This window comes from Hoplias malabaricus, chromosome 3 (genome assembly GCF_029633855.1).
Source record: "Hoplias malabaricus isolate fHopMal1 chromosome 3, fHopMal1.hap1, whole genome shotgun sequence".
Taxonomy (NCBI): domain Eukaryota; kingdom Metazoa; phylum Chordata; class Actinopteri; order Characiformes; family Erythrinidae; genus Hoplias; species Hoplias malabaricus.
Genome location: NC_089802.1, coordinates 29,833,652 through 29,977,366, shown reverse-complemented (window position 1 = coordinate 29,977,366; position 143,715 = coordinate 29,833,652). Strand labels below are relative to the sequence as shown.

At 41.9% G+C, this 143,715-nt stretch overlaps 7 protein-coding genes across 14 annotated transcripts in view; 4 read left to right on the top strand and 3 right to left on the bottom strand.

Annotated features, from left to right (window-relative positions):
- Positions 1–14,672: 14,672 nt before the first annotated feature.
- slc4a1b (solute carrier family 4 member 1b (Diego blood group)) lies at positions 14,673–32,909 on the top strand. 2 transcript variants are annotated; one of them, XM_066663387.1, is made up of 18 exons: positions 14,673–14,706; positions 17,168–17,225; positions 18,167–18,344; positions 19,338–19,473; positions 19,834–19,900; positions 22,986–23,028; positions 23,291–23,475; positions 23,889–24,099; positions 24,912–25,115; positions 25,282–25,430; positions 26,324–26,518; positions 27,025–27,273; positions 27,409–27,498; positions 27,868–28,034; positions 28,783–29,024; positions 29,754–29,923; positions 30,410–30,583; positions 31,869–32,909. In XM_066663387.1, the coding sequence occupies exons 3-18, from the start codon at positions 18,188–18,190 to the stop codon at positions 31,947–31,949; spliced, it is 2,520 nt and encodes an 839-aa protein (XP_066519484.1). In that variant the 5' UTR covers positions 14,673–14,706; positions 17,168–17,225; positions 18,167–18,187; the 3' UTR covers positions 31,950–32,909. The 2 variants fall into 2 exon arrangements, with proteins under 2 accessions (XP_066519484.1, XP_066519485.1); XM_066663388.1 differs by having other exon boundaries at positions 14,685–14,706; positions 18,140–18,344.
- Positions 32,910–34,165: 1,256 nt separating this feature from the next.
- atxn7l3b (ataxin 7 like 3b) lies at positions 34,166–42,152 on the top strand. Of its 2 annotated transcripts, none has more exons than XM_066665093.1 (8): positions 34,166–34,393; positions 35,755–35,860; positions 36,691–36,823; positions 37,048–37,219; positions 38,781–38,878; positions 39,038–39,060; positions 39,399–39,444; positions 40,852–42,150. In XM_066665093.1, the coding sequence occupies exons 2-8, from the start codon at positions 35,810–35,812 to the stop codon at positions 40,869–40,871; spliced, it is 543 nt and encodes a 180-aa protein (XP_066521190.1). In that variant the 5' UTR covers positions 34,166–34,393; positions 35,755–35,809; the 3' UTR covers positions 40,872–42,150. The 2 variants fall into 2 exon arrangements, with proteins under 2 accessions (XP_066521190.1, XP_066521191.1); XM_066665094.1 differs by having other exon boundaries at positions 34,175–34,324; positions 40,852–42,152.
- A 1,802-nt stretch (positions 42,153–43,954) lies between these two features.
- smarcd2 (SWI/SNF related, matrix associated, actin dependent regulator of chromatin, subfamily d, member 2) lies at positions 43,955–56,739 on the top strand. The gene is made up of 13 exons (XM_066663869.1): positions 43,955–44,156; positions 45,230–45,417; positions 46,564–46,606; positions 46,695–46,817; positions 48,135–48,254; positions 50,240–50,335; positions 51,752–51,853; positions 52,146–52,307; positions 53,466–53,563; positions 54,118–54,253; positions 54,484–54,606; positions 54,884–54,985; positions 56,034–56,739. Exons 1-13 carry the CDS (start codon positions 44,001–44,003, stop codon positions 56,085–56,087), a joined length of 1,503 nt encoding a protein of 500 aa, XP_066519966.1. The 5' UTR covers positions 43,955–44,000; the 3' UTR covers positions 56,088–56,739.
- Positions 56,740–59,538: 2,799 nt separating this feature from the next.
- On the top strand, positions 59,539–65,910 carry psmc5 (proteasome 26S subunit, ATPase 5). The gene is made up of 12 exons (XM_066664234.1): positions 59,539–59,623; positions 60,361–60,432; positions 61,460–61,529; positions 61,976–62,073; positions 62,179–62,235; positions 62,676–62,906; positions 63,026–63,152; positions 63,743–63,933; positions 64,855–64,953; positions 65,044–65,154; positions 65,437–65,523; positions 65,752–65,910. The coding sequence occupies exons 1-12, from the start codon at positions 59,600–59,602 to the stop codon at positions 65,803–65,805; spliced, it is 1,221 nt and encodes a 406-aa protein (XP_066520331.1). The 5' UTR covers positions 59,539–59,599; the 3' UTR covers positions 65,806–65,910.
- Positions 65,911–74,746: 8,836 nt separating this feature from the next.
- On the bottom strand, positions 74,747–122,969 carry mpp2b (MAGUK p55 scaffold protein 2b). Of its 5 annotated transcripts, none has more exons than XM_066664883.1 (13): positions 122,776–122,969; positions 110,797–110,858; positions 92,583–92,683; positions 85,128–85,280; positions 84,889–85,044; positions 84,434–84,661; positions 80,316–80,447; positions 79,572–79,674; positions 77,645–77,713; positions 76,656–76,817; positions 76,148–76,350; positions 75,774–75,902; positions 74,747–75,170 (listed from the first exon to the last, which is right to left on the bottom strand). In XM_066664883.1, the coding sequence occupies exons 2-13, from the start codon at positions 110,825–110,827 to the stop codon at positions 74,994–74,996; spliced, it is 1,644 nt and encodes a 547-aa protein (XP_066520980.1). In that variant the 5' UTR covers positions 110,828–110,858; positions 122,776–122,969; the 3' UTR covers positions 74,747–74,993. The 5 variants fall into 5 exon arrangements, with proteins under 5 accessions (XP_066520980.1, XP_066520981.1, XP_066520977.1 ...); XM_066664884.1 differs by lacking the exon at positions 122,776–122,969 and adding an exon at positions 112,239–112,317; XM_066664880.1 differs by lacking the exons at positions 110,797–110,858; positions 122,776–122,969 and adding an exon at positions 103,728–103,825.
- A 2,830-nt stretch (positions 122,970–125,799) lies between these two features.
- pyyb (peptide YYb) lies at positions 125,800–130,325 on the bottom strand. The gene is made up of 4 exons (XM_066664865.1): positions 130,185–130,325; positions 128,307–128,494; positions 127,141–127,218; positions 125,800–125,920 (listed from the first exon to the last, which is right to left on the bottom strand). The coding sequence occupies exons 2-4, from the start codon at positions 128,492–128,494 to the stop codon at positions 125,896–125,898; spliced, it is 291 nt and encodes a 96-aa protein (XP_066520962.1). The 5' UTR covers positions 130,185–130,325; the 3' UTR covers positions 125,800–125,895.
- An 8,662-nt stretch (positions 130,326–138,987) lies between these two features.
- tut1 (terminal uridylyl transferase 1, U6 snRNA-specific) overlaps positions 138,988–143,715 on the bottom strand; it is a 7,714-nt gene continuing 2,986 nt past the window's right edge. The window contains exons 4-9 of one of the 2 annotated variants that reach the window (XM_066664574.1): positions 143,698–143,715; positions 143,306–143,532; positions 142,672–142,781; positions 142,340–142,462; positions 141,381–141,473; positions 138,988–140,690 (exon numbers count right to left, since the gene is read on the bottom strand). The exon at positions 143,698–143,715 is cut by the window's right edge and continues 107 nt beyond it. In XM_066664574.1, coding sequence (XP_066520671.1) covers positions 139,579–140,690; positions 141,381–141,473; positions 142,340–142,462; positions 142,672–142,781; positions 143,306–143,532; positions 143,698–143,715 — 1,683 coding nt within the window. In that variant the 3' untranslated portion in view covers positions 138,988–139,578. The remainder of the gene's footprint in view (positions 140,691–141,380; positions 141,474–142,339; positions 142,463–142,671; positions 142,782–143,305; positions 143,533–143,697) is intronic. The other variant, XM_066664573.1, reaches the window with a different exon arrangement.

The following is a 143,715-nucleotide window of genomic DNA, read 5'->3' as shown; positions in this document are numbered from 1 at the left end:
CTGTACAACTTGCACACTTGATGCAATTCCCACAAAGTTGCTCAAAGAAGTACTACCATGATCCTCTTTTAACTATAGTAAACTCATCGCTTAGTCTGGGCCATGTACCCAAAGCTTTTAAACTAGCAGTTATTAAACCTATGATCAAGAAACCAAATCTTGATGCTAGTACACTGTCTAATTACAGGCCTATTTCTAATTTGCCATTTCTGTCTAAGATCTTAGAAAGAGCTGTGGCCCAACAACTTAGTTCATATCTACATAAGAATCATATATATGAAAAATTCCAATCTGGATTCAGGCAACATCATAGTACAGAGACAGCTCTAGTCAAGATAACAAATGATCTTCTTCTTGCCTCTGATCAAGGCCACGTATCCCTGTTGGTGCTTCTTGACCTAAGCGCAGCCTTCGATACAATAGACCACAATATTCTCATAGAAAGGTTAGAAAACATGGTTGGAATCACAGGGACAGCCCTATTATGGTTCAAATCTTACTTAACGGAACGTTATCAATTCGTAAAAGTAAACAATCTAAATTCAAATTATTCTAAAGTAAGATTTGGAATTCCACAAGGCTCTATTTTAGGACCATTATTATTTACATTATACATGTTACCGCTAGGCACAGTTATAAGAAACCATGACATTAACTTTCACTGTTACGCAGACGACACACAATTGTATATTTCAGCCAAGCCCGATGACAAACACAGATTAAAGAAAATAGAGGACTGTGTAAAAGACGTGAAAGGCTGGATGTTGCGTAACTTCCTCCTTCTAAACAGCAACAAAACAGAGGTCCTGCTTTTGGGTCCAAAAGTGACAAGAAATAAATTATCAGACTTAATTTTAAATCTAGCTAACTTTCCAGTTAAACCTGGTTCAGCAGCAAAAAATCTTGGTGTCATAATTGACCCGGATTTATCATTTGATCAACACATAGGTAGTATCACTAGGACAGCTTTTTTACATCTTCGCAATATTGCTAAGATTAGAAATGCCTTATCCCTCCAGGACGCAGAAACATTAGTACATGCCTTTATTACTTCAAGGCTTGACTACTGTAATGCACTACTGTCAGGATGCACCAGCAGCAATTTAAGAAAACTTCAACTAGTTCAAAATGCTGCAGCTAGGGTCCTCACTAAAACTAGAAAATTTGAACATATCAGCCCAGTTTTATCATCACTTCATTGGCTGCCTGTTAAATTCCGCATTGACTACAAAATTTTGTTATTAACATATAAAGCTCTACATGGGCTTGCTCCTGAATATCTTCAAGATACAATTTCCTATTATGAGCCTCCACGTTCACTCAGATCACAGAATACTGGATTTTTAAATGTTCCCAGAATTCAGAAGGCCTCAGCTGGGGGAAGAGCCTTTTCTTATAAAGCCCCCCAACTCTGGAATGATCTTCCAGAAAATGTTCGGGACTCAGACACAGTCGCAATCTTCAAATGTAGGCTAAAAACTCATTTGTTTAGTTTATCATTTGGTAGCTAATGCTCCCCCATAGATAAAGGCGGCAGATCCGGGGGGTCCATGGACACAGGGAATTATAGTAAACTGAGACGCTGGTGCTGTTGTCCTGCCGCTTCTCGCGATCACTCAGGTTTGTTGACGGTGGAGCGGAGGGATGCCAGTGTTTCAGGATGCTCCCGTGTCTGTGTGTCCTCCTCGTTCTCTCCTTTTAGTTAATGCTGTCATAGTCAGATCTGCCGGAGTCATTAGCCACACTCTGGAAATTTTCATATTTTCTACTTTACAAACACAAAACAGTTCAAAACTAATTCCATCCCTTTACATCTTTCCGAGTAAATGACTGCCCACCTGTCTGTCTGGACACTGATGGATGACTGTCGAGATCTTCCTCCACGCTTCAGACCAGCTGCCCACGCTCCAGCAACCACCAAGTGCCTTGAAGCTGTCCCTACACTGAAGTTCTCACGGACTACTAACTATCATCACCAGTAGATTGACCAGAGGAGGATGGGTCACCCCTTGTGAGCCTTGGTTCCTCCCAAGGTTTCTTCCTCAGCTGGGGGAGTTTTTCCTTGCCACTGTCGCCCCTGGCTTGCTCACTTGAGGGTTTTACATTTGTCTTTACATTTCATGTCAAATCTTGTCTTACTGGAATTCTGTGAAGCTGCTTTGTGACAACATCAGTTGTGAAAAGCGCTATATAAATAAATTTGATTTGATTTGATTTGATATTGAAGGACTTGAGGATGGAGAACTCTCTGATCAACAGCTACTGTGGACTACACCAGCAAAGTGGATCTGTGAGGGACATATTTCTAATAAAGTGGCCAGTGAGTTTTAGTCATTTACAGCAAAGTGGGTGAACCCTCAGTTTTTGTTTTAGTGAAGACACATGAACACACTCGTTTTATTTCAGCCTTATCCTTGTCATTAGACAATTATAGCTCACAGCTAAACTTGAAGTAGTTGAAATAATAATTAAATGAATACATTATTGCTGCATATACTTTAGTAGAGCCAATATAGGGGAAAGGTTTTATTATTATTCATGTAAAAATTGTCTCATTTATAGAGACACACAGACCTCAAATGTTAAAGTCTATAATTTATTTACTGCCCCCTGTCGTTGGTGTTTGTTAGGTTACTGCACTTAGGGGTAGTGTCTAAGGGTTATGGTCTAAGGAGGATTTTTGACCAGTGCATTTAAAAAGAATAAAAACCTGCAATTATGTACAATTGTTTAATACATTGTAACAGTGTACACATTATAACGCACATTAAAAATAAAAAATAAATTCCTAGTCCATAAACATGTTATAAAATCTCATTTTACGATATAATATACGCATTTACGATAAAGTGTTTTAAATGTAAAAGTTAATACTTTTTCCAGTTATTATAAAGTGTATATGCAATTTTAACACTTTATAAATAAATTTAAAACTCTTATGAATTCAAGAAACACAACAAGTATAACCGTTTGTCTTAGTATCACATTCTACCGTTATGTTCTCCATTTTATTCTCGAAGGAGGAAATGCACTACGCTATTTGGTTCTAAGAACTCTTTCGGACATGTTGAGTCAGTGATAATGTCACTGTTTATCGCTTTGCTGCCCTCTAGAGTTGTAGAGGGGTCAGTAATGTGGCTATTAGAAGTACACTGCTGTAAAACCCTCATGTTCCGGCCAACTTGGACAACTGCTTTTGTTTCTGTAGGGGCTGTAAATCTATGACTACGTTCACCAAAGACATGAGAAATATGCCCCAAGAAACCCATTCTGTAAAAACGGATTTGTTTTTAATTAATATTCTTATTGAAACTAAGCATGTGTTCCTCTATTTCCAGCTGTGGTCAATTCTGCATTTGGACAATGGATATTTTTATAATGAAACACTTGGACCGATGAAAAACATAACTTTGCACTTATCTTTGTTGCTCAAATATTGTTTTGGAAGGGGAGAAAGTTTTTTTTTATCATCTGCATGTGTGTATGTAGCTATAATGAGAGATAGTGGAGTGCAGTGGAAAGCATGTTAAATTCCTCTACTGATTACAATTAAATACATTTGTTATCCGTAGAAAACTTTGTGCTTAAAATGCTTCTATCAGTGGACAAACTAAGCCTAATGTGAATGGATTTAATATCTTGAAAATTTAACTTAAACCTGAACTTGGAAACACTGGCTGCAAACAAAAACTGAAAACTGGAGATGTCCACTTTTCTGTTGTTTTCGTTAGTTTGCTGCTCATTGATTTATTTATATTTCCACTGCTGTCAGCTGGACATGGTTATACTTGGTATTGCTGGTACAACACCAGCTAACGTGTCACTTTTACCTTTAAACAAAAACCATTATGGATTAAATCACACATTTTTATGAAACAAATGGTCATTTTAAAGCTGTATTTCAACAAGAAGGATACAGTCGTGAATTCATTGGAACAACATGACAGCAGTAGTTCAAAATTGAAAATACAGTAACTAAGTTGGTATCAACAATTTCTAAATATATTAGTTCTTATATTACACCAACCTCACTTAAGATACAGTGTGAACGGAATATCTACAACCTGATCCTCTAATGTTCCTAATTAAAAATCTTAAAATTGTTAATAATATCAGACTGTTCTGAACAGGTTTAGACAGGGGGAGAACGCTGCTGTTGTGTTTGATCCTGGTGGTGTTTTGACCAAAGCATGTCACCGATGCTTCTTCATTAAGAGACATTTGTTATTTTAGAGACCTTGATTTTTGTATATTTTACATTCCTCACTTCATCATGCAGCAAATGTTTCTGTTGATTTCTGACAAAGTGAGAGGAGCACAGTTCAAGGTGAAGCTTAGTTTATTGTCCTAGCCAATGACAGTGAGCCTGCAGATTTCTTTTAAACTTTGTTTATAAGTGAAGCAGGGAGGAAACCCTCATCATCCTCATCTCAGACCATCAGCTTTGTTAGGCTAGTGGTCACATTCCTCTTGTATATCCACTGAGTGACCACGTAAGCGTCACAGTTCTGTACTTAAAAAAATAAATTCCAAAAGTGTAGTTTTAGAAATTGGTTGAATCTGCTTCTTCTCATGATCTGAGTAATCTCAAACACAGTGATGTGGAGGTCTGGGCTCTAGGGTGGCCAGTCCATGGTTCTGAAAACATCAGCAGCTTCTTCTCTTGTCTTTTTTCGAGTCTGTTTCCTTTTCTCAGGGTAGGCTTCTTGACAGCTTTAAAGTACAGAACTCCACATCCTTTCAGACCCACAGTGTTGAATAGTTCTCACCGCGGAAGGGTGGACACAGACACCTGGTACACTTACAGTTGTGAATGACTGGAAGAGTTTTTGATGTCAGTCCATCACAACCCTGATCACGATGAACTTGTTGCAAAAGAAGAGTTAATGAGTGAAGAGCTGTATTTAGATTGTGTTATTTTTACCAATGTGGAGTATCCAGCCTTTCCACCTTGTTATAAACACTGTGTCCTCCACCTCCGCTGAAGCCTGAAGGAAACCCTCATCACTTTTAACTTCATTAATGAGCTTAGGTCACAGTTTACAGTCAACTGTTGATACAGGGAGCGAACACTCTACAGAAAGGGCAGAGACTCACAGGGTTGTAAACAGTGGGATGGAAACTAGTATAAATAAAATCCACTCTTATTTTGTTGATACTTATCATGTTCACTTCCAACATTCAGGAAAGTGTATTTAAAATATATGTTAACTCGTTCCTGTAGGTGTTAGTTTGTGAGGCTACATGCCACTTTCATTAGCATTTCATGGCAACTGACATAATCCAACAGAAATGTCTGGGGTTATTGCAATACACATCATACACATAAAAGGTTTTGGCTGCACCTTCTTCACTCTAAAGAACACAGTTCCACTGTTCCACAGCACAGTGCTAGGGGGATTTACACTCCTCTAGCTCGCACCTAGCATTTAGCATGGTGACTTTAGGATTGTGCAACTGTCCCAAAGTATTCTATTGCTCTGCATGCTTTTACAATTCTGAACCAGCTATGTCCACACTGAGAACACTGAGTTTATATCATATTACTACATTACTTTATATACATATCTTCTAGGCTATGTCCAGAACATGGCCACCATCTTGAAAGCCGCCATATTGGATCAAGAACAAGTTTTTTCAATGGGAATGTGGTCAAGTAGCATATCAGAGAAGACCAGAATTGTCTCATTTCTCTTGTGGTCCAAAACTTATCAAAAAAAAAAATGTAAAAATAATAGTCTGTTGTTCATTACAGGTTTGTTACAGGCTCGACCAGAACCTGAATTCTCAGCGCCATCTTGGAGGGGAACACTGTTTCCTCTAGCATGTCATAGTTAAATGAGTTCTCCAATGTCACGCATTTTTTTTTACGGTGTCACTGTTGAAAATAGAACTGGAAACAACCCCAGCAATGAGATTCAAATAAGAAAGAGCAAAGAATGGACAGATGAGAGAACCGTGTCCCCTCCCTTGCATTGGGAGTCTCGGTACTGGGGGATGCTCAGCTGGCCCAGGGCCTGATGCACCATGATAGCACCCGCATCCTCTGGACTTTGTTTATTCAGCATCCATTTATTCAGCATGAGGTGATGCCAGTGTGTGTGTGTAGCAGGAATATACCGTGCTGGGGGGACCAAACCCTGTTTAAACACTCACAAGATGAAGCTGAAGATATGTTTTAAGTGTAAGGTTAGTTTTAAGGCTAGGTTTTTCATGAATGGAAATCTATGTAATGTTTAATCTATGGAATGAAGCAACTTCTGTGTGTGTGTGTGTGTGCGTGACAGAGAGAGAGAGAGAGAGAGAGAGAGAGAGAGAGAGAGAGAGAGAGAGAGAGAGAGAGAGAGAGAGAGAGAGAGCACACCTGCCTGTGGAACAAGTGCTATGAGTTCCCCAGCTACAGAAGATCAGCAGAGCACAACAGAGAGGCTCAGGTAGGAAAGCACACCTGGAGTTTAATGTGTGGAGTTGGGTGACGGGGGTGAGTTTAGTTTAGAGAAAGACAGATCAAACATCATGGTTATTTTAAACATTTGTGTTATTTCTTTGAAGGCTACTTTTAAAGACCTGCCAATAAGGCGAGTGTTTCAGTGGGTTTTTACCCCACTGTATCTGGGCAGGTGTGGGGATGTGTCAGGAGCGAGGGGCGGATTGAGGGAGGCGGACGCACTCGCTAAAACACAGCTTTTTAATAAAGAAGAATAACAAAACAAAGATACATTAACATAACGAAAACAAACAGGGAGCTAACCAGGCTAAACTAAACAAGGGGAGCTAAACAGGGCAAACGGGACTGACAGACTAAAGAGTAAACGAAGTAACGAGAGAGACACGAAACAACGACTAGGGAAACAAACACGGAGAAACTGGAGACAGACGGACAGACCAGGAAACACGACCGACTAGACATAGGATAAATGTGAAATGAGAAATGTACGACCAACAGGACGTGACACAAGAGGGCTTAAATACAGACACAAACGAGACACACCTGGACAGATAACGAGGACGGGCTGACACATGACACGGACGAGGAGGCGGGACGAGGGCGGAGACAAGGATATAAACAAAACATAGCCATGTGCGAATAAAGCACATGGCGGGGACAACAGACTGACAGGACGGGAACAGACACAGGAGCTGGGGACACGAAGGGGACCGAATATACGAGACGGGACATGGGACATGACAGGAGACTGACAAACGGGGGCAGCAAGAGACGAGAACGGACTGGACAGGACAGGAGTGGACACATGGGACTTGACAGGGTTTTTGACATTGGACATGACACTGGATGGAAACAGGGACTGGACAGAAGACGGGACAGGTGACAGGACTTGGTGCTGGGACTGGACGGGAGCAGAGACTGGTGACAAGACACTGGACAGGATAGGAACGTTAGACTGGACAGGGGTACATGACTGGACAGAAGACAAGACAGGTGACATGACACTAGACTGAAACGGAAACGGGACTGGAGACTGGACAGGGGATTGAGAGGGAAACTGGACCGGAGACAAGACAGGTGACTGGACATTGGACGGATACGGGAACTGGACGTGAGACAAGACAGAGGGTTGAAACGGGGACTGGACAGGACTAACAGGGGACTGGACATGAGACAAGACAGAGGGTTGAAACGGGGACTGGACAGGAGTAACAGGGGACTGGACAGGAGACAAGACAGAGGGTTGAAACGGAGACGGGGCTTGAGACTGGACAGGGATTTGAAACAGAGACTGAACAGGGCTGACAGGGGACTGGACTGAACTTGGTAGGGGAACAGGGACCAAGACATTCAGGGGGACAGACACAAACACAGTGACAGGGACTGGGACAGACACAAAGGCAGACACGGGTACAGGGACAAGGACAGAGACGGGAACCAGGACAGGGACAGACAAGGGAACCAAAATAACAGGGCGGTGCCCAGGACTGGCTAATGTCTGTGTGGCAGTCTGAGGAACCAGCCTGGGCACAGTTCTGGGGATCGGCCCTGAAGTCCTTCGGGCCGACCTACGGACATGGACAGGAGAGGCCGTAGCCACAGTCACGGGGACAGGAGAGGCCGTAGCCCCAGTCACGGGGACAGGAGCGGCGGGTGCCGCCATCGCGGACACTGGAGCGGCGGGTGCCGCCATCGCGGACACTGGAGCGGCGGGTGCCGCCATCGCGGACACTGGAGCGGCGGGTGCCGCCATCGCGGGGACTGGAGCGGCGGGTGCCGCCATCGCGGGGACTGGAGCGGCGGGTGCCGCCATCGCGGGGACTGGAGCGGCGGGTGCCGCCATCGCGGGGACTGGAGCGGCGGGTGCCGCCATCGCGGGGACTGGAGCGGCGGGTGCCGCCATCGCGGGGACTGGAGCGGCGGGTGCCGCCATCGCGGGGACTGGAGCGGCGGGTGCCGCCATCACCGGGACAGGAGCGGCGGGTGCCGCCATCACCGGGACAGGAGCGGCGGGTGCCGCCATCACCGGGACAGGAAGCCCTGCGACGTCGTCCACGGAGGCAGGGGAACCTGCGACGTCGTCCAAGGAGGCAGGGGGGCCTGCGATGACGTCCAAGGAGGCAGGGGGGCCTGCGACGACGTCCAAGGAGGCAGGGGGGCCTGCGACGACGTCCAAGGAGGCAGGGGGGCCTGCGACGACGTCCAAGGAGGCAGGGGGGCCTGCGACGACGTCCAAGGAGGCAGGGGGGCCTGCGACGACGTCCACGGAGACTGGAGAGGCGCGCGTCGCGCTCACGAAGACAGGAGAACGTGCGACGTCGTCCACGGAGGCAGATGAATCTGCGACGTTGTCCACGAAGACTGGAGAGGCGCGCGCCGCGCTCTCGAGGACAGGCGCGGCTGAAGGCGCCGCGTTAACTAAGACAGGAGTCTGTGCTGCTCGCCGGGCTCGCGCTGGAGCTGTAAAGGGTTTAGGGGGTTTCACAGGCGCACCCATTAGATCACCTCGAGGTGCGCCCATGTTAGCCTCAGACCTCATAGCTCCGGAGGTGAGGCTAACAGCCCCTACCCTTAACGCCCCCCCAAAAATTTCCCCGGACCTGAGGGGGTAATCCTCCAGCGAGGGGGGAACTCCAGCACGGTTCTTCCGCCGACTCTTTCGACTCCTGCTGGCGCAACTACTCGATTCCCGAGTCGACTCCTCCGCTAAAGGATCCGGAACAGCGCCAGGCAGGAGCTGGAGCCGGCGACTCCATTCCGAAGCCGCTTTCAAAGCCTCCCCCACAGGATCTTTGGGGCCTGTGCGGAATGGAGTCCGGCGAACGGCACACCCCTTAAGGTAATAGTCCGTGCTAGCTGCGTCCTGGTGGTCGTACATTCTGTCAGGAGCGAGGGGCGGATTGAGGGAGGCGGACGCACTCGCTAAAACACAGCTTTTTAATAAAGAAGAATAACAAAACAAAGATACATTAACATAACGAAAACAAACAGGGAGCTAACCAGGCTAAACTAAACAAGGGGAGCTAAACAGGGCAAACGGGACTGACAGACTAAAGAGTAAACGAAGTAACGAGAGAGACACGAAACAACGACTAGGGAAACAAACACGGAGAAACTGGAGACAGACGGACAGACCAGGAAACACGACCGACTAGACATAGGATAAATGTGAAATGAGAAATGTACGACCAACAGGACGTGACACAAGAGGGCTTAAATACAGACACAAACGAGACACACCTGGACAGATAACGAGGACGGGCTGACACATGACACGGACGAGGAGGCGGGACGAGGGCGGAGACAAGGATATAAACAAAACATAGCCATGTGCGAATAAAGCACATGGCGGGGACAACAGACTGACAGGACGGGAACAGACACAGGAGCTGGGGACACGAAGGGGACCGAATATACGAGACGGGACATGGGACATGACAGGAGACTGACAAACGGGGGCAGCAAGAGACGAGAACGGACTGGACAGGACAGGAGTGGACACATGGGACTTGACAGGGTTTTTGACATTGGACATGACACTGGATGGAAACAGGGACTGGACAGAAGACGGGACAGGTGACAGGACTTGGTGCTGGGACTGGACGGGAGCAGAGACTGGTGACAAGACACTGGACAGGATAGGAACGTTAGACTGGACAGGGGTACATGACTGGACAGAAGACAAGACAGGTGACATGACACTAGACTGAAACGGAAACGGGACTGGAGACTGGACAGGGGATTGAGAGGGAAACTGGACCGGAGACAAGACAGGTGACTGGACATTGGACGGATACGGGAACTGGACGTGAGACAAGACAGAGGGTTGAAACGGGGACTGGACAGGACTAACAGGGGACTGGACATGAGACAAGACAGAGGGTTGAAACGGGGACTGGACAGGAGTAACAGGGGACTGGACAGGAGACAAGACAGAGGGTTGAAACGGAGACGGGGCTTGAGACTGGACAGGGATTTGAAACAGAGACTGAACAGGGCTGACAGGGGACTGGACTGAACTTGGTAGGGGAACAGGGACCAAGACATTCAGGGGGACAGACACAAACACAGTGACAGGGACTGGGACAGACACAAAGGCAGACACGGGTACAGGGACAAGGACAGAGACGGGAACCAGGACAGGGACAGACAAGGGAACCAAAATAACAGGGCGGTGCCCAGGACTGGCTAATGTCTGTGTGGCAGTCTGAGGAACCAGCCTGGGCACAGTTCTGGGGATCGGCCCTGAAGTCCTTCGGGCCGACCTACGGACATGGACAGGAGAGGCCGTAGCCACAGTCACGGGGACAGGAGAGGCCGTAGCCCCAGTCACGGGGACAGGAGCGGCGGGTGCCGCCATCGCGGACACTGGAGCGGCGGGTGCCGCCATCGCGGACACTGGAGCGGCGGGTGCCGCCATCGCGGGGACTGGAGCGGCGGGTGCCGCCATCGCGGGGACTGGAGCGGCGGGTGCCGCCATCGCGGGGACTGGAGCGGCGGGTGCCGCCATCGCGGGGACTGGAGCGGCGGGTGCCGCCATCGCGGGGACTGGAGCGGCGGGTGCCGCCATCGCGGGGACTGGAGCGGCGGGTGCCGCCATCGCGGGGACTGGAGCGGCGGGTGCCGCCATCGCGGGGACTGGAGCGGCGGGTGCCGCCATCACCGGGACAGGAGCGGCGGGTGCCGCCATCACCGGGACAGGAGCGGCGGGTGCCGCCATCACCGGGACAGGAAGCCCTGCGACGTCGTCCACGGAGGCAGGGGAACCTGCGACGTCGTCCAAGGAGGCAGGGGGGCCTGCGATGACGTCCAAGGAGGCAGGGGGGCCTGCGACGACGTCCAAGGAGGCAGGGGGGCCTGCGACGACGTCCAAGGAGGCAGGGGGGCCTGCGACGACGTCCAAGGAGGCAGGGGGGCCTGCGACGACGTCCAAGGAGGCAGGGGGGCCTGCGACGACGTCCACGGAGACTGGAGAGGCGCGCGTCGCGCTCACGAAGACAGGAGAACGTGCGACGTCGTCCACGGAGGCAGATGAATCTGCGACGTTGTCCACGAAGACTGGAGAGGCGCGCGCCGCGCTCTCGAGGACAGGCGCGGCTGAAGGCGCCGCGTTAACTAAGACAGGAGTCTGTGCTGCTCGCCGGGCTCGCGCTGGAGCTGTAAAGGGTTTAGGGGGTTTCACAGGCGCACCCATTAGATCACCTCGAGGTGCGCCCGTGTTAGCCTCAGACCTCATAGCTCCGGAGGTGAGGCTAACAGCCCCTACCCTTAACGCCCCCCCAAAAATTTCCCCGGACCTGAGGGGGTAATCCTCCAGCGAGGGGGGAACTCTAGCACGGTTCTTCCGCCGACTCTTTCGACTCCTGCTGGCGCAACTACTCGATTCCCGAGTCGACTCCTCCGCTAAAGGATCCGGAACAGCGCCAGGCAGGAGCTGGAGCCGGCGACTCCATTCCGAAGCCGCTTTCAAAGCCTCCCCCACAGGATCTTTGGGGCCTGTGCGGAATGGAGTCCGGCGAACGGCACACCCCTTAAGGTAATAGTCCGTGCTAGCTGTGTCCTGGTGGTCGTACATTCTGTCAGGAGCGAGGGGCGGATTGAGGGAGGCGGACGCACTCGCTAAAACACAGCTTTTTAATAAAGAAGAATAACAAAACAAAGATACATTAACATAACGAAAACAAACAGGGAGCTAACCAGGCTAAACTAAACAAGGGGAGCTAAACAGGGCAAACGGGACTGACAGACTAAAGAGTAAACGAAGTAACGAGAGAGACACGAAACAACGACTAGGGAAACAAACACGGAGAAACTGGAGACAGACGGACAGACCAGGAAACACGACCGACTAGACATAGGATAAATGTGAAATGAGAAATGTACGACCAACAGGACGTGACACAAGAGGGCTTAAATACAGACACAAACGAGACACACCTGGACAGATAACGAGGACGGGCTGACACATGACACGGACGAGGAGGCGGGACGAGGGCGGAGACAAGGATATAAACAAAACATAGCCATGTGCGAATAAAGCACATGGCGGGGACAACAGACTGACAGGACGAAGGCGTGACAGGATGGTCCATGGTGTTAAGCAATTCTGTGACTGGCAGGAACACACTAATCTAAAATTATATTATTATTAAATATTGATTAGTATTAAATATATATATATATTATATATATATATTATATATATATATAACATATATATATATATATGTTATAATTATATCTGTTCATTATGGTGAGAAAATAATCAAATTTAGAAAATAACTGTCAGACTAATTGTTTAAATTACTGTAATTATAAACATTTTTATAGTTGCCCCCCCCCCCCCCCCCCCAACATTTTGCTGATGCATTGTGGGACGTCTTTAATGCCCCAGCACAGTTATGAAAGTAGAGCCTATGAGAGTAGAGCCGTGATATTACTTGCTCTATATAATTTTAATCCAGCAATTTTTTTGAAAAATTCAGTGAATATTTCCTTGCCGTGAACTAGCTCTCAGATCTGTTTGGGCTCTGGACAATAGTTCTGTGTCCATATTAGTGGTTCAGACCAAGAAATAAAACATTATTTCAACGAATCAGCCACTTGGGGGTGTTCCTGGCTATGTACAGGATGGGGAAGTGGAGGGGCAGGGGAGACTTTTGTTCCACAAACCTAGTGTTGTTACCCTGGTAATTTGCATGAATTAATTTGGGAGGCGGAGCTTCCTAAAGGGAGTTTTTTTTTAAAATATTATTTCATTCTCCAGAATCACATACTGCAACACAGTAAATATGAGGTGTGTCTGTGCAGATGTTGGCATGCAACAAACAACTAACTTGTTTTATTAGCTTTTTAAATTGTTTTAAAATTAATTAGGTTTGGGGGTTAGGGTTATCTTATTAGCCTTGATGGTATTAGCTTCCTTAGCTTTGCTAGGTTCATTAGCTTTGTAGCTCCATTGCAAAACTGAAAAAAATGAATAAAACTTGGCTGACAACTATATGGGATAATGTGGTGCAAAGCTTACTCATAAGCATTTTTACCCTACATTAGGTCCTACATTATAGAAGGCATTTTTGTATTTGCATTACAAAAGCCACAGGCTTGCTTAAATTAGCAAAAATCTAATTATACTGTAATTGACATATTACAGTGTTGAAGTATTTGTAACGGACCCAAATCTCAATTTACCCAGAGTCCATTGGGTTCAGTTTGGGATACACACAAACACACACACACACACACACACACACACACACACACACACACACACACACACACACACATTTTGTCTGACCAGTTAAGATTTATCAAGTCAGGTTGTTTTGTACATCAATATTATGACTGAGAACAGGAATGCAAGTGTTTGTGAGTAAGTGTGTTTCTGTATGTGTATGCCTATGTGTGTGTGTGTGTGTGTCATTTTGTGTGTGTACCTGATTTTAATCAAATTTAGTCAAAGTTTAAGACAAAACCTTGTTTACACACTCAAATTGGACGAGTGTACCTTGTGGGGACCAAATGCTGATCACTGCAAGGCAAAGCATTCATTGTTAAGATGAAGAGTTTTTTGTTTTATGTTCAGGGTTAGGGTCGGGCTAGTAGTAGTTATGTCTAAGGCAAGAGTGAGTCTATTAAATGAATGGAAGTCTATATGATGTCCCAACACTGCATGAAAATCAGTTGAGTGTCTTTGTGATTTTGTGTTTTCTATGTACGCTGTCATTCAAATGCTGTGTGAAATAAAGTGAAATAAAACATATTTAAATATGTGAGACATTGACTGGGAATCCTGTGGAACATCAGTAATCCAATGTTATAATAAAATTTATAGGAAGAATTAATTTTTCAAAACAAGGGATCAAACCTCAGACAGATGACTTCAAGGATTTACTGCAGTAGAGATTATTAAAGTCTACAGGTAGGTGACATTATACATCATACTTACAAAATGCAAAATAAAACAAAAACAGAACGGACAGAAAGAGACGTTGACTGCAGACGTCATGTTAATGTTTTATATAATAATTATATTTGATTATAATGTGATTCCAAATATTTGTATAGTAGTGTATGAGATGTTTGATTAACTGTAAGAAGTTTGTGTTTCTCGCTTTGTTTGTGTGTGTGTGTGTGAACGTACTCGGGGGTGTGTCTATGCTCAGTGTGTATCAGAGCAGGTATAAACCTGCTGTATAAAGCACTGTGTGCTCTTTTGCTGCTGGGGGCATCGGGGCTGGGTTTTTTGACCACTTACGGTAAGTAATTTTGCCTAAAATGGTGTAGTAATGTTTGGTTATTATGCATTATACTGCATTATTATTCATTATGCATTCACATTATATTTACCACTGCTTACAGGTACTTTCTATGGTTTATATTTCCATTTCCTATATTTTCATACCGTGTGATACCTATAACCTTAGATATAAAATATTAATAACATTAGAGAACAATATAAACAGTTTGTAAATGTAATTTTTGAATAATGTTTTTGTCGATTCAATTAGAATTTTAATTCATTTTAGTTTAAACATTTTAATGCAATGCAAAGGGAAACATAAATACAAAAAAAATCTTATTTTTCCCATTTTTGGGACAAGCTTCCTGTTTGTGTAGCGCACCACCAATGACCACAAAAAAAACAAATTAAAACAAGAACCAGCATTTAGTGGCAGCGAGCTGAAAAACTAATCTGAAAAAAAGACTTTCTAATCTAAACTGAAATCATGCTTTTTGTACCTTTAGGTAGACGTAAGGAAAGACACACGTGAATCACATTGTTAAGCAAAACAGAAATTTGTGTTTTGAATGTGAGGAACCACAGTGACGTTTTACTTTGTTTTACTTTGTGTTACATTCATTTCCCTCAGTGGAAACAAACTGCCAAAGAGTCTTCGTATGAGGACCCACACAAACCCTGACACGAGTAGCAGTGCAGAAAAAAAGAAAAGCAACACACACACACAAACACACATAACGGATTTAGTATCTTTGATCAGACTGTATGTATCACTCAAGATGTCTGCAGTGCTGTTGTGGCAACAGCAAGCTGTATTTGCACCAACAACAGCAATATACTTTCAAGATCAGTGCCAGGAACTTGATGAGATTAGACAAATTCAGACCTTCGTTCATCCCTCCATCCTTTCTTGCCATTCTCAACTTGTTATTTCGTTCACACCTAGGAAAGATTATAGATTATTGTAAACCTCAAAAATAAGATGCTAGAGCCTTCGTCTTGGTCATAAATTGTCAGCTGTTACATTGGTGTCCTATTGGACGATGCTAGTGATCACAAAATTCAAAAACAAGCCAAAACAAACCAGACCTAAAGGTGACATACGGCATTTGTTTGGGAGTTTAAACACTTGGTAGCACACTGTAACTTACCGCAATTTTCCAGATTAATATGAAAATGACAAAATAGATGTTCTTAATGAGTTGATGTTTTCTTTATATCCCCTCAGGAACTGTCACTTATTTCAACCCTTATGAAATTACCTGGAGGAAATGTACATTATAAGCATACTGAGAATGCACCTTTTAGTTGGTTCAGGAAAACCACACATTATTTTGTTTAAATTGGGCGTTTTAAACAAATAAAATTAATTATCTTTTTTTCAGTTATTGGTGATGACTCACAGTAGTTTCATCTGCTCGTTGAGGCCAAAGTCTTGATTTTCTTGGTTAAAATAAATGCATTTTGTTATAAATATAAGAGCAGATAAAATGAGATTCAACAGAATGGATTGATTCCTTTAAATAATTTAGGGACATTATTTTTAGCTTGTCTCTTGTTTGTTGGAACAGAACATCTACAAGACAAGGAGCAGTTCCCCCATAGAGCAACACAGAGCAGCCATTTTGAAACAGTTCCCAAAGCAATAGGGTTTTTAAACAGGAAAATGAATAAAATTAACAAAATGTTGGCTGAATAACTCTTTATGAAAACATTTTCACATTCATTTAAGTTGGTTCTTGTTTGTGAACTCCACATTATTTACTTCATTTCCATAACAACAGAGAAACTCCCACCTAGAGAGCAGACCTATGCGGAAAAGCAGAGATTATCTCTTAACTATTTAATATAACCCCTGGAACTATGGATGCTTTAAAGTTACAAGCTACAAAACATACATTAATGACATTTATAAAAATAGCACCTTAAAGTTTTACCAATTTAATACATTATTAGTGTGTTAACTTTGACATCACTACTTTTAAAGCTATTTTGACAGTTTATGGATAAATTATTGATAGGTATCTAAAAATCAGTACATTTTACCTCAGTATTTTAAAGCAGGGGCTCACATTCATTCCCTTTGACTTTTCATTGCTCACTAGCAGCTCAACACACATAGAACCAATACTGTTAATATTAGTCATTAATGATGTGGTGTTTATTTTGGCAATATTGGTTTTATAGTGACTGAGCATGTTTATATTTGCTGTTTAAATTCCTTTAATGAAGTGTAATGGTTGTAACCACACCAAGGCACAGCACAACAAATTAGCACCAGTCAATTGAGATGGATTACTGTGCTGGATCCTTTAGATTAAATTGTCAGAAGATGAGAACTTACACACACACACACACACACACACACACACACAGAGAGACACACACACACATTGTGTTTAAACCAAATGTACACTGCGGCTACCAGCATCCCCACCAGAAATTCTAATCTGATTATTTTGTAAACTGTGCTTTAGTTCCAGCTGCTCTGAACGTGAACTCCAGCACCAGCACAACACTACAGGAGACTGGCTGGTGAGTATTAGTTCAAAGACACACACACAAACACACACATTTTAGGCTCATGCCACATACTGTAAACGCTTCTAATATTTATATAGTCAACACACGTCACAAGTTATCAGTCATCTAGGACCAAGAAATACACACACACACACACACACACACACACACACACATTTAGTCTCTAATCTGCTAATAAGAGCAAGAGGTCATGAAGGAGTTAAAAAGTAGCTTCTGATTTTTAGGAAAAGAACTAGTGAGCACCAGATACTATTAAATGGGGATTAGATACTATTCCATTAAGTGAGTATCAGACACCATTTGGTGAACAGAAGTTACTATTTAGTGAGCCCTAGATACTTTTAAATGAGCACCAGATGCAATATTGTGAGGACCAGATATTAATGCTAAGCATGAAATAATATATACTGAGCACCATATACTAGCAATCCAGCATCAGATTATAGTCGAGTAGCACTAGAAATATATGTGGAGCACCAGACAATACAGCCCTATTCAGACATGCACGTCAGCCTAGACTATTTCCACACATTAGCTGAAAGAGCAGTATGTGTGAACATAAACATCCAAATCATTTGTACCGGACATTACCCAGACGTTATCCTGCCAGATCCCTAGTACAGAGTCCAGGTAATGTTCCAGTGAGCCCCTTTGTGAAAAGAGCCTATAATGTTCAGGAGAATTCACAGTGAATGTATGCGTGCCTCCTGCACACGCTTCACAGATGCTGCCCCATGCTTAAACCACACAGAACCTTTCCTGTAGTGAGGTCCCGTCTGACACAGAAATCTCTGGTTGTGATCTTCATATGTGAAAGGGCAACTCTGGAAAATGTTCAGAACTGTGAAAAATTGAGAGTTTTTCATTACTGTTACACTGTAATTCTATTGTTGACGTATGGACAGTATTCCTCTGTGCGTTTTTCTGTTCAGTATGCAGATCTGAAGGAGCTGATGAAGGACCAGAGTCAGCAGGGCTACTGGCAGGAGACGGGCCGATGGGTGGGCTACGAAGAGAACTACGACCTGGAGGCGGGGGGCTGGGGGCCTTCCCATATCTCCTACCTCACATTCAAGAGTTTGGTGCAGCTCCGCAGGACCATGAACACTGGTGAGGTGATCAGAAAGCAACCAGTCAGCATGTTTAGGCCAGGAGCATGTTTATATCACACTATTGCCATCTTTAGGCTCAATTTACAGTCTCTAACCTCTTGCGGACTAGGGTTTTTGTTTTCACTTTGCTGTGGTTTTAAATGCCATTTAGTTACACAAGTCAAGGATGCTATTCATGCTTCAGTTATAAGAACTAAAATACATGTTAATCTCTTTAAAGGGCACATATTATGCTTCCTTCTCCACAAATGATGGGACTTAATGAAATGTTCGTGACCTGCTTTGGTCAAAATACCACAAGGATCAAACCATACAGCAGCGTTTTCTCCCTGTCTAAATAGCCCTGTTCATACCGGCCGGTTTCAGCACCTGTTCCTTTAAATGATAATGAGCCAGAATTCACCTTGACCAGAGAGCCCCTTTTAAAACATGGCCACCCCCATAAGGGGGCCTGCTCTGTGGAGCATAAACAGGTTCCCTGGGTTTAATTCGTCATCTAAAGGGAATTGCACGTTCTAAAAAGAAAGGTACACATAGTGAATAATAACTGTTTTAAATATTGTTACTTCATGATGGTAAAAATCATAGATTGCTCCTTTAAAGGACATTCTAATGGAGCTGAAAATTCAATAGCATCCACTGACCTCGATCCTCTGAACTGTCCTCACTATGACCCAAGGTGAACAGGTTGGTCTGGTTTTCGGGTTCAGTGAGGAATTCGAGAGGGAGTGTTGCAGCACCGTAGGCTTGTAAAGATCAACTGATATCTCTTAAAATGACCCCTGTCCTGAGGCCCAACTCGTCCATTTACCGCCTGGTGCAGCCTTTACTGCACTAACTTTATGAGGAGTATCGCTACAGTTAGATTATTCAATTCAGTTTGGATTTAAACATTAGCATTATCCATTCTTCTGAGATTTAGCCATTATCCTTCACCTATACCTTCTTTCTGATTCTCTTACTATTATTATTTTTCCTCCTGTGTCCTCAGGGGTGGTGATGTTGGACAGAGAGGAGCGATCCCTTTCCAGCATCGTGGACAAGCTGGTGGAAGAGATGGTCAGCAAGAAGGAGATCAGGCCAAACGACAGGGAAGGAGTGCTTCAGGCCTTAATGCAGAACCGCAGGTAAAATTTTTGCACAGACTTTGCTTACTCATATTCTAAAGGCAACTGTTTTGTCATATGGCCATTTTTCTGTTGGATATATATTAATTTTGGAGCATTGGGGAAGATCACAGGCTCAAAACCTGGTGCTGCCTCAGTCTTAGTGAGAACACTCCCTTACCTTTACTGCTCTCACTATCACATGACATGGGTGTGGTGAGGTGAAGCAAGGTGTCATTACACAGCAACCAATGGCCAATACATTTATACATGGGAATTCACTTGAAACAAAAAAATCAATTTGCACTGGAATCTCCTTGATTTTTTAATCTGCATTGTCAGATACCTACGGCCCACTGACCTTGGCCTTTCTCTCCTCAGCCAATCAGTGGAGACGCAGGCCCTGACCCCAGCTCTGGAAATGCAGACTTTCCCAGTCACTGAGAAGGTACAAAAGCACCTGCAGTTCTTCATCTTTTTCAGCTACTCATTTCATTAAGGCAAGGCAAGGCAAGTTTATTTATAGAGCACCTATCATACAAAAGCAATTCAAAGTGCTTTACAGAAAAAACAGTTAAATTAAAAGCAAGAATAAAAATCATAAATGTCTATAAAATAATTAAAATAGTGCACTAAAAGGAAATACATAAAAAGAGTAAAAGAAAACATGATAAACATGATTAAAACAATTTAAAATGGTACAACAAAAGAAAAGAACTAAAGTGCCATTACAGAACAAAAGTGCAGAGTATTTTAAACTGAGCTGTAAGCTGCTCAAACTGGAATGTTTTAAGTCTTGATTTAAAAGTGTCTAAAGTCGGGGCTCTTCTAATATTCTCAGTCGGCTGGTTCCATTTAAGAGCGGCGCCGGAGCTAAATGCTGTTTCTCCATGTTTAGTTTTGACCTGAGGCAGGACTAACTGACTAGTTTCTAAATATCTGAGAGCTCTGCTCGGCTCATATCTCTGTAACAGATCTGATAAATACACTGGTCCTACCCCATTTAGACATTTATAGACCAGTAATAACACCTTAAAGTCTATTCTGTAACAGACTGGTCTCCAGTTTAAGGATTTGAGGATGGGGGTGATGTGATCTCTTCTTTTGCTCCGAGTGAGAACTCTGGCAGCTGCATTTTGAATCAGCTGAAGCTGTTTAATGGTCTTTTTTGGAAGTCCAGCTAAGAGACCATTACAGTAATCAATCCTGCTAGAAATAAAGGCATAGATAAGTTTCTCCAGGTCTGTTTTTTTTTTCAGAAAATCCCTGATCTTACTGATGTTCTTAAGATGGAAAAATGCTGATCTAGTAACCGCTTTAATATGAGACTAAAACTGAGATCTGAATCCATTAATACACCAAGGTTGCGAGTCAGGTCTTTAGATTTGAGTCCAGATACACAGCCAATATTTGTCTCTCACTGCTGTTCCCAAATAGTATAATCTCAGTTTTATCTTTATTCACCTGCAGAAAGTTGTGTCCCATCCAGTTAGTTATGCGTTCACGGCACTTGCTTAATGAGTCAACTGGGCCAGAGTCGTCTGGGGACAGGGCCAACTGACTAAGCTAACTTAAGCTAACTATTAGCATGCTAGATTTATGCTAATGCTTACATTCCAATTATTGTAAAAAAAAATTATAAATGAACAACTAAACATAAAAATTATTGTAGTTTTATGTCATCACTGTTAATCACTTACAAACCGGATTCCAAAAAATTTGGGACACTAAACAAACTGTGAATAAAAACTGAATGCAATAATGTGGAGGTGCCAACATCTAATATTTTATTCAGAATAGAACACAAATCACAGATCAAAAGTTTAAACTGAGAGAATGTATCCTTTTAAGGGAAAAATGTTTCAAAATTTCATGGCGTCAACAAATCCCAAAAAAGTTGGGACAAGGCCATTTTTTACCACTGTGTGGCATCCCCCCTTCTTACAACACTCAACAGATGTCTGGAGACAGAGGAGACCAGTTTCTCAAGTTTAGAAATAGGAATGCTCTCCCATTCATGTCTAATACAGGCCTCTAACTGTTAAATCGTCTTGGGCCTTCTTTGTCGCACCTTCCTCTTTATGATGCGCCAAATGTTCTCTATAGGTGAAAGATCTGGACTGCAGGCTGGCCATTTCAGTACCCGGATCCTTCTCTTACGTAGCCATGATGTTGTGATTGCTGCAGAATGTGGTCTGGCATTATCTTGTTGAAAAATGCAGGGTCTTCCCTGAAAGAGATACGTCTAGATGAGAGCATATGTTTTTTCTAGAACCTGAACATAATTCTCTGCATTAATGGTGCCTTTCCAGACATTCAAGCTGCCCATGCCACAAGCACTTATGCAACCCCATACCATCAGTGATGCAGGCTTCTGAACGGAGCGTTGATAACAACTTGGGTTATCCTTGTCCTCTCTGGTCCGGATGACATGGCGCCCCAGTGTTCCATAAAGAACTTCAAATCGTGACTCATCTGACCACAGAACAGTCTTCCATTTTGCCACACTCAATTTTAAAAGACCCCTGCCCCAGTGCAAACGTCTGAGCTTGTGGAGCTTGTTTAGAAATGGCTTCCTCATTGCACTGTAGAGTTTCAGCTGGCAACGGCGGATGCCACGGTGGATTGTGTTCACTGACAATGCTTTCTGGAAGTATTCCTGAGCCCATTCTGTTATTTCCTTGACAGTGGCATTCCTGTTTGAGGTGCAGTGACGTTTAAGGGCCCGGAGGTCACGGGGGGAGTTTTATGGAATTGACGCTTACACACAGCAATTGGTCCAGATTCTCTGAATCTTTTGATGATGTTATGCATGGTTGATGATGATAACTTAAAAGTCTTTGCTATTTTACGCTGGGTAACACCATTCTGGTATTGCTGCACTATCTTTCTGCGCAATAGTGGCGGAATTGGTGATCCTCTTACCATCTTGGCTTCAGAGAGACACCGACACTCTGAAAAGCTCTTTTTATACCCAATCATGTTGTCAATTGACCTAATTAGTGTTAATTGGTCTTCCAGTTGTTCGTTATATGCTCAATTTCCTTTTTCCAGCCACTTATTGCTACTTGTCCCAACTTTTTTGGGATTTGTTGACACTGTGAATCAACATATTTTTCCTTTAAAATGTTACATTTACTCAGATTAAACTTTTGATCTGTCATCTATGTTCTATTACGAATAAAATATTGACATTTGCCATCTCCACATCATTGCATTCAGTTTTTATTCACAATTTGTTTAGTGTCCCAACTTTTTGGAATCCGGTTTGTACATGATCACTTACAATAAACTAAATAATTAGTATTTATACTTAGGAATAAACTTAAAATATACTAATGATTCAGTTAGCTTTACAATATGTTTCATTTATTAAAAATAACAAACAACATCCCTATTATGGGGCTGTTTCAATGGGAAAATATATCGGAATACTTGAAATGAAAAAAATAATCAGATTAAAAAAATATTCAGAACTATCTTTCTCCGCTACATGCGTTTAATTAAGAACGTGCCATTGTTGTCTTTTTCAGAGAGAAGCCTCTGAGAATGTGGAGGCCTCCATGGTCCTCGTGGGTGAGTGTGACTATAGATTCTGTTAATTAAAGCAGCTGACAGTCTACTGCTTATCTCTGGTCAGTTTCTGACCTCAGGCCTGCAATCTAGATTTTATGGTCCACCAGACAATAATATCCAGATATATCTGATATATCAGATATATATCCAGAAGAAGAAGCATGGCACAGCACAACCTGAAACGTGTCTCAACCCTCAGACATAGCTTTATTAGTGTATTCCAGCCGTGTGTGTGTGTGTGGATAACGTGTGTGTGTGGCAGGTGCACTGGATTTCCTGGAGAGGCCAACAGTGGGGTTTGTGCGGCTGAAAGAGGCAGTGGTCCTGGACAGTGCTCTGGAGGCCCCGGTCCCTGTCCGTTTCATCTTTATTCTGGTGGGACCCACAAAGAGTGATATGGATTATCACGAGAGCGGCCGCACCATGGCTGCCCTTCTGGCTGATAAAGTAAGAACACCTCCGTAATTCATAATCAGCGTTTTCTTTTCTCTAAACATTCATTCATTGTCTGTAAGCGGTGGGTTTAGAACCTACCTGGAGTCACTGGGTGCAAGGGAGGAATACGCCCTGGAGGGGGCACCAATCTTTCACAGGGCAACACACACTCACACATTCACTCACACACTCACACCTACGGACACTTTTGAGTCACCTACCAACATGTGTTTTTGGACTGTGGGAGGAAATGGGAGCGCTCGGAGGAAACCCACCTTCAGGATCCTGGTGTCTCACCAAAACTCTCCCCATCACATAAACACAACTGAAAGATTTCATATTTGAGAAACCGTGAGTTTGAAAGGATGCGAAGCTATCTTTTATCTAACGATAACATACATTAACATATATACACACTCTCTTAGGTGTTCAACCAGGCGGCCTTCCAGGCTCAGAGTGACCGGGAGCTGACCGATGCCATGGCCGACTTCATGGACTGCAGCATTGTGATCCCGCCCACTGAGATCCAGAATGAGGCCATGCTCGCACCAATCATTGGCTTCCAGAAGAAGCTTCTCGAGGAGAGGCTCCGCCCCTCTGACCCTCAGCTCCGCCTTGACGTCAAGCCACGCAAACGTGAGTGCATATGTGTATTTAAATACAGCTTTGCAAACCACAAATAGAAACAGGGTTAAAGAAGGATAATTATTATAGATGAGCAATGTGTGGCTATAAATAATATTGTGGCATAAATTAATATAATAGACAGGAAAACCTCACTTACAATTTCCTCTGTAGACCAGATAGTTGGTCAACCTAAAGTTTGCTTCTCTTTTTAGCATAGGAGCTAAGAGGCTAATATAGCTTTGGGACAGATGCGCTTATCCAGAATGACTTATTATATTCATGGTACAGTTGTTAGGAATCTTGACCAAGGACCCTTATTGGTGTAGTGTTGTATGCTTACCTAAGCTGAGAACTGAATCCTGAGGGTGCCTAATGAGACAAAACAGGCATCAAGCTGTGCATCAAGGTTGCTAGCATCTGTTTCTGGTCTGCTGTGTTGAAGTTAGCTAACAACTACACTACACCAAGGCTAACAACCATAACCCACCTACTGGTGTTAAGCAATCAAATAAAGATGATTATGTGGTTTCTGACACATTATATCGTACATATATAAAGAGAGACAAATGCAAATATATATATATATATATATATATATATATATATATATGTGGGCTTAGTTAACAGCACAATGTTCGAGGCTAAGTGTGTCACAATGCTAACCAGATGGCTATTAACTTTTTACTTCATTACTCATGAGCTAATTTAGCATTGTAGCTCATGAACAAAAACTAAAGAAGAAAACAGATTGGACTGGCAACAATAGGGTAAAGGAACTAATCATCATTGTCTTAATAACAATGCAACCCTGCCCTGTGCAGCTTCCATTGCTAAACCGCCTCCTCCTGAGGACCCACTTGTTCGTACTGGAGTACCCTTCGGAGGCATGGTCAGAGATTTTAAGAGACGCTACCAGCACTACGTCAGCGACATCACAGATGCCTTGAACGCCCAGGTCCTCGCTGCTGTCATCTTCATCTACTTTGCCGCCCTTTCTCCCGCTATCACTTTTGGAGGCCTGCTGGGTGAGCACATGATCACATCTGGTATTAGCATGAAAATGTGAAACATGCTTTTATATCAATTGCACAGCAAGATCAGAAAATTAATAACCATGCACACTAATTTCTTTGCTGTCCATAAAGTCTAATAAGCTGGCATACTTCTGTTTGGCTCCTCGTTTTGTTGTAGCTGACAAGGTGGACAATATGATAGGTGTGTCCGAACTGATGCTGTCCACAGCAGTGCTGGGGGTCATTTTCTGTCTGGTTGCTGCTCAGCCGGTCCTAGTCATCGGCTTCTCAGGACCCCTGCTGGTGTTTGAGGAGGCCTTTTATGGGGTAAGACGTGCACATTTGGGTGACAATTATAATGCTTGAAACTTATTACAGCATGATATTTTTGGGGAAATTATATCATTTGTAATTAAGCCACTGGTCATAGAAACTTGTCTATAAAAGGAATGAAAAAGTATTGCAATTAGATGGCCCTTATGTCCTTATGTTTTTGAAATAAGAATATGATGTGCTATGAGAACTAAGGGCATGCAATCAAACACATTTTTGAAAGGACACTGTGGATGCCCAAAAGCAAACACAACCTTAGGAATAGCCATATTCATATGCTAAACATTGCAGTCTTAAATGAGGAATGATAAAGACTCCTATATTCTGCACCCTACTCATTATTCCCTACAGTACTGACTATAGAGTGCACAATTAAAGGGAACTGAATTCTGGAGAGTGGTGAATGATTTTGGACACTTCTTCATGTGGGTTTTAACAAACAAAGCAGTGGATTATGGGTAAACATTGCGTGCTATGTTTTCAGACACTACTACAAAATGATTAAACCCCATAATAGTGCACTATATAGTGAACAGGGCACAATTTTAGACAGAAAAATGGTCCTTAGTGGATTACAGTTAACTAGTTAACCTTAAATGAAGACTATTTTCTACACAATGTCTTCAGTAGATGTTTTTGTGAACCCAGATAATATGAGCTAGATTCATTTGTCTAATCGTAATTTACTGGCATTTACCAAATATAGTTAAGCTTTTTACAATTGTGTTAAACTTAACAAATTGTCCTTTGAACTGTGCATATCATAAATTACTTTAAAAGTCATTGTACAAACAAAAAATAGAACGATGATAAACTTCTACACCCTACATATGTAGAAGATCTAGCCTCCCTAACATTCATCTTTATAAAATGTGTTTGTGCTTTAGTTCTGTAAGTCTCAGGACATCGAGTACATCGTGGGCAGAGTGTGGGTGGGTGTGTGGCTCATCGTCATCGTGGTGGTGATCGTGGCGGTGGAGGGCAGCTTCCTGGTGCGCTTCATCTCTCGCTTCACCCAGGAGATTTTCTCCATCCTCATCTCCCTCATTTTTATCTACGAGACCTTCGCCAAACTCGGCAGGGTACAGCGCACACAATCACCCTTTCACATCACCTTTCTATATGAATCAGTCAATACTCACTTTTCATTCTATCATTCACTCATTCATGCACTTGTCCACAGGTTTGTTGTTGGATTGCGGTAAAAGACTGGAGTGAACGAGCACATAATTGAGATTTTAATCATAAACCTATTTATTTACAATAAGTGCTAATGATTCTAATGATGCTATAGAAACAAGTGTTATATCTATAATAACATTATATCCAATGGTTCCCTATTCACTGTTCAAATCAAGATAGCAGTTTGACTGGTAGAACAAGAAGAATATGTGAAAAGGTCATTATACTGACACCTATTGGTTTGGAGGTGTCCGATCTTGTAGTAAATCATTTACATTTAAAATGTAAAAATCTGGATCAGCAGGAGACTTAGGCTATAGATTAATTTTTTTCTTCTGATTTAATCATCATCTAGAAGAAGCTACAGAGACGTTAAGGAGATCTCCTTTATGTGTTTACACCCTAGATTTTCAAAACTCATCCTCTAAATCTGAACTACGAGCAACTGAACGACACAGTGGAAGACCCGTGGCACCCGGTGGTCATTCACCACACAGTTCTCGATAACTCCACAGGCAACGTGACCATGGTGACCATCGTCCGGCACCGTGCGTACCCAAACACGGCACTGCTTTCCATGTGTCTGATGTTCGGCTGCTTCATCATTGCCTACTTCCTGCGCATCTTTAAGAATGGCTACTTCCTGCCTGGCAAGGTTAGCATTAGCATTAAATAGATGTTAATACAGATTTTTATTATTGAACCTGTTCTGGTTGTATAGAAAGGATTGTCACTTAAGTCTGTTCATTTATGTTGATGTACACTCTTCATCACTTATTTTACCTCTCAGCTTCGTCGGTTGATGGGAGATTTTGGAGTCCCCATCGCTATCTTCCTTATGGTTGCAGTGGACATCAACATTGAGGACACCTACACCCAGGTAAGCGCTTGTGTAATAGAATAAACTACATAAAAAAGAATCAACAGTAATTTTGTCAATTTTGTTCTGCATATATACTGACACCTAGTGGTCTGGCTGTATTAGAGACTTTATAGTAATCCTAGGCAGAATTACATTGATAAAATTAGCCCTAAACAGCAGAGCAACCGTTCACATGTTAAGAAATCTGCCCAGAGCTTCACAGCTGTCCTGCTTGACATATGCGAACCTCGGTTAAGTCAAGTCAAGTGGTCTTTATTGAAATTCCTCACTATATCATCTATAAAATGGAATTAAAATGTGGTTCTTCAGGGCCTAAAACACCCAATAGCAGCATAGAGAATAAAGTGGTGTGTGTGTGTGGTGTAGAAACTGGTGGTGCCTAAGGGCCTGCAGGTGTCCAACCCAGCAATGAGAGGGTGGCTCATTAACCCTATGGGTGAACACAAGCCCTTCCCTGTATGGATGATATTCGCCTGCGTTGTGCCTGCTGTGCTGGTCTTCATCCTCATCTTCCTCGAGTCACAAATTACCACGTGAGCGACACTTTCCTTTATTGCTGTTATAAATGTCCTGACTGGAGGCAAATAACACCTTTACAGAGAATTTAGTGTTTGTCAGATTAGCAGTGCTAAAGATAACATTGTTTGCTTCAGGATAACTAAAACTGAGGTAAAAGATAAGAAAAGATAAAAGAAATATTTACTGTAGCCATCAAAAAGAACCAGTTCAGGCTAATGTATTGCTTCCATAATCACAATGTCATATCACAACTGCACTTTAATCACAATCCATAATCATAATGAAATTTCACAACTGCACTTTATGTAAATTATGTAAATAATGTTATATATTGCACTTCTGGTTAGATGCTAACTACATTTCATTGGCCCTGTACTTGTACTCTGCACAATGACAATAAAGTTGAATCTAATCTAATCTAAGCTAATCTAACAGTGTGAGTAAAGCTAGCTGAGGCACTTTAGCACTGTGGCAAATTGAGTGTTCAATTAGCTTGATCGTTATTAGCATTTTTAGCATTATTAACATTCACATTGGTTTTGCCATTTTTATGTGTCAATAATTAGCTACTTAAGCTTTTTATAGCATTTACCATTTTTTATTGAATTACGAATTTATGATATTACTTTGTCAATAGTAACATTTTAGCATGATATATGTCCTTATGTTTAAGAAAAAAAATATTGAGTGTCACTCTTTCCAAGCATTTGTTTATTTCAAAGTGTAATGTGTATCTTCTATTAATCTTTTCCATCTCCATAGGCTGATCGTTAGCAAACCAGAAAGGAAAATGATGAAGGGATCTGGTTTTCACCTGGACCTCCTAATCCTGGTCAGTCTGGGCGGGTGTGCGGCATTGTTTGGGATGCCATGGCTCAGTGCGGCAACGGTCCGCTCAGTAACTCATGCTAATGCTCTGACCGTCATGAGCAAGGGACCCAAACCTGTGATTGAGAAAGTCTTGGAGCAGAGGGTCAGTGGGGTTTTAGTGGCTCTCCTCGTAGGTAAGTTAATCGGTCATCAGGGCAAGACCTTTACACAAAGCTATCTATGAATGCAGGCATAGTTATTGATTATTCTCTGTAAGTAATTGGAAACCACATATATTAATGTGGGCGGCACGGTGGCGCAGCAGGTAGTGTTGCAGTCACACAGCGATTCCCACTCCAGGTAACTGTCTGTGAGGAGTTGGTGTGTTCTCCCTGTGTCTGCATGGGTTTCCTCCGGGGGCTCCGGTTTCCTCCCACAGTCCAAAAACACATGTTGGTAGGTGGACTGGCGACTCAAAAGTGTCCGTAGGTGTGAGTGAATGTGTGTGTGTGTCTGTGTTGCCCTGTGAAGGACTGGCGCCCCCTCCAGGGTGTATTCCCGCCTTGCGCCCAATGATTCCAGGTAGGCTCTGGACCCACCGTGACCCTGAATTGGATAAGCAGATAATGAATGAATGAATATATTAATGTGTGTTTATGTGATAAAATATTTTTACCAATATTTAAAGGATTTCATGATGAAATTAGTACAGAACACCTATGACATAGCCATATGTCCCACTATCAGCCAAGACACGCTTGGCATCTGCATTCTAAGGTTTGCCCTGTGGCAGTGAACTCTTGTAGCCACCTGCTAAGGCCAAACATGTCTGAGGTGACCAAGTATAAGATGATCCTTGACTAAAATGGTGTTTTTTCTCTTGGGATATACATCTATGTTTATGTGCCTCATCTGATCTCCAGGCCTGTCCATCCTCATGGAGCCCATTCTGAAAATGATTCCCATGGCTGCTTTGTTTGGAATCTTCCTCTATATGGGAATTACGTCTCTCAGTGGGATTCAGCTGTGGGATCGCATACTGCTGCTCCTCGTACCCAAAAAGTACCACCCCAATGAACCTTACGCTACAAAAGTAGGTTTCGTCCAGTGATGGTTTACAGTAACTAATGCTGCCAAAGACTAGTGTAATTTAGTGAAATATTTAATGGCATAATTCATGAATTTGAATTAGAATTTACTTGCTTTAACCATGGATCTGATTTTTCTGTATCTGTATATTTCAACACAATTTCAAAACACAAATAAAAACAAAATATGTATCGGTATGTAATTTATTAATCTGAATGTTAAGAATTTTTGATTTATGTTTTGAAATTGTGAGGTATTGAAATATTCGGATAAATTATTAAACATTTTTTAAATATTAGTCAAAATTCGAATGAATGAATTACACTTTTAAATATTGCAAGTTTATAAAAAGCTAGATAAATATAATACAAACATACAAAATTCAGATAAATAATTAAAATATGCAAAATTCTGATTCAAATACTTATGTGAGCTATTTAACTCCATAGTCTGACTCTGCTCTCTCTTCGGTCTGTGGCGCCCCCTGCAGGTGAAGACCAGCAGGATGCACATGTTCACAGCAATCCAGATGGTCTGCCTGGCCGTCCTGTGGATAGTGAAATCCAGCCCTTTCTCGCTCGCCCTGCCCTTCATCCTCATCCTCACCATCCCGCTGCGCATGCTCATGACCGGGCGCATCTTCACCGAGTTCGAGATGAAATGCGTAAGAAAGCTGTGTTTCTTATCTCACTGATAAAGATATGGTTCACTAGGTATATTTACACATCATATGAGTCCAGTCAGAGTGAGACCAGCAGCATTATGTCTGACTGGGATTTTATTTACTTTAAAACTGTGGTTCTTGGTTCTGGTGGGACACTGCCCTGCACATTTTAGAGAATCCTCTGCTCCCAAAACATCTGATGCGGCTAATAGGCTCATTACAACCCCTTCAGAAGTTGGAGTGGGTGTGGTGGAGTGAGGAGAGCATGGTCAACACGTAGGGCAGTGATGCACCAGGACTAGGATTGAGAATCACCGCCTTAAAATGACAGCAGGGTTGGGAAAACGTGCTTCCTGTGCGCTTATTACAAACCTTCAACATTATGTGACATATAAGTTGTAGGCCACACCCACCAGCAATGACATCAAACCCTCTGGATGACAGTGCGCAGTAAATATGGTGGGAAAGCAGTGTATAGAAGGAATGAAACAGTAGTCATTTAGGTATTATGTGATTTAAAGAAACACTATGTAATATTTTGATCTTAAAATTACAGCATCAAAATCATTGTTATGCTTCACTGACCTCTAATAGGGAGAATAGTGCCTCTGTCCCTGCTACTCTGGGACCAGGACTGCAGAAACTGCACTATGTAACTTTTGGAGGAGGGTAGGAAACCTTCCTCCCCCTCCCCAATGATTTCACTACAGTGCTGTAAAAATGAAGCTCAAATCTTACCTACTGTCTGACCTTGGCCTTCCATTTCTGTGAGGATTTGTTGGCAAATTCTGAGGGGTTTTATAACCCTCTAGCCCACATGTGGCTTTGGGCAACATGTGTTTTTGGACAATTCATGGGCAATTGAAGCAGGTTGTGCCATTTCATTTCTTCCCTTTCTAAGGAAAAATTAACTTTCTATCTATTAACATTGTGTCCACAGTGACTGTGCTTTAAAATAACACTAGGTAGTATTTATACCGTTAAATTACAACTTCAAAATCATTATTATGCTTCTTTTACCTGTAATAGGAAGAATATAACCTCTGTCATTGCTCCTCTGGGCTCAGCACTGCAGGAACTGCACTATGTAACTTTGGGAGGAGGGTAGGAACTCACCCGCACCTCCCTCCACCTTGATTTCAGGAAAGTGCTGTAAAAACCTATTATATTCTGCCACTCTGAGGAGAGCCCAGGAGCAATACAAAACCTCGCCTAGTGCTTGTGTCTACAAACTTATTGCATTTAATAGCTTTACTAATCTTCTCATTATTTTGCTCTTCTACAGTTGGACGCTGATGACGCCAAAGTGACATTTGAGGAGGAGCCAGGAGTGGACCTGTACTCAGAGACACGAATGCCATCATAGACACGTTACACCAATGTGTGTCCCGTCCACACACTGACTTTAATATAAAATGTGCCTTCTAGTTCATACATGGATAAGTAGTCGCTTGTGGAATGATATCCATGAAAGGAAATATATTCAGACCTCCAAAGCCAAAACAAACATCTTCAATGTACAACGCATAAATAATAATTTTTGTATTGGATCAAGCCATCCCATAATAGCTATATAAAATATGAGGCGTTTGTTTCTTTTCAATGAAATTTGCGCTTAATGCATTAATACCATGTTTCAAACCATGAGAGTTAATGCTGCCATTGAGTGTTACTTTAATCTCTATTTGTGATGTGGTATTGCAGTGTCCAAAATACTTTCATAAACCCTACTGCAGAAATAATATACTGAGCATTCACTCGTCAGCTGTAGGTTTAAACTGCTTTAATGAAGCTTAAGTGTCTTGTAAATGTTCCTTTATTTCACTTTGACTCTGGTATATGAAGGAGTGCCTTACACATGTCAAATTGTACAGATGTGAGAAATGTTTTGGTCCCTCTGCTCAAAATACATTCTTTCATTTGTCTTCTTCAAGCGTAAAATTGTTCCTGGATGTGAGTGTGTGAGTGACTGGGTGAGTGTATAAAATTGTCCACAGGTGTGTGTGTGTGTGAGTGACTGGGTGAGTATGTGATGTCCTACGATGATTTGGCAGCCCCGTCCAGGACGTGTTACGGGCTTCTGCCCAATGATTCTGGGTAGACTCCAGATCCACTCTGACCCTGATCAAGATGAAGTGGCTATAGAAGATGAATGAATGAATGTATTTACTTAGACATTCACCAGCAAAATGGAATCGGACCAGGTGTGTCCAGATTTTTGCACATAACTATATACAGCTCAGGTATAAGACGTGTCTGTGTTTATATTTGAACCAATCAGGGGACCACTTTATTGAAAAAATACAGTATAAATAAAGACTTATTTTACCAGAAGTGTTGTGTTCTGAATGAGCCAATGTGCCTTTCATGGAGCAAAAGGTTTCTGAGGTGTAAAGTAAGAAATATTTTCTATTTTTGCCACTTTGTATTTGTCTAGGGTGTCACAGTGGCACAGCAGGTAGTGTCACAGTCACACAGCTCCAGGGACCTGGAGGTAGTGGACTCAAGTCCCACTCCGGGTGACTGTCTGTGAGGAGTGTGGTGTGTTCTCCCTGTGTCTGCGTGGGTTTCCTCCGGGTGACTGTCTGTGAGGAGTGTGGTGTGTTCTCCCTGTGTCTGCATGGGTTTCCTCCGGGTGACTTTGAGGAGTGTGGTGTGTTTTCCCTGTGTCTGCATGGGTTTCCTCTGGGTGCTCCAGTTTCCTCCCACGGTCCAAAAACACACACTGGTAGGTGGATTGGTGACTCAAAAGTGTCCGTAGGTGTGAGTGTGTCGCCCTGTGAAGGACTGGCACCCCCTCCATGTTGTGTTCCTACCTTGCGCCCAATGATTCCGGGAAGGCTCCGGACCCACCGTGACCTTGAACTGGATAAGCGCTTACAGATAATGAGTAAATGAATGAATTAATGAATTATATGTCACTTTCCAACTGCATGGACTCTATTCAGCTCTATGTATATTTTAAATTTCTATTAGATAAATTTGGCTTCCTGAAATCGGGTTTTTGTTTAGACGCTGTTCTCTCATGGTTCCAAGGGAGCAGAGTAGGGACTAAACCGTGGCGTGTAAACCTTGCAGAGCGCTAATTGCCCAGAGAGAGTCGTCACTCGACACCACGCAACGCAGACGTCCAGCACAAATTTCCCATCTGTAAAATCTCCAGCTGCAGCAGAGATCACGTTTGTTTTTATCCGACTCACAACAGCAGCTTGTAAAAGTACGCCGTGGTCTTTTGAAGAAGTTCAAACGCTCCTTGGATCGGTGGCCGACGAAAGAAACCAGCGAGAGCTGGACGCTGCAACAAGGAAGGAACAAACTCTACTAATCTGTCTGAACTGATGACGGAGCTGTGTTCAATCCCGAACAACAACAACACGTCAATACACGATTAGTTAACAAGGCTTAACTTTGCCACCACTGTCCCCATTAGAGGGTTTTGTGACTTATTTTGCCTAGTGAAACAGCAAAACGTCGACTGACGTAACGTGGTTACCATGCAGGTGTTTACACTCTATGGTAGCGACTATAGCGACAGGCCCTTTAACGCTCTTCCGCACGGCCCCTTTAATCCCCGAATCTGTGATCAGCGCTGTGCGCTCTCGCAGATCGATTAGTGAGGTCTGAGCCCTATGGCGCACAGTGAAGGGCTCGGAGCTAACGATTCGCCCTCTGTTTTTATACATTTCTCCTTCGTTTAGGGTCAAAGTGACCGAAGAGGCCGTATGTGCGCGGGTTTGGGAGGTAAGGCGCTGTGAGGAACAGATGATGGTGGCGGGAGTGAAGACGTCCGTCTCGGCCATTGTGCTGGAGGTAAAATCCGAGAGAGGAGCAGGACACAAAGCTCAGACCCTCCGAGTGTTACTCGACTCTGAGAGAAAGCCTTATTCATGCACTCACTCAGTGAACATAACCAGGTTATACCGGGTCTTATAAAGTCGGTATTCGTGTCCGGAGACCTTAAACCAGTTCTCTTTAACCAGCTGAGCGCAAGTGTGAACCGTTTAGACAACATTATCTCGATTTCCCCCTCTCGGTTCTTCGACTGTGATTTTTATTGTGGTCATTTCCTCATCTTTAAGCTCCAGGGCTTTAGATTTTCCGGAGAATACATAAAATCCCAAAGTTAAAGAACCCATCTAGTGAAAACAAGTGTTTAATCTGTATCATGAGGTAAATAATTCAATGGAATGGCTAAGCTGCGTCTCAAACGGGCAGATTCAGACAGCCACGGTTTCTGACGTCACAAGCGTAAAGAACTAATCTCTTCAAATTAACGTTACAGGGCAGGGCTTTTGAGCTACAAACAAGTGGCAGAGGAAAGTGACGACAGAGGCAGGGACGAACTGTATATTCGTAGATATTTGCATAATTAATGAAGGTGTAAAATTTGTTTTCTAAAAATTTTGGTTTCTAAAATTGGGAATAGCTTCTAAATATGGCATTCTGATGAACAGAGATGTTTTTTTTTTGTCTGTCTGGCACATTACATTACATTTAATAATATGATAAAAATAAGTCATATTGCAATAAATATAGCTTTTTTTTTTGTGCTTATATGGGGCTTTTTTTGGTGTTTTTTTTTTTTTTTTTTTTGAGCACATCTTTATGTATGACGACATGATATTTGCTTAGATATCACCCAACCTCCTAAAGTGTGATATGGCAAATATCTCCTTTCTCTGTGCATGATATGTTTCACAATATTCCAAAACCAACAGAGAACCTGTTGTTTAAAATAAAATAAAAAAAAACCTCTGGGTACAATGATCATTATACAGCATTTTACATAACGTGCTTCATAAAACAAATGTCCACAGTTATAATCTGATCACAGTAATGCTTAAATATCCCCATATTGCTCATCTCTACTGCCAGTTCACAAGCTTCTAAGTGTTAGATTGCAGCCACTGCAGTACACACACGTTAGGACTGAACTGAGATGGATGTTGTGCCTAATCCATTATATACCAGAGTTTTCAACAGAATGGTCATTTTGTTGTGTTGTGGATTGACATTATGCATCATCTGTGGTAATTACAGCGTGCACTTTGCATATATAACATCGTGTAAGAACAGCTCAGGGCCTTAGCATCTGAGTGGGGAGAATAATGCTGTGTCATGCTGTGTGTGTGTGTGTGTGTGCGCGCGTCTGTCCATTTTGTTCTCCATAGCCTCTGCACTACGGCATGTAGAGACGGCAGCGCCTTCCCCTTCTTCTTTTTGCAAATGAAAATGGAGGAGATGGCCCTGTCCGGCATGGACAACAGTAAGATGGAGGTGGGTTTTTGTCCTTGTACGTGTGTATCCGTGCAATGTTCCATGCTGTGTGTTTCTGGGCCTGAGGCTGAGGAACATTATTAAATTGTGTTGAACTGCACTTGAGAGCACATGCAGTGGACAGTTAAACAGTCTGAGATGTCGGACGTTTGGCGCGTTCACTGATCGACCAGTATCAAGACAACTGCATAAAATTAAATCACCTGAGATTCACTTGGATAGATTAGTACTCTGACGACAGAGCAGACTAGGATTCAGTTCCCAGTTCGGGCAGGAATACAGGGCTCAAGGGTCTTTGAGCAAGACTCCTAACACTTCATATACCTCCCTCTAACAGGAATGATAGTGTAAGCAACAGTGGATACAAAGGTCTCCCAAATACTGGACCAGTATGTGAAGAGAGTCTAAATTGTACATCTGATTAAGAGTCCTACAATTACACCTCACCATGCTCTATACCAGCACCTCTTTATGAGAACATCTGACGGACTGTCCGCTCTACAGCCACCTTAGCCATGCCCCCATGGGTTGTTTCCAAGCAAACAGAACCTTAGGGTCTGTTGAAATGGGGTTTTGATCAACAGGATACATGCTTTATACACTACACACAGTGTCTAACTAGTTGTCGGTGCAGTTTTTAGCCAATCAGGATTAAGCTCTGCGGTCAACAAGCCTGAGAGGGTGCAGCACCTGATGCTGAAACCACAGCCGCCTCGCTCCCACCAAATTACCAGTCTGTCATCGTCATGGATGAGCGGCGATGCTAGTCTGACAAACCAAATGTCAGGCATGTGTGTTTGTGGTGACCAGTGAAATGGTGTGTGTTCCAGGGCATCGCTCAGGAGATCCTGGCTGACTTAGTGGAGGACGCATGCTTGGGGCTGTGCTTCGAGGTGCACAGGGCTGTCAAGCAGGGCTACTTCTTCTTGGACGACACTGACCAGGAGAGCACCAAGGATTTTGGTAAAGACAACATCATCTTTGAAGTGCATTTGTAGGTTATTGTGGTAAATATATTGATTAGAGCTGGGTACAAAAAAAAAAAAGTACAAAAAAAAAATAGGTATAGATTCCATGCTGTGGGTTTTTCATGGTCTCATTTGTGGCATTTACTTACGTGTGCCGCAAAATCTTATCCTGGACTCTCCATATTTATTTATGTATTTATTTATTTTAAACCCACGTAGAAATTGTGGACCAGCCTGGAGTGGACATCTTTGGTCAGGTGTACAACCAGTGGAAGAACAAAGAATGCGTGTGTCCCAACTGCAGCCGGAGCATAGCAGCCTCACGCTTCGCCCCTCACCTGGAGAAGTGCCTGGGCATGGGCCGCAACAGCAGCCGAATCGCCAACCGCAGGTACCTTTACTGTCCTTCCCACAGGTATATTCAGAACAAATCTGACACCTTTCTGGAGGGGGTTTACTAGGGCAGCACAATATGGATACAAAGCTATTACTGTGAGTCTCTCACTGGGTGTGCATCAGTAACAGGCGCATATTTTTGTCCTTATTTTTTGGTGTGAAAATCAAAGCATGAATCAAAAACTTTGCAAATTGTCAATTGCTACTGTGCAAAATAAGAACTAGATTGAAAATGGAATAGCTACTTAAACCAGAACAGCATTTAAGGCTGAAATTTTACAGAATTTAACATAAACACATTCTTAAATTCTTGTGTTCGTTTGAGGATATTTGTTGTTGATGTCTCTTTTCCAAGTAATCTGTTATAAATCTATGTTTATGGTACTTTTTCCACTTCATGAAACCTACTCGGCTCTGCTTGGCTCCATTTCCACTGGCCAAATCTGGTCCCTGGAACCAGGTACTTTTTTTTTAGTTCCTGCTCACTTTCTATTCCAACCTTGCAGAGTAGGTGCATAACCCTGCGGAGCGCTGATTGGCTAGAGAGACATGTCAATCACCACGAAATGCAGAGCTCCAGCACAAACTCACTTCTTGGAAAATCTCTTAAGTTACGGCAGCTCTCACATTTGCTTTTATCTGACTAAAAACAGCAGCTCGAAACGTTACCTTGAGGTGTTTTGAAGAGTTTCAAACACTTCTTTGGTTCGGTGGCTGACGAAAATCTCCAGTGAAAGCCAACCGTGCAACAAGGAAAACCGATCTGTGAGAACTGGGGCACAGAGCCGTATTCAGTCCAAAAAACAAAAGCAACACATGGATACACAAAGAGTGAACAGTGCCTACATTTTGTTGTTGGCTCACTTTTACGGGGGAGCTGAGTGAGTGGAAAAGCGAACAGCTGAAAGCAAGCCGAGCAGGGCCATGTTGAGTCGAGCCAATCCCATGTAGTGGAGAAGCACTATGAGTGTTCGGTCAAAGTCACGTGCCACGACAACACCGTGTCCTTGGGGCACGACCCAAAAAGAAAGTTATTGTATAAAAGATCTTTCACATGAAGATGTCACACAGGTGTTTTGAAGTCAGGAACAAAATACATGCCTGTTTCTTTTCACACAAATGTTTACACATTTGGCTGAATTTTACTGAATGTCGACTGGTGGGTGTTGTAATCCAGTTTTGAAAATGCACAGGGGGTGGGGCTTGGCTGAAAGTTGCTGTTATTAAAGTGAAAGTTGCTGTTATTAACTGATTAACTTAATTTGGATTTGTTGTGACAGTAGATGTGGCTGCTTGACACAGTTACCGCACTTAATCATGTGTAATAGCCACCACAATGGATTTTTGCTGCTTAGGAAATAGTGAGAAGACGTTTTATGATCATTTTTAGTGAACTGTGTTTTAAATTATGAATTTTATTTTATTTCTTTTCAGAATTTTATTCTAAAATATGGAAAATAGTCAAAATGAAGGAAAACTATGAGATAAGGTGTACCCAGAGTTTTTTTTTACCATTACAATATTCAGCGCTTCCTCCTCTTCTCCCCACTTCTCAGAATAGCCAGTGGCAACAACACAAACAAATCCGAGAGTGACCAAGAGGACAATGATGATGTTAATGATAATGACTGGTCCTATGGGGCAGAGAAGAAAGGTGGGTGCTCAGTTCTTACAGGTTTATGAGATTAAAGGGTGTGTTAAGATGAGGAAACAACAACATAATCCTCAGAAATGTTTTATTATGTGTGAGTAAGGAAATAAATCATGCCAGTAATGTGCATCTTTTGACACCGGTTCTTGTTTTGTTTTGTAGCCAAGAAGAGAAAAGCAGATAAGGTATGTTCATAGTCTTCACATTATTATAAGCTAAGATGAAATAACAGAACGACGTATTGATGCCAAAAGAAATTGTGGTACATCATTATCTGGCACAGCTTACGTCCTGGGCCCATGCTTCCCAAAAAACATCTTAGTGTTAAGATCATCTTAACAATGAGAGTGAGAGAGTTCAATGTGATGCTCACTCTACCACTTAGGAATCCTTTTTTTTTTTTTTTTTTTTTTTATAGATACTTTTGGGAAATCCAGCCCTGATTGGTTCTATTGTTTCTTTCCTTCTGTGATGTTTTTAGCAAGGATATATTACAACTCTCCCCACATTCTTTTCTCCACAGAATTCAAATTCTCCGAGAAGATCCAAATCATTAAAACATAAAAACGGTGAGTATTTGCACTGGAAAATATTTTTAGAATAATGGCAGGAGATGTAACGCGAAGATAATTAATATGACTTTTTAATGTGCATAATATACAAAGTCTATTTATTACTTTTGCATTAACTTGTTGTCACAGTCCATGTACAGGGTGAGTCAAAAAGTTACAGGTCACATATTTATCTGAATATCGCAGCAAGTAATGGGTGAGGGGCCTATCTTTTAGGGTATATCTGGAACATGGCCGCCATCTTGGAGCAAAGTTTTTCCAGTGCGAAGGTGGTCATGTAGCATATCAAAGAAATAAAAAGGTGTCCTGCGAAATTGGATTCACCCTGTAAAGTGTCACTATCAAGTGTACAAATAAGTTTTAACGGGTTTGTGTGTAACATATAATTGTAAATTTAAATCAAATCCTGGTCTTCTGTAATTTTATGGTAAATGTTTTAAAATGTATTAAAAATGACAATTGTTACTATCCAAATAACAATAACTAAAAATGAAGTATTATTATGCTATGTGCACAATAACTAACATCAAAATCCCCATATTTAAATTGTCTAAAACAAACCTTGCACCTACTTTAGGATGCAACATTATCCCTAAGAACAGAACAAATCGAAGCACGTGCTTTTACGGCGCTTTTTCCTGGTGGAACTCCAGTTCGTAACGAATGAAGTGACCAATACATTTTTCTTGCTTTCCGTTTACTTAATTACTTAATTTTTAGGTTATATTTTGTTGACTAAAACAACTATTGTCGTTTTTATACTGCACAGCTGTTACCATGAAAGAAAATGTTTGAATTATCAATTGCAATTAAACATTACACAGAAACACTTTAAAACATATTTGTATTTTTTTATTACACTGTCTAAATGTTTGCACACACCCCTTTATTATTAGTGAATGCATCTAGGTTAAGGTGCTCCCACTGAGACCGCAGACATTCAGTTGTGTACACATTGTTTTTATAATCTCAGCAGAAACAAATGGCACAAAATTGGACCTTTGGAAGCAGCTGCCCATGAGCATAACATGCATCTCCAAAATAGTAATTTTATAGAAGGAAAAGAACCCTCCATCCTCTGGAGTGCTGGAACACCATTCAGCATTTTTACGATGAGTTGGAGTGCCAGACCAAGTTTTACATGGCTGAAAGCAATCAAATCAGCACAGAAATTGTCCAAAGTGTAGTCCAGAGCCTTCCAAGAAGAGCAGAGGCTGTTACTGCAGCAAAATGGGACAGAGCCCCTGTAAACACTCTTCATTGTAGAAACCTCTGACTGTATACTTTGTGATATCAAAGTAATGGCTGAAGCAGCTTGAATGCGTTGATGTGTGATGGATTGATTTAAGAGCATGAGGTTCCCTCTGTATATAACATCTCAAACAATATGCATTTCCCATGTAGGAGTGAGGATGACTCACTGACAAAGCGCCGCGTTCACCCTTCAGCTGTGCTGGGCTCCAAGCGGTGCGGAGAGAACCAGGAGAGTCTGTGTGTGTTGCTAAGAGACGACTCGTTTCCACAGTAACGACATCAGCGACGTGGGAGCCCTTCAGTCACTACCCACAATGCCATTTGGCTCACCTTGAGAAGCGGATGCACGACTCAATCTCTGGGACCGGCGCAAGTGGCATCGATTAGCTTCATCGCTCAGTTTACACAAGTGTTCTCTCTTTGATTTATTATTCTTCCCATTAATTTCTCTGGAATATTTTGCACAATGAATGGATGTCGTGTTGGTCATCTTATCTTGACAACGTAGCTTGATTAGTTCAGAAGATGGGGGATACACTCAGGACAGAAGTGGGCAGGGCCATTGTTTACGATGGAAGGCAGGACTCCTCCTTTCACCAAGACTGAGCAATGTTTTAGTTTATTCGCTCTCATTCTGAAATTCATTCAGATTTTTTGTTGTTGTTCCAAACAGTGGGCGAGAGAAGAAGCCCTAAAGGTCAGGACTGAAAACTCAATCAGTATGCTGCTTTTCACCTTTCCAGTTTGTTGTATCGGGTGCTTTTTACATTTTTTTTTTCCAAAAAAAATCCAAAAATCTGGTGCATCTTTTTTTCTCATTGGTCCTCAAGGCCAAAAAATACTGAACTACACGTCACACCTTGACTGACCAATCCGTTCATAAAACTGTCACAGGAAAATAGAATATACATTTCCGGGGCTGTGTATTGACACTTGAATTTGCCACTGACAGAAAGTCATATGTATTCCTCTGAGGAGAACGAATCAAGGCTTGCGTTACTCCTTTTACCGTTTAGCATTTTGGGTCTTGTCTCTGTGTATTAGATGTTTACAGTGTAAGGAATTGTGTGTCTTCACTGTGTTGTAACTGTACATATATTTGACTAGGTGAACAATGCTGCTATCCTGGACATGTCACATGTGTAATAAACGATCAGAACCATGAACATGACAAACAGTGAGTATATCTCCATGTAGATGATGTGCAAATGGAGAATGTAACACTTCTGTTGATGCATGGTTTCGGGTGGAGGACCTCTGTTTTTGTGTGGCTATGGTCACCATGCCCCCAGCCAACCGTAGGCTAAGGCCTAGAGCCTGGGTTGAGACTAAAGTGGAACCAAGTTCTCTGGTGTAATGCAACTTCTTTGGGATTACTTGGGGTGGTGTTTATGATCCAGGATTCATCGTCCAGTGTCAGATGACCTCACTATTCCTGTTGCCCTCACTAATAATCCTCACAGCAATGTCCCAATGTCTAAAGTAAAGTCTTCCCAGAAGGGTACATCTTGTTCCTGCAGCATAGGGTTGGAAAATGTCCTCATTGTCCAGAAAATGAGCCACACTTGCAGAGTTAAAATTTCGTCATGACAAATTACATCAGAAACCGAATGTTTCAAATCACACTAGTTTATTCTTATGAATAAAATGTCCATGTTTCTTAATAGGGACGTCAGGAATTCATAAATTATATCACTTCTCTGCTACCAATGATGGATTTGAAATGGATCCTTCATTGCACTCTTTCAATGGAACTACATATCACAAATTAATGAGCTGACCCTCCTACCCCAACACAGCTGAGCCTGATACACTTCTACACCACTGTATTAGTGTCACTACAGTGCCGCCAGGGTTTCAAATCCCAAATAAAATCTGGTATGCATTTGTATTCAGTGTAAGGGGCAGAAACAGATGGGCTACAGTTGTCTAGCAGAGTTTCTTTCCCTTCTTGGTTCACAGTCACTCTTCAGTGCCATGTGTGTGTTTGAGAGAGGTCTTTACATTAGTGAAAGTCTTTAATGTTATTGTGACCCACTGCTCGATATAAACTGGGGATTTTGTTTGTGTGTCGAACACAAAGAAGGAAAAGCAGGGTCAGGAACTGTTGCTGAATGCAGAAGTAGCAACAATAGATTCCACCACCAAACAGGAACCACACCAGTGTTTGCTGTTATTGGATTCTGCCCTGGGTCTTCTGCCAATGCTGGAGTTTTAAAGGCAACATTACACAACAAAAAAGGGTCCATACAAAGAAAAACTAATGTACAGTGTGAGTCAAAAGTCCGACCTGCCACTTGCCTCACGTTACAACCCAAAATGGCTGAGCCTGATACACATCCACTAACGCAACAAACACTGTCATGCCCAACATTGTTAGTGTCACTACTCTGCAGTCAGAGGTTCAAAAGGCCGACAATATCTGGTCAGTGTCAAACTCCTGCTCTGGAGCAAAAATATCTTGTTGTAGTGTGCTTTTACTTTGTCTCTCAAATAACATATCTGAGGACTTCTGATACAGTAAACAGAAGGTTGTTGGTTATAAACATGCTCTTTAAAATAAAAGAGAATGGATGTTGTAGATGTGCATGGTGGGGGGGGGGGGTCTGGCAACCAAGCCGGGTATTGCCTTTATTTAGGGTAGTACAGAGGCGTCAGGAGGCGGGACCGGAGCGAGAGAAGGGATAAATGTCAAATGGCTCCCTACTTCCTTAGTAGTGCACTATGAAGTCCATGACATATAATGACTTTATAAATACAAACTTATATGCTAATAAAATCCTTTATGTTCAGCCTTAAGCTCTACAACACTCCAGCTAAAATTTACTGCACTATTTAAGGGCAGAAGCCCTAGTTTTATGACCTACACTGTACATTATAAGCAAGGCTGCTCAAGGTGTGTTTGTTTTGGCCCCGACTGGAACGGATCATAGCCCTAAAAACTTATGTATACTATCTAGTAATAACAAGTTAGTACTTATCTATTATAGTTACTATGTAATAAGATGTAATTCACAAAACCAGCATAGTGCATGTACTTAAAATTATGGACAGACTTAAAAGAAATGTATTTGTAATGCTGCCTACATTATTTACCTTTCTACTTTTACTTTATTTACTTTTCCCCCAAATCAGCCCCCCGTCCCCCGTATAAGACTAAATGTTGGGGCACTTCTGATATATAAAAAGTGTAAGATAGAGCGAAGTGGAGGGAGTGGAGAGAGAGAGAGAGAGAGAGCGAGCGAGAGCGAGAGAAAGAAAAAGACGGAAGGGGAGAGAGCGAAAACAGTGCGGGCAGCATGTCCTCCAGAGCGGGCTTCCTCTCGAGCAGCCCTGCGGGCTCTGGCAGTTTGAACCCCGGAACTCCGGGCCCCACGGGCGGCATGAGAATGGCAGGGATGCTCCCAAGTGCAGGGGGCTACCGGGGTCTCCCCAACAGCGCGGCACCGTACCCGGTAAGACATAGCGACAGTACCATGCTCTTCAGAAACTATATTAAAAACGTTATAGCTCCGACAGTGCCGCTCATTACCCTGCGGTCCTATAAGAACTTCACTTCAAGTTCGTTAAATTAGTTACCTATTCTTGTCCAGGCTTTGTCGGCGCGGCTAACCGAGTAATGAAATTTGGCTTTTTATTTGGTCCACCTTAAAATAGTGAGCGCCAGAATAGAACTTTCTCAGCATTTAAGGTGGACCTGACTTATTGAAATAAAAAACAAGACTTCGGGCTCGTGACAGGGACAGTAACTAGTTTTAACCGAAAAATAACCGTCAAACCCGTGGTTACGGCTAACGTACCCTGTTCACGAAAATACAAGACGCCTGCTTCAGCCACAGAGAGACTTAATTACATAATAACTCTTAAACATGTCCGTACTGACACTAAAATGCTATTTTCGACGAGAACGTGACCATTTTGATGTTTCTTTAAGACGAGCACTGCCCTAACTTCCGCGTACAAAGTGAAAGTGCATGACTTACGTAAATGTATTATGCCAGTTTTACACCTAAATTAATACATTTATCGATAGTAATACAAGTAAACCTTCAGTTTGTGACTGAAAATTGCAGTTTTTAGGCAAAACCGTCGCTGAACCGAGATGTGCTGTTGCATCACATCAAGTAAACAATCAACAAGTCAGTGGCTGAACTCCACATGCTGAACCTTAGCTAGATCTGGGCGATGTGAGGATGTGGTATCGGTATCGAGAGAAAGAGGCATATTTTGATATTGTGACACACAGTATGATTAAATCAGTATGATTTGTCAAAATGTGCAAATTACCAGCAATTTAAAATTCAAGCTGAATTGAAAGTAGAGCTTGTTCATCTTTTTTTATTTTTTAATGTCAGTTGTTGTACAGAAGACACTTCATTAATTACAAAAAAAAGACATATATAAAAAAACTATTGCTTCTTTATAATCTTTACTCAAAGGATATTTTCTTCCTGTAAAAGAGACTATATATAGGTCTATATATATTTAGGTTCCCTAAAATAATATACATATTATTGTATGTGTGCAGCGTCCTAGCATGCCACCCAGTCGAAATATGGTCATGGGTGGGATGGGACCGATAGGTTCCCCGATGCCTGGACCCTCGTATGGAGGTGGCATGCCTGTGCGACCCGGCATGCCACAGACACAGCTGGACCCAACCCGAAAGAGACTTCTCCAGCAGCAGGCAGGGGGGATGTTGGGACCCCGCAGAGGGTGAGTGCAACCCAGAGTACAGGTTGGGGTTAGAACTCACTGGTCTTGGGGGTTATGGGAGAGTCTGAAAATCTTGTAGTTGATTGGACATGAACACCACCACCGTGTTGTAACTACTGTGAGTGTCTCATCAGCTATAGGACCACTATGGTCATATGGCCTCTGGGAAACGTTATGGGAACACATTGGTCACTGGTATTGTTTACTCACACTGACATGATAGTGCATGGGCCAGTTTCTTGGAAGCATTTGTTGATGCACAGTTCATGTTAGACATCCTTGAGACCTTCTGAAACTGACCAGTGAGGAATGGTGTAGAGAGAAACTGATAAATTGTTTCTGACACATGTAAAGCAGCAGCAGATTGGGTTTCAGAAGTAAACAGCTGTGGGTTCAGACAGATTGCTTTTTCACAGGGTTTGATCTTTTACCATGTGCTAATTAACAGTGGCTTGTCCTTCTGCGCTGAAAGGCCTTTTTGTCCCTTTACTAAGAGATGCCATTTGTTTTCTCTATGAAGGGAGGAGCGAAGGCTATGGTGTGATACAAAGAAAGCTTACTGCTAAAAATGTCTCATGATCCTAAACCAGGGGAATAAGCTGAAAGGGAGAAGCGTCATCAAAGCTAAATTACAGTCTAGGAGCAAGCTGTTTCTTGTAGTGGTTATTGCCCTCTTGTTTTTGATGAATTAGTTTGTTGTGCTTTTTGCCCAAGAGTGTACTGAAGAGATTTTGCTTTTACTGGATTCTATTCATAGTTTGACTATGGGGGACAAACAATCAAAAATTAATGAGTACAGTATGTGGAGCACATGAAAAATGTATTTAACACATTCAACTGTCGACTTTTCAGTACTAAATTGTCCTCCAGACTCAGTAACTTCTATGTAACTATTCATTAACTACTAGATAATTGCTTTGTCAGTTATGTGGGAATAACAGGTATATAATTGTGAACCCATAGAGAACTGCCCACTTCCCCGGGCATGTGTGCTCACTGCCCCCTAGTGTTCACTAGTGTGTGTAAATGTGTGTTTCACTGCACAGATTGGGTTAAATTCAGAGAACAGATTCCTTTGTGTGCAAGCACAGTGGCCAATAAAATGATTCTAAATATAATTGTAATATTTTTCTTAAATTTTCTTAGAGTTAAAAGACGCAAGATGGCCGACAAAGTCCTTCCACAGAGAGTAAGTTTGTAAATCACCTTGATCTATTTGTTTCATTACTTGTTGTTTTGTTTTGCATAACAAATTTTGTCATAACTCTGTCGTGCAGATTCGAGACCTGGTTCCAGAATCTCAGGCATACATGGACCTCCTGGCCTTCGAGAGGAAGCTGGACCAGACCATTGCACGCAAACGCATGGAGATCCAGGAAGCGATCAAGAAGCCCATTACGGTAAAGTTCCTTTTACACATGGAACACAGCAATGCCACTCAAAATCCAGGTCTGAACCTAAATGCAATCTTTTTCAGAGCAAACACAAAACCGTTGAGCGGGATAGAAAAAAAATCCACGCGATGTGTCTAAATTTCTTTGACATCACTGACATCACTCAGCAGTTTGTGTATTTGTGATTAGATTGACTATGATTTTATTCAGCGCTCAGGTTTCACTGTGATAGGATTCCAATTAATTATCTTTGCAGTTTCTCAAAATATACATTGTATATTTTTCTTTTTCAAAGTATACACTTTTAATTTGACTGGAGAAACCTTTTACACTGGGGTGGAATATGGACAATAGAAGTACAACAATTTGTCAAAAGTAGCTTTTGAAATCCTCTTTTGGACTCAAATGAAAGAATAATTTATTGAATATTGATATATCTGATTATAAAGTTACAAAAAACGTGCAAAACAGTCATCATCTTCATTTTGTTGCATCACAGAACATGGCTAATTTTTTTCCTCCCATTATAAGAGAATCTAATGAGGATGGGTTTACCCATAAACAAATCCTGATTGATCGAAATAGGAGGTCACTTAATGCAGCACTAATGTATTCATACTCAACTGCATTAGACATGCTAAGAGGCTGTGGGACCCCATCTAGATAATTAACGGAAATGCATTTCAGCGAAAACTCTTCTTGCAAGCTTGAAGTCCCTCGTGTTGCCTTTAAAAGGAGCGTGCACTTCTTTTTTGCATTGTAAGTGCTGTTTTCAGAATGGATGTTGAAGCCCTTTATGTGATTTACCTTTACACCAGGGCTGATGAATATTTCACTCGCTCTACAAGACTGTTGATGATAGTTACCGTAAACAACATACAAGTGCTCTACACTGGACAATGCGACGGCAGCCAGTTTACCCCAGAATGCTGAACACACATCAGCGATAAGATGGAGAGCAGATGAGAGCGTGATTGAGCCAAATAAATGTATTGTTGTCTACTAATTTTACTAACTGTACAAATAGACAAAAGTGCATTGTTATCAGGATGTTCTTCTGTTATTTTCCAGCAGTGCACTAGATGAATGTTAATGTTGTTTAGGACGTTCAGGAAATCATATATCGCACTCACCGTTGATGCCATGTGGTTGTCAGGCCATTAAAACCATTTTCTGGTGAATAAATTATGGGGAAAATGGGATTTAATTAACTTTTAATTATGTAAACACCAAAACTTCCTCATCAGCAGCTTTTTGTTTGGACTGTACACAAAGGGTATTACAGTGTGTGGAATGACCGGTTTGAATCTTTGTCCCCTCCAGCAAAAGCGTAAGCTGAGGATCTACATCTCCAACACCTGCACTCCTGGCAAGCCAGAGGGGGAGGAGGCTGAGAAAGTGGCTTCATGGGAACTTAGAGTGGAGGGCAAACTGCTGGATGACGTGAGTATTGTAGTAGTGGTTGTGTAGAGATTGCATACCCTTGGTCAAATGAAATGTTTAGTTGCTTTTCTATCAGCAGATTATTATAGAAATTGACCTTTAATATTTGTACTTTTGGGGTTTTTGTGTTATTATTATTATTATTATTCTTTTATTATGTTGTAAATTTTATAATTTATTTTACAAAACGGTTGATCGAATGTTCAGAGGATGTTTTTACCAATATCAGTTTAAAAAAATATCAACTAAACATGTCATTCAGTCATTTGGCACGGTGGCACTGCAGGTAGTGTCTCTGCCAAAACACCCTTGGGGGTGTTGTGGGTTTGATCCTCGCCTCGGTTCACTGTTTGTGAGGAGTTATAGATATACCACCTGCGTCGTGAACATAACTGTTCACATACTTGCCTATGTGCTACACTTGTAACTGGAGTCTTCCCCTAGAGGGCAGACCAGAGAAAGATGCAGGTAGTTGCAGATTTAGCTCTGACACAGCTTTTCGGCTACTATGATGCTGTTGATTGCCTGCAGCGCCCCCTACTGTTTATGCATGTACTGCACCTTGCGTGTACATAGCGTTTGTTTTCTGAGGTCGTGCACAAGTGATGCATCAAACGGACGCAGGATACCCGAGGCGGCCATGATGTGTACGCAGACACATAGTTAACAGCAAGTATATCTCTACCCTTAGTGTTAGGGCTGGGGTAGGCTTCTAAGTGTATTGTCCCTGTGTCTGATTATGTCCAGCGTTCTCCCACAGTCCAAACACACACAATTGTAGGTGGATTGGTTTTGTGAAATTGTCTACATGAGTGAATGTGTTCTTGCCTTGCGCTGGCCCCTCTGCGAATGAAGATCATTAAGCCAGGAAGGCCCTAACTTTTGTATAAGCTGGAAAAAGTAGCAGCAGTAGAAGAATTAGTCCTTGTTGATGCTGTTGGAAAAAAAGGTGACACTTCTGACAGACTGTAATACACTGTAGGAAGTGTAGGGGGCGATATGGCTTCTATTGTTTTATCGCACAGAGCAACAGAATCCCTGGAATGAGGGTGAAAATGTGATAAGGAAGTGTAGAAGAGACCTCTTAAGACATAATGGGATCATTCGCTGATTAGTAATAGTCTGAATAATTGTTAGTTGCAGCTGTGCACCACGTCCAGCCGTCACGGCCCAACATCTGTTATGTGGGGAGGCTGTACAGGGTTTCAGATACAGTACCGCAAGTCAAACAACAGCTCCCGTCTCTGTGGAAGCGACCGTCTTCACTCTCACTCCCACAGCCCTGTGCGCCGAGTGTCCAGCAGAACTGTTTCGTGACTGTTGAATTTCAGGGTCTGTGGGAACAGGGGTCACTTTTGGTTTCTTTGGCTGCTGAATCCTCCACTTGTGTCTGAGGCTCATGTCCTTGCTGAACTCCCTCCGAACAGATGTGCTTTCAGCCTTTTCCCATGATTCCCCTCCAAGCAGTGGCGTAATTTTCAGAGGGGTCTAGAAGGGGGGCTAAAAGAAGGAATTGAAACAGTGAAAATATGTACGCTTTAAGACACAGCAAAGTCTGGAGAAGAGCAGGGGAGAGAGAGAGAGAGAGAGAGAGAGAGAGAGAGAGAGAGAGAGAGAGATTAAGCTGCAGCCTCATATAAAAAAAGGAACTATAGTTTCTTTTTTCTCTCCCCCACGCTCTCTCTCTATCATGCCTCAGTGGTTAAAATGTGCGTGGGCTGTGAGGAGTGGTGTAGGGAAAAGACAGAGCGAGAGAGGATTGCGCAAGTGTTTGGGGAGGGGGGGCTGTTCATTTTGGAGTGAGAGAGAAGAGGGTGTGTGTTTGTGTGTGAGTGTGTATGTGTTTTATGTCTGTGCAATCCCAAATGCACAAATGTGGTCAGGCCTAAACAATGCAGCTTCAATCAACAGCATAGGAACTAAGAACATAACAATTAACATCCCTCTCTCTATCTCTCTCTCTCTGTCTTTTTCTCTCTCATTAGCCTGGAAAACAGAAGAGAAAGTTTTCGTCCTTCTTCAAAAGCTTGGTCATCGAACTGGATAAGGAGCTGTATGGTCCAGATAATCATTTGGTAGAGGTAAAGAATACTGACCTCCTCAGAGTGAGACCCTGCGAAGTGTCAGTCAGATTGATTCTGACCAGCCATAGTTCAGCAGTGCTCTTTTACAAACATATTCAGTTGTCTGTGACACTGTGTGAGCAACAGCATGAAAAGACACACATGTTGGAGAGGAGGCACACACTTGCCATCACACTCCCAGATGGAGTGTTGCTATGAAATGGGGGAAATTTGTTCCACGGTCCAGATTCAAATGAGCCGCATGGAAACATGTACCGTACCGTCGCGCTCCAATTAAAAACCTGTATCTCCTTTTTTGAGGATTTCTAGTTTTCTACATCATTTGAACACAGCAGGTGTCCTTCACACTTTGCAAAAATGTTCTGACGAATGGACCAATAGAAATGCTCAAAAGTGGCTTGCAATACAGTTTTTTTTACATTGCTTTCCAATGAAAGCTAAGAAGGTTTTTAAACCTCTTAAAAAGAGGGAACTTTAAAGGAGGGCAGGTAGGTGGGTTCAAGCTCCGGGTGACTGTCTGTGAGGAGTGTGGTGTGTTCTCCCTGTGTCTGCGTGGGTTTCCTCTGTGACTGTCTGTGAGGAGTTGGTGTGTTCTCCCTGTGTCTGTGTGGGTTTCCTCCGGGTGACTGTCTGTGAGGAGTTGGTGTGTTCTCCTTGTGTCTGTGTGGGTTTCCTCCGGGTGACTGTCTGTGAGGAGTGTGGTGTGTTCTCCCTGTGTCTGCGTGGGTTTCCTCCGGGTGACTGTCTGTGAGGAGTGTGGTGTGTTCTCCCTGTGTCTGTGTGGGTTTCCTCCGGGTGCTCTGGTTTTCCTCCCACAGTCCAAAAACACACGTTGGTAGGTGGATTGGTGACTCACAAGTGTCCATAGGTGTGAATGTGTGAGTGTGTGTTGCCCTGTGAAGGACCGGCACCCCCTCCAGGAACACTGTGTAATATTTTTTAAACTACGTAATATTAATTCAAACCGGAGCACACCCACAAGGACGACACACCAAACTCCTCACAGATATTAATCGAGAGCAGGGCTTGAACCCACAACCTCTAGGTCTCTGGAGTTGTGTTACTGTTACAGTGACACTACCTGCTGCGCCACTGTGCCCCCCCTCTTCAGTACAGTACTGTAACAATGATTTACACTAGGGTGAGCCCCTGGAGCAACACATTCAAATCCTATCTAGTGTCCCTTTAAGAAGGTCCTCAGATATGTAAACCAAATAAACAGCATTGGCTTTGTTTGTGTTGGCTAAGAAATAATCTGTCGAGGCTGTTTATGGGCTGGGGTTGTGTAACTGTAGGGTGTGACTGTTTGTGGGATGGGATTGTGTGGTTGTTTTTCGTGCGGGGGATTGTTTGTGCCATCTGACTGTTCTGTGGGATGCATTTGTTTGTGTGCAATGGTGTGTTTGCCTTTAGTGGCACAGGATGCCCACCACTCAGGAGACAGATGGGTTTCAGGTGAAGCGTCCTGGAGACGTCAGCGTGAAATGCACCCTGCTCCTCATGCTGGACCACCAGGTAACACACACACACATACATAGTCTGTTTCTGCTTCCCTGTCTCTCCTGGGATCCTGGGTGTGTTAGGGAGCATGTGAAACCGCCCACAGGTGGGAGTGTGTGAGTGACTGAGTGAATGTGTAATGCTCTGTGAAGGCCTGGCGCCCTGTCCAGTGTATGGCAGTGATTACAGGTGGGCTTTGGACCCCTAGCGACCCTGATCAGGACGTAGAGGTCACAGAAGATGAATGAATGAGTAACTGAACAAACTGATCTCTCTCTCTCTCTCCCTCTCTCTCTCCTTCTCCCAGCCACCTCAGTATAAGTTGGAACCTCGGCTGGCCCGGCTCCTGGGGATCCACACACAGACCAGAGCGAGCATAATGCAAGCCCTCTGGCTCTACATCAAGAACAACAAGCTCCAGGACTGTCACGAGAAAGAATACATCAACTGCAACCGCTATTTCAGACAGGTACAGCCTAGAGCTCTTGCACCTGGATTAACTGCTAGCTGTACCCCCCTCATCAGTGCTCTTAAAGACATTCTCCCTAACCCAAATGTACTCGACCAGCCAAGACATGTTTGGTGTCTGAAGTTTGCTTTGTTAGTTTCCTAGTAGAACTATGATGTAATTGTAATAAATAATGCAAGTATATAGCCAACTAATTAGCTTCGTGTTTATAGTTCTATTAGTGACAACACTGTTAATGTATTACAAATGTGTTTTATACCTTTACCTGTAACCCTTATCCTCAACCCTGGAATTTGTCTGTACCTTTGGCAGGTCGACCTTTTTTGATGTATGACGCTAATTGCAGATATACGTCTTGAATAATTTTTAACTAAGTTAGACTCGTAGATGTAGTACACAACCAAATAAGCCTGTCACACATCAGACGAATCATGTCTGATGATGTGCTACATTTTAACACATGGGAACATTTGATAATTAGTTTTTCCTGCTTCAGCCAATCCGTTCTCTGGTCGTATGTGTCATTCTGAAAAGATGCAGGCTTAAATAATCTGCAGCTGATTCCAAGGTCACAATTCATTATGACTCAGAATGTGAGTTTAAGGGGACGTGTTATGAAAGAAATCATTTGCTCTGTGCAAGTGCACATTAATTTGGGTATCTGGAGCCTTCCAGCCCACACACTTTGAAATGAAACAACCCAGTCAGTTTTCTGTGGGCTGCCTAATTCCAGCAAAACAGACAGAAATAAGAGCACTGAGTGAAAACGAGAATGGAGAAGAAAGAGAACTGAGCGAAAATGGCTGAAAACCAGAGCTGCTTCTCCTCACTCCTCATTGCTATGTGCTCGGGGTTGGGCTAAACCGCGAGCAGCTCATTATCATTTAAAGGAACAGGCGCTGAAAGCAGGCGCTCTGAACAGGGCTGTTTAGACAGGGGGAGAATGCTGCTGTGGGGTTTGATCCTTGTAGTGTTTTGACCCAATCAGGTCACAGACGTTTAAGGCCGCAGAACTGTATTCACTTGTGAAAGAGGGGTGGAATGTGTCCCTTTATCATTTACATGTTTTGAGAGAAGCTTGGGTACAGTTGTCCATATTTGAAAACAAATTTTGGGTGTGTTGGTCATTCATTATTTTTGTTCTGACCGCGGTTGTAGATTTTTGCCTGCCCAAGAATGAGGTTCTCTGAGATTCCCATGAAGCTGGCTGGACTCCTGCAGCACCCTGACCCCATCGTCATCAACCACATCATCAGGTATGTGTCTGCTGGTGTCTTTGAGTTGAGGGTGGATGAGCTTATAGGAATTCAGTCATTACAGCCATACTTTGAATGATAGTGGGGATAAAAAAACAACAAAATCCAAAACTTTTCTATCCCTCCAGGATCAGTCACTGAAATTTGCTCTCTCAGAAACAGGTTTTTAAGCTCAACATGTGTGTCGGTGTGCAATGTCAGGCTTTGCTAAGCTGAACTGCACAGCGCCGAAAACCCTTCACTCAACCCACACTCACAGATATGAGGCTCACGCAGCCAGACAGTGCACTCCCACCCCACGGTTATACCATATACCATGTTAATATTTTGAGACTGTTTGACGGTAATGAAAAATGTGGATACCACCCATTCCTAGGTGGAAGTCTAAGACCACAAAAGTAAGTGCCGCAAAGCAGAGAGCAGTATGTGGAAGAACATTTAAAACGAATACATGTGTTACCACATGACTACAGAAAAAATTGTAGTCCCTGTAAATTAGCTAAACTTTGAGGATTTGATTTCATGGCACTGGTTGTGTCTCTTTACTGTGGCAGTGTTGACCCCAACGAACAGAAAAAGACCGCCTGCTTTGATATCGACGTTGAGGTGGACGACCCACTGAAGAGCCAGATGACCAGTTTCCTTTCCTCTACCACCAACCAGCAGGAAATTGCTGCCCTGGAAATGAAGGTGTGTAGGGCTTATAAGAAATTGTGTTTGCCTACACGTATAATCTCAAAACCCTTTGATATATACAGTAGAGGGTAGCTAGGGTTTTAATCCAAAATGTGATGCTTTGGGATGAATATAACTTGAACCAAAGTATTAATACAGAGTTTTTGTGTGAAGTCAGCGTGCAGCTCATCTGAGTTTGTCTTTTTTATAACGCATAAGTTCATATGTAATCTGTCTCTCATCAGATCCATGAGACCATCGAGTCCATAAACCAGCTGAAGACCCAGAGAGACTTCATGCTGAGCTTCAGCAACAACCCCCAGGATTTCATCCAGGACTGGCTCAAGTCTCAAAGCAGAGACCTCAAGGTACCTCCCTGGATGCTTGTCAGAAGGATAGGGGGCTGAAATATGTGCCTCGAATGGCTTACATGTGCCTCCAAGAAAGTTAACAGGCGAGAAGACCATTGCTGGATTCCATTAAAAACTCATTCAGGCTGGTGACGGCTCCAATCACATCACATGGGGCAAGAAGCGTTACAGGACGCTTGTATGAAAGAGAGAGGGAGAGAAAGCGAGGGAGGAGGACTTGGCGCATTTGCTCTGCTTGACCCTTATGTGCCTGTTTTGTGTTTGTTTGACTCAGTTGATGACGGACACTGCCGGGAACCCTGAGGAGGAGAGGAGGAGCGAGTTCTACCAGGCTCCCTGGGTCCAGGAGGCTGTGGGCCGTTACATTTTCTCCAAGGTATGTGTTGGAAATGTTTCCTAATGTAGTTTGGAAACTAGACTGCACTGATCATTAGTCTTAACTTGACAACACAAAAAAGGTCGGATGTTTTTAAGTCAGTTGGCAAGTTTTAACTGAACAGAAACTGTTCTTTTAAAGTGTTCCTTTAAAGGGGACATAGTATACACTTCTTCCACAACTTACCATGGTGCTGGGGCTTTAAATAAATATTTTGGTCAGAATACCAAACTGTTCAAACAGCCCTGATCAGAACAACATTTTCAAAGCCTGTTACTTGAAATGAGAACGAGCCACACACAGCTCATCCCCAAGCAAGCAGCAGCATCAAGCGAGGCACACAGAAGCCCTTGATTTCAGGTCCGTTCGTCTCATTTTTGCTCTCTAGTTGTGTCTCTTTCACAAGATTTAACCCCACCTTTTCTCTCTCACATAAATGTGGGTCCAGTGCTGTGATTGGAGGGACTCCACGAGGTGGGGGACGAGAGGGTGGGATAATTCTAAAGTCTACCACAAAAAAATCAGCCCACAGAAAAAGCTTGTTTCAGTTTGTGAGTTGGTGAGTTGGTAGGCTCCAGATTCCCAGATTAATGTGAACATGCACTGAACACATTTTTTTTTAGAATATTGTCTACTTTCCAAAGAAATGTTTTTTGTTTTAATTTTTTCACTAGAGTCACAAGGCTCACAAGTAATGGATGCTAAGTAATAACTCACCAATGAGCATCATGCACAACCATCTAAATGATAACTTCTAAATGTGGTTTCTGACAATGTGTGACATATTGTGAATAAAATGGACAAAATCAGAAACAAAATGCAGCCACTCTGCTATTTCCGTTTTTGCCATGTGACGTCAGACAGTTTTGAGCCGTTTGCACGGTGTTAACTGGTGGGATTATGGGTAAAATTCATCTTGATTTTTTACAGCAAACATTAAGGATTTAATAGGAGTTTACAACTTAATAAAATTAAAATGTTGGTTTCACTTTACTAAGTTGGTATAATTAATGTCTTTACACTCACTCTTGGTTTTTGTGGCCCACAGGTCCAGCAGAGAAGGCAGGAGCTGGAGCAGGTACTGGGCATTCGCCTCACCTAAGCCTCAGTGGCTGTGGATAAGGAATTTCAGTGTGCTCATCTAGGACTGGCATTTGCCCACCACTACCTACCCAATAGGATAAGATGGTGGGGGTAGGCACTAATCCCTAGATGACAGCTGTAAAATTCAACAATCCAGATTCAGACCTCTCCTCTGAAAGGAGATCGCCCGTAACAATCTCGACTTCAAATGCTGTGACAAAACAGCTCGACTGGAATGTCTTTTCTTTATTTCATACATATCTTAGTCTTTAGTGTAATGTGCAGCTGATCAACATTACATCCATTACATGCTCTTAATTTTACGTGGTATATTTTTGGACGGTGTTTTGCTTTTGCTTTTTTTTTGTCATTTTTTTTGAAAGAGCTAGCAGCTCTGCAAAGCCATAACTGCCAAAGTCTTTTACAGTTATTTTTTGTTTGTTTATTTTTTGCCTGTAAAATTCACTTGTAAGACTTAGACTAAAGTAGTTTAAGGGGTTTAATGCAGAATGTAAACTTTGACATAGTAGTAGGAATCCATCTCAGTCAGATTCTCAGGAAGATGATGCTGATCTGCGTTTAAGAGCCATGGTCCTCCTCCCATGCCTGGCGGAGACGCCGGCTGTTTTGCTTCATTTGATTCAAGCCCCCCCCCCCCCCCCCCCACCCCACCCCCCATTTCTTTCTCCTACAAGTGTTTACAGTCTGTTTTGTGTTGTTAGGGTGTTTTACTGTGACTGTGCCAGACATAGCTGTGAGCGAACGGAGAACTTGTGTGTACGAGTGGGTAGGATTATAAGCCATTTAAATGTTGTTTTATTATTGAAGCTGACATGCTATAAACTTAAAGAATTCTGATTCTCTTGAAGGAATAGTGTAGCAAAACATCAGATTTGCAGCATTGTAATGTGGCAAGACATGTTTGGTGTCTGGGGTTCGGCTTTGTAGCTACACAGCCATTGTAGTTACATAAAGAGAATTAATACCTCACCAATAAGCACTGTTCAAACTCAACCCAGTTCCATTTTATTTTCACAAGGTCAGTATGGTGAGCGTCTTGACCCATCACTTTTCTAGCTGAGAGTTCCTATGTGTGTTCTAATGCATCTAAATATTACAGGTGTCCAATGAAATACAATATTTTACATAGAACTTAGCCCAGTCCTTAACCATGTTATTAACAATATTATTAATTGAAAGGCAGATCACAGTCAGAATTGCAGAGCTGTATTAGAGTATGTATTACTTGAAATGGATACTAAAAATACTAACTTCAGGCACCAAATTTGTCTTGGCTGATTGACAACGCTTTGGGTAAATTTGTAAATGTGAGTTTTTGCTGTTTTTAACTAGCATCTGAACTATGGTTTGAGTTTGGAAGTTTAAGCCATTTTACAGGTAAAATAATCCTGTTTCTATATTTTGTTCAACTTTACTTTATACATTCCACAAACAACCAGCCGTCCTTTTAGTCAATGATTGTTAGATATTGGCTAATCAATTGTAATTGATTGGGTTTTTTTTTTTGTAGTTTGTGTGTATGTTTTTTTAAATGAGGTGCACTAAGACATTAATAAAATGTTTTGCAAGTACTTTTAAATCCCAACCTGTGAGACTATTATATGTATTGTTTTGGTATTTGTTCAACAAAGTATTGAGAAAAATGCCATTGTCGAGTTGAATTTTAATGTGTTCTTGTTCTTTTCTAATTGGTTGTGTGGGATTAAGCATTTTTGTAAGAAGATAAAAAGCATGTGTTTTTTTTTTGGTTTTGTTTTTTATAGCAATCAAATGCTTACTTTTTATACTTTTTTACTGTGCAGTTTTGCTGGTATATTTTGTACAATAAAACGGTCTGCCCACAAAACACTTTGGGATGTGTAGTTTAAATGCATTCTTTAATTTTCTGTCAGTTTATCTGTGCTTTCTTCACCAATGCTGCTTTTCTGTTGCTAAGACGGACAAGTTTTAAGGCAAAACTCATTCAGTCTAATAAGAAACCAACAGAGGGTTACAATTAGGGCGGTATTGAGTTAAAAAAATATATATATATCTCAGAAAATTCACTTTAAAAAATGTAATCAAATCTTTATTATTATTAGTAGTAGTAGTAGTAGTAGTATATATAATAGAAGTTTTTCAGGATGTTGTTTTAAACTGCAACCTAACTGCATTTCTAAACGTTAAACATTATTTTGAACAGTGATCTGTTGCCAGGATGGACAAGCTTGACGTTGACTACAAAGGATGCAACCGCAGCTTCACTGATGGTCAATTTTCTCATTAAAAGCAGCATAAACAAAAAAAAAGCCCTCCTGTGACTCAAAATTCGCTGTTTGACTGAACAGGCTGGTCTGGTAACACCGGTCTTTCTGAGGTCTCAGCTTACTGCTTCCCTCTGGAGCTGTAGATTCCTGGACTCAATGTGTGTTTAAAGGGGGCAGGCTTCAACACCCTCTCTGTGCTGAGACATGCAAGTGAACTGCAGTCACCTTAGGTCACTGTAAGGCTATAGCTGGGGATAATAATACAAACCCAAAGTCTAGCACAAGGTCTTAAGAATATAAAATGGGATTAAGAATATAAAAACAGTGTAGGAATGTTGTTTAATCATAGTTTGATAATTCAGAAATAAAGCTTTGAAAATCAATATTTTTTATGTGCGCAGAGTAGAAATATAAAGACCAGGAAAAACGGCGAGAAATTCTGTATTATTTTAACAATTTTTAACAATTATTATTTTTATTTTTAACATTTAACATATATTATTTTTAACATTTTTAACAATTAATGAATATAAATATAAACAAAAATATTTTTCTCCCAACGTTTGTACATGGTTGATTCTTGCTGTTGTGTGTAATGTTCTATTTCTGTTGAGCTGCTAGGGAGCAATTATAAATGTAATTTGTTGAGCAAACCCTATAAAAAAATCTCAAAACATTGTAAATGATTTTAGATGAGAATATTTTATGATGATTTGGGGCATTTTTTTTAGCACACTTAGATAAGTTTACTTTGTGTCTTTTAAATCTTTACACATTTTCATTGGAATATATTCCACCAAAGATTCAGCTTTACATTGAAACATTGCAAGAATTGCATTTGTTATATTTTGTAAATTAGCTTAGCCACTATCCTGCTGACTCCTCTTGATACGAACAGACCTTGAATCATTTATCAATAAACAATTTCCCCAAAAAAGGGAATTAACATATATAAGTTTAGGACAAATTTCTTTTTTTAAAATATGAAAGATAGACCCAAGATGTCAATGTAAAAATGTTTGAAGGCACATCATGAGAGACAAAGTAAACTAAACGCAATTATTATTTAATTGAAGGTATTAATTAATACATTTAGAAAAATCTAAGCCTCTAAATATATATCTGTATTTTGAAATCTCTATACAGAAAAAAATATAAGGGACTCATCATGATCTATAAAAATACTGAGGAGCTGTGGAGGGGCTCCTCTAGAGGGCGCTGTGGGGTTCCTACAAAACAAGCGGCGCTTAGTGCTGCGCTTAAAATGGCGCTGGACGGACTCGACCATGTAAGTGTTTGAGGCGTTAATGAAATAAAATAGGCTCTGGTTAGACTGCAGGCTGTTTACGTCGCTTTGTATATATTTTATATGTTTACCTAGGGTATGGAATTCTGAAACCGGATTAAAGTGACTGCCAGACGTTATAACTAAGAGTCGAAACGCTGCTCAGCTGATGAGCTGCATATTAGAATTTCCCGTTCCACCTTAAACGCTCCAGCAGTTCCTTTCTGGCACCAGCCGCGGTAGAATGGAGTATCTGCCCTGTTTAAGGTGGAACTGGGAATTAGGATGAGCAACTAATTCAACTCTGCGCTTTGCTGTCTCATTGTTAGCTCATGTGCTAACAGTAACTATGATGTGAATGGTGGCGAGCTAACGTTAATGTTAGCGTGCTCAACAACACTAGTATTTCTTATTTTGTATTGTATATTTTCCATTCTGTTTTTGTTACCCTCCGCTCGGTAAAAAGGGTAACTGTACGGGAAACTTGAGCTGGGTTATTAACGTTAGCTAATGGTTGAGCGTTAGTGCTTTTTACTGGTCAGTCAAACAGGTTTGCTGTACTGTAATAATGTTATATTGTTTTACAGTTTTTGAGTTAAAATGTGCCATCTCTGTGTACTGATATTTACTACTGTCTAGTGATTTTTTTACCACATCTTAGTGTAGTTTCATTTAAAGTTAGTGCCTTGTCCTCTCATACTGTTACTGTTTTTGTCTTAACTGTTACTTCTGTCTCTCAGATGGAGCTGGAGGAGAGCAAAGGTGGCTCTGGCCTCCGACAGTACTACCTGTCTAAAATAGAAGAGTTACAAGTGAGGAAATTTCTTTTATTGTAAATCTTTAGTTTATACATTTTTAAAAAATTAATTTGTCCCTTTTAGACAGAGTAACTGAATCCCTCACAGACATGGTTCTCAAATTCAGATATAGTAAAACTGATATAGGTAATTTTGTTTAAGAAGCATTTTTTTTTTTCAAATATTATTATATTGATAGAATAAATGCTCTGATGATATAAACAAGAGGATAATGATCTGGGGCAACTGCTGTCCAGTCATTTCATTAGGTCAAAATGAAATGCTTGAACATTTTTATTTTGGTACTGAGGCTTCCCCGTATTCTGAAATGTTTTTTTTTTCTTTTATACTTAGAGCATTTGGTCTATTAAATTAGTTCCTTCAGACCTTGCATGTGAACACGTTTGCTTTATACACCACTGAAAGGTAGTGGTCCATGCAAGAACTTGCCTTGGTAAACAAAGAAAGAAAGGAAAAATATAAGTTTCCTTTATTCAGTACTGTCTCTCGTGGGCTCCTCTAGCTGTAGCCCGGCAGTGAAAGTTCATGTGTTTTCAGGGAGTGGCTTGGCAGGATTTTATTTTTTTTATGTTGGATGTTTTCAAAAACTAGATTCCTCTTGCTTGTTTCTGTAAAATTATAGTTTTGCTTTAGATCTTACATAAAGGATGTATTCTAAAATTTTGTTTAATTAGTTGAAAAGAGCAGTGACTGGAGGATGCCATTTGTCAGGTTCAGATGGGATGAAATTTACAGAGGAACCTGGGTGATGTACTCATTCACAAAGGCTCCTCTGTGATTTTATTGCCCTTAGATGAAAGAGATTTGTCACTGACAAGACATAGTAATGTTTTAAACTGAGTTATATTAAGGACAGTGTTTATTGTTATGTAAAATTGAGGGTGTTCAAGACATTTATCCTGATTGTCCTATGCATTATAGAAGACTATGGGAGCTCATTTATGTGGTAGATTTGATCGTTGACATTAATTTGTACTTATTTTGCATTAACACCTAACAATTCAAGTTTTTCTTCCTTTAGCTGACAGTCAACGATAAGAGCCAGAATCTCAGACGTCTGCAGGCCCAGAGGAACGAGCTGAATGCCAAAGGTACACAAAACACACTTAGCATCCTTTCTATGAGCAACTACAAGACTTGAGTTTCATTATCAAAATCCAGTTAAAGTGGATTAAATCTGTTTTCAATGTAATCAAAGTGCAGCTGGTCAGTGTTCTTTAGGAGTTGTTGATATCTGCATTATGTTCAGAAAAACATTCATGTGATGTGTCACAGTGACAATTTCCTTAAAATAAGTACAGAGTGGTGTGATGAAGTATACACAGTGCATATCTCCTTTATTTTAAATTTCTGTATACACTAAAATTATTTATTTATTTATTTAAAGCCATTGTGGTGAATTCATCAAGTAGTATTTATTTATATTTTGTGCCCTAAGTTTATAAAATCCCTTTGAGTTTAAGATGTAGAGGTGGAATAACTTTTCTATATTTTTCTATATTTTTGTTGCCTTAATGAATCCTGTATTGTTTTCCAGTGCGTCTCCTCAGGGAGGAGCTGCAGCTGCTGCAGGAGCAGGGCTCCTATGTGGGAGAAGTGGTCCGGGCCATGGACAAGAAGAAAGTGCTTGTTAAGGTGAGTATTTTTCATTTTGTCTCCACATTTCTTAATGCGCTGATTATTATGGCGTTTGATGGTTCCACTAATAATCTGAAATAATATTTTTAAATGTATTTTTAGGTTCATCCAGAGGGAAAATTTGTGGTGGATGTGGATAAGAACATTGACATTAATGATGTAAGCCCTGTTTTTTTTATTAGCTTCTTTTTCATGTGATTGTTAGATGTTTATTAGAGACAATTTCAGGATTTATTGTCTCTTGCTATAAATATATGCTTTTTATTTTATTCACTATAAATGGGTGTGAAGTTAGATTTTTAATGAAATATTTAAAGTGGTGGAATCTGAAATCTGTTTATTTAGATTTCTTTTACTTTTTTGATCTTTATTTCATTTGATATATATAATTATTTATTTATGTTTTTATTATTTTTTATTACATTATTATTGATATCTCAGGCTTTCTCAGTCTTACTAAGTATTTAAACCTACACATTTGAACCATTTATACATTTATGCCCAAACAGTTTGCTTCCATATTATTGAAGCATAAAATAACCACTGAATGGTGATTCATGATGTTGGTGTTTACTGTTTATTTACGCTCTGCTGTACAGGTGACCCCAAACTGCCGTGTGGCGCTTCGTAACGACAGCTACACGCTGCACAAGATCCTTCCAAACAAAGTGGACCCCCTGGTTTCCCTGATGATGGTTGAGAAAGTGCCTGATTCTACTTATGAAATGATAGGTGGCTTGGACAAACAGATCAAAGAGATCAAGGAGGTGATTGAGTTGCCAGTGAAGCACCCTGAGCTGTTCGAAGCCCTGGGAATCGCGCAGCCGAAGGTGAGAGGAAGAACTAGGTGCTAGTGGGGCTTTATTGAAGGGCCTTTCCTCCTATTTTTTTTTTCCATTTATATGTGTGTTTTTGAAAAATCTAATATCTTTTCTTTACTCTTCTACAGGGGGTGCTGTTATATGGACCACCCGGCACAGGGAAGACCCTGCTGGCCCGAGCTGTGGCTCACCACACAGACTGCACATTTATCCGCGTGTCCGGCTCTGAGCTGGTGCAGAAGTTCATTGGCGAGGGTAAGTCCCAACCTGGTGTAAAGTCAGATTACAGAGACCATCAACCAATATTTGAATGATTTTTGGCACTGACATCACCTTGATGAACTGTTCAGCAAATTAAGAAGCTGTTCATGAATGGATTAGGGTGCGTTGGAGCAGGAAAATACTGGACTTTGAGAACTGTGCTGTCCAGAACTATGAGTAAGAAACACTGCTCTTTTGGGGAGTGGTAAATATATGTAAATTCTTATTTACCTTTGCAAATAAATATTATTTTGTTCAAAGGTTCATTAGATCTTTTTTAAAGCAACTCTTGGTAGTAGGTTTACCTTAAAATACAGCTTCAAAACCATTGTTTCACTGGCCTGAAATATGGAGAATAAGGCCTGTGTTATTACTATTCCAGACTCAGCACTGCAGAAACTGCACTATGTAAACAGGGCAAGAAAGCACCCCCTCTACCATTACGTTTTCATTCCCCTTTGATTTCAGGACAGTGCTGTAAAAGTGAATCATCCTCTCCAACACTAGGGGGAGCCCAAGAGCCAAACCAGATATTTTGCATGGTGTTGTCCTAAGTGGCTGTTTCCATCTTGCTGTGCTTCCAGGTGCCCGTATGGTTCGTGAATTGTTTGTTATGGCCCGTGAACATGCACCTTCCATTATCTTCATGGACGAAATCGACTCCATCGGCTCCTCGCGACTGGAGGGAGGCTCTGGAGGTGACAGTGAGGTGCAGAGGACTATGCTGGAGCTCCTCAACCAGCTGGATGGCTTCGAGGCCACCAAGAACATCAAGGTGTGGGGAAATTACCTGTTGGGGAGAGGTTTAGATAACGTCTGTTGCACCCCCATAAGGCTCATATATACCTGTTAATGGTCAAATAACCTGTGAATGTGTAAATATGTGCTTCCCTCTTCATTTTCTTGTGATTTTGTTTAAGTAGTTACACCTGTTTAGTCTTTTAATTATACACCACTACTACCAGCTCAGAACGACTTATTGTCTATTTATTATGGAGTTATATTGTTTTGAGAAGTGCCATATAATATAATACATTTTATTATTATTAATAGTAGTAGTAGTATAAAATTCGTTTTGCAAATAAAATATTAGAGACGTGTATAATAATAAAACGAAAAAAAAAATTTAATAAAATGCAGAGTTATGTAAAATAAAGTGGACTGAGACACAGCAAGCAATGACATTTTTAACATAAACACATGAAAGATACTTTAAACAGACCTGTGTTACTCATCAATTCTTGATCTATTCGTTATGAATTGATGTGAGGAAGGTTTGCACATTTACTTGCAATTCTCTCTTTTACCACAATGCCATCAATTCCTGCTCTTACCGCAATGTTTTATTTATTTTTGTGTAAACATGGGTCAAATCTCGCTTAAATATACGCTCCTTTTTAAGCTTAGTATTTCTTTATAAATCTTTAGAAGATTTCTGCGTGAGATGTTGCTCACGCACATTTCAGACCCTTTTTTTTTTTTTTTTTTTTTTTTTTTTTTTTTTGTGGGTTTTTCTCAGCTTTTGTTCAGAGCATGGATTTAAATGAGTGTCCAGACCTAAGAGTAATGCAGTACTCTTGCTTGTTTTATCAGCACATTATATCATTTTATATTATTAATGTTGTTGTTAGCCTTCACTCGCCTTCATATCTGCACTGATGTGAACTGTAGCTGGTGTAATTCTTTGCATCTATAGGTCATCATGGCCACTAACCGCATTGACATTCTGGACTCGGCTCTGCTCAGACCTGGCCGTATCGACAGGAAGATCGAGTTCCCCCCTCCCAATGAGGAGGTCAGTTCCCCACACACACACACCGAACACAACAAAAACCCCACAAGGTACTGGAGCGTTTGAAATCTCATGGACATCCTCCCTTTCCAGGCCCGCTTGGACATTCTGAAGATCCATTCTCGCAAAATGAACCTGACTCGTGGGATAAACCTGCGGAAGATTGCTGAGCTGATGCCAGGGGCCTCAGGCGCCGAGGTCAAGGTAGGGGAACCAGCTCGACCAGGATTTCATTAATTTTGTTGAGATATAGAGACATGTCACATAAAAGGCAGTGAGAAATAAACGGGAAAGACGTTAGACTGTGGGATTGTGAGTGGTGCCATCCTCCTTTGGGCCACTGCGAGGAAAGGTGAAGAGTGAATGTTGACTGTAAATGCTCCTCTACATGTTTTGCTTCCTGCTTCTGTGCTCACCAGCAGAGCCTGTGATGTCTGTTTGTTTCGTACTTGGATGTGAAGGTAACGGCTGTCCTTGTCCCATTAGGGTGTTTGTACAGAGGCTGGAATGTATGCCCTGCGAGAGAGGAGAGTGCACGTCACACAGGAGGATTTCGAGATGGCCGTCGCGAAGGTATGTTCAGGCCTGAGATGGGTTTAAATTTTTCCAACTGCTTTGCTTCAGTGTGCTTTTAAATTTTCCATTTCAAACTGCCAGATGGCGAGCAAATGTGGATGTAGTAAATGTCTTTACTGAACTGTAGGCTCTAGAGAGAAGCGGATGTGTGTATTTGTTAAACTGTAGGACACTGTCTGCGCAGTTCTGCCTGTTTATAACTAACTGAGCTGTCCCTCTCCACAGGTGATGCAGAAAGACAGCGAGAAAAACATGTCCATCAAGAAGCTATGGAAGTAGAGCCTCAGTTACGCCTTGCACCTTCACCTATATTGTTTTGCTCCTACTTCTGTAACTTGGTTTATAGTTGTTCCCTAAATTTATTTTAAATAAACGTTGTCTCTTGCTGAGAATTTATTTCATTTTTTTTTTTTATGTAAATGTTGTGTTCATTTAAAAAAAAAATCTGACATTGAATTGAAACCGTTTTTTAATTGCACATTTGAAAATGTAGAAGCACAGGGCATCACACACTCACCCATTCACTCACACTGGGCAGTGTCGCACACAATATCATGCCAGGCGCCAGTCCTTCACAGGGCAACACAGACACACTCACATTCACACCTACGGACACTTTTGAGTCGCCAATTCACTTACCAACGTGTGTTTTTGTACTGTGGGAGGACAAAGGAGCACCCGGAGGAAAACCACGCAGACACAGGGAGAACACAACACTCCTCACAGACAGTCACCAGGAGCGGGAATCAAACCCACAACCTCCAGGTGCCTGGAGCTGTGTGACTGCAACAACTACCTGCTGTGCCATCGTGCCGCTCTCCTTTAAACTACTGCTTTAAAATCATTGTGATCATCTTCAGACTTGTAATAGAAAGAACAGAGCCTCTCTCATTGCTATTCTGGGTTTGGCCACTGTAGAAACTGCACTTTGTAACTTCTCTTGATTTTAGGACAATGCTGTGCAACTGTAGGGGGAGCACATGAACAAAAATACCAAAATTTGTATATATTTTTATATTATTTTTTTGGGCTCCTTGAACTCACCCTTGTGTAATTAATTTCTGCAGCACGGTACTGAATTCAAAGCGGGGAGGGGGATCCTACCCTCTTCCAGAAGTTACGTAGTGCGTTTTCTGCAATAGCAATGAGAGAGACCCAGTTCTCCATATTACAGGTCAGTTAAGTATCACAATGATTTTGAGTCTGGAATTTGAGAAAAAAAAATATTTCATTGTAGTTTTTACTTAGGACGTGATGCATGAAACACTGTTGCTGCCTCAGACACTGCCTAGAATAAACTTATTCTAGTGTAATGTAGCATGGTGGTGGCTAAAGTTGGAGAACACAATCCCTTGAACCTGGAAGCCTGAAATACAAATGGGTGCTAATCAGCGTTGCAGGAAGAGGATGAATATGTTGCACCAACCAGCCCAGTCCTGCATCTGTTATGAAATACCAATAAAGCAATCTCCCATTAACTTTAACACTATATCTGCTTGGACAGGTCACACTGTCCTTGACCATTATCCTTTTACACAGGACGTTTTAAAAATAGGAAATTATTGAGTGACACAATTTTCCAACTGCAAAACAAAACAATATGCTGTTGTGTGCATTTGAGATAACATGCTCTATTGGATGGTGTTTATCCAAGGAATCATCTGAGTTTTGAGGATGCCTTAACCAAGAAAGTAGCTAATAATAGATAAACCCGACCTACACCAGAGGGACCCTCAAGTCTTGGGGAGTTTTCCCTTTTGAGTCTTTTAATGCTTTTACATTGCATGCTCGGCTCAGCTGTACATGCATCTGATCCATGGTAGAATTTTCATTAGCACAGCAGCTCCCCCCTGAAATGTAGGAGTTGACACAAAACCACATCTCTAACAGGAACAGCAGGCTTTGGAAACCACAAAAAATGCAACAGTAACCTTAGGCCTTGTTTATTCATCGTGTATTGGGATGTTGTTGTTTGGGAACACAGCTCCGTCATCAGTTCAGATAGATCAGTAGGGTTTGTTCCTTCCTTGTTGCAGCGTCCAGCTCTCGCTGGTTTCTTTTGTTGGCCAGCAATCCAAGGAGCGTTTGAACCGTCAAGAAGCTTCAGAAGGTTCGTAGTTTACAAGCTGCTGTTGTGAGTTAGATAAAAACAAACGTGATATCTGCTGCAGCTGGAGATTTTACAGATGGAGAGTTAGTGCTGGACGTCTGCGTTGCGTAGCATAGAGTGACGACTCCCTCTGGACAATCGGCGCTCTGCAAGGTTTACACGCCACGGTTTAATCCCTACTCGGCTCGCTTTGAACCACGAGAGAATAGTGACTAAAATATTACCCAGTCGTAGGGTCCAGGAGCCATAGTGGAAAAGCAAAAAAAAAAAAGTAATACATAAAAAAGCCAAGCTGAGTGGAGTAGGTACCATGCAGTGGAAAATCACCATTGGTTTCTCAGTGGTTCTTCCTCACCTCAAAAGTGAGTTTTTCCTCTTTCCTCTCAGTGGTTCACCCTCAGAGTGTAAGTCAGTTTTTTATTTCTCGTTATTTGCAATTTATTAGAAAGAATTTGAACTAACAGGTCAAGGAAAGGAAAACTAGAAAAGACTTTAAAAAGAAAAAAAATCCAGAAGATCATAAAGAAGCACTGAGAAGGACCCAGACCCTAAAGGAAACACTCACTTTTCATATTAAGAGAGGAATTTGGATCCAAATTTAAAAAGACAAACAAATTCTGAGAGGTGTTTTTTCTGAAGGTTGTTTTTTTCCTTTTGAGGTTTGGTTCCTCTCAGAATTTCTTTGTCTTTTTAAATTTGGATCCAAATTCCTCTCTTAATATGAAAAGTAAGTGTTTCCTTTTGGGTCTGGGTCTTTCTCAATGCTTCTTCATGTTCTTCTGGATGTTTTTTCTTTTTTCCTTTCCTTGACCTGTTAGTGTTCACTCACCGGCAGCGGATATTTTTTTCTGAGACGAATCCTTTATTTTTGATAAAAATCTTATTAATCTGCATTTCTTCTTCCTTTCAGTGAAGATAATGTAAGAATGGGAGGAGCAGTGAGATAAGAACACCATGATCTTGGCATTATAAGTATAACCACTTTAATAACTCAGCGTATATGATCCTACAGCGTCCACACGTAACTTTACTGGCACTCCTGGCCGAGCAGGAACTAGGTCAAAAGACGAATCTTCTGTAACGTCTGCTATACCCTGAACCTCTTCAGTGCGTTCTCTACGTCAGTGACCTGCTCAAAGTCCTCCACTGGGTGCCATAGACATAACTGCTGCAGTTTTAAGGAGTTTCAGCTTCCAGATCCCCGTTTGACTGGTCTGTTTTTACTGTAAGTATGTTTTGTTGTAGGGGTGGAGTGTAGATTTATACATCTGTGGTTACTTTTTGTGGGAAACTAGTTAGTTTATGACCACAGTTCACGTCCATGCTGCCTCTGAGGACTGCTGTTGGCACCGTACATAGTATTTTACTGTAATAGAACTCTTCAAGACTAAAATATTCAAAAATAATCTCTCTAATAATAGAAAGTAAGGAGCTTTTAAACAGCTATTATTTCCATTACAATAAACAATGGTAGGGACCAAGGTGTACCAACAAATGATTTACTATTTTACTACATGACAATAACCTGTGAACCTAGTTTAAATTTTATACTATATATGTACATATATAACAATCTCAGATTTAAAATTATACAACATTTTTATCATTTAATTATAAAATAATATAATAATTTTATAGGTTTCTTTTGGCTAGAAATGACAAATATCAAAATATGGTAAGAAAGAGACCGTGTTTGAGAGGTTTTTGATACATTATAATTTCTAAACTTCTAAATGTATACATTTCTTTTACATTTTTGTTGCCTTTTTTTTTTTTACACCAATAATTCCTAGTCCAACTCTTGAAATTGTTGCAGATTTTTGTGAAAATATTTCTGCACCCGCTCCTGGTCATTTCTACCTTGTTCTAGAGATTTCTAATCAACAATGAACTGAGAACAGCTGACACAATTGTACTTCTCTAGTCAGTTACTAGTCAACTGCAAGTCATGGATCAACACAGAGAGCTTAGTGAGCACCTCCTGGTTGAACATCGTTGCTGCTCCAGAGGGAGAAAAGCTATGAAGCCAGTAGCAAATGTGTCAGTGAGTGGAGACTGTGGTAGGAAGCATAATTGAAGTGAACCCTGCCCCAGCAGGAATAGCATTGTCAGAGGAGAAAGCAGAATCCAAAGATCACCATCATGGTCGTCCTGATTAATCGGAGCTATTCTGGTATGAACACTTCAACAGAGTCTGTGAATCTGTGGATGAGATGAAAATGGAGTTGTTTGGACACAGGGACATGGCTTTGGTTTTGCAAAAGCAAGGTGAATAATTCAAGCCCAAGGACAGAGATGTTCATCCATGGGAATGTAATGCTTTGGGAGTGTTTTCACCCGATGGATCAAGAAAATTCTCAAAATATACATCATAAGGAAGAGAACAAAAGGCATTCTGTGGACATTTTTAAAAGACCAATTTGACTGTCTTTGCTATTGATCACTAAGAATAGATATGAATATTAGAACATGGCATTATTCACAAACATTCACACACACACAGTTTAGTCATCTTCACTTAAAGCCAGAAGAAACCTACTGAAAATCTCAGATGATAGTTTCCTCCAAAGTTACTGGTGAAACAAGGGTTTGCTGCAGTAGAAATTATATGGAATAGTTGCCTTATAAAGACCTCCATCCCTCTACTCGCTGTGAATGATTACCTTCATAAACACATTAACCCCTTCTAGCCCAAATATTTGAATACATTTTACTCTTTGGTGTGTATTCTATTAAAAATAATAATTAAAAAAATTATATCACATACATCACTCAGAGAAAAGTCCCTGAACTGTCCAGGTGTGTGTGCCAAACGAGCTCTCATGCATACAAAATATTGATTTTTAAAAAATGTATTATTAAAAACAATGACAGTAAATTGTATCGTTGTGCTCCAGGTTAGGTTTATGGTTATAAGCTTAAGAAAATATACTCTATATATGATAATGCACATATATACAGACACATTTATTTATTTATTATTTTAAAAATCTTTATTCTTTCTTTCATTTTATAGAAGACAAGCCGAGGCCAGAAATATAAATGGACACCTATTATATAAAGTAAGTTTTTTTATTTATTTTTTTATGACTTTTATTTTGAAAATATATCAACACAGTGAGTTGCTACTACTCAGTAGTTTAATTAATTCATCTAGGTTCTGTAGAACTAAGATTCAACAGTTTAGGACCTTTTAGTCTGATTTCTGAAAGCTGTAATATCCTCAGAATTGTGAGAAAGCTCCTCAAGAAACAGCAGGACCTTGTTGACAATGAACACATTTGACGTGATCTGAAGGTATAAAATGATCTTCAAATCGCCATTTTAGGATTAGTCCATTAGTATATTTGTGTTGATTAGAAATTCAAAACCAGTTTACTGTTATAGAGTCATTTATTTGTCTTTTTCAGGCCTACATTTGAGACCTTTTTCTACAGCTACAGTTAGCTAGTTAGGGTTAGAGTTAGGCCTAGGATTAGGTTTAGGATTCAGGTTTGTGTTTATCTTGTTGCCTACATAGACAATTCCACTTTGATTTGTTGTTTAAAGGCAGCCTTTATAAATCTTGGACCATTAGCTCAGTCTGTTGCCTAAACCAGCTTTAATATTAGCATTTTAACTATATGATATTAGATATTAACTATTTGGCCAAGTACAGAATTACACCACAAGGGGCACTATTTCTCACATGCTTACTCATTTTTGGGACCACTCCACAAGGAGGTGCTATTACGCTTTGTGTCAAACACTTTGATTATGTGTCTTTGATTGTGTTGTGTTGTGTACGTAGGTTTGATTATATTTCCTACTCAGATTATTAATGTTTCTGAACTTTCTGGTTGATGGTGCTACCCATGTTTTTTGCCATGATTTCCAGGACCTTCATTTCTCCCATTTTGATCCTCATCTTCTTCATGATCTTGCTGAAATTCTGCCGGAAGTTTTGCTCCTGCACGAGGGACACCATTGAGGACGAGGAGGGCTCCATTGGCCCTGTCTATGTCATTCCCGTTTCCGCCAATGAGGTAGAAGACCACGGCTCTGATTTTAACTCAGTGGTGAGTCTGGACCCCTACGCGCCTCCCGGATATGACACGCTTGACCCTCCGCCGCCGTACTTAGAGGTAATGACCGCTAACTGACAAGGTGTTGTCAACTACTGTGAAACTATTATAGTACATGATATCCCTCAATTATTTTATTAAGTTATCATAATAACATTATGTTATGTAACGCCCCTCAGTGTCTCTGCTGGACTGAGAATAGTCCAGCAATCAATACATCCCCCAAATGTCTAACAGAGTGGACAGTGAGTGTTTAGAAATTTGGAACTCATTGACTCACATTTAGCAGGCTATAAGTTCACCACAAGAGGGTGTCTGGTGCAGTTTTTAATGCTGCACACATCAAGTGCTTCACATCAGTAACACAGTGTGTCCTGTTTTTGTTCTCTTACAGAAACTAAGCATTTACAATGAAGCACCACCAGCGTATTCCCAGCTGGAAATCCCAGCAGGTTCAGCAGAATGTTACAACTCCTATTTACCTTCAGAAACTCAACACACCTCCCTGAACGAAGCATAATCAACAGCCAAACAGTCTATTAGAAGAACGAAGAGAGAAGAACTATTAAGTTGAAATATGGAGTAAAGCTGTGTAATACATGAATATGAATGTGTTAAAATATTGTCACTCCAAAAAACCATAACATACCATTGGTCCCAGGTGCTCAAACTTTTGCAGCTGACTAGATTTGTGTGTTAACGGTGCACTGTATGGTGGTAGTGTAAATAGTATATATTTTTTATAATTACGTTCTAGAGTGCTCCCATAGCACTGTTTTTTTGAACTGGTAATAAGTGTGTAATTAAAAAGGTACTAATATTGGAATAATAGGTGAACAAGTTATATTTATACATCAGTTCTAACTTTTCTGCACTTTACCTGAGCAGGGAATCGAACCCTAGTCTTCAGTGCCATGCGCTGAAACCACATAATTTCAGAGTAACCTATAAATATAATTACTGTGTAATTATGTTATACATTAACGTGTAAATACAACTTGTTACTGTATTATTACTGTACTATTACCAAATAATATTTTTATTACTATTTGTGAAGAAAAGTGCTACCTAATCTCATTTGTATAGTCCTTGGATTTTGTTTCGTCTTTGTTTATGATGTACTTACTTTAGGATGCTGCATTTTACAACTTTTTACAAATTTTACAACTCTCCGTTGAAAATAAAAATGTTATATTAATGACATGCTCTGATTGCTAGTTTGGAGACAGGGTGGATGCATCAGACTTGATCAGAGATGATGAAAAATCTTGGGAATTATTATAGCGAGAGCAAGCAGATCATTAACTACAATTACGTGCTGTGGCTAAATTTACTGCCCGTTATAAAAAACTTGCTGTGGGTCAAAAGAGTACAGATATGGTTCAGGCCAGTGTTCCTACAGATTCACTGTTATCAGTGTTTCAGAAGTCTCCTTGGGTAACGACCATAAAACGAACGGAACTGGAACAACCGCTATCCAGGACTCCCCCTAGTCACGCAGTTCCAGCCTGGGAGGGTGCGATGAGACACGGGAACTTCCAGAGAGACGTGTGAAGAAAACCACTCCCTTATTTCCAACTGCTACCAACACAACACTCTATGCACTTGGAGGAGATGGCAAACTGCCCAGATCTGTTATGTCAGCAAACAACAGTGTGCCAAAGGGGCAAGACCCACAAAGAAAGTAGTGCTCTCTAGGACTTCCAATATTGGATATCCGAGGCATCACTAAGATAGAACTAGCATCAAAAACGTAAATGAATCAATTATTAATAATTATTATTATTTAATGAAAGATTACAGCAATTTATTGATGATTTGGAATCATGAAGAAAATTACAACGGCATTTCATTTTTACAGGATCACAGTCCGAGTGTCCTCATCACTCACTCACAGCTGTGGACAGTTTCACACACTTACCCAGTCACTCACTCACACACACACCTTTCACACATTCAAGCCACATACCAACAGAAATGTTTGGACTGTGGGAGGAAATCAGTGCAGACAAAGAAAGAGTGAGTGACCCAATGTTATTTACATATGTATTGAAACTGAAGGAGAAAGAAAGAAAGAAGAAAGGGAAGGTAGGAAGACACAGTTGGGACACAGAAACAAGAGTATATTCTCATAATGAAACAAAGTTAGCGGATGATGAAAAATCTATTTCTGAATGTTCAAGTTTATACGATTCATGACTAGAATCCTAACAGGGACTTATCTCACTCACCACAGCACAACCCAATGATGACCAAAGTAAACTGGAGAGTTCTTCTCGCTCCTGCGGTTCCCTTTGGCTTGAAGGTCCAAAGTTTAAACACTTATTGCTACCATCTTTTTTTTTCTAACGAAAACAGAAAACAATTATTTTGTACTGAGTATTTTTTTTATCATAAATATTAAACAATCTCTATTTATTTACAGTTGGATTAAAGATTAAATTAAGTCTAAATCACAACATGTACAAGAGGATTTCCCATCTGAGACGCCACCATTTTCTCAATTTCTTGTCATCCATCTTCATGATCTCAAAAAACTACAAATTTGTTGATTAAATTAAAGTCACAGAATGTTGTTCTCAGATCACAGTGTCTGTACAAATATACAGTGTTGACCACCCAGACAAACTTTATATGAAGTGTCTGTATTAACTGAGTAACTACACATTATAGCGTATGTAAACCCAATTTGGGACCCTAACCCTAACCTCTGTTCTAAAGGTACACATTAAAAGCTAGATCAAGAGTGTGTGTGGTGGGGCAGGGTGTTGAGGAAAAGACTGTCAATGTTAGCTGTCATATCACAGTCATTACATTGTTGTTAATGTGTAACTGCATAGTTATTACAGACACTGTTTAAAAGCAGAATCTGTACAAGTATTACTATCAGTCCTGGATATCTACCACACCTTTAAACGGACACACACTTCTATTTGGATCAGTTCTGTTTCTGTATAAAATTATATATGTATATATATATATATATATATATATATATATATATATATATATATATATATATATATATATATCCATTAAAGCCGTCTTTGTGCAAGAACCTATGAAACGGTGAACTTCTTGGATGGCACTCACAGAGCTGCCTGCTTTCCAGGCCAGATGTTCCTACAGAGAATGCAATGGCCTAATGATTACCTTCTACCAAACATATGTATGTGTCTTCAAGTCTCTTTTTTTTTTGCCGTTTCTCAAAAACCCACCAGGCTGTACATGGTCATGTAGGAAAGACCCTTTCAAGGCCTTCAATCCTCCAAAAGTCTCTCATCTGTAAGTGATCAGAAAACCCAGCTCACAGGAACCCACTGCAGATCTGTGCTCAGTCTCTCTAGCGCCCCCTTCAGGCTGCGGTACGCTCCGTCCAGGTTGTCATTGACGATGGTGAGGTCAAAATAGTGACCGTAGGCTCTCTGGATCCTCTCGCTCTCATCCACTGTCCTCTTCAGCTCAGAGTCCTGTGCAGAATGAGCAAAAATATGAAATTCACGATTTAAACGTGCAATCAGCAGTGTGCCTGAATTAACCAGTTCATGCTCTATAGAGTGGGCCTCTCTCATGGGGCTAGCCATGTTACTGTTTGTTGTTGTTTTTTGTTTTTTTTATAATTATTTTTAATTATTTTTGAATTATTCTTGTTCATATTTAATGACAAGCATGTGCTGATAATACAGCACGAGGTGACAGCCCAACCCACCAAAGGAGAGCACAAACTGCCCAGGTCTGTCACATCAGCTTAAACATGCCTGTGCTGGGGGTGGGGTTGCGGGGAGCGGCAGGTACAGTGTCCTGTGATGAGGGGAGGGTAGGGACATTTCATCCAAACAGACTGTGAAGCCACAGTTCTGTTTGAAAAGCTGGGTACTGCAGAATTACAGGCTAATCTGGTAGAGTCAGTAGTTTGGGCATAGATGTGTCACTCATTCAAGAGACAACAGTCTCTAATTATGCCCCAGCAAACGTCTCTTGAGGTCCACTATAACCTGCATATCACCCAAATCCATGCGCAGAAAAACAAACAATAACCTACTATTAACCTAAGTGTCTATATCCAGACTTACTGTGAGTTGTTTGGTGATGACACCAGCCTCGATGGCCGATCTGTTCATGTCCTTCAGAACCTCAAAATCAGGAGCCTCTATGAACACCACGTACGGGAGGAACTCGGCCGTTCGCAGGACTTTTAGAGCCTGCCGGAACACAGCCACAGAAAGTCTTTCAATAGGTCCTCACATTTTTTATAGATAATGAAGGATGGAGCATCACTATTGGAGAATTTCCAAGGTCTATAAATTGTGTGCATTTTATTTGACAATCTACAGCGATCATTTCCAGCAGGTGGCGCTGTTTTGCTGTTTTTCATAGACAAACACCCTTAGACAAATCTGACCTGGACAAAGGCCAATCAACAAGCAGTGACCGCATAAAGCAGCACCTGAGGGTTGACGTCCAAGATGCAGATTTTCCCAGAATCCACCACCTCGTGGATGGAGTTGATCTTGGTGCCGTAGAGATTGCTGTCGTATTCCCCATGCTCCAGGAAACGGCCGTTTTTAATGTCCGCCTCCATTTCACTCCGGGACATGAAGAGGTACATCTGCCCCTCCTTCTCATCCACTTTAGGTTTACGGGATGTATCTGTGGACAGATTGACAGGTCTGAATTCATGTGTCTGTAATAACTGTGTAGTTACACATCAACAGTGACAAATGTATCAAAGTAGTTACCGGTGAGGTTTCCACAGTTATTGTGGTGCATCATATGGAAATACATGTGTCTTGGTACTTACTAGGGAATAACATGTAAAAACAATATAATACACGTAAGTTTTAATACTATAATCCAGCTGTAACTATGACTAAATCACCAGCAATTACAATGTTACACAATGTGTAACTACATTTTAATAAATGTATAGGACATTTTAGTGTGGAGGTACTCACAGGGTGTGGTGGTTCCATATCGGTATGGTTCTGACACCAGCAGCTTGTTCTTCAGACTCCTGCGACCCACTCCCTGAGCCCCGATCAGCACCAGGGTCTTCCTCCTGAATGGAGGAACCTTTGCCACCTCCTCGTAGATCCTTAACTCATGCCTGTCAAACTCTGAGGAAATAAATAAACTTGCTCGGGATCTGCCTCTGACTCTGCTGCTGCTTAAATGGGTATCGAGCAACACCACCTTAACCAAGTAGGTGGAGATATATTTATCTATCCCCAGTTGAGGCACTACTCTTAAAAATAAAGGTGCTACAAGAGCTTCTATGAGCGATGCCATAGAAGAACCACAGTTGTTTCCATAAAGAACCATTTTTGATAATAAATTTAAATGTGTAAAAAACCTTAAGGATTTTTAACTCATGGATTTTTACCTCTTTAAAGGGTTCTTCGCACTCACACATCTCTTAAACAAACACGGTTCTTTATGGAACCAATAGTGGTTCTTCTATAGTATCGCTCAAAGAACACTTTGTAGAACTCTTTGTAGATTTCCCTAGTCCACTTACTTGGTCAATGAAGCTGATAAAATGGACATGAGTGTAGAATATTGTGCATGTGCAATATAGTGTATGTGTTTTTGGGGGCAGTTGGCGGGATGGATTCCAAAACTCGTCCAAAGTCGGAACATCAGCTATTGTCTAATTCATTTTATCAACTTTGCCCAAGCTTTTTAGCCAAGTTTATGACATGAATAACATAGAAAAGTGCCCGATATGTGTGTGGCTGGTGTGTTTGAGGTGTTATACTGGACCACAGAGTGGGACATTAGGGTTAAAATTACTCCCTGTTGGACCCAGGTGGCAACGGATTTGACATAAGACAGAAAACAAAATGGAAGTCACTTGGATCAAGCACAAACAAACACAAACACACAACCAGGGGTTTGAACTGGCGCACACTGGAGGACACAGAGAGCACAGCCGGGAGTTTACCTGCATTCTTGGTGGTCAGGTACATCATTTTCTTCTTCTTCTTCCCCCCCATGCCTGCACACAGAGGTCCTGCAGACATCAGCACAGACTCAGGTAATATAGACAAGAATAATAACACTCAAAACAGACACACAATGTGATCCCCCCTATCTCCTCTACTGTAGCTCCACCTTCAGTCCTTCATCAGTGGTCAGGCTCTGACCACACTGCTGCCCTTGGGATCTGGCCATTTTATCGGGAGTGATTCAGCACTCTGATGATATGAGATTAACAGTGGGGCTTGTGTCAGAGATGGACCAGTGATGAACGGTCTAGAGGAAGGTTGATAGCATGCAGCAACAGATGGGCTACAGTCTGCCCATGTCCCATACACACACTTAGTCGGCTCTATAATGTCCAAAAGTACAGAGTACAAAGACAAGATGAATGTAACACCTTAATAGCAGCTTGAGCTTGCACAGGTTTGACATTAGAGGGCGCTATTCCATTTCATCAATTAAAATGCCATCATAACAAACACATAGTTGTCTAAAAACGCATTCTCTGAAAAGAGCAGCTGTTTACTAGTGACTTTTAAAAAGATTTAAAGGGTGAAGTCGGTTTGATGTGGTGTTTTAATAACTCTACAGGATCGCATCAAGACCTGATGAGGATCAGCTTTACCCTGAGACTAAGTGGCAGAGCAGATCAGAGTTCAGGCACAAGACCTTTATCAGCATCTCGCTGTCGGAGGAACTGTCACGGTGGTGGTGGCGGCGCCCCCTCAAGGTTATACAGGGTACGTTCATGCAGCAGGTAAAAGTGGCCCAAATCTGAATTCGTGGTCAAATCCGATTTTTATGTTCTGCTGTTCACACTGTCTACATAACGTGACCTATATCTGACATCAGTCTGAACAGATCCTAAACTGACCCGCACACCCAAAAGCATGATGCGTCAGACACTGATCAGAAGGAAATATCCATTCGTTTCATACAAAGCACTTTGTATGAACCTACAAAATCGCACCTTTCTTTATTCCAAATGAGCTTCATTTTAAAAACAAAGAATTAAAGACTTGGATGTTTATAATGAACTGACACATGGACGAAATAGACATTGTTTGCATATCAACGACAGGATGTTGATGTTTGTACATTTTCTATATGAATGATTATTTGGAAATGAGGAAAAGTTCAAAATAAATTATTACAAATTTAAAAAAAAAATGAACTGATGCTTCGCAGTGCAAATTTTCTGGGTGTGCTTTTGAACCCCAGTCCGGAGATAATTATCAATGGCCGGAGCGTGTGAAAGTCACATGAATTCAGATTTGGCCATTCAGACAGAGTGGCATTGCCACTGATCGGATCTCAATATCACATTTGAAACCGGCCCAAATCTGATTTAAAAAATCTGGTTCGGTGCGATTGGTGCTGTTCACACAGTCTCACAAATGACAAATCTGGGTCACAGAGGAAAAAACAGATCGGATTTGGGCCACTTTCACCTGCTGTGTGAATGCAGCCATGTTCTGTACTTTTACTTCAGGAACACAACTGTTCCTTATTGTATATAAATTGTAGATTTTACAAGTTTTTAACACCATTATTGTACCTTTTAAAGTGCACACTGCACACTGTTTGAACCTTTAATGACCAATATTGTACCTCGACCGTGCCTTTTCTTTCTGAAAGTGTTTGGAAAAAAACGTCCCATTCTCAGGTTCTCCATTCACTTCATTTACCCCCTGAATTCCTGTCCGAGCTGGGAATCAAACCTTGCTGGCCACATGAAAGTCAGCCACATGAAAGTCAACATTATCAACCGCTAATGTTAAATATATGATCAACAAGTACCTGTCTGGTGTCTAAATCTTCTTTAGCACTGGAGCTAAAAGGCTAACATGGCTAAGAAAGACCAGAAGCCTTTGTTGCTGTGTTTGTACCTGACGTGGTGAGCTCCAGATCTCTTTTCACAAAGGCCTTCCTCTTCTCCTCCAGCAGCTGACTTGGGATCAGTCCTGCACTGCCACCCTCCAGGTGACATGCCTTCAAGACACACACGCACATACACAGGCATGCACACACACACAAAGGAAAAATTAAATCACCTGTTCAGTGCAAATACACAGTAATGTGGAGATCAGGAGCCCACCAACCCACACACTGTGAAACAAGACTATAGGCAGAACACAGAAAACTGATTGGGTGGTCTTGTTTCGCTGTGTGTGGGTGGGTAGGCTCCACTGACATCGGGTGCAGATACTTTAGAGTGGCCCCGCCCCCTTGTCTGGGTCTCTCCACATTTATGTGAGTAAAATCGCAGACGCAAGAACGGAGAAGAAAGAGAACTGAGCGAAAATGGCTAAACACCAGAGGTTTTGCTCCTCGCTCCTCACTGCTGTGCACTCGGGGTCGGGGTGAACAGCGTGAAGCTTGTTATCTTTTAAAGGAACAGGTGCTGAAAGCAGCCGTTCTGGACAGGGCTGTTTAGACAGGGGGAGAACACTGCTGTGGGGTTTGATCCTTGTGGTGTTTTGACCAAAGCTGGTTGTAGACATATCGTTAAGACGCTGAACTTTGTTCCCTTGTGGAAAAAGGGAGAATATGTGCTCTTTATGCAAGCTATAGAATTTAATATAATGTATAAATGTATTATATGTTGTTAACACACACACACACACACCAACCTGCCACCAGTTGGGGTCTTCCTGGTTGAAGATCTGCAGAATGTCTCCGCTGCTGAACCTGAGGCCAGCCTCTTTACAGGGGATCAGGTTGTCATGGGCTGGGTCGTAGTCAAAGTGGCACTTCACAAAAGCCTGAGGATGGGCACACATGTACACACACACACACACACACACACACACAAATATGGCATTTTCAGAGAGGCCTGAATATAAGCTGGCGAATTACATATTAATCTTTATTGGGTATAGTTAGTGGGTGGGGCTATGAACATACGGCCTCCTTAGCTTCAGTCTTAGTAAAGTCAGTGTTGAAGTCAGGTGCTTTGTGAGTGCACGTTGTGGTCGTATTCAGCCACATTGTTGAATACGCTTGTTTACTGTTGACAATGTGTTCATTCAGGGGTGGCGCGGTGGCGCAGTGGGTAGTGTCGCAGTCACACAGCTCCAGGGATCAAGTCCCGCTCTGTCTGTGAGGAGTGTGGTGTGTTCTCCCTGTGTCTGCGTGGGTTTCCTCCGGGTGACTGTCTGTGAGGAGTGTGGTGTGTTCTCCCTGTGTCTGTGTGGGTTTCCTCCGGGTGACTGTCTGTGAGGAGTGTGGTGTGTTCTCCCTGTGTCTGTGTGGGTTTCCTCCGGGTGCTCCAGTTTCCTCCCATGCTCCAAAAACACATGTTGTGTGTCCGTAGGTGTGAGTGTATGTCGCTCCTTTGAAGGACTGGTGCCCCCTCCAGGGTGAATTCCTGCCCTGCGCCCACAGATTTCGGACCCACCACAACCCTTAACTGAATAAGTGGTTACAGACAATGAATGAATGAATGAATGAATGTGTTCATTCATATTTGCTTAGAATTAATGTTGTTGATCGATTAAAAAAAGTTAATTGCATTTTCCATTCTTTATTCAAGACTATAACTTATTATATTATATATTTAAGCGTGAACACAGTGGAATTATATTTATGTCAGTAGTGTTTATTTATTTAAAAACATAAATACAACAATAGAGAAAAAATGCTGGTACTTGCTTGTATTTTTGGGAGGCAGATAAATGTGTAGTGTTGTAAATGACAAACTGGCGAGAGGAAACTCTTTATTCCTACTATACTGTAATATCTCAGTGTAGTTATGATGCTTTTTTGAATCAGAATCTCTTAAATTGCTGGGTAAATGTTTCAGGGAGAGCTTTATTGGAGGGCATTGTGGCTAAATTTGGTAAAATGATTAATTAATAAAAAGCACTAGCTAGGATTTTTTTTCCTGAAAATGACAAGTTTCAAAGTAATTATGATGGTTCAATGAGCTGTAAAAAGGGAGAACAGCGCCTCTGCCATTGCTAATATGGGCTCAGCACTGCAGAAACTGCACTATGTAACTTTGGGAGGCGGGGAGGAAACCACCCCATTCTTTCGCCATCACCCATTGATTTTAGTACAATGCTGTGAAATTGAATTACACCTGGGGGAGCTCTAGGAGTAAAAAACACTGAATCTTACCTAGTGTCCCTTTAATGCCTAATTTTGATAGCAATACTTAGAATATGTGTTCTGCCAAAGCTGGGAATCAAACCCCTGCCTGCTGGGAAGAAATCACTGGTGTTACCAGCTAGGTTATAGCAATTACTGCTGCACAAACACACACACACACACACACACACACACACACACACAACTAAACTAACTAAACACCAGAGTTTCCACCCAGTTTCAGAAGACATTTGAGTTCATTTGAATACTACCGCTGTCATTGGCGTGCGGTGGCTAAACAGTACGGAATGACGTCTGCACCTGGCAGAAGGCTGTCTGCAGGGAGGGAAAGAGGAAGAACAGCAGAAAGGAAAAAAAGAGGGTGGGGGCTGAGGGAAGATGGGTAAGGGCGAGAGCCGAAATCTTGTCACCATGGCAACCCTGGCCCCCTTTTCTCTAGTGAAATGTTGCTACGAAGCACTGAGGCAAAACTGTATTAAAAATATTCCCAGAGCATTTTACTGTATGAACAACTATTCTATTAATATTAGATGAAATTGGAAACAAAATTTATTTAATTAAATGTAGAAATGGTAATGCACTCTTTTCCATAAGACGTCCTTGAAAGCTTGAGACTGAGAATTTAGCATTAGCATTAGTTAGAGTGCAGTCATTAAATTAGCTTATTTATAAAAGGTTCTGGATGTTGTTTTACCTCTGTGATCAGGAACTGTGTACTTTGAGAGGAAGTCCACAACAGACACAACGTGACCAACCACAAACATGTCCATTTTGCACAACAGTGTGCTAGATATTTTAAAAATGGCGCTACAAATGAAAGCACAGCTAAAGTTATATATTTTCATTATCTAAAATTAAGCTTATAAAACTCTAAAAATGCGACATTGGGAACTTAACCAAAATTTCTTTTCAATCATGTTACTATAATTTGGTGAAAGATTGGCTGCCACTTGCTGCTGTTGCTAGCTAGCACTGATGGATTGTAATGTAATGATCCAAGTTGCAGCCAGCTTAATGCACAATTAAAAAAAATTAACTGTAATAATGTGGAGTCGGAGCATCTGAGGCTGAGACTGTAGTAGTTTTAACTACTTACGTTTAGGCTAGCATATGCTAGCAATAGCAATGTATGTGGTCCTGCCATTCTACAAATTCTCAACAAGAGGTCTTCATACAAAATATTCATATATAAACAAGGAGGGTGGGGTGGTCTCTGTAATCAGAGCACTGGAATGCACAATACAGTAGATGGTTATTTCAGTCAATTTCTGCGCAGCAAATACTTTGTGTTTCCATCTTTTTTTTTGCACTGGAGCTGCAAGGCTAGCTATAAAGGAAACATCTTCAACAATTAGCATATGCAAACTGTGCACCTAAACAAGATAATGGCCAAGTTCTTACATCTAAGTAGTCATGTTTATGTGATCATAATGATATTAGGACAAATGAACAAACAACATTTTTTAAGATGACAGCTCCTATTGTTATTAGCTGTTTTAGCCTTTAGCTTTTAGTCATCTTGACTTAGCTCCAGTACAGAACTAAATAAAACAATTGCACATAACAAACATATTTCGGCTAATCAACAGCATTTGGAGCGCAAGGGAAAATTTGTGTCCAACTACTTTAAAAATGCTGGCTCTACTTTTATTACAAGTACATCCACTGAGAGGAACACAGTTCCAAGAAAACTTTATGAAACAGAGCAAGTGGGACCTTCTTATTTGCTTCCAAGCGAGTCTGGTTGCCAAGTCCTGGCCAAATGTCCCTGTATGCTTTGCAGTACAGAATTTAAAGTTGGCAGAATCTCAAAAGTTTGAACCAAAAATAACAATTTAAAAAGCTGAGCTGGCAGCTCACACCTCGTTGACAGGGGACAGTTTGTGTTTTGTTAAATGTTTCAAGAACTCAACAGATCTAAAACAGAGCTGCTCCATTTCATTCTCTGACTAATTTCAGTTCTCATTATATCAGCATGCTGTATATGTACATACACAGAAATTTGACTCTCATCAGGCAAAACAAATTTAAGGTGTTTTCATATTTTGGTTTGATTTTTTAAAAATGGACCATGCTGCAACTGCTCTGTTGATTAGAAAAAAAGCGAGAGGGAGATGTGCAATATTAACTTAAATGAATACAATCAAATGTTTTCCTTGTGGCGCAAGGTAGTGTCGCAGTCAGGCAACTCCAGGGATTGTGGGTTCGAGTCCCGCTCCGGGTGACTGTTTGTGAGGAGTTTGGTGTGTTCTCCCTGTGTCCGCGTGGGTTTCCTCCAGGTCCAAAAGCACATGTTGGTAGGTGGATTGGTGACTCAAAAGTGTCCATAGGTGTGAGTGAATATGTGTGTGTCGCCATGTGAAAGACTGGCGCCCCCTCCAGGGTGTGTTCCTACCTTGCACCCAATGATTCTGGGTAGGCTCTGGACCCACCGCGACCCAGAACTGGACAAGCAGAAAGGGGTTTCTGTGGGAAATCCTTTTCCTTTTGGGAGGCCACAAATTGGACCTCAAATGTAAATCGTGAGGGTTAGGGTTTTAAAAAGATGTAGGCATGTAGTCCAAGAATCCAACATTTATATATTTGTGTCTATAATGTGTGTGTGTGTGTTTGTGTGTGTGAGAGAGACTCTGCTGACCTGGCGAGGAGTGTGTGGTTCCTGGTAGCTAGGAAGGATTTTGAGCACCACGCTGCCACTGGCCTCTTTGAGCATGTCCTGCAGCACTTTGGGGTCATTCCCCACCTCTTTGCCGTTGACCTCCTTGATGACATCCCCCACATGCAGGAGACCCTGCTGGTCAATCATTCCTCCATGAAGGATCCTCGCAATTACCAGCTCACCCCCCTCCACACGGAACGTCACGCCCTGAAAACAGGGTTATAAACTCTTATAAGACCTGTCACACTGATCCGATAAACAGCTCTGTGATGTTATCATAAGCTGCTCATTCTCAATCAATGGTCAGCTCCAATGAACACACACTGTAGTTCTACAATCACAGACTTAAGTTTATTTGTGGCACTGCATACCTTGTTAGCCCACTTCCACTGCTTTAAAAGCCTGTGTGTCATTAAAACGAGTGCATGATTTACCAAGTGTTCTCCTGAGACTTTGCGGATGCCGACCATCCTGACTGCATCTGGAGGGACGGGCTGGCTGTTAAGGGTGGGGTCCATGAAGGCACAGGGACTGGGGGGTGGAGTCTCATAGCTCTTGGAGGCCACGGAGTCATGTGTCTCCAGCAGTGACTGTGGGACCAATAAAAAAAGAACATGGCCAGTTTCACTGTGATCAAAATCAGAGGTGTGTGTGTGTGTGTGTGTGTGTATACCTGGAAGTGTGGCTCTTTGAGGATGCAGGCGAGTTCGTGCGCGGTCTGGCTGTGGTTAGTGAGGGGTGTAAGATCTTTCAGGATTTCCTGCACAAGCTCCACATTATTATCCCTCACTGCCTCCAGCTTTGGCTCTTCAAAACGTTCATGAGCCTGTTTTACAAACACACACACACACACACACACACACACACACACACACACAAATATACACTTATAAAAACAAGAATCATTCTTCAAAGTCTATCAGAAATGTTATAATCTTCTGCAAAGCAATTGGTTTTGGAAGGACACAATAGCCACATTTGTGAATATCTTAAAAAATATATCTATGTGTACACTCTATATTCCCATTCACCGAATTAACTATCCACTGAATTTGTGATATTTACTGAAGAAGTCACTGTAAAACTGTATCAATGAATATCTCCACCAATAAAATATTAGTTGCAAACTTAAAAGGTCTCTGTTTAAGCTAGAGATTTAATTAAGTGTTATTAAATATGACTGTACACTTCATAGCTTTTTAGCCTGGTGCTAAACGAACATAGGAAACTAAGTGCTAATCAGCATTAAAGGAACTCTGGGTAGTATTCGTACCTTAAAATTACAGTTCAAATTCACTTCACTGAGACTTCACTGAGTTGTAATAGGAAGAACAAAACCTCTGTCATTGCTACTTCTGGCTCAGCACTGCAGAAAGTGCACTATGTATCTTGTAAATGACCATTCACTCAGTGTAGTGCTACATAATTTTGTGACTGCACCTTTAAGAATGAGAACGGATGTGATGTCACAGAAGTGCGGGAATTTAGTAGCCTCATTCTTCTTTAGTTTATCTCCCTTTTTTTAAAACTTTGTGTTCATTTTTTGAGTGCTCGCTTTGTATAGTGTGTCAAGAGAAAGAAAGGAGATAAAGAGGAGACAAAGTAGAAAATACACAAAGCTTTGTCAAACATTGCACCCCTTGGCATGTGAAGCGAGGTATGAAATTCCGATATCTTGAGAAATATGCCAAAATATTTTTGTGTAATTGGTAGTGTTTGTGAAGTTTTCAGTGTGTTTAAATATCGCGGTGGCGCTAAACCCACCCGTTATGGTGCGTTTTATTTGTGCTACTTATTGTACATGTGAAGATATAAATTTATTGTATTTGGTTCTTTCCCTTTATTATCCTATATAATATATATCCTATAGTTTTCATGGTGTTCGTTATGTGCTTGTCACGCAATGAAGAAGTAATGATATTTGTGGTCCAACAAGCTGAATAAATTCAAGCACCCGTTTAAAGACTCTCTGCATTTTATTCATCGAGGCCAAGGGCTGCTACATACCTTTTTGAAGGAAGGTAGGAGATCTCTCCTTCCCTTTCCAACACTTAATTCCAAGGCAGTGTTGTAACAATTAATTAAACTCTGCAGATGTAGGGGGAGCCTCATGAACTAAAACACCTAATTTTACCTAGTGTTCTTTCAGCTGCAGTCACAATAGAATTTGTTCATAGAATTCCACAAAGGGAATTCACACATTTTAAATGGAATTGGCTGCAAAAAGCAGAATTTGCATCCTCGACCGTTAGAGCCACTGCTTGACGGTGGTGATCCAAAGAGGGTGTGTCTTGATACAACAGTAGATACAAAATGGAGGAATTTTTTGTGTATTTTATATAACACATTCCAAGTCAAGTCAAGGTGTAATGCAGACTTTTGCACAGTGAGTCGGCAGCTTGAGATAGATTGTATAGATATTTTGTATATTTTTAATGTTTATTTCTGGAGAGTTAGCAACTGTTAGCAACTTTAATCTCCAACTATTAGCAACCGTTAGCAACTGGACGTCTTCAAACTGAGAATATTATAAATCCACAATTTTTTTCCTGTTTTAAGCTATCATTTTCCTCAGAAACAGAAGTAAATCCAGCAGTATTCCTCTTCACTGTTTTTTCCCAGCACGATACACTAGCCAAGGCTAATCCTGATAACTCAATGCAAACCTGATAACTGCACCAAAATAGATAGCTTTATTATTTACCAAAGGTCCTGTTTTATATATTTGGCATTTGATTGTGTTCTAGTTGTAGTTGGATGTGCACAATCATATTTGTTTTTGTTATACTGTAATGGTATATTCCCACAAGACAGATAGATAGGTAGATACATTATTTTGCTGTTTCCTTCTATAACAAGTCATAAAGCAAAAATTTGAAATTCACCAGAATACACCTAACTACTCCTAAACCACCACAAACAGCCCTACAATACGGACCCAGCACCATGAATGGGTTCAAATCTCAAAATCAGCATAAACAACAAGCTAGCCTGCAGGAAAACTGGAGAAAGTGAAACAGAACCAGAAAACGAGAGGAGACACTGTGTGTGAGAAGAGAACACAGTGTGTTCCAGGCACTAAAAACATCAATATTACAACCAGCATCCATTTTTCATTCCTGCTTTTTTTCCCCCTCAAAGCAGGGAGAGAATTTAAAAGCTGTGAAGCTGAGCAGCACCTGAAGCGATGGAGGCCATTTTTTATTTAGACTTCTTAACATTGATTCTCTCTCTCTCTCTCTCTCTCTCTCTCTCTCTCTCTCTCTCTCTCTCTCTCTCTCTCTCTCTCTGAACACCTTCCCTCATCTAAAACATGAGCATGTTTACATGTTTAGAGTTTGTGGAGAGGGAGAATACAGAATTTTTCTCTGAACTAACAAACCGGCTGAAGTTTTTGGGCTGTGTCAACATCGTAACAAGTGCAGTTGCTTCTAGTACTGCAACAAGTATTGCTGCTTCTAGCCTGTTTCAAACTTAAAACCTTATAAAATCACTACATTGACCAATATGTTAATCACACAGAGGACGATCTAGCCTCTTTGTTGGTTATTTGGCCACTTTGGAGCTGTTTCCAATTGTCATTCTTTTATCTGCTGGGATGCCCAAGCTTTAGATGCCTTCAATAAACACAGTATGTTTGTAGACACCTTTAGAATTAGTGATTGTAGCTACAATAAAGTGGACTCTGCATAGACACAAAACAGCTCTACTGTTGATAATTATCACGATTAAAAAAATGTAAACAATGTCACAGATTTCAAGAAAATCCTTTTACAAATTTTTGAGTGGATGCACCAAATATTTTCAAAGCTAATGCTTTAATTATAATTATTTTAATTATTAATATATATTATATATAAATGTCAAATATTACTTAAATCCACAAGGAAACAGTTCACTAGACCTATGTAAAGTTACATTTGAATTACCCTGCCCAGACAAAGAAAAATATGATTCTAACATAAATCTCTTAGAATAAAAACATCTCCACACTTCAGTGCAGACTCTGCTCCGGAGACCAAAATCACTACATTTGTGTCTAAACGTAAGCAGAGACATTTCACCACCATTTTTCATCATTAGCTGTAAATAAACAGATCTCATTTTAAAACTAAGTCTATCGGGAAACTGTAGAATCATCTTTATGTTCGTGTTTATGTTGTTGTTAGCGGATGCTAATCAGCTAGTTAGCACTTTATCATTGTACAGCGTACAACAAAATGTGTTTTACCATATTTAACCCATCCGTGGCAGTGAACACCCACACACTAGTGCACTAGGGGCTGGGAACAAAGGCGACGGGGCCTTCACCGTTGCCCAGGAAGTGCTTACCCTCCAAAGGGCACTTCAGCCATGGATGTTAACATCAGGCTCAATGACAAATGAGTAAATCTCAATGCAGCATTGGGCTGTGGAGCACTGGAACTGAGTTCTCTGGATGATGAAGCACCATCCATTAGCTTTCGGATGTGTCTGAGTGGTGTCTGTGATTGAGAATGAATCCTCCTCCATCAGTACCTGACCTCACTAATGTTATATAAATGTATATGTATATACCCCATCTACCCCACCTACAAGGACTTAAGGATCCTCCAGGAACTGCAGGGACCAGCGACATCCCAGAGCCTCCACAGGGGGCTGTTTGATATAGAAGCAGCTTCTGAAGATCACGTTGAAAAGGATCAAAGCCATCAACATAGAAAGCCTGAAGGCATCAGATACTCAGCTGGAGCAACAAACTGGAAGACAAGCTGCTATGAGAATGCTTCAAATAGATCAGAGAAGGTGGGTACAGAGGTGGCCCTACAGCAGGAAAAATCTCGCCATAAATTATAGCTTCTGTCTCCAGACAGGGATCTGAACTATGATTTCCGGGGTCAAATGGGTCTCTTTACACCATGCATTAAAGCTGATGTTCACAATTTTAATTAAATTTTAATTTTATTTTTTAATTATTTGCTGCTCTCCAGTCGGTTTGCGCTGAAAACCAGTCTAATGTGTTTACAAAGCCCCACTGTCTGTAAATGGCTAAAAAAACCAAACGCATGGATTAAAAAGCATGTACCAAGTTGAGGACACTGCTCTATTCCTGCTCCATAGGTGGGTAATGTTGTTTTGTTGTTGCTGTTTCAGATTATTTAACGCGGAAATCTCTTTATATTCAGAAGAGCACTAACTACATGAAAATAAACACACACTAAAAATACTGCAAAACATAAACAGCTCAAGTTAGAAATGAGTTTCTGTGGTAATTCAAACATTGAATACAAACTTACAGACAAGTTAAACAGCCACAAACAAAATGCAGTTGTTTTTTCAGCCCTCAAACATACCTTAAAAGACTTGGAGATTCAGAACATAAACAAACCAGAGAGAACAGTGTTTTTCCAGATAAATGTAGATGTTTAAGATGTGTGTTTGGTGATTGACAAAGGCAGAAGTCTTGTTAGAGTTGTAGTCTCTCCACACAGTTTTTTCTCATTTTGACGTTCAGATAAAATCCACTGTGTTTGGGGCAGCCGTGGCCTTGGTGTTACAGGGCCAGCAGAAAAAAATCATCCACGGCTCAAGTTCCCTTGAGAAAGGCACCTAACCCACCAACTGCTCCTCGGGCACGGAGGTGGTTGGCAGTCCCCTCTCTGGTTGTGTGTTTGTGTGTGTGTGTGTGTTCACTGCCCTTAGTGTGTGTGAAGATATGCTCACTATAGTGTGTGTTTGTGTGTGTGTGTGTGTGTTCACTGCCCTTCACTACCACATATGGGTTAAATGTATTCAACTTAAACTCAGTGGGGATTCTCCAAAAATTTTTCAGGAGAAACATCCGACAAAAGGAGACGCGAGACAGGTCCCTAATCAACAGCAGTGTTACTGTCTCAGCACTGAGCTTAGTGTGAGACGTTACTGAGACTCCACTCCAACTCAAGATGAGACACAGGAGACATTTATGGAATCTTTCTCTAAGGAGAGACACTGGAGCAGCAGGAGACACAGACTACTGTCTCCAATGTCTCTCCATTTCACCTCAGTGTCATTCAGGAGAAACCACGGGTATATAGGAGACACTACAGAGATATTAAGGAGACAGTACAGGATCTACAGAAATATTAAGGAGAAACTGCAGAGATAGAGGAGACAGTCCAGAGTTGTTAAGAAATGACTACTCCATTTTTCAAGTGTAATTTTAAAGATATTAAGGAGACACTACACCGAATTAAGGAGAGACCACAGGTGTTTTAAGGTGGAACTAAAATTACAGAGGAACTACTGAGACTACAGTGACATTAAGGTGAAAGTACAGAGACACTGAGTAGATCACTTTCCTATGTCAAACACTAATCTGAAATCAGTCTGTAGGGTGAGACGGCGGGTGGGAGGGGACAGAACCAGCTATGTGTAAGAGTAAGAGTGTGAACCTGCCTGCAGGGGACACAGAGTCTCAAATATGACTGGACACTCCAGATCCTTCCCTGACCTTTCTGTCCACTGGTTATTTATATCACTGCTAGGAGCAACTTTGACATGTTGTAAACTGTCAAAGATATTACAGCAAATACTGTATATTTAGGTATTCAACTTTACACTCATTACAAAGCTTTTATTACAACATGGAATTAAAAGCAGCACTAGGCAGTATATCAAAATCTTTGTGATGCCTCACTGAGCTGTAATATGGAGAATTTGTTGTTTGTTTGTTGTTGCTATTTAACTGTAACATCAACTGGAGATATCAACACATTTTCAGGAGAACACTATAATGCTATTATAATTTACTCATTAATGACAGTAAATATATTTTATTAAGTCATAATTACCTAATCGTTATGATGCATATTTGTGCAGTAATCTCTCTTGCTTCTGTTACTGTGTATGCAGACTGTGTGTGTGTGTGTGTGTGTGTGTGTGTGTGTGTGTGTGTGTGTTCGCATGTGCTGGCTGATTTGTGAATTAATGTGTGTATTGAGATGTGTAAGCTTGGTCTACTTAATTACACACACACACACACACACACACACACACACACAGGGTATATCAAAAAACAAATCAGTGTAGAGGAACAGCATACAGAATATGGATGAGAGGGAGAGAGAGAGAGTGGGGATACAATGGGGATAGACAGAAAAAACCAAAGAGACAGAGAATGCGGGAGAATGTTTGTGTGTGGGTTCCACTGTATGATCCTAATTACTGTCCTGCTCTCTCTCTCCCTCTCTCTCTCCCTCTCTCTCTCTATTAAAGATGTACAAAATGTCACTATCAGACTTATACAGACTTTACCTCCTCATTGTTCATATGTAAAGCAAAGGGAGGAGCTGCAGTCTGCGTTTTTTCCAGCAGGGGCAGTGCAAGTAATTTCTTTGAGTGCCATTTGAAGAGAGGAAACCGACGATTTAGTATGACGTTCTGTTGAGTTTATCCATTAGCTGACATCAACCTCGCCCTGTAAAGAACTGGCGCCCCCTCCAGGGTGTGTTCCTGCCTTGCAGCCAGTGATTCTTGGATGGACAGTTGGTGCTGGACGTCTGCATGTCTGGACGCTTGCGTGGCGTACGGTGACAACTCTCTTTGGACAACCAGCGCTCTGCAAGGTTTACACGCCAAGGTTTTGTCCCTACTCGGCTGACTCTGAACCACGAGAGAACAGCCACTAAACAAGGAACCATATTTTGATGGAAATGCAAAAAAAGCCAAGTAGGGTAGTGTAGGGCCCACGCAGTGGAAAAGTGCCATGAGACTCCACCAATCACACGCCATGAGTAACCTATGCCAAGTACGGATTCTTTTCCAACTGTTATTAATGCAGCAGTACTAGAGATCAACATGTTTGCAGGAGAACACTAACTGCCCAGATTTCCTAGTACACTACAAAATTTTACTTATGCACTTCTGGGCCTGGAGTAGCAGGGATAGGGGATCTAATCTCCCGGTTACAGGTCAGTGAAGCATCACAATGATTCTGAAGCTGTACTCTTAAGATAGAAATAGTACCTAGTGTTGCTCTACACATTTTTCTGACTTCAGTGATATAATATTTAATTGCCTACAGGTAGGTTATGGTGCAAATGAACTGACTGGAATTAAAAAGATTCTTAGTTAAGCTGGGTAAATCTAACCCATGTGTCAGACTCACCACTGGACTCTCCATGATGCCCTTGAGGAAGATGAGGTCCAGGTCATTGGCGGTGGTGGAACTGGTGCTGTCGCTCAGAGTGTCCAGCACACTGTGCATGGCTGTGGATGGAGACAGAAAAGAGGAGAGGGGCGGGTCAGAGCTCAGGAAGACTGAAGGCAACAATTGGATTGATACGTCACAGCGGAAAACCCAGGGAAAATTGCGGAAACTGCAGAAAATCACGAAAAACCTATTCCACTCATCCCACGGCCAAAAGCCATTTATCCGCCCTGGCTCTGGACATGAAAGCGCATCGCGGGAGCTCACAGTGCAAAGCAGGTCTCCATACGGCACACAAGCCCTCCACCAGAATCCTGCATGTTTCTCCAGATTTAACTGGAAGTGTCCAACCCTGAGTGGCTGCGTTCTGGAACGGCAAGCCTCAGGCAGCTCTGCTGGACACAGTCCGAAACAGCCGGACTTTGGCTTTGATTTAAAGCCCTGTCTGTGATTACTGCCGCTCAAGAGCCTCATCCATCTCCTGGACACTGAGGAGAAAAATTCCACCAGACAATTCCAGTTAAAATGAAGCAAAACGGTCACTTAGCGCCCTCACAGAAATCTGACGGTCAACACCAGAGTGAGGCCGACACCCGGAGACTGGACCGGAGAGTGGAGAACAAGATATACACATACAATACGATTCTGTAACAAATCAAGTCAGAATACTCACCCAGTCACACACACACACACCCACACACAAACTCACACCTGTGGACCATCTCACACACTCATCCAGTCACTCACACACTCACACCTGTGGACAGTTTCACACACTCACCCAATCACTCACACACTCACACCTGTGGACCACCTCACACACTCACCCAGTCACTCACACACTCACACCTATGGACCATCTCACACACTCACCCAGTCACCCACACACTCACACCTGTGGACCATCTCACACACTCACCCAATCACTCACACACTCACACCTGTGGACCACCTCACACACTCACCCAGTCACTCACACACTCACACCTATGGACCATCTCACACACTCACCCAGTCACCCACACACTCACACCTGTGGACCATCTCACACACTCACCCAATCACTCACACACTCACACCTATGGACCATCTCACACACTCACCCAGTCACCCACACACTCACAGCTGTGGACCATCTCACACACTCACCCAATCACTCACACACTCACACCTATGGACCATCTCACACACTCACCCAGTCACTCACACACTCACACCTATGGACCATCTCACACACTCACCCAATCACTCACACACTCACACCTATGGACCATCTCACACACTCACCCAGTCACTCACACACTCACAGCTGTGGACCATCTCACACACTCACTCAGTCACCCGCACACTCACTGCTGTGGACCATCTCACACACTCACCCTGTCACTCACACACAATCACACATGTGGACAGTTTCACACACTCAGTCACTCACACACTCACCCTGTCACTCACACACACTCACACCTGTGGACAGTTTCACACACTCACCCAGTCACTCACACACTCACTCAGTCACTCACACATTCACCCTGTCACTCACACACACTCACACCTGTGGACAGTTTCACACACTTACTCAGTCACTCACACACTCACCCTGTCACTCACACACACTCACACCTGTGGACAGTTTCACACACTCACCCAGTCACTCACACACTCACCCAGTCACTCACATCTGTGGATAATTGTACAGAGCCAAAACACCCACCAACATGTGTTTTTGGATTATGGGAAGAAACCCAAGCATCTGGAGGAAACCCACACTGACACTGGGAGAACACACCACACTCCTCACAGACAGGATTCTGGACACCTGTCTACACAGGTGCACTCTGTAGTCAGAAACTGACCTCTGATTAAGGTCATCACACACTGTACATCAGCCAAAAGGAAGTTGTTGTTAATGAAGTGGTCAGTTTGTGTTTGCACTGCGCTCAGACACTAAAGCTTCCATGTAAACGACCAAACACACTCAGCCAAACAACTGGAGAGCCCGGCCTCGTCCCACCTCCCTCTCTAATGCAGAGTGTGTGACTGGAGGTGGAAGTTTCCAGAACAGGCTGAGACCGCTTCTGCCCAGCTTTCAGCTCCTGCATAATTCTCTTTAATCAGTGACCAGTGTCCAGGCCTTTCCTTCATCTTCCTTACCCTTATGTCAAGCACTTTCAGTGGAGAGTCTTCTCTGGGGGGGCTCCTCAAGCCTCAAGCCAGACACAGACTGACCAGCTTAAAGAGTTTAAAAGCTCTGGACAGTGGTCACACAGCACAGCAAAGGACAGTCAACAAGGCTGAAACTGTAGTCAGTCATTTTGATTTAAAGGGAATACATGAGACTCTTTTTCCACACGTAAACACAGTTCTGGGTCTTAATAAATTATCTGTGACTTGCTTTGGTCAAAACACCACAAAGCTCAAACCCCACAGTAGCATTCCCCCCACTGTCTAAACAGTCCTGTTCAAAATGCCCGCTTTTGGAGCATGTTCCTTTAAACGATAACGAGCCGCTGTTCCCTTTCTCTCTTTTTACTCGGTCTGTTTTGTTGCATATAACCTTGTCTTTGTGCTCTCACTTAAAGACAGGTCTAGCACTGTGATTGGACAGACTCAGACGAGGGGGCGGGACATCTCTAAAATCACTGTACTTGTTGTTAGAAGCAGAACACAATCAGAACTGCTCGCTATATCCTTGTTTTCTGAATTAGGCAGCCCACAGAAAACTGACAGGGCAGTCGTTTCACAGTGTACTAGTGGGTGCTGCACACTGAATAGTAAAACTGAATTCACTACTACTGCTTTTACTTACATGATTAACAAGATCACAGCATGTCAAACTGGACACATACACACACAGAGTAATCCTGCCGGAAAGCAGAGCAGGGATTAACAAATTCCTCCTTTTAATGAGCATGCAGCAGGGACCCAGAACTGAAAACTGTCCGATCAGAACATAGAAACAAACCAGAAATATAAACCTCTCTCATAATGAAGGGGCAAGAAGAAAAGAAGTTATAGTTTACAAAGCTGGGGATTACGTAGACAAATATGTAGAGGAAATGGGACCCCAACCACCAAACAAAACCTAGCGTCTGACTAGTGTTCCCTGTTAGATAAAGAGCATTAAAGCTTTCATCTTGGAGAGAGGAGAACATCAAACCTCACCTTCACTTCAGATAAATACACATCCACAGAGGTCTGAGAGACAAACAACTCAACATTGTGGGTCTGAAAGGATGTGGAGCATACAAAAAGCATGCACTTAGAAAAGGAAAAATAACAAAAACAGAAAAGAAGAAGCTGCGGGTGTTTGGGGAAAAAAAATGGACCGGCCTCTCCAGAGCCCAGAACAGACCTCAGCCTGACAGGATGTGTTTGATATGAGAAGGATGGTGAGGATTACAAAATAACAACCATGAGCCACGAGAAACAGCATCTGGAGGCATTTAGAGAGTGGAGAGACCTCAGAATGATGAAAAGCATGAAAAGAGATGAGAATGTGCTCTATTGGACTATCTATATGGACTACTAACTATCATCACCAGTAGATTGACCAGAGGAGGATGGGTCACCCCTTGTGAGCCTTGGTTCCTCCCAAGGTTTCTTCCTCAGCTGGGGGAGTTTTTCCTTGCCACTGTCGCCCCTGGCTTGCTCACTTGAGGGTTTTACATTTGTCTTTACATTTCATGTCAAATCTTGTCTTACTGGAATTCTGTGAAGCTGCTTTGTGACAACATCAGTTGTGAAAAGCGCTATATAAATAAATTTGATTTGATTTGATATTACTGCCACAGGTGGGTAATATTGACTTATATTTGCTGTTACAGGTTACTTCAGGTGAAAGTGACTCCAAATTTGGGACAGAAAGGGCTACACTGCTTGAGTTATAAATGAGTCTCTTTGTCAATTCAAACAGTAAATAAAAACATGCTAAACTAGTTAAACTTCAGCCATGTACACGCTACAGATCTGTTTCATACTCAAACATATGGTTCCACCTTAAAAGATGCAGATTTTCTGAGCGAAAACCAATGGGCAGGGTTTGTTTTGCTGTGAGAACAGTAGTTCTCCAGAAATGTGTACATTCCCTGTAAATGCAAAAGATTGACACATTAAAAAGTGATGTGTGCAGCTTTTTCCTGATGGGTAAGGCGGGTACAAGAGGTTTCTAATAAAGTGGCCAGTCAGTGTGTGTTCCCAGGGTTGATGAGGAAGCTGCTTTGTTATTTATTTCTGGAACATATTGCTGAAAATCAACCCTTTCAGGTGAACAAAAGATAGCACAGAAGCTAAAACCTCAGATAAAGAAAACGGCTAAAGTTATAAACAACACAAAATAGCTTCCACATTTGTGCAAAAGTAGAATTGGAAAAGTTTCCTTCCTCTCAAAGCAGATTTATCCTTAGCTAACCTTAGCAAAGTTGCTAGCTTTTGCGTGTGTGCTAGCATTTGTATGGTTGCTAAGGGCTTGGCAGCCTGTTGTTTGGTGGGGGAGATGGTGTGTGGGTGTGTGTAGATGTGTGTCTACAGGGACATGGCTGGGGAGACAAAAGGAAAGAAAGTGAGGCGTTTGAAGAATATTTGAAGTATTCCAATATTACAGCTACAGAAGATTAAAGTCACAGTAGAGGCACGAAGCAATGGAACATTTAGCAGAGCATGAAAATAACATCAGTAACATCGAATGACAACTTGAGAAAGCCATGATGGTTGCAACAAAAATTTCCGAAAAAATGCTCCCTAACAACAACAAATTAACAATCCAGGGACAGCCAAATGTGGTCAGGAGTTGAAGAAAATAACTGTGCTGTACTGTTTTGACTGAACTGAGGCAACACTGTTGGCATTAGCAAGAGAGCATGCTGACTAGCATATGTATTGACTATAAATTATGATCATTTGTATCAATGTTTTTGTACCATTTATACCATGTTCCTGAGTCTCATTATTTTCATATATTTTTATTATTTACTTAACCATATTTACTTGGATACATACTAAATTTACTGAATCGATATGTAAGCAAAGGAGGTATATTATAAATACATCACATGTTGAGTGCATTAGCATATTGATTTTGGGATCAATTGGGAGGAAACCCACACAGACACAGGGAGAACACACCACACTTTTCACAGACAGTCACCCGGAGGAAACCCACACAGACACAGGGAGAACACACTACACTCCTCAGATACAGTCACCCGGAGGAAACCCACACAGACACAGGGAGAACACACCACACTCCTCACAGACAGTCACCCAGAGGAAACCCACACAGACACAGGGAGAACACACCACACTCCTCACAGACAGTCACCCAGAGGAAACCCACACAGACACAGGGAGAACACACTACACTCCTCACATACAGTCACCCGGAGGAAACCCACACAGACACAGGGAGAACACACCACACTTCTCACAGACAGTCACCCGGAGGAAACCCACACAGACACAGGGAGAACACACCACACTCCTCACAGACAGTCACCCAGAGGAAACCCACACAGACACAGGGAGAACACACTACACTCCTCACATACAGTCACCCGGAGGAAACCCACACAGACACAGGGAGAACACACCATACTCCTCACATACAGTCACCCGGAGGAAACCCACACAGACACAGGGAGAACACACCACACTTCTCACAGACAGTCACCCGGAGGAAACCCACGCAGACACAGGGAGAAAACACCACACTCCTCACAGACAGTCACCCGGAGGAAACCCACACAGACACAGGGAGAACACACTACACTCCTCACATACAGTCACCCGGAGGAAACCCACACAGACACAGGGAGAACACACCATACTCCTCACAGACAGTCACCCGGAGGAAACCCACACAGACACAGGGAGAACACACCACACTTCTCACAGACAGTCACCCGGAGGAAACCCACACAGACACAGGGAGAAAACACCACACTCCTCACAGACAGTCACCCGGAGGAAACCCACACAGACACAGGGAGAACACACCATACTCCTCACAGACAGTCACCCGGAGGAAACCCACACAGACACAGGGAGAACACACCACACTCCTCACAGACAGTCACGCAGAGGAAACCCACGCAGACACAGGGAGAACACACCACACTCCTCACAGACAGTCACCCGGAGGAAACCCACGCAGACAAAGGGAGAACACACCACACTCCTCACAGACAGTCACCCGGAGGAAACCCACGCAGACACAGGGAGAACACACCACACTCCTCACAGACAGTCACCCGGAGGAAACCCTATGTGACTGCGACACTGCCTGCTGCACAGGTCACAGACTTAACAAAGAATATATCCCCTTTAAGCACTTTGTCATAAGTTTGACCCGGAAGCCTTACATAAACAAATCTGGACATAAAATATCAACATGATTCATTGTCTTGTTTTGCTCACTTGTCTATTAATGAGGCACTTGTCTCTGACCAAAGTGATTGGACACAGCAAAACGTAGATGTGATTATCTGTAAGTGTAAGCTGCCGAAGGCCATAAACAATCCACTCGAATCATGGCTTAGATCAGCCGTGCCTAAGCCTGTAATTAATACAGTGAGGAGCTTAGCGCTCTATTATCTCCATGGAGATGGAGGTCTGGACGTGCTGATGGAGGGAGGGGGGAAGGAGGGCAGTGTCCTGCTGAGACAGAGTGACATTTACAAGAAAGGACAGAACAGAGGAAAGTCACCCAAAAAGACCTCAGAAAAAGACCTGCTCACAGTGGCAGAAATGTGAACTCACCGTGCTGTCTTCACCCTCATGTCCCTCTCGCACTCTCTAGTGAACTGTCCACGCCATCCTCATTCTCTCATCTCTCTCTCTCTCTCTCTCTCTCTCTCTCTCTCTCTCTCTCTCTAGTGAACTGTCCATGCAGTCCAGAATCTTATTCATCATCATCATCATCATCATCTTTTCCACTTAATCCATTTCAGGACTGGGGTGACAACAGGGCGAGCAAAGAAGCAAAGACATTCTTTCCCCCGCAACTTCCAGCAGCTCCTCCTGGGGGATCCCCAGGAGTTCCCAAGTGAGCCGGGACATATAAACCCTCCAACATGTTCCAGGTCTCCTACCAGTTGGATGTGCCTGGTATACCTTCAGCGGGAGGCATCCAGGGGGTATCCTCATTAAATGCCCGGACCACCTCAACTCACTCCTCTCAACGTGAAGGAGCGGTAACTCTACTCCGAGCTCCTCCCTAATCACTGAGCTCCTCACCCGATCATGGAGAGTGCGCCCAGAGAAAGCTCATTTCGGCCGCTCGTATCCGCGATCTCGTTCTTTCAGTCATTACTTTGCTTTAAGGCTCAGCTCCATCTTCACCACAATGGTCTGGTACAGTGACCGCATCACTGCAGACGCTACACCCAAACTACAATCAACCTCACAATCACTTTTCCCATCACTCGTGACACAAGACCCCGAGACAATTGAACTCCTTCACTTGAACTTAAGTACACTCTAATTATGCTACTCTAATATTTTTAAATCAGTGGCAAAAATGGTCTTAAAATAAAATTAGTTTTGTTTTTTTGACCAAGGGAAGCAAACTAAATTTATAAAACACCTCAAGTGAACTCATTCACTTAGTGCCTATTTTCTATGTAGTTGGTAAGTTTTACATGTTGGGGTAAAAAACCTTCACCTCAAATTCATGTACAGTAGAAGCCAATTAACAAATGCTTCAGACGCCAATTGGATTTTGTGTTTGCCCACAGCAGTCAACATTATTTTATTTGTAAAGTACAGAGAAACAATTTAAGCTAATTGATCTCGCTCAATCATACAGTTAAGCACTGGAGAATTCCTTCACTGTGTAAGACTGCAGTTAAGGCAGATGAAACACTAGCTCGTGAAATGTCCACACAGTCAGCAAAGTCATGAGCCTTAATATAAACAGACAGCCAGTCCGTATAATGCACTACTTCCACTTCATTGCTTCTGTCTTCCACTTGTCCTCCTTCATCTACACTCTCTTTCTCCTCTTCCTTCTAATTCCTCCACTGGGGTATTTACATTCAGAACAGAAAGACGTTTTTCTTGACCTCCGCCTGAATCCCAAATGAATTCTATTAAGGAAAGGGTTGTTTCTTGCTGGGCTGGCACTACTTGTCAACATGTCTTAGGACATAATCAACAGATGTGCTGTTATACCCTGACACACAAAGTTATGGTTTTAGACTATGTCACCTTCGTTGCTGCAGGCATAACCAAACAAACAATCTTTTTCTTTTTCATTAAAGATTTGGGAAACAGAACAAATGTTCTGGCTTTAGGAACACAGGCCTACATTGCACCCACAGGCCACCTTAATCCTCTCTACTGTCGATAAAGCTGAACCTTGAGAAGTCGTATGTGTTGCACTCCACGAGAAAATATTGATTTCGGTGTGAATTCAGTAGCTTTTATGATCAAGTATGCCATCGATAATCTACTGTCTTTCAGTCCAATGTGCTACAGCTAGCACTGGGCACAGTTTGCATTTGAAGACCATAATATACCATTTGTATAATCCTTGACAAGAGTCCATTCTTAAGATCATCATCATAAACATTTACCACAGTACCTCAGGCTTTCATTAACACTATTATTATTACAAACCATCACCTTCTGTATGCTAGGCTAAACTGATAGATAATTAGAGATAGGTAGATAGATAGAAAGATAGATTCAACTTTATTGTCATTGCTCAGTACAAGTACAAGGCAATGAAATACAGTTAGCATCTACCAGAAGTACAAATAGTAGTGTAGTATGAAGACAAAGAGAAAAGGTGCAATAAATATCAGTACAGGAATTTATGCAAAATGTGTATGTAAATGCAATATGTATGTATGCAATAAATAAATAAATAAATATGTAGATCAAGCATATAATATATAAAGTATAACAAGATATGTGACATTATACATGTGGGTAATTTGAATATATATATATATAAGTGAATCTGTTAAAAGTTGGTACAATATAAACTGTCCAAGAGGCTAGTATTAGCTTAGCGTGACAGCTAAAACAACTCCTTATACAACTGTGTCGTACCTTCTGAGCTAACTTACTGTGGCTTTGTTCTACCCATAACAGATTTCTCCTAATATTTTAAAAGCTACCATTTTCCCTCTGGGCTAACTCTCAAATGGGCTAACTCTCAAATGACGTTGTTTGCCCACAAAATGCGTATAAAATTATAGCATTTACACCCAGATTTTATCCAGCATGAAGGATAAATTGAGGTCAACATGCTAGGAGAAAAACAGTAATGGCTCAACTGTAATGTTAGCTAACAGACTCCCACACTGGCTAGCTTTGTGCTAAGTGATGGGGAGAGCAGATATCGTACCCACCTAGAGTAAGTAAGAGGCCAATTATGCTCTTTAGGAGCCCTGATGATAAGGCTAATGTTCAAAGTTGTGCGACAGGAGCCCACTAAGCTACAGCATTAGCATGCTAAGCCAGTGGTAGCATAAGCAGCTCAGTGTAGTGTTATTAGCCCAATTCAACATTTAGCACTTGCTTTATTTGTTTTCTAACACTTGCTGGCTTATGAATTATAGCTCAGTGTTACACCCAAACGGTCGTAGGTGCTGTTCTTTTCACAATAAACCTAAGTATATCAAATTCAAACCAGGTTCCGCTTCATAAATAAGTCACGCTTCATGTCTTTTCACACTGAAGCACAGGTTATTAATAACAATAAAAAAAAATTTGTCGTATGCTTTGATGTGATCTGCTGGGATCAGTGTTCCTTCACTCAAACGCATGCACCAGCGCTTGGCTTACACAGGTGCTAGGAAACACAGCCCAAAACGTATGATGGTTGAGAAAACACTAATAGATTATTCATCAGCTTCATTAATTATGCACAAGTGGTACAGTCCTCTATGTAGTGGGTGACACTGTCGATACATCATTGGACATGCTGTGGTCAGTCCAGTGTCAATACACATGTTTACATTGCCCATACTTTCGCAAGCAGTCACTGGATACTTAAGTGTGTTATAAAGACTGTGACTTAATCAGTGGAGCTCTCTCCTATTTTTTAATATACGTTCTTATAGGGCAATGGAAAATATAGGAAAATGTATTGTTTTTGCTCAAATGTTACCCTCAAGAAATACTGCCTTTTTTGTCATTACTGTCATTAATTCTACAAAATTACTAACTTCACCAGTGACCACTGATAGCAATAGCAGCGGCATTTGTCAACCACTTCATTCATTCATTCATTCATTCATTCATTCATTCATCATCTGTCATTGCTTCATCCTACATCAGGGCCATGGTGGGTCTGGAGGGTACCCAGAATTACTCTGGAAAATGTTCATCTCAGGGCATCACACACTCACCCGGCCTCTCACACACTCACCCAGTCACTCAAAAACACACTTCAGTGCCCAGAGGAAACCCATGCTAACACAGGGAGAACACAACAAATTTAAGTGTAAGAATCAAACCCAGGACCCAAGTGACACTACCTGCAGGAGATACACTTCCATATGTGATTATACTATGCCTTTTAAATCCAAAAGCTTTAGACACAGCCTGTAATCAATTATATATTCTATGCATCATAAATTTGTGGACACTCAGTGATTGAGCTCCATTTGGTGGATGAAACAGGGATGGTAACTTATCACTGCTGCTGTTTAGAGTGAGCTCTGGGAACACCGAGCTGTCAAAGAGTTTCACTGGGTGGAGAGGACGAATCTGGACTTTTACAAACACCACCCAGGCCAGGCTCCAATCACCTCCCTTCAAGCAAATACTGATAACATCATAAACATGAACACAATATTGACTTTTAATACCATTGATATGGTACAGATCTAGCCCAAACTTGTATTAAAATCTTCCCATAAGGATATTAATAGCATAACATTAAATGCTAGATAACTACTTATAATAATTCTTATCAGCAATAAGGATCCAATTAAGATAGCTCTACCCACAATCCACCAGGACATAGCTCCACAATGAATTAAATTGTTATCAAGAGATATGTACGTCCTGCTTCTCTCTCTCTCTCTCTCTCTCTCTCTCTCTCTCTGTCTCTCTCCCCACCAACAGCCCCCCCTCCCACCCCCACCTCACCTCCAGGACTCTCCAGAGAGTCAAGTGACCCCACCTCCTGCAGTGACAGTCTGTTAAAGAGACTCCCAGCCATGTTCCAGCTCCACCGCTGCCCTCTGTCTCTCGCTCTGCCTCTTGCTCATGCTCGTCCTCACACTCCTTCAGTTCCCTCCTTTTTTTCCCACCTCCTTGACGTCAGCCCTGGCTAGCAGGCGGCCCCTCCCCTCTCCTCTCCTCCCCTCCCAGCCTCACTATTCTCTGCTCCCTCACTCCCTCCATCTCAAGACACTATGACAGTAGACACTATAGTACAGTAGGAGATTTTGGCTGTAGCTCTGGTTATTATATGATAGTACTATAGTGTACTATAGGGTCCACTGTCTTAGGGCCTTGAGGGAGTAGGCACTAGAGTACAGTAGGTTCTACAGGTAGGGCTGAGCTATAGGAGCTTTATGATAGTAGGTAGCAGTTGACCAGTATTATCCACTGTACCACAGCACCTATGTCCTCCATGTCCTCAAGACTTTACTACAGTGGGTCCTACAGTACAGTAAGTAATACTGCTTAGATTTAGTTTGCCATCACAGTCCTCACAGCCAAAAGCATCTCCTTTTCTCTGTGCTCCTGTGCTCTTTAAAAAGACTGTTCTTCAAGGGTGTTCAAGGAAATGGTTCTGTTTAAAACAGTGAGTTCTATATAAATCCATTGGCATGGCGAAATAGCTCTTCAGACAGATGGAGAACATAGTATATGATTCCAAGTGGTTCTATTAAACACAAAAATAAGTCCAGCTCTTGTAAAAAGCTGGGTAATCTGACAATAAAATGTTAGTCAACATATAGAATCACTTTCAAATATGTGCTGCAGTTTGCTACAAAGAACCACACACACACACACACTTGAAAATGATGGTTCCACAGGGGTTTCTAGAGACCCATAAAGACTTTAAGAACCTTCTGCATGATTGAAAGCTCCTTTGCATTGTGAAGGGGCTATGGATGATTCTGTATAGAACTTTTTAGAAAAGGCTTCTCTACTGTTATAATCAAGCTTGTAACAGTAGAGGAATTGGTGCCATAGAGAACCCTTTAAAAAAGGTGGTATGTAGAACGATCTATAGCACATTCTCCACCAATCTGAAGAACCCCTTCACAATGCAAAGAAGCCTTTCATCATGTAAAAGGTTTTTCGGATGTTCAGGGTGCTTTATAGAACCATTTCATTAAATAAAGAACACTTGTAGAATCAGCTTGGCTGTCTGCTGGAAGTGGGGTTGGCCAAGACAACAGGGGGTGCTGCCCCTGTGCAGTGCATGTATCCCAATGCCTGGGTGCAATGATGGGGACACTGTACTGAATAAAAGGCATGGTCCTTTGGATGAGACCTAAAAGCAATGTCCTGACTTTCTGAAGCCCTGCCCCCCATCTTCAGTCACTCTGTCTCGTCTGCACAATAAACACTACCCACTACAAAGTGTACACTACACTGTGCCAGTGTGTCCCAATTCATTTCTTGATTTCCTGAGGAGATTATACAAACTGTGTGTGCACAAACCAACACCTGAGTCACACCGAGTACAGGACAATGGACAGTAAGCAGCAGGCGAAGGGTGAACAAGGCTCCTGGTCCTCTTTTGATTTTTCTCCTTACACCTTTCGGTTGGACAACTATAATGGACCACACCCTTCTCTCTTTTTTCTCTGTCTTTTGCCTGACAACCACCCTGAGGGATCTTGGCACAGCTAAGAGCCAGACAGAAACAGAGAGAGAGAGACTTGCAGTGGAGCGACTCCCCCGAGAGAACAGAGGAAGGGGAGGAGAACTGTTCCTCTTCCCCCAGGCTCTGAATCCTTCCAGAGATAAAGAAAAAAATAGGAAGAATGATCTTGATCTCCTCTCCAAGCATGATCTTAATGTGAGGTAATGAAGATGCACAAGGTCTTGCTCTCATCACCAAAAGCAGAGGCCAGACGGACTTGGCGAGCGCCAGCCGCTCCCTCTCCCTTTCTCACTGTGCCGCCCAGTTCGCTGACATCTCTTTGTTGCCAGAAATCTTTGTTCTGACGTTTGGAGTCATTGCCCGAAAGACGTGAGGCTTTGAACGAGTGCTAGATCCCAAAGCTTACCCCCGTCGCAAAGCCCAGACTTTAAAGGCGGCAAATAAGAATGAGTTTTTGAAGCTGTACGTGAGCATATTTTTGGCTGTAACACCACTCAGAGCTCTGGGAGTCATTCATCCTCAGGAAAAGAGATCACGCAGACAAAATGGTGCCTCTGACAGTCTGATAATGTAGAGCTATGGGGTACGATTAAACAGAGATATCCACTGGTGTATTACTGTAAACCCGAGAAGTGCAGAAGGCCAAGCATTGACCCTATATTCAGGAGATCACTGGTTTTATCTCCGGTGATGTCTCAGCCATCGCAGGCTAGGTTATTTTATGGGTAGTGGCTCTATGTACCACAGTCATGAGGGATGAGTTCTGCTCTTCTAAAACACCTGATGTACTAGAAAAAGAACCCTTTTCGGTACTGCATCGAACGTCTTTCAAACAGGTGCTACATAGAACCATATCACCAACACCAAAACAGAGCCTTAATTAAAGAAAACTTCATTATTGAACCCTCTGTATGACCCTCTTTAAGTCATTCACATTTTCATCTCTCTCTCTCTCTCTCTCTCTCTCACTCACTCACTCTATATGAATGTAAATCTAAGTTAATCGCTCCATCACTCACAGTAAAGCATTAAGGCAGAGCAGTATTTAAAGTGCTTCTCCTAAGCTGAGTTTAACATTACCCCTCTATTCCCCTTTGGGGAGAAAGAATCCTCTGGGAGATTCAGAGTCAACTCAACTGAAGCATATCAGGGAGCTGCAGAGCTCAGAACAGGAAGTCCAGAGTTATTTCAACAGAAACTCCCTCATCTATTAAAAGGTCTCTATTCACATATAGGTCCAGTTCTCATCACTGAAGTGACCAGCGAGCGAAAGTACATAGTGGATATTTCTAATAAAGTGACCAGTGAGTGGAAGTATAACAGGTAGTGTTTCTAATAAAGTGGCTAGTGAGTGAAAGTACAAAGTGGGTGGTTCTAATAAAGTGGCCAGTGAGTGGAAGTACAAAGTGGTTGTTTCTAATAAAGTGGCAAGTGTGTGGAAGTATAAGGGGTAGTGTTTCTAATAAAGTGGCTAGTGAGTGAAAGTACAAAGTGGGTGTTTCTAATAAAGTGGCCAGTGAGTGGAAGTACAAAGTGGTTGTTTCTAATAAAGTGGCAAGTGTGTGGAAGTATAAGGGGTAGTGTTTCTAATAAAGTGGCTAGTGAGTGAAAGTACAAAGTGGGTGTTTCTAATAAAGTGGCCAGTGAGTGGAAGTACAAAGTGGTTGTTTCTAATAAAGTGGCAAGTGTGTGGAAGTATAAGGGGTAGTGTTTCTAATAAAGTGGCTAGTGAGTGGAAGTACAAAATGGGTGTTTCTAATAAAGTGGCAAGTGTGTGGAAGTAAAAAGTAGGTGTTTCTAATAAAGTGGCCAGTGAGTGAAAGTACAAAGTGAGTGTTTCTCATAAAGTGGCCAATGAGTGGAAGTATAAGGGGTAGTGTTTCTAATAAAGTGGTCAGTGAGTGGTACAACTACAAACTCGCTTCCAAAAAAGTTGGGACACTATACAAATTGTGAATAAAAACTAAATGCAATGATGTGGAGATGGCAAATGTCATTATTTTATTCGTAATAGAACATAGATGACAGATCTAAAGTTTAATCTGAGTATATGTAACATTTCAAAATTTCACAGTGTCAACAAATCCCAAAAAAGTTGGGACAAGTAGCAATACTTGGCTGGAAAAAGGAAATTGAGCATATAATGAACAGCTGGAAGACCAATTAACACTAATTAGGTCAATTGACAACATGACTGGGTATAAAAAGAGCTTCTCAGAGTGTCAGTGTCTCTCTGAAGCCAAGATGGTAAGAGGATCATCAATTCCACCATTGTTGCGCAGAAAGATAGTGCAGCAATACCAGAATGGTGTTACCCAGCGTAAAATAGCAAAGACTTTTAAGTTATCATCATCAACCATGCATTACATCATCAAAAGATTCAGAGAATCTGGACCAATTGCTGTACGTAAGGGTCAAGGCCGTAAAACTCTACTGGATGCTCGTGACCTCCAGGCCCTTAAACTTCACTGCACCTCAAACAGGAATGCCACTGTCAAGGAAATAACAGAATGGGCTCAGGAATACTTCCAGAAAGCATTGTCAGTGAACACAATCCACCGTGGCATCCGCCGTTGCCAGCTGAAACTCTACAGTGCAAAGAGGAAGCCATTTCTAAACAAGCTCCACAAGCTCAGACGTTTGCACTGGGCCAGGGGTCTTTTAAAATGGGGTGTGGCAAAATGGAAGACTGTTCTGTGGTCAGATGAGTCACGATTTGAAGTTCTTTATGGAACACTGGGGCGCCATGTCATCCGGACCAGAGAGGACAAGGATAACCCAAGTTGTTATCAGCGCTCCGTTCAGAAGCCCGCATCACTGATGGTATGGGGTTGCATGAGTGCTTGTGGCATGGGCAGCTTGCATGTCTGGAAAGGCACCATTAATGCAGAGAACTATGTTCAGGTTCTAGAACAACATATGCTCCCATCTAGACGTCATCTCTTTCAGGGAAGACCCTGCATTTTTCAAAAAGATAATGCCAGACCACATTCTGCAGCAATCACAACATCATGGCTACGTAGGAGAAGGATCCGGGACTGAAATGGCCAGCCTGCAGTCCAGACCTTTCACCTATAGAGAACATTTGGAGCATCATAAAGAGGAAGGTGCGACAAAGAAGGCAAAAGACGATTGAACAGTTAGAGGCCTGTATTAGACATGAATGGGAGAGCATTCCTATTTCTAAACTTGAGAAACTGGTCTCCTCTGTCCCCAGACGTATGTTGAGTGTTGTAAGAAGAAGGGGGGATGCCACACAGTGGTAAAAAATGGCCTTGTCCCAACTTTTTTGGGGATTTGTTGATGCCATGAAATTTTGAAACAACATATTTTCCCCTTAAAATGATACATTCTCTCAGTTTAAACTTTTGATCTGTGATTTGTGTTCTATTCTGAATAAAATCTTAGATGTTGGCACCTCCACATCATTGCATTCAGTTTTTATTCACAATTTGTTTAGTGTCCCAACTTCCGGTTTGTAGTATAAGGGGTGGTGTTTCTAATAAAGTGGCCAGTGTGTGGAAGTATAAGGGGTGGTGTTTCTAATAAAGTGGCCAGTTTAAATGTTTCATTTAAAAATATAATAACAATAAGAGCATGTTCTCAAACCCGAGTGCAAAACCTCAGGGGTTGGTGTTGTGCTGAGAGGATCACAACAGGCTCCTCTCCTGTGTCTCTAAGCGAGTCTCTGACAAACTGGACGTCCATATGGTCATGTGGCGTCTCGCGTTCTCATCTGAGGCTCTGACGACAGCACGCCTGTGGACTGCGAAGATGAAAAGGCTGAATATATGCATGAGCAGAGGCATATGCTCGTACATCCACAATGCAGATGCTATCCATGCCTGCAGACGACAGACGGGGCTCAAACCTGTGTAGAGCCCCAGTGCTAAGCTCATATTAAAATTATGAGTAATATGTGACTTAAAATTACAGCTAAAAATCATTGTGATGCTCCACTGAGCGGTAATGGGGGAACAGCCACTGTCATTGCTACTCTGGGCTCAGCACTGCAGAAACTGCACTATGTAACTTTTGGAAGAGGATAGGAAAAAACCTTCCCTGAACATTCCCCTGGATTTCAGTACAGTGCTGTTAAAGTGAATTACATTCTGCAACTGTAGGGTGTGCCCAGGAGCAAAATTACTGTAGTGTTTCTTTTAATGACTTTTCATTTCTCAAGTGTTCATTCCTTTTTTACAGGTCCATTTTTTTATGTACTAATTTATTCATACGGTTTATTCAGGTGACACTAAATTAATTAAAATACATGTGTAATTGGATGGTATCTTCACACCAAATGCAGACTTTCAATTAGTGTAAATGCAATGGTTTATTTGGCCTCTGTTAGATTTCTGCCAATTTAGCCTGGTGACAGAGACTCACCGACGAATCATCTTTGTCTCTGGGATAGCATAGCAACAACCAGCCAATCAGGTATTTGTATTTGTTTCTCGGCTTCTGGTGCTTTCCGACAGATAAACTGAATAGAGATCAGAACAAAACGAAATACACCCGCCAACAACATGCCCAAAGGTTTGTGGACGCCCTTATAATTCATTCAGACTATGTCACAGATGTATGAAAGTACGCACGAGAGCCGTCGTTTAAGAGGGTCAGCCTCTTGTTGGAGACTCTTTACTACAGAATCACTATGCAGCAAAAGAATCTTCATGCCCTAAGGAACCTGTTTGCACCCCTTGTCCATTTTAATTTGCAGAAATTTCAAATCAAACTTTTCACATTTTAATATTATTCCTTCATATTTTGTTCAGTGTGTTACAGCCTTTAAAATTAAGCACAATTTGTTATTTTGTTATGTGTGAATTAGGTCTCGTCTGATTCCTTGTACTGTGTGCTATATTCAAAAAGTATCCTTGTTACTCTCCTTGTGGATGTCATGAAAAAAAAAATTATCTCTATTTTATTTTTAGTTTACTTCATCATCTGAACACAGCAGCTGTCCTTCACACAGTATGAAAATTTCATGATTAATGTTCAACAGAAATGCTCCAGAATTAACTTTTAAGTTAACATTTTACACGGACTTCCATTGAAAGTTAAGCAGGTCTGTTTCATCTCTTATAAATAATTTACTATGTTGGAGATACCTTTTTCTCTGGACAGCAGCGATATATAAAAGTCTCCAATGTCATGACATCACAGTTACAATGTTGTATAAAACAGTGGTGACAACCAAGGCAATGACATGAGGCTGGAGACGGAGAAAGACATCTTGAGTGGATGAGAGAAAAATGGTGAAAGGAAGAGCAAGAAGATGAACAGAGAGAAGAAAAAGAAAGAAAGAAAGAAAGAAAGAAAGAAAGAAAGAAAGAAAGAAAGAAAAAGAAAAAGACGAAGGAGGCTCACCTGAGTCAGAGCTGGCTGATGCAACAGGCATTTTTAGTGTCTTGGGACGTCAGGGCTTTGTACTGAGAGAGAGAGAGAGAGAGAGAGAGAGAGAGAGAGCAGCGTGTTATTATATAACACATATTAATTAAATAAGCACATTTAAATATGCAATATTCTTGTTCTTTTCCAATTGACCAGGCTACTCCATGCACTCTCAGTAAGATACAAATGTAGCTCCACGTAAATAAGACACTACAAAAAATAAATAAATAAAAAAATAAAAAAATCCTGGTTAAAAACATTCATTCGTTTATTCATTCATTCAGTCATTCATTCATTGTCTGTAACCACTTATCCGGTTCTGGGTCACGGTAGGTCCGTAGCCTACCTGGAATCACTGGGCACAAGGTGGGAACACACCATGCAGGATGTGCCAGTCCATCGCAGGGTGACACACACTCATGCATTCACTCACACACTTTAAAACTAGCAGAATGATAAGTTTGTGACCAAATTAAACATAGAAACTCAAAATATCAACACAGGTGGATTTGTTTATACACGAATGGAGAGTTTTTATCCACCATCTACGTTTACCATCACATTTATACCAGAGACAGCGGGCGAGGCAAAACAAGTCTTTGAAGCCTTTTTTCTTTTTTGGCGTTGTCCAGTTACCCATAATCATACGTTATGACTTAAACATGTTCTTATATATTTGTTAGACACTTTCATATTCACTGGTGCTTTACAGTTGACATCTACTTCCCAGCATCCTTTAGGAGAGCATAAGTTATGAGTAGGACGTGTTTGGATAAGTTCGTATGACCTTCTCCCCCGCGCTGCAAGATCCAATTATCACAGAGAGTCCATTTCCAGATCCCTGATGAGTCTCTATATGCTGAGTGTTCATATAACACTTTGAGAAGTGTTTAAGCCATTTAGGCCATTAAACTTGTTTAGCTCTGAATATTCCCAACTCCTGCCTTGCTCTGAGATGGACAGAAACCAGTGGCTGGAAGCCATGTCCCCATATTTTACAAGGGCCATTTATACTGCTCAGGGTCAGCAAGACTCTCTGAGTGGATGAACGGCAGCTCAGCGTGAGGCAGCTTGCAAAGGACCAAAGAACTGCAATGTTACTCCCTTGCTACATAAAGAAAAAGAAGAAGAGGGGAAGACAATGAAGGGAGAAGAGGGGTGGATGAATGGAGGAGGTTTGGAGGAAAACTACATGGTAGAGATGGAAGAAATGACCACACCAAGAGCAAATGAAATTTATGGACTGACTGGCCACAGCAGGGACTATGACGGTGATGTCAAACTGCTTTTGTTCCTCGGTTGCCATGACAGTGCTGACCTGTACAACGCAGAGAAAACTGACCAACACTGAAGAGAAAAGCAAGGTGCAGAAAAGACATTCAAAGATCCCACACACTGACCTTCATTTGTTAACCCACCTGTCAAATAACACGGCGGCCCACCTGATCGTCACGGATACAAGACAATCCTGCCCCTTCCTTCACGGCGTATTTCTGATTGGAAAAGGTAATTAATAGAGATAAAAGGAAACAGAACGAAATATTTTAAAAGAGTATGACAACTTTCAATCATTCATCTTCATTCGTCATACATTCACCCTGTCAGAAAATACACTCACACCTGTGGACGGTTTCACACACTCATCAAGTCACTCTCACACTCACATTTGTGGATTCACACACTCCACCAGTCACACGTTGTTGGACTGAATTCATGACGTAATGTTTCTGAAACTTCCATAAATACATGGATGCTATTTGTTCTTGCATTGAAGCTGAGGTTAAGTAAAAACCTTAGTGACATGTCAGTAAGCTGGCACTTATGTGGACCCACAGGAAAACAAGATAATATCCTGCTTTGCTTTTACAACACTTAACCTAGAAGGCAACTAAACTCTATAGTGCACCCACAGGGGGAGTTTGCCAAAGACAATTCATGCAGTGTTTTTATAGTGTGTATGTGTGTGTGTGTGTGTGTGTTCTAAATGGACTGAAGTCTTACAGACACCATTACTCATGGCACACACACCATTAAGTACAGAGCCAGAGCTTCTAAATGAGCTACCTGACTGCGTTTTAAATACATATGTAGACACAAGGAGACAAATATACGTCTCATTGAAGATTTTAGACACCGACTGGGCCATGTCCATGTAAAGGCTTTGCATAACTCAGCAGTCTGTGTGTGTGTGTGTATAAATCAAGGTTTCCTGACTAAGCTTAATCCTGAAGGAAGATGCACCAACACTCAAGAAATGAAGACGCTCTGGGAGACGGCTAATACAGAATGCAAAGACGGTCTAAAACTCTGAAAGCTGTCTCCTCCTTTCTGACCATCTTCTCCTCTTTTGCCCCTCCATTTAACTTGGTAAACGTGATGATAATGAAGCAAACGTAAGCTCAGTGGACTAATATTTCTCCTCCTACAGCAGTCAAGGTGTGAAATCCTTTGGAACCCTCTGCAAAGTTTATAAAAATGTTATCATCATTTGTTACTTTGTGTTGTTGAAGCCTGGTTTACCTACAAGCAAGTCTTTGGGACTGCAGCATACTCCTCCCTCACAGGGTGCACTGTAGGCTCCCCCCGTTAGGTTCATCCAGGGTGTCCTTGGTAGCTTAGCGACTAAAACTTAGCATGAACTTTTCTGACAAGCTTTCAGAGGCTTAAACATGCTGCTGATTTTCAAAACCAAAGACACCAAGGGAGAGTTGTATGGTACAAATTAAACAGCATTGAAGAACTCTACAGATAAAGTGCTTATACTATATAAGAAACGATAATGGTGTGGGGCTAGTATATATATACTAACATATGTCTCTAAGCCACCAATGGCAGTGCATAAACACAGCATAAACACACTAATTCCAACAAGGTCATGAGGAGCAGGACTTGCCCAGAGTGAAGCTGAGGCAGCCCTAGGGAGCACTGCTGAGGTCACTGCATGAGGGGGGGCATAACATCACTGTATAATCAGGACAGTGCAGGGCAATGTCTAGTAGCGAAACGTCATTCCAAGCAGTTTGGTAAATTGAGCCCAAAAACAGTTGGCAGATGGACATACAGCTCACAGAAATGACCTCTAACACCCAGTGTGAATCCCTGTATTTCAGCAGAGGACTCTCTTCATTCCTGTAAGCAAAGCAAACAGACATCTGGTCTGTCTGAAGAACTGAAGTCTTGTTGGCTCAGAGGAGGTAGGAAAAAGCACTCTGCTTGACTGTAAAAGAAGCCAGTTCAATACACTGATTTATGCACTGAAAGGCTAAGACCTTAGAAAAAAAAGACATGTATGCTGCTTTTCCGAGACGTTTAGCTGAGGCAATCAGCAATAGAAAGTGGTAAAATCCACTTGAGCCGACAAGTAAATCTCACAGCAGACAGTGGGTGGAAACACTGGGACTGAAAACCCTTACAAATGCCACCAATCAAATTAGGTCCACCTAGGCAAAGCCCAGAATCAGAGGCTAAGTGCGGACAGAATTTACTCCCATCCGCAGGAGCCTGTAGCCATACTCCCTGTCAAAATATTCCAATGACAGGAATACGTGAAAGGTGTACTGAAAAGCCTCTGAGATTGCTGAGTCATAATTCATGAGCTAGCATAGGGCTAAGTGTATGCAGACAAGCTGCAAGCTGTTGTCTTACTCCACATTCCAGATCTAACCAAAGGCCCTTCCTGAGTGGAAGCTTTCGAAGCAGGTCCCTTATCTACAGAATAACAGAAGGAACCATGATCTGGCTCCAAAAACAGCAGCAGTAATTCAGTTTTCAATATATGGGTGGGTGGGTCAATATATGGTGGCGCAGCAGGTAGTGTCGCAGTCACACAGCTCCAGGTTCAAAGCCTGCTCCAAGTGACTGTCAGTGACAAATGGGACTAGCCATTTGTTTGGGTTGCCACAAGCATAACCCCTACCTCAAAATCACAGGCATTTGATCTGCAATTTGCTATTGATCAAAGTCCTTGGAAAGAACCAACTCGTGTGTCAAGACCCTCAAAGTGGCAGAGGCATACCTGCTGGGAGCATGCAAGGCCTAAACAAGCCAAACAGACGTTTGTAGAAGAAGTACACATCAAATTTTGCAGTTGTAAAATGGCGGCCGTGCCAGATAGAAAGTGATATTTATTCTGGAAAAATCCATTCTCAAAGCTAACTACTTTATGTAGCAGAGTGCACCCATGAGTGAAACTGCCAAAGTGATGTTTTTTATTACTCAAAGCTCCTTATAAAAAGCAGTACCTGACTTTGGATCAGGAGTCATGGTTGATTCCTCTGCAGCAACAATAGCATTGTACGCTATGATCTGGCCCAGTTTCATGGCAGAAGGTTAAGTCAGAGTCGACTTAGCAGGGAGGCAAAACTCCAGTCCTGGAGGGCCAGTATCCAGCACAGTTTGGTGACTATTCCAGCTCAAACACAAACCAATAAACCTGGTAATGGACAGATATGTTGAATGAAATAATGAAGGTAAAAATCACCTGAATGTGTTGGGCTCTGGCCCACCAGTACATCCCTGGTTTAAAGCAAGTGACCTGGTCAACTGGGACTTGCCAAAAGAAGTCTTTCCACAGTGTTTCATCTACAATTTTCTCAGCCAGGCAGTTGGAGAGAAGGATCTCATATGTGCCTCCTAGTCCTCCCTTTAATGTAGCCCTGTAAGACAACTTGCATTTCCTGACTTGATGTTATATCTAAACCGGCAAGTTTCCCCTGCCTCACATTTCACAACATGTTGCAATGAAGGCATGCTCATCTGAGAAGAAGCCCTTCCCTAAACTCTGACAGTGTCACTAAACAGGACCAAATGATGCTGCTGTGAGAGCAAGAAAGAGGCTATTTATGCTATTTTAAGTAGCATATTGGAATTGACTAGCATCCTGTCCAGAGTTTGTTTCTGTCTTGCTCCCAACGATTCCAGGTAAATTCTGGACTCAACACGACTCTGAACAGGATGAAGCTGTAACAGAAGATTAGATTTTGAATCATTTTACTGTATACACCGATCAGTCACAGCATTAGAACGACCTCCTTGGGTCTACATTCATTGTCCATTCTCACAGCTCCACTAACTATCTGTTGGTCGAAATACTATGTCAACCCACTTTCACCCTCTTCTTCAATGGTCAGGAGACCCACAGGGCAGACAGACATTGATTTGGGTGGTGTATCATTCGTCTTAGTGTTAGATGTGCTAGTATGTCTTGACCTGGTACCAGTGGATCAGACACAGCACACACTGGGTTTCCCAAAATCTGAAAATGTTTGGAATTGTGTAGACTCTGTGGTTTTGCATGATGCAGTAGTAAGCTTCACTGATTCAGTAGCCACAGATGCTCGGATGCAAAGTGAACATCAAGTGCCCTGATTGTGATGACCACTTCTGCTCATTTCTTTCTCTCTCTCTCTCTCTCTCTCTCTCTCTCTCTCTCTCTCTCTCTCTCATCCTGCCTCCCTCTCCCTGATTGATCTGTTCTGGCATGGCTGTTGCGACATCAGGCTTCCTGTGGTGACACACAACCAGCAATCATCTAGACAAAGAGCACAGCTGTGTGTGTATGAGTGTGTGGAAGGGCCATGTGGATATGTCTCGGAGTATGCAAAGCTCCACAGAAGAAGAGGTTCAGGAGCTATGCAAGGACCTTGCATACCTATGGCAACTTGAACAACCCATGAACCCATGAACAACACTCCAGGGGCCCTGCTGTGTCTGACCCACTTGTTACCAGCACAACACACACTAACACACCACCACCACCACATCAGAGTGACTGCAGAACTGAGAATGATCCACCAGCCAAATCATACCTGCCCTGTGTGGGTTCCAGTCACATACGGAGGCTAACAAATTATGCAGAGCAGCAAATATAGAACTACAGAGTGCACCAAAATGGCCAATGGAGCTGAATGGACAGTAAGTGCGCTATGGAGGGTTCTTTGGAGTGACGGGAGCTCCAGACATTTGGAATCAGGTGGAGTGGGGGTTTTGATCTAGTACTAATGATCCACCAACACAATCACATCCTCTCATCAATGTTCCATTAAAGTCAGTGAAGTGAACTACAGTTAGAGCTGTATTGGCCCAAATTGGCCCAGTCCATCTCCTCTAAAGCATTTAACGTGGAAAAAAACCTGCCTCCAAATTTCCACTAAAGCGCCCTTCGAAGTGTAACCAACAGTTAGGCAACACAAGCCTTTTGCCCACGGCAATAAACACTCAAACAGGGTCCTAATCCAGGGGCCCTGAAGCGCTTGACGTGCTGCCCAACTAAAAATAGCCCTCCAGTCTCCCACCGGTTTGCTTTCTCATTACTTTACAGGGGAAAACGGTTGTATCCAAGACAACCGTGATCACCTCTCTCTCTCTCTCTCTCTCTCTCTCACATGCACTCACTTCCTCCTTTCACCCCCTCCTTTGTGCTGCTTCGCCATGGCAACAGGAAGAATTGCATAAAATAGTTATAAGCCAGTGTGATTATTTAAGACCGAACCTGGCGGACGTTTCAAATCTCTGATCTTTGGCTTCACTACTGTTCAATTATTGAAGCGTTACTGTAAAAAATTATCAGAGAGAGGACGACAAAGGCTGGAAATGGCTAATTACAGGTACAGTATAATCAAAGACCAGCTGGCCCAAATGACCGACTGGCAGGAAAGGCTTGACTGGTATTCAGCAGGGATGTCAGCTATCACCAGCTCTATTTGTTCACCGCAGTTTAGCAGTTCTCATAACTGTATAATTACAATATGGCTTGAAGTAAACAGTCACACTTCACACAGACAGCTGCAACACACTTACCTCTTTACTACTCAGATAGGAAATGTAACCCTGCTGACCAATTATATAGCAAATGCTTTTTTTATAAAGCAACACACCCACTCTTTTAAAAACATGCTTCCTGTTCCACAACTTGCCTCTCACTCCATCACAAACCTGAGAGTGACAAATGTATGTAAATAGACCTTTCTCAGGAGTACACATGAGGATATATGTAAATGTTTTGGTAAAACCTTATCCTAACCTTCCCTACATGTTGTGGCTGGCTTAATTATTCACTATAGAAGGTGTTACTATAGCAAGCTGCTGCTGCTATGCAGCTGTGTGGGGCTTGTACACGTAGAGAGGACTGAACAAAAGCACGCAGGCGTGTTTATTCGTTCGCACACACACACACTTTACCTGACAAGGTAATATGCCAATTATTAGCCATAACTAATCATTAGAAGGCACAGGTGCAGAGAGAATGGAAACTACAGCACATTAACATGAGGCACCATTTGTTTTCAGAGTCAAACCATATTGAAAACAGGTCAGTAGCTTTCTAAAGTCCAGAAAAATGTGGGATCTACACCTCTTATATTTTATTTATCATTTATTTTTTTAATGCCAAGAACTGATTCTAAAATTAAGTCTGATGCATCTGTTTCTATGTCATGCAGCACATACTGTAAAAAATTACACATCACATAATGTATGCAGTGTAGCTCTGAGCATTTGTCGTCAGAAGCGGTGCTACTAGTGTCCAAAGGCCAAACGTGTCACATCACATCACGTCATGCATCAGATACAGCACAAAACTATAAAGCAGATATTCCCCATGCAGAGAGAGCACTGACAAACATCAAGCTTGGGTTCAGTGCTATACTCAGCCATCACCACCACCAATAAGCAGCAAACCATATTTATAAAAGTGCACTTATTTCTGTAAAGCATAACTCCCGTGAGAAGTAGAAACACACTGTTTTGAAGTCCATGAAGGAAACGATTTATGCTTCCTAGAGCGGGTCCTACACATGGGCGTCACCATCTTTAAAATTAGTCCAAAGATGATGTCAGTATAACGGCTTTTTCATGAGGGCAGCTCTGGAGAAGCGAGTTGAATCCCTGGTGCCAGAAGGAAAAACAGTGGTGGACCGAGTGAGGGAACATTCACGGCTGAATTGCTCTTGAGCTTGGCACCTAACACCCTAGTGCTCCCTGGGCGCTGAGTTGGCTGCCCTCCACTTCTGGTACGTGTGTGTTCACTGCACTTATCACTAGTGAGTGTATGATGTGTGCTGTGCAGTGATGATAAAGCAATTTTCATGTTTCATAATGTGAAAATGGCTTATTGCTCTTTCTGCACGTATTCATTAAAGTTAGTTTGGAAACAAACCTGTTGTTTTGCAGCTGAAAGCTATAAGCTGCAGTAAGTAATCTGGTGAGGAAGCGTTCGCATTTAATGTTGGCCTGTTTATTTATTAATGACTTTAGACTGACGCATTAGGTTTACTTTGAGGCCGTAAGTGTAAGATCCTGAAGAGGGCGCTGTGATGCACAGAGGAACTGAATAGAGCTGGAAACCCAAAGCAAAAATCCGCACAGTAAAGTCTGCCCACTGGGTGGCCATCTTAGTAACACCAGGCAGATATCGCTCACTTGTACAAGGCTCATTCTGAAAGGGGAAAGACCGATAAACTCAAAACTAAATGCCACAATAATATTTTTTAAACCGAAGAGCTAGATGTCCTCTGGAAACATACGCCATGTTAAAACTTTAAAGTTAAAGTCAGGGAGCAGCATGGTAGCACAACAGTGTCATTGTCACACTGCTCTAGGGTTTGTGCCTGGGGTCACTGTCTGTGTGAAGTGTGGTGTGTTCTCCCAGTGTCTGTATGGGTTTCCTCCAAGTGTTCAGATTCCTCTCACAGTCCTAATGACTGGATGAGTGTGTGGTGCCCTGTTGATGGATTGGTGACCTGTCCAGGGTGTGTTCCTCACTTGCACCCAATGATTCCAAGGAATTTCTGGAAGCACTGCTACCTTGCACAGGATTAAGCAGTTACAGACTATGAATAAATGATAAGGTTAGGGCCTGGGGTGATGTGACCGGAAGCATTTGGTCATTGGGAGATTGCGAGATCGATTTCCAGTTGACTCCCAGGCTTATTTCAAAATAAAAGTCTTTATATATCGTATGTGGGCGGCACGGTGGCGCAGCAGGTAGTGTCGCAGTCACACAGCTCCAGGGGCCTGGAGGTTGTGGGTTCGATTCCAGCTCGGGGTGACTGTCTGTGAGGAGTTGGTGTGTTCTCCGGGGGCTCCGGTTTCCTCCCACAGTCCAAAAACACACGTTGCAGGTGGATTGGCGACCCTACATTGGATAAGCGGTTACAGATAATGGATGGATGGATATATCGTATGTACTGTCGATACTTCAGTACTCAGTGAATTCCGGAGTGTTTTTAAAGAATCTGAATCCTATCACAATCAAATACAGTAAAACCTTGACTTATGAGTTAAATTAGTTCTGTGACTGAGCTCTTATCTCAATTTGCTCATATATCAAATTACATTTTCCCATTAAAATGAATTGAAGTGCTATTAATCTGTTAGAGCCCCAAAAACCACAACACTTTTTAAATAAGAAAAATGTACTTTATAAATAACAAAAACTTTATAAAATAATAATAATAATAATAAATAAAAGAGAATGTAAAGAAATAAACATTTTTCACAGAAGATTTTCTGTTTTCTGTTCGTTTTCTATCACTTAACTCACTCTCTACACACTTAATGCTACAATGCTACAAAAAACAGGGACACGACAGAGATGCACGGCAAGATAACCAAGTGAACTGAGCGCTCGCTGGGCCACCTAGTGGCGGGTGGCGGGAGCTTGCTCGCTCATAACTCAGACCTTGGCTCGCATCTTAAAGCAAAAAAAAAAACTCGTATCTCGGAAAATTCATTAATTGATTCACTCGTGAGTCAAGGATTCACTGTAAAGCAGGATCATGACACACTGAATCGTTTTCCAGAGAGCTGTAACTGCATCGGATGGTTGAGAGGTCACAGATTTACACAGGTCTTTACACAAAGCTGTGGTTGCCATGGAAACGACCTCTGAGGCTGCACACCTGGGCAAGAGGCGGCCAGACCTCTGTAGGACAGAGCCGAGAGGTCGGGTTATGGTAATGAGTGAGACACACACACACACACACTTTCACTGTAAAAGCACAGCCAATTAAAACACACACACAGTCGTGTTAAGCTCAGTCCCAGGATACAATAGAATATGACATTTTCATCCAAAATCCTTTTACAAACCTGAGGGCAGAGAGTGAGAGAGAGAGAGAGAGAGAGAGAGAGAGAGAGAGAGAGAGAGAGAGAGAGAGAGAGAGAAAAGGGAGAGAAAGAGAGAGAGAGAGAGAGAGAGAGAGAGAGAGAGAGAGAGAGAAAAGGGAGAGAAAAGAGAGAGAGAGAGAGAGAGAGAGAGAGAGAGAGAGAAGGGAGAGAGAGAGAGAAAAGGGACGGAGGGCAGAAGGGAGAGAGAGGGAGAAGAGGGAGAGAAAAGAGAGAGAGAGAGAGGAGAGAGTCAGCAAAAGGAATAAGAAATAGAGGGAGACAGAGAGAGGCAGAGAAAAAAGAGACAGAGGGCAGAAAAGAACAAGGAGAGAACAGAGGGTGAGAAAAGGGACAGAGGAGAAAGAGAGAGGAAAATAAGAGAAAGGAATAAAAAGGAGAGTGTGAAAAGATAAAAGGAGAAACCTGTAAGGTAAATACCAGTCCTACAGAAACACAAAGCTGCCTCGTCCCGTAGAGAGAGCGGAGTTTGTAGCCATCATTTAAATCTGATTTCCAGCACTATTTTAAACCAAGCTGCCAAAACACTCCGCCTGTACAAGCTCCATGGTGACAACAGGAAGGGATGCAATGGAGCAGCAACTTCGAGGACTGAACTTGAAATGAAATGAATGGACAATGCAAAATAAAGACAAGTCATTCATTCATTCATTCATTCATTCATTCACAGTCTGTAACCCTTATCCAGTTCAGGGTCGTGCTGGGTCCGGAGCCTATCTGGAATCAATGGGCGCAAGGCAGGAACACATCCTGGAGGGGGCGCCAGTCCATCACAGGGCAACACACACTCACACATTCACTCACACACTCACACCTACGGACACTTTTGAGCCACAAATCCACCTACCAACGTGTGTTTTTGGTTTTGGTGTGGGAGGTAACCGGAGCACCTGGAGGAAACCCACACAGACACAGGGAGAACACACCATACTCCTCACAGACAGGCACCCGGAGGAAACCCACGCGGACACAGGGAGAACACACCATACTCCTCACAGACAGGCACCCGGAGGAAACCCACACAGACACAGGGAGAACACACCATACTCCTCACAGACAGGCACCCGGAGGAAACCCACGCGGACACAGGGAGAACACACCATACTCCTCACAGACAGGCACCCGGAGGAAACCCACACAGACACAGGGAGAACACACCATACTCCTCACAGACAGGCACCCGGAGGAAACCCACGCGGACACAGGGAGAACACACCATACTCCTCACATACAGTCACCCGGAGGAAACCCACACAGACACAGGGAGAACACACCACACTCCTCACAGACAGTCACCCAGAGCGGGACTCGAACCCACAACTTCCAGGTCCCTGGAGCTGTGTGACTTCCTGTAGCACCCCAATGAAAATCATTTGTCTCCAAAATAGTAACTTTACAGGAGAAGGAAAAAAAACCTTCTTAACTTTCAATGGAAGCCTAAGCAAAAAGATGTAATCTTAGATGATTTCTATTAGTGAAAATGTCCCACATTGTGAAGGACATCTGCTATGTTCAAATTATGTAGTAAATTTAAATTAAAATGGACATAATTGAGATGCCTGTCACTGGAAATGGAATGATAAACTCTGGTATTTGGACAGCACTCTTACCAAACGTTATAAGGCTGTTATAAGGGTGCTATGAGCAGGGCTGTTTGAAGGGTATACATCCTCGACCATGGGTGACCAAGTGGATCAAAGAAAGCCCATGCAGCCTAGTTCACGTCCAGCCCAGTTGCACATCATTCCAGTGCATCTGTCACCGCATCACTGCCACAGACACTTGGGCCACTAGGAACCCTTGAGGTCCGGAACGCTTAAACCTGCTCACCTGAGATGAATCTCCTGCAGGGGATGAAGGTGAGAGGCAGGTCCTTCTCCTTCAGCTGGTTGTCAGGAGCAGGTCTCATACAGGGCGGATGCACGGATTAAATGAGTAAACAGGCGTCCGTACATTCAATACAACAGCCAGTGGTTTGCCAGAAGGTGTGTGTTCGAGTGTGTGAGCGTGTGTGAAGAGAGCAGCAAGCCTCAGCCCCTCGGTGGCTGTGATTCTCCTGCCTTTCTGCAGTGTGATTAAAGCCCCCGCCCACTGCTCGGCTATTAAAGGAGAAACGGGGTGGTGGGCTCCACCAAAAGTGCTGTTTTAAAGCAGCGTCAGAGGTCCGGCAGCTTTAAGACGGTCTGAAGCCTGGGATTATCACAAAATGAGGCATTAGATCTGGTTACACAAAATTAAGACGTTTAATAAAGACCCCCTACCAGTAAAAATCAAGTTTATACCTAGTTAGCATGAGCGTGTGGTGTTGTTTATGCACAAAATAAACCGTCAAATACGTGACTGAGACATCTCAGCTTTGAAAATGCTGTGTCCTAAACATTTACGAATTCAGGTAGCCAGGATTTGTGATGTCATAATCCTAAGGACCCAATCCTGTCAGTGGCTGAAGTGTGGGTAGAGAAAGACATGGAGACTATCAATATTCTGTGGATACTGAATAAAGGTGGAAGTGTATGTCTTCCATAAAGTACTTTTAAAGCATTAGGGGACTGTTTTTTCTCAGACAAATGTTTTAAATAAATAAATCATTTTAATAAACAGAGGTGGGTTTTAGGGGTTTATTTAAAAGCTGAAGGGGGAATTTGAAATGCCCGTGATATTATATAATTAAAACAAGAAAGGTTTACACAGTGGGGGTTTGATGAAATTCTTATTATCCTAAGTAGGCTAAGTATGTGTGGGAACTGGTGATAAAAATTTCAATTTGATGTATAACTTCAAATTGTTTGGAGCTAAACCGCAACAATAATTAGAAGAAGAAAAAAGACAAACATGGAGGGCAACGTGTGGAATGACCGCCATCTTGTGGTTCAAGACTTACGTATAAAATAAAATGAGAATTTTTCATTTTACGAGCCTATATCCTTTATCTAGCGTAGACCTAGAGCCTGAAACTCTATTGTAATAAACTTTGTGAGGAACATTTGAATATTGACAAATGATTTGGAGTAAATTCTGGGTTTTTTTTTTTTTCTTACTCGTTTTAAGGTTGTGGCATCACCCCTCCCAGCTACAAATAATATGCGTTTGTAATTAAGAGTAAATAGCTCCCAGAGGAAAATTTTGTCGCTCATAGGTTGCATTGTAATGGCTCAGAAGACAATGGTGATTCTTCTAATAAATCCTTAGCAGAAAAATAAAGGAGACATGGGACATCTGAGATACATAAATGAGATAATAAAGGAGAGAGTAGTGTTTAGTTCATCTGGTAAATCTGAGCACTGTGACTTTAGTGAGATCTCAACTAAAACTCCAGAGGAGACACCTGATGAGAAAGACAACTAGCTAGTTTCTAGTTAAAATTTTGAAACAGTTGAATATCTAGATATATTACCTTTATTAGCCTATACATCAGAGGCTAGGTTAGCAGTAGCATTAGTCGACACACCAGATTCCCAATAGTTGTGCCAGGTATTTGTATTATGCACCTTGTTGACAGTAGTGGGAGCACATATATGAACAAAGGAAATGAAAATTGCACAAAATCTAGTTAAGTTCTTTCAAAAGGATGATATTAAGATATAATGCTATGCTAAATAATACTCACTAATATAATATAATATAATCAGTTTCCAATCATTTGGTCACAGTCTGTGAGAGTTTTGGGTTTTCCTCATACAGTCCAAACACATGCATGTTTTTTATTTTATTTTATAAATACAGTGGAACCTCTACCTACGAACTTGATCAGTTCCGTGACCCGGTTCGTAAGTGGAAAAATTCGCTTCTCGAGTCAATTTTCCCCATTTAAAATAATGGAAAAGCAATTAATGTGTTCCAGCCCCACCCCGAAAATCACCCGTTTTGCACTGATATATGTTTACAACACTCTCAAATTAGTAAAAAAAATACATGTAGCATTACTAAAAATAAAAAAAAAATACAGTGGTAACATTAATAAAAAAGAAATAATAAAGTTTTAAGTGGTTACATATCGCTACCTTGAAGACGTGACAACTGTCTGGAGGAGTAACACAGGCACAGGCTGTATGACGGGAGGTGGGGGGGTGGGTGTAATAATGGAGAGTAGATGGGGGAATGTGGGGAGACGAAGCGTAGATACGGCTTAACTTAGCAATGTCTGCTATTTACACTAATGCTAAATTGCTAAAACTACAATTTGCTAATCTTAAAAGCTCACTCAAGTCTGGGCACTCTGGAAGACTCGCCTATTGGGGTCAGTGGCCATTTCCAGCCGCTGGCTCGGCACAGGCTCGGGTTCGTTTCTAGAGTCGTGGTTCGTTGGTGAAGGCAAAAAATATTCAAATGCCCGGTTCGTATCTTGGAAAGTTCGTTAGTAGAGGCGTTCGTTAGTAGAGGTTCCACTGTATATGTCAAGTATATGTCAAGCCAAAAATATGCAAGCTTATTTTGAAATATATCCAAGTCCTTCTGGAGTTAATAAAGTTTCTTGTTTTCTAAATTCTTGCTTCTCTAAATTAACAGACGATAAAAAAATGTTTTCATAGCCTCAATATATAGTCAAAGTACAGTCAGGGAGTGAGAGTCAGCATAAATTTGTGACCTCTACAATATCTCATAAAAACCTTTAAACTGGGTCACAATGTAAATATCTGTGGATATTAGGGATTTTTAAAATCAGACTCATTCTGAACTACCATTCAACATCTAGTCATTCTTTATTATTCTCAATTGTGTGAGTTACAAATTATTTACAATTGTCGTTTCACAGAAAACATCTGGAAGAAAGAGAAAGAGAGAGAGAGAGAGAGACATTTGCCCATATCTGGAGGTGAGAGGAGACCCTCAGGAAGAAGAGGGCCGCTGGTTCATGCTGCTTTGGCTGTTCAATATACTGCTTTATCATCACAGAGATGGTTGGAGGGATGTGAGAGGAGTGGACAGGATGCAGGGAGATGGAAGGGAGGATCACCAGGCCAAACGGTCTTCAGCACTAAAAGGAATACATCAGTTACGATATTCAGTTTTAAATAATAGATACACAGCACTGACCTTTTCAATAGATGCACACTGTTCTTTTGTGGTCAGGACCCTCACAGGACACAGGACCTCCAGTAGCTGGGCATTATTTGGGGGGATATCATTCTTAGCGCTGCACGCTGGTGGTGGTGTGTTAGTGTGTGTTGTGCTGGTGCGAGTGGATCAGACACAGCAGTGCTGCTGGAGTTTTTAAACCCCTTAGTGTCACTGCTGGACTGAGAATCAACCACAAATATCTACTAACCAAATAATTCCTGCTCTCTGTAATACCTACTCTCTGGTATATATGTATATACACACATGTGATGTTGCAGGTTAAGAAGGATATGTTACTATGGTTACCGTGGATGAGCTGCATTATTAATAAGAGGGAGATAAATCTGGGCTCTATGTGTTGTTAGGGAATGTTAACTTGTGAAGTAATTGGATTTGACTGCAAATCAGGGGTGTGAATATCTGTTTAAACCTAAAAGGTTTGATGGGCCACTGTAGTTATGTCACTGACTGCCACAAGGTCACATTAAAAACAAAATCAGAAGTAAACTTCACAATCAGAAATGTGTCTCACAGAAAGAATTCTTCCCCAGTGCTTCATCTTTCCCCCCCCCCCCTTTTTTATATTTATTTTTCTCATATTTGAGCCTTTTTCCAAACATATAGAGGGCTGTTTCTATAAACCACTGCCAATTTTTGTATCATTTGCTTGCATTATTTTTAAAATCTAATATAAAAAAAAATGTCCCTCCACTTTCACTATCTATATTACACAGATGGTACACACACCCCTGGTCTAATTCAGCGACAGATGTTCCTCGAAATGACTGTGTTGCCTTTATTGTTAATGAAAAGGCATTTGCAAAGGATAAAGCATCTAGTTCATTTAACTGCATTTACATTCTTAAATCATACAAATGTATTCCACTGCTGTGTTAGTGGTCCCAGATGTGCGTTCCTGAATGCTAATGTTTGTTGCTACATGCTAACCTGCCAAAACACACTGCTAAGTGTCTGAACACACCAAACTCCTCACACGCAGTGACCCTGGGATCGAACCCAGGACCCCCGAGCTTTGTTGCACCATACTGCTGCCACCCTTCATGTTTACTAATGATATATAGATTGGTCTCGAGGTTGAAACGGAAATCCGTTCTAGAAAATTCTACCATTGCTCACCGTGGTCTTAATTCCTGTTCATCATCACCGAAAAGTAAGTCTGCAATCACCGCCTCAGGTTCGGATCTCTTCCCATACCTGAGATAGAGAGAGAGAGAGAGAGAGAGAGTATATTAGAGTCTATGAGCTCAGACATTCTCCATAGTGTACTGGTCATGTGGTAGATACAGTGGTTGTGAATGGAACCAGAAAAATGAAATTCCACTAAAATCTCCCTCACAGACTATGTGAAATGGTTATGAACACACTGCCTGTTGTCTGAGACAGGGTCTTCCCGGTTCCAGAGTTCTCCTGGAATCACTGGGGCACAAGGCAGGAACACATTCCGAACAGGGCACCTGTCCATCCCAAGGCATCACACACTCACCTGTCTGGTTCCATACACCTCCATTAAAAAGAAATCATTATATTTCTCTACAGTCAACCATGTCACGTCAAACCTCTCATCCAATGAACGGTTTTGGAATTTGGTGGAATTTGAAGAGGTGTCAGCCAATCAGATCGCAATTAAGTCAATTAAGTTTGGTTACTAATGAGTGGAAACAGTATAAAACTATAGAACAAATAAAGACACAAGACCCAACATGATAAAACCATATGAAGAAACTTTATCAGATAGTGTCTTTAGTTTTTAAAAGTAGCCTATTGTTTAGTTTATCCAGTGTGGGATGATAATAATCTGAATAAAAGCCACTCAAATTCTCAGTGACCTTTGAAAATACTAAAGACCTCAGCGCAGCAGTGACTCTGTAATTAACTCAGAGCATAAACGCGATCGTTATTTTTCTTCTGCGCTGGAAATAGCAGGTTCATAGCAGTAGAAAGCTGACAGGTTAAACCCACTTAATAACAAACCCTCAGCTTCACGCCACTCAGAGAACACTCCCTGCGTTTAGGGGCCATCTCTGAACATTTAGGGGCCTACAAAAACAAAGTGCACCTGTATGATCAGTGGCAGTAACAGGAGGTCATTTGAATTCTCCCCCTCTTATTTCCACCTCATTTCTCACTAGCAGCTCAACATCCTCATAATCTCTCACACAGTTCATTTGATAAGTCTCCACTAGGGAGTGTTCAGAAAGAGGTAAATTGATGAAATGAACAGTGCATACCTGCTGCTGATTAAGGTGATATAAGTGTGTGGCTAAACGCTCCTAAAGACTGACCTCTGCCGTGTGATGAGGTTGATGTAGTGCCGCAGGGCAGTGTGGTATTTGGCCATCTCCTCCGGACCCACTTCTCCTGCCGGAGGTTCAGGTTTGGGCGGATAAGCTTCGGCCAGACTGCTCAGGCAGATCAGAACACAGAGCACGAGAGCCAAGAGCCCCGTCCAGGATCGCAGTGAGCTGGCCATCTGAGGGGTCAGGCAGGACAAATAAAAAAAATGATTACACATTTTTAATTCTGTCATTCTCAATATAACATTTGTATATTCATATGATATTTCCATTCATTCACAGATGATGAATTGCAGATACTTTTTAAAACGTTTAAACACATACTGTAGCAGTTTTCTTGCAGTAACAGCTGATTCTCAATCCCATTCCCAGATACGAAAAGGAGCTTCAACACTTATACAATCGTTTTTTTAAGTGTTAATTTTATTGTGTCGATTTTACACATAATTTTATCAAGAAAACGGCACTTGCTTGGTTTATTTCTACAGAGTCGACTTTATAGAGAAATGTAAATTGTTTTAAGGGCAGTGTGGCTCTACCCCTTCCCTCTCACCCCTCATTGCTCACTAGCAGCTCAACAGAGTTCCAGCAGTTCTTACAGATCTAGCAGTGTCCTAGTGAGTCCAATAAGACAGCTACAACATTTAGTCTGCTGACAGAATGGGCACTACACAGCCTGCTGGAAGAGATCTGAGTTGTGAAGCGGTGGTCTTCATTAACCTGTTCTCAGGTTGCACATATTTGTTGTAGCCATGTGTCGGATTAGAGCAAAAACATTAATTATTCTGGAGTCTCTGAGGTTTGATCCGAGAATAATTCATTAGTAAAACTAACCATTTTAGTCCCTTCTTAAAAGAACTTTTGATATTATTACAGTGCAACTGCATATTTTAAATGTTTTAGGGCCTTAGATGTTGTAAACATTGGGTGATAAAAAGGTTCAGAAAGAGAACTTAATTTTTCTGAATATAAAGATAAAAAAAAGGCAGTGAAAAGATTTTAAGATAATTTGTGGTTACTGTACATGTATTAAATTGGATAAATGCTAAAAAAAATAATGTAATACTTTATAATATATTTAAATATATAAGACATTATACGATATACAGTGAATCAACTTTAAAGTAACATTGCTTTCCCAGAAGTTAGGAAAAATTGCTACCCTCCTCCACTTGTTACATAGTGCAGTTTCTGCAGTGCTGAACCCAGAGTAGCGAGGACAGAGGCTCTGTTCTCCCTGTTACAGCTCAGTGGAGAATCACAATGGTTTTGAAACTGTAAATTTTAAGTTTAAAATATTACGTAGTGTTCATGTAATTTCAATTTTTGATTCTTGTAAAATTGTAACTATCCTTGCCAATGCCTTTCTGAGGTGTGAGATCTCAGGGTTGTTCCAGTGCTTTTTATTTTTTTGTTTATGAACCATTTTTGAAGTTTGAATAATATTACTATCCTCATGCATGTTATCTTTGTATCTTCTCATGTGTAAAGCACTTTGTTTGACCACAGCGTATAAAAGGTGCTATATAAATGAACCTGCCTTTCCCTACAGCACTACTACTTTACACTTCCGCTGTTTTTAAGATTGTAGATGACTTGTTGGGGGTTCAGTGAACACTACTAGAACAGCCCAGATGTGTGGAGATCAGTCCTAACGTTTGATGTTAGGGTCTCTGTGAAGATGCCTCTGTGAATATCAGACCTGATGAGCTGTGTCTCGTGCTGTCTGTGCTCCTGAAATGTTCAGCCTGGTCTTTCACAGGTGGAAAATCTTTGCAGGACAGATTTTTCCCCTGAGACGTTATTAATTGGACAGCACCAAGTCCCAACAGAGTGCAGAAATAAGAAGTAAAGACAGGCACTCACTGTGTTGTAGTCTTGCAGACGGGAGGATGGTGAGGATGTAGCTGCTGGCAGTCGCTCTCTTCTCCTTGCCCTCCGCTTTCAGGCTTTTATACCATTGTGACCCCGGGGAGGGACGGAAACAATGAGGGAGAGAAGTCAACACCACACCCACCCCACGGCAACCGGCTCTTCCCCTTTTACAACCCCACCGTGGGCTCGTGACTCACTGCTAAGTCACCCACTCGAGTATGTACATCATCCAAGATTATTAGACATCCAGGACTCAAGTGCAAATATGAAATCTGGTAATAGTCGCTGAGACATTTCCAGCGCACTTCAAATGCATCAAGACATCTGCTCCGTTGGGCTGTTGTTAGAGAGGTCAGGATGACCAGCTCCGCTCATTTCAGCCAATCTGCAATTACAGGCAAATGACTGTTTATGTAATAAGAGCGCATTTCTATAGCCTTTGTTAAAACGTACATCCTTCTTTACGTTTGACAGCGTATTGTTTTCTGTGGAAACGTGGAAGCGTTTTGGTTGCGAAGTGTATTTATAAGCAAGTGTGCATGTAGCATTTCAACCCAGTTCAAATATAATACCATGTAAACATCCCTAGACCATCTTTCATTAATTTAATTTGCTTTCATTATGTTTTATATCCATATTTATGTAGATATTTCTTGGGCGGACAATCAAATTAATCAAATGATGTTTCTAAAACTTGACTTAAAGGAACACTAAGTAAGATCAAGCTTTTGGTCCTGGGGCTCCCAGCAGTGTAATTCATTTTTATAGTACTGTCCTGAAATCATTGGGGAGGGGAAGGGGGCGTGGTTTTGTACCCTCCTCCAAAAGTGACATAGTGCGGTTTATGCAGTGCTCAGCCTGGAGTAGCAACGACAGGGTTTTTATTCTCAATCATAATCACCTTAAAGCGTTTTTTTTAAAGTAAAAATACTACATAGTGTTCCTTTAATGACAGCTTAAAGCTCTATAAGAAGCACACATTGAGAAAAGGAAATAGACACAAAAGAAGAGCCCAGATTGCTAGAGTAGCAACAAATAATAAACAATATGTAATAAACATTTCTATCTAATGACTTTGATTAAAAAAAAGATAACATCAAAATATTTACTGTTTCCTAGGGATCAAGAACAATCAAGAACTATACACTGAATGGCCACAAGATTAAAACCACAAAGATGAAGTTAATAACATTGATTATCCCATAACAATAGCACCTGTCGGCGGCACGGTGGCACAGCAGGTACTGTCGCAGTCAAACAGCTCCAGAGGCCTGGAGTTGGTGTGTTCTCTTCCTGTCCGCGTGGGTTTCCTCTGGGTGCTCTGGTTTCCTCCCACAGTCCAAACACACGTGGGTAGGTGGATTGGCGACTCAAAGGTGTCCGTAGGTGTGAGTGTGTGAGTGAATGTGTGTGTGTGTTGCCCTGTGAAGGACTGGCGCCCCCTCCAGGGTGTATTCCTGCCTTGTGCCCATTGATTCCAGGTAGGCTCTGGACCCACCGCGACCCTGAACTGGATAAGCGGTTACACATAATGAATGAATAGCACCTGTCAAGCGGTGAGATATATGGAAGTGAACAGTCAGTTCCTGAATTTACTCGACTATTTTCAATCCAACAGTGACACTCCAGCAGCACTGCTGTGTCTGATCCACTCGCACCAGCATAACACACCACCACGTCAGTGTCACTGCAGCACTGAGAATGATCCACCACCCAATCAGACCTGTTCTGTGGGGGTGCTGACCATCGAAGAACAGGGTGGAAGGCTGCTAATAAAGTATGCAGAGCAACATATGGTCTTTAATGGTAGAACTAGTGTGTTCCTCTATGGACAGCGGAGCCGAGTTTAGAAACAAGGAGGCGGCTTTAATGTTATGGCTGATTACTGTGAGTCTACTTATTTGTCTTCAGAGAGACACTGACCGGTCCATTCCTCACTTTCATAACTACATAATTTTCATATTATTTTCAAAGAGATGTTACAGAGTAATTTGTTCTGATTAATGAACATCGGTCCCAAAACGACATCAGTCAAAGGAGATTTTATTTAGGACACTGATATCCAGAGTCCTGCCGGACATCCAGTGCCTTCCGTCCATTCCTTACGGCTGCGTCGTTCCAAACCAATTACTCACTCTTGTCCACACAGCCTGTCATGTTCATCTCTGCAGAAACAGCACAGTGACGGCGCCAGGGCTGTTGACAGTGGCTCGGTGGCTCCTCTCGGCAAGTACCATGTTTAAAAGACTGGCCAACTCACTGGTCCCTGAGTAGGCGCCTGAATGGCGGCCTATGGTCCATTAGGTCGCCTAAACACTATTGAATCCAAAGATTTAGAGAGGTCAAGGGGAGCCTGGGCTCTCTCTATTACAAGCCAAGCCACCAAAGAGTTCTAGTTTCTGATTCTGAATAAACAATTTAATGTTGCTGTCAAAAACACAGATTTCTTACACAGTATGATGCATATTAAACACAGTAAAAACACACACCTGGACGCTCTCGCCATAGCAACATTTATGGTAGCTTTTGGTTATTGTGTAAATGACAAATTTATTCATTCATTCATTGTCTGTAACCACTTATCCAGTTCAATGAGCACAAGGTGGGGACATGCGCTGTAGAGGGAATCAGTTCTTTGCAGGGCTAAACACATTCAATCTCACACTCACACCTATGAACAACTATGAACCTTCCCGGAGGATACCCACACAGGCATGGGGAGAACTCTCATATGCTACATACATACATTTTTAAATTATTAAATAATTGTGATAACATAAGTATTATATTTTAAGCAGCACTATATAAGTCTGGGGAGTTGGTGACCTCTCTGGTGGAAATATGTAACTGCATGAAATGTGTGGCTGAAAATTGTTTAATGTGGGGTTGTGATCTGATGATTGTGAGTGCGTTCATGCTGAAGAAATATTCAGAGAGGACTGGATAACGACACAGCAAGGGAAATGTTTTGTGGAGTTAAGTTTGTGTCCAAGGCCCTAAACGTAATTTTTCAAGCATTAAACGAAAACCTGATTTACCTGAGCTCTGTGCCCCACAAATAAGCTTTGAACCCCACATGTCAGCTGCTCAAATTAAGATGGAACATTCATTCATTGTCTGTAACCCTTATCCAGTTCAGGGTGGGGGTGGGTCCAGAGCCTACCCGGAATTACTGGGCGCCAGGCGGGAACACACCCTGGAGGGAGCGACAGTCCTTCACAGGGCGACACACACTCACACATTCACTCACACCTACGGACACATTTGAGTCTCCAATCCACCTACCAACGTGTGTTTTTGGAGCGTGGGAGGAAAGAGGAGCACCTGTAGGAAACCCACACAGACACAGGGAGAACACACCACACTCCTCATAGACAGTCACCCAGAGGAAACCCACGCAGACACAGGGAGAACACACCACACAACTCACAGACCGTTTTGTGTTACACATTAAAAAAAAAACAAAAAAAACACTTAACTCCTAATATTTAAGACAGGTGATTGGGCAGTTAACATTCTCCTCAAAGCGTGTTTAGCTCCAGTGATATTGCGTACATTTGAAAAGATGTGCTGAATCATTGATAAAAATTGAGTAAATAAATAAGGTCAACCTTGCCATATTTTTGCATCTTTACTTTCAACAGTGGCCTTCACTGCACTGTGTTCACTGTAGTTCAGCATAAAACTGATTCAGTTTTACTCCATTTTTCCAGATGATGAGTAGAGTATTGCTCAGCCTTTTAGAAGATGCACAGTTTCCTGTGATACAACTCAACAACTATCACCACTTTCCCTCAGTCAACTGGCCAACCGTGCAATAAAAGTCAATGAGGAGAAACAACACGCGGTAGATAATGACCCTCCACTTCATCCTATAGCTGTGGGTAAACACAGAGAAAGCCATCGCAGATAAGAGCTACACAAACAATAATTCCAGTCTAACTCCACAAACAGCAGGTCGGGGATAATGCCTCCTAAAAAGAAGAGATCGCAGTGCACCAGAGAGGGAGATGTAGTAGTCATGTGTTAATGTGTGTTTGGTAAGTAAACTGTCCAGCGAGTAGAGGAAGATCATGGATGGATGAGTTCTTCCCAACATCAACTTACTCTGATCCCTCTGTTAATTCCATGTGAACAGCAACACGCTGAGGACCATTCAAACTTCTCTTAAAAATATTTGAACTGACTCGGCCATATTACGTTTGTGGAAGCTAAACCAGAACAACTAAACAATTATAACTCACATTTATTTTTAAAAATCTACAAATTCACAATGAAGACCCCCACAGAGCAGGTGTGATGTGGTGGTGGATCATTCTCAGTGCTGCAGTGACACTGACGTGGTGGTGGTGTGTTAGTGTGTGTTGTGCTGGTGTGAGTGGATCAGACACAGCAGTGCTGCTGGAGTTTTTAAACCCTTCAGTGTCACTGCTGGACTGAGAATAGTCCACCGACCATAAACGTCCGGCCAACAGCGTCCAGTGTCCACCGATGGAGGACTAGAGGGGCGACTAAAACAAACTGTGCAGCGAAAGATGAGCTACTATCTCTGACTTTACATCTACAAGGTGGACCAACGAGGTAGAAGTGTCTCACAGAGTGGACAGCACTGTACTCAAATCAATGCAGGGTTGGGGAGGTTTCCTACCCTCATCCAAAAATTACATAGTGCAGTTTCTGCAGTGCTGAGCCTGGAGTAGCAATGACAGAGGCTTTATTCTCCCAATTACAGATCAGTGGAACATCACAATGACTTTGCAGCTGTAATGTTAAGGTAAAATATTACATGGTGTTGCTTTAATACAAGTTATAATTAAATTTCTGCAGAAAATAACAACTAATTAATGGCCATTTTTCTTTAGGATTCTTGTATAAGTCAAATAACAAAGAACTGAAGACTGGCTGAAGGAAAAGTATAATATACAAGTGCAAAAATAAGAAGATTCCAAAGATACCTCTCAAGAGAGACATGGATGTAGACCCTCGACTGCAAAAAAATGTATCACCGTCCAGTTATTTTAACCTCTCGCCCCATTAGCAGTAGCACTAATGGTACAGTTGTCTCCATTTGCGCTTGGACGGTCTCAAAACCCTCGTATCTTTATGGGGGCCTCAGTGATAGTCCCATAACGTGGCTGTACACATTACATCTAATGTGAGCAGAGTGCTCGGGAGGCAGGTTGGCATGTTTGCACTGGTATATTTAGCTCTGTGGGAGTGGAAGAAAGAGCGAAAACAGCCTGATATAAAGAGAGATTGATAAAAGGGAAAGGGCCCATAAGTGCACGGGGGTCAATGGAAGGATGAGAGTAATAACAGCGTCAGTTGAAAATAAGGCCCGTTATCACAGGGCCATGAATAAGACATAAGCAGGAGAGGGGGCCGATTTCCCTAGAGATAGCACAAGCTGCGATGGTCTATATCTCTCTTTGACCCTCCTCTATATCAAACAGAGTTAGGCCATATTAAAACAGCTCACACCCTCCTGATTTACCAGACTTCATTTGTGCTAGAACAATGAGACCAGGAGAAGCTACAGCGTCAACAAATTGACAAAGTGCTGGAAGGTTTTAAGGCCGTCCTGACCCAAAGCATTAAAGTGGTCATCCACTAAGGTACAGATTTTCTGCATCATTTAGTGCTTGAGTTGTACATTATTTGTTAAGACTTAATGTGGAGTTTTCTTTAGTGGTCTTGAATAGAACCAGGCGTCTCCATGTCTACAACACAAATATATATATTATATTTACTTCATAAAAATATTTATTTCATATGGAATATTGATAATGAGAAAAAAATGGTAAATTTAATTTTAAAAATATCCACAGCCAAACTGTCTCTTTGGGGCATTAAAACACACCAGCCTTGGTTAGGATTTGAAGTGTGGTCAATATCACCTCTGCAGCGCCCCCTAAGGGTTTAGGTTCAGATAACGCTGTCTCTGGCATGTTAGTGAGTGTTCCTGCCCCCTGTCGAAACTCTCCTCTTGCTGAACTCGTATTGGACAACAGCGCCCACTAGTTGCATTCCCTCTTCCCACACTTTCAGCACACCTTAGAAAGAATACCCCCACTTCAGTGCACTTTTTCAAAGTTCAACCTAAGGTAGCATTAGCTGAAGCTAGCTCTTTAAGTAGCTGAAGTTGCTCTTTACTGTAAACAGGGAGAGAGACGTATCAGAGACGTATTCCTACCATTCCCTCACACGGTTGAAAGAACATCTGTTGTGTTTAAATAATGGAGATGAAAGTAAGAACACAGTTTTTGCATGTCAAGCGCTCAATAGCATAACCTTGTGGAGGAGTTACCAAATGTAAATGAGTGGAACCCCCTTGTGAAGAAAATTAGGCTGTTCATGAGAGTTTCAAATTGCCTTCATGTGATAATTCATCCAAATATGAAGAAACATGATTTTATTTGGAGAGTGAGAATATGCTGAAATCTTGAAAATCTGGTTAAGCTACCATTTTATGCTAGAAAAGTAGCCTAGCACTAGCCTTCACAACATTTCCTCAGCTTTCTTGATCTCCACTGTGTGACTATCAACTAGTCCTCTCCACTCTCCGGACCACAATCAGTGCAAAGCAATTTCAACCAGTAATGTTGTTGTAAATGACAGATTTCCCTTGAGGAACAGTCCTAGCCCACGCACAAACCTTAGCACATCTTCCTTTCCATCCTTTTCCGAATTAGAACTCCTTAATTGAAACCATTATCTAGTCATCCGATCCAGTGTCAGGGATTAATGGCCTTCAGGCAGCAGTCTGGGATGTGTTCTTAAAGAGATATGACAATAAAAGAATGACAGTGTGGCGAAAGGAAGACAAAGCTGGAGGTTAGCATGTGTGCGCCTTTAAGGCTAGTAGACGCTGCTTCAATTTAAACTCCAACTCGGCCGTATTGAAAAAAGGAGGACTGGGAATGGATAGCTGGCCATTAGGGGACAAATTTACTGCACTCAATTTCAGCCATTTTAAATACCTCAGCAAATCACATCTTATTTAGCGCGTGAATTAGTGCCTAGCAAAGACTGAATCAGCTTCCTTACTTAATTATGATGCTTTTAGGAAAATGTAGTGATTTTTCTATGATTATGGCACTTCATATCAGATTTACAGTCCATAAACCATATCTACAAAATGAAGGGAGAATAGAAAATGGCTGTGCAAAAACCCAAGTGCTAGATCAGCAACCACAGTATTTATTTAGTCCCAGCTGGAGGTGTTGATTCATCACTGGGGATTTGTCTGAGGTCTCATTTACCTTCCTTTGGCTGTATATGTTCATTTATATAAATATGTTTAGCACAACTTTCCCAAAGGAGCTCTGACAAAACAGCAGAGTGAGGGGCGTGACATCTAGCTCATCACCTCCTGCTCTTAATAGATGATGGAAACGTGGTTTAATCAAATGTATTATATACAGAGTTATGTAGTTTACTCTGGAAATATTTCAAATACTGATGTCTACCTATGCTAAAATATATACCTTATTTCCACAAGTAAACACAAATCTGGGTCTTAATGAAACATCTGTAACCTGCTTTGGTCAAAATCCCACAAGGACCAAACACCACAGCAGCAAAAACTGACTGGGTGCTCTAGTTTTAGCCCGTTGGTGGGTGAGCTCCAGATCGGCAAATTAACGTGCACATGCACTGAACAAGTGCTTTTTAAATAATATGTCCACTTTAAGATGTACAGACCACATATTTCAGAAAAAAGTGAAGGGAGATGGAAGGCAGATTGTTCCCGACTTAAAATGTCAATAAAGGAAGTGTTTGAACAATGACAGGAACAGTCCACCCATAAATAAACTGAGAGGAATACAGATAAAGATATTATGCAGACATTATATTACGATGGCAGTGTAAAAAACATTCATTACAAAAGCAAAAGGACATGTCAGATATCAGTGGTGTAAAACACCAGGCACTGATCTACAAAGATGTGGAAAGTAGTGCTAGTCCTTTACATCGCCATCATATACAGCCCTGACTGCTTTAATCCTACAAGTACATTGTCTTGTCCTCTTCATACACATATTTCCTTTAAGCCACAATGAAGCATTCCTATCCTGATGTGAGTTGTCTCTTCCTGGAAGACTATGCCTAAGCACAAAATCACAGTAGGTGATTTATGTTCTGTGGCATTCTTAATTTCCAGGTCTCAACCCAATTAAACACCAGAGAGGATTTTACAATATGCTCTCCATCACCACCTTCAAAACACAGAGGGAAGATCTTCAGGAAAAATGGCCTCATTTCTGTTCACTTCAGTTCCAGACTGAAGCTGTTTGGGGAGCCTGTAGTGCCCCAACATCTTGCCACAATACTTCATATCTGTCTTTCCTTTTATACGTCATCTATCTGTGTACGTAGAAGAATTTCATTTGTTGATGGGGACAGATGAACAACGAGGCACTATGACAAGATTCATCAACATAAAAGAGAAACTACTGAAGAGAAACAGCTGAGCCGTGGCCTGACTGCATCCTGTGCTCTCTCCCTACGTCTTAATTTACTCCTGTCAGTTCGGTTTACACCAAACAAAGAGAGATGGCTGATGTTAATCAGTGGGTCTGGATATCAGGGTTGCCCAAGATCCAGCACACTCCATCAGTAAGGAACAGCACGACTTAATCCGTAATTACACTCATTAGTTTCTGCAAAGGTATTACGTCCAACCACCTACTAATCTTGCTGAAGGATGTACGTTTATCGTGACGCAAGGTCCTGCTCGTGTTCATAAACAACAAGGAGCAAAACTAATGCCTGCTTTGTAACCTCTGAGAACCTATGTTACTACAAATATAATATTCATGTGTTATTGAAGTGGACAGCCAATGGTTGGCATAGTTCTAGTTTTCCTTAGAGTCCCAAAGATTTTAAGATGAACAGCGGTTATTGAAAAGGAGACAAAGAATTGCAAAGAAAAAGATTTAATACCTATAATCAACAAACAAAAAAAATTTGAAAGAACATAACTGCGTTTTTTTCCTGTTTAATCAGCTGCATGTTTTAGAAAACTGAATTTTCCTAACTGCATCATTTTAAAATAAAAACAAACAAAACAAATCAAACTGTTTTATCAAACTAATATAAACCTCAAACAAAGATATGCTTCTTTTAAGCTTGAGTTATAAAGAATAAACAACACGTTCATTACGAATCCGAAGTAATGATGCTAATAAGGGGGAAAAATGTCTGTGAAAACATGCCAAATGATTATCGCTAATTATAGTAACTTTAGGAAACTTCCACCTCACTTTATCAAAGTTTTTTGTTTTTCCTGTTATTTTTTAAAATGTATCATGATCCATAACAAAGCATTAAAAAAAAAAAAACCCACACAATGGCAGCAAAATAACAAGAACAAAAACATAAATCATTGTAGCTTCGCTAGCAACGTGTCCACCATTTTAGGCAGAAAAGATTCAAGGAAGTGGAAAAAGTCTTGGAAATGCCCCGTGAGGTCATTTGTTGAACTGAACTTGAGCACCGCCTTCGTGCTTTCTCCCCCACCCACCACTGCAGCGTCCACCCTGAACTCCAGCAGGTCCCTGGGATCCGCCTCTTTCTCTATGATGCACTGTGTCACCCTGCTTTCGATGCTGCTGCAGCTCCCTTCTGGCTCAGCGGACTCTTCACTCTTTTTCAGCAAATCCCTCCGGACCTTCCTTCGGCCGGCCCACACCTGGTGTCTTTGAGCCAAGCTCCAGTGAGATTTGTCTGGGTGCTGGGCACAAGGGTCCAGCCTTTGCCTCTTTCCCTGTGGTGAGGAAGAGGAGGATGGACTTTCCTCAACGGGCAAGGGTCGCTTTACACCAGAGTGGGTTGTCACTTGTTGTCCTGTAGTTGTAGGACTCTTGTTATTGTTCACTTCTTCTTCTTCATCTTTTCCAGATTTGGTTTGATGCTGGTTGTTGGCAGGTTCTTCCGCTGGTGTACATTTCAGAACGTCTTTAAACACAGTCTCCACAGCGGTGCACAGCTTCCCGAACCAATGGAGCCGGAAGGCATCCCCGGCTGAGCCCAGTTCCTTGCGCAAGGATTCAGATAGAATCGAGGCACGGAATGGGATGCTGATGTCAAGGGTCTTTTCCTTACCATCCTTTGACTGAGAACCACCATCATGAGGGGCAAACAACCGTACCAAGCCCCAAGACTTGCCCTTGGCAGACTTGTGGTGATACTGCTGGCTGCGGCAGTACTTCTCAGCCTCGCAGCACTCCCTGTGGAAGTTTCTGTGTGTCCGTTCACTCACGTTCCCTGCCACGTTGTGGTGAAGGTCGAACGGGTCCAGGATGTTTACAGGGCCCAGTTTGGGACCGGTAATTTGTTTCTGTTTTTGGTCAGAGCCCTCAGGAGTGTCTGTCATTGCCTCGTCTCTACCAAGAAAGTCTGTGATGGGCAGGGCACGACCCTCTCTCAGCGAGACCACTGACCCAGGGAAGTCAAACTTGGAGTAGAAGGTAAAGAAACCAAAAAGCAAAGCGCCTGGAATGGAGGAAAAAAATTATACATGAGAGGCAAGGAAAATGAAGAAAATTACAATGTACCCAACAGATAAAGCTCTGGTGAATACTACTGAGAAAAAGAGCTTGTGCAAAAGCTGACTCCGGAAATAAAACATCCCCTGAACTGGACACTAACACGGTTGCCACCAAACCTCCTCTTGAAGATCTATTTCAGTTTGCCAGTTTGTAGGGCAAAAATATCAAGTCATCTGTGGCATCCAGATCAGTATGGCTTTGCCTGGGCATGGACTGTAAAAATTGACGAAACTGTCATTATCCTTTTGATATTAAACATAATGGCCCCAAGGATCTCTTGCTACCATCGAGACCTCTTGCTACCACTCCTGCCCTCTGCTTCTCTGGCTACTGCCCGTCTCCTACACCAGAAGATATCTGAAGGATCAAGCACTCAAGATTCATGAAAAGGGAAGGACATGACTAAAAGTTAAGATGCAACTCAGCATGACTTTACTGTCATCCAGGTTATCTACTCTCCCTGATGTTTGGCAGGTCATGCACTGAGGAGAAAAGATGAATCATCATCCACCACAGTTAATGAATTGCATTACCTCCTCAGAAGAGGCAACCTGAAAGCCATGAAAATGTACCAGTTTCTCTGTTATTACAACAGTTATTTATAATAAATAAAGACGCCTTGTTTCCTACTTACAGAGATCCTCTGTGTTTTTACTTGTTGGGACGCGGAGCGGCAGACTGGGAAAGCTGCAGTCCCAACCATCAATAACACACTGCTCCTCCTCACCTACAAACATCGGAAACAGAAATGAAGACTTTAAAGCCATTTATTCTTACATCAGCTTAACTGTTTACATTATTTTCCGTCTGCTTAATAACTCAAAATAAAATGTCGTCACTTTGTTAACTTTAAAATAGAGTGTAGCTAAATAAAAACACCTCAAACTGCAAAGCAGGCTACTTATTTAGAAATGACAGAAGATGGAGACGAGGCTTCTTGCCCTTTTCAATTCAATTTGGTAAAGGATAGAGCTTTTTTGTTATGAATGTTCTGAATACAAAAAGTTTTGTAAATAGAAATGTATCGATTTTTAATTGTCCATTTTGTATGTTACATTAAGAAATAATCTGTTTTTGCTTCTTCAGTTGGGTCTCTCTGTTTCTGGTTCTGTTTTGACCGAAGGGCGGGATCTAGTCAGCCCATCATTGGCTGCTGGAGATAAGCCTCACCGAGTCACATCCCCACATTTACGGAGCATACAAATACATTCCCAGGACTGACTGTGTGTCACTCACACCGTTAAAGCTCTTCTCTCCTGTAGAGAGCTGTCTGTTTGTGTGTGTGTGTGTGTGTATTTATATATATATATATATATATATATATATAATGTATAACACACAACTGAGGTAGTTTTATTATGTGCTTTGTAAATGTAGTGTTATGACTCTGCGCAACAGATTAATTATGAATGTAACACAAATTGGACAGTTAAATAAGGAAACATGCTTTTTTTCCTTTTACACATCTGTTTTTAAAACTTTATATTAGTAACTTTCCTTAACAAAATATATTTCTTGTTTATCAAAATATGTGGCCCTATTTCACCGCTAATAAAATAATAACAAAAAATGTAAAACGTCTGGTACACATACATGCGAGGTTCTTCAGTTGCTCCACAGAGGGCAGTACAGGTGGGTTTACATTCTGCAGGTAGAATATGACCAATAGGGTCAGTGCATAGTTGTTCAACAATGGCCCACCGCCAAATGGATTCCCTGTGAGAGAGAAAATATGACTGTTACAGCCATTGTGTGACATCAGACAAGAAGGAAGGGCTCTCATTGTGAGATTATACTAAAACAAAATTTGCTGTCATCTTCTGGTCAAAGACTTGTTCATGAGCAACGTCCCCTAATTACACCTGAGGCATTAAAACCTAATGAGAGTAAAAAGACCAAAACAAGAGTGAGCTATTTTCATGTACCTGCTAGCTGTTTCTGTTTGGCCCAGAATCGCACTGTGTAGACCAGAGGTCGCACTCTAGAGTCCAGCCCAGAAACAAGCTGCAGGAATCGGGTGTTTCTGACCGCCAGTCTGCCAGGGAGACATGGAAATGGAGAAATGCTTTAGACAGTAAATAAGAAGGTTACAGACCCCATAGACATTGTGATTCCTTGTTTATATTATCACCAATGTGAAGAAATCTGCCTGGGTCTCAGGTTACCCAGCAGTATGTCGTTTACAATGTGGATATTACATTAGCTACAACATGCAAATATAATCTCTATTCTAATCTAATGAGATTAGTTTTACTGTGAGCTGTGACCCTCTCGACTCATTACAGATCAAAACCAGTGTTGACCCCAGTTGCCCATATTACCCACCAAGATTATTAAGGTCTTTATTATTAAGGGAGGTCTGGGTTTCTTTACTCTGACTGCATCCCCCATGACCCGGACTCAGATAAGCGGTGGAAAATGGATGGATGGAAGTATGGGTTATTAAGGTCTACTGACCTTCCTGTGATCTCAGTTTTCAGTCCTCTGTCCAGAACACCAGAGTCCTAATGGACAGCTATATGCAGAAGGAGCAGATATGAACGGTCAGCGTGATGTTACCTGTTGTTGATGGTGATATCCCCCTGTAGACTGAGCTCCCGGTAACTGAACTTAACCACTGGAAGCCGAGCAGTGCTCAGTGACTGGACTTTGTGAACCCCTGGCACACACTTCAGCAGAATGGCCGTGACCAGTTCCAGCACTTCGGCTGGGGACGCCGTGGCTAGGTCAATGTCTGAGAGCATGGAGTCTTCTGAACGACCGTCCTCAGACTGATTTTCTCCTGTCTGTCAGAACAAAGTGATCGTATTTCATGCAACGGTTCTGTGACTACTGACAGATCAAGCAGAAAATTCAAGCAGCTGCATTAACACCTTAGTGCACGCTACAACGCAAATTTCGCATATGCCTGCGACTAGTCTGCACGGACATCACACAGCAATGTCACAGACCTGCTCAGATTTCTTTCC

Excerpts from the sequence above, each read along its gene's own strand:
- slc4a1b (XM_066663387.1), top strand. The coding sequence starts at position 18,188 with ATGAAGGACCAGAGTCAGCAGGGCTACTGGCAGGAGACGGGCCGATGG. Across the intron at positions 19,474-19,833 it reads GCCTTAATGCAGAACCGCAG|CCAATCAGTGGAGACGCAGG; the intron begins GTAAAATTTTTG and ends TTCTCTCCTCAG. Across the intron at positions 30,584-31,868 it reads CCGAGTTCGAGATGAAATGC|TTGGACGCTGATGACGCCAA; the intron begins GTAAGAAAGCTG and ends GCTCTTCTACAG.
- atxn7l3b (XM_066665094.1), top strand. The coding sequence starts at position 35,810 with ATGAAAATGGAGGAGATGGCCCTGTCCGGCATGGACAACAGTAAGATG. Across the intron at positions 38,879-39,037 it reads CTATGGGGCAGAGAAGAAAG|CCAAGAAGAGAAAAGCAGAT; the intron begins GTGGGTGCTCAG and ends TTTGTTTTGTAG. Across the intron at positions 39,061-39,398 it reads AGAAGAGAAAAGCAGATAAG|AATTCAAATTCTCCGAGAAG; the intron begins GTATGTTCATAG and ends TTTTCTCCACAG.
- smarcd2 (XM_066663869.1), top strand. The coding sequence starts at position 44,001 with ATGTCCTCCAGAGCGGGCTTCCTCTCGAGCAGCCCTGCGGGCTCTGGC. Across the intron at positions 46,607-46,694 it reads ACAAAGTCCTTCCACAGAGA|ATTCGAGACCTGGTTCCAGA; the intron begins GTAAGTTTGTAA and ends TCTGTCGTGCAG. Across the intron at positions 50,336-51,751 it reads CAGATAATCATTTGGTAGAG|TGGCACAGGATGCCCACCAC; the intron begins GTAAAGAATACT and ends GTTTGCCTTTAG.
- psmc5 (XM_066664234.1), top strand. The coding sequence starts at position 59,600 with ATGGCGCTGGACGGACTCGACCAT. Across the intron at positions 61,530-61,975 it reads GAACGAGCTGAATGCCAAAG|TGCGTCTCCTCAGGGAGGAG; the intron begins GTACACAAAACA and ends ATTGTTTTCCAG. Across the intron at positions 65,524-65,751 it reads TCGAGATGGCCGTCGCGAAG|GTGATGCAGAAAGACAGCGA; the intron begins GTATGTTCAGGC and ends CCCTCTCCACAG.
- mpp2b (XM_066664880.1), bottom strand. The coding sequence starts at position 103,800 with ATGGCTGGGAGTCTCTTTAACAGACTGTCACTGCAGGAGGTGGGGTCA. Across the intron at positions 85,281-92,582 it reads GCATCATGGAGAGTCCAGTG|GCTCATGAACGTTTTGAAGA; the intron begins GTGAGTCTGACA and ends TTTGTAAAACAG. Across the intron at positions 75,171-75,773 it reads TCATCACCAAACAACTCACA|GACTCTGAGCTGAAGAGGAC; the intron begins GTAAGTCTGGAT and ends CATTCTGCACAG.
- pyyb (XM_066664865.1), bottom strand. The coding sequence starts at position 128,494 with ATGGCCAGCTCACTGCGATCCTGGACGGGGCTCTTGGCTCTCGTGCTC. Across the intron at positions 127,219-128,306 it reads AACCTCATCACACGGCAGAG|GTATGGGAAGAGATCCGAAC; the intron begins GTCAGTCTTTAG and ends TCTCTATCTCAG. Across the intron at positions 125,921-127,140 it reads GAACAGGAATTAAGACCACG|TGCTGAAGACCGTTTGGCCT; the intron begins GTGAGCAATGGT and ends TATTCCTTTTAG.